Raw genomic sequence first — 143,226 nt, forward strand, 5'->3', positions numbered from 1 at the left:
GCAGAGTCACAATGGGAGAAATTATACCGTTTAACATTTCGCATGTCTCGCTGTTTAAATCATTCAGAAATGCATGTTAAACTACTGAATAGATTATACCTGACCCCAGACAGACTGCACACCTTCTGGCCTTCCTGCTCACCACTATGCTGGAGAAATTGCGGAGAGATAGGGCATGTATACCATATTTTCTGGACATGTCCCCTTCTCCAAACTTTCTGGACAGAAATATTTACGCTAATAAATAAAGTTCTAGGCCTATCTTTAAGCCCGTCCCCAGCTCTGGCTCTCCTGCATATGTATCCACTGGAGGTGCCGTCCTCTCAGAGGTACCTGTTGGGACACATCTGTATAGCGGCAAGGGCAACCCTGGCCCAAGCCTGGAAGCAGGTGGCGGTCCCCCCTGTTCTAAAGGTGTTTCATAAAATTAATCTCCATTATAATATGGAAACCGAATGTATGCCTTATTCCTCTTCTGCTTCCTCTCCCATGGTGAAATGGTTCCATTGGCATGAATATGTCACGGAGGGAGAGGGCTCTACCCTCATATCACACCCGGGGATGTCGTCCCCGTTACAATTCAGCCTGAATGAGGAATCTTCTGCTTCCTGAGCGCTCTGTCTCCCATACTTTTCCCTATGGTTATTACTAGATATTACATTTATAATGTTATCAACCGATCCTCTCCGGATTCTAAAGACGGAGTAGAGAAACCATATTGAATTAGCTATGCACATCTCAAACTGTTAACATGTCTAGGATACCTGTATACCTACTTAGTGTTATGCTATCTGTTCTATATGTATGTTGCATTTTATTGACGTGTACATCCCTCCCCACCCTGTTCTTTTTTTCTGTACCCCCTCCTTTTTTTTCTTCCCTGTTTGCATTCAATATAAAATTCAATAAAAACTATTGATGTTAAAAAAAAAAAAAAAGATATTTAATGTTTGATAATATGAAGTTGTGAGGCCACGCCCACTTTTCCAGGACACACCCCTGAGTGGAAATAGATACGCCCATAGGTGGAGCTAGACACGCCCCTTGGGTGGTACATGACACGCCCACTCAATGGCGTGCCACACATTCTGCTAACATTTACAATCTCCCTGAAACTACTTTTCAAAAGTAGGCAAGTATGTGGTAATGCCCCTGTGTAGTATTGCCCCCAGTAATAATGTTGCCTGTAGTAATAATGCCCCCAGTCGTTTAGCCCATGTAGTTTAGCCCCAGTATTTATGCCCCCCCCAGTAGTTTACCCCCCCTTTAGTTTAGCTTCCCAGTGTTAATGCCCCCAGTAGTTTAGCCCCTGTAGTTATGCCCCCAGTAGTTTAGCCCCCTTGTAGTTTGCCCCCAGTAGTGATGCCCCCCTGTAGTTTAACCCCTATAGTAATGCCCCCCTGTAGTAATGCCCCCAGTAATAATGTCCCCCTGTAGTAATGCCCTCAGCATTTTAACCCCTGTAGTAATGCCCCCAGTAATAATGTCCCCCTGTAGTTATGCCCCCCCCCCCCCGCAGTAATGCCCCCAGCAGTAATGTGCTCCAGTAGTAAATGTATCCTTCAGCAATGGATACTCCCCTCCCCTCCTTCGCTACAAAGCAAAGCTTTTTTATGTGTTCAAAATGGATTGGATGGAGACCTCATTACATAAAGAACAACGAATTGAAAAATTCTTTGAGGTCTGGGAATCTTTTATTGATACTTTAGACATTTCTTTGAAAAAACAAATCCATAATTGTTTCAAAATGACCTTGTGGTATGAGACTAAAATATTTTTATCCTATCCTCCAATACAATTGAATTGATACCCGGTGTTATATAGGAACATATGGCGGATCATGGGGCTACCGGCGATTCTTCTTCTTTTCTTTCTTCTTCGTCTCTTCTCCTTCTCTTTTTTCTGTTTCTTTTCTTTTTCTATCCTCTTCCCCTCTTCTTAGTTACGCTCTTTTGGGAGACTGCTACAAACAATAAAACATTTCTAATTTTTCATCTTTTTCTTTTCTCTTTGCGTACATATGTAACGGTATTACGCAAACTATTGATATTTCTATTTCTGTCATTTCTACATTAAGCAGCAAAAAGCTTCATGTTTTTGATTGATAATGCCATGCATTTACTTACTACTGCAATTGTAATATTGCTTTTGTGAATTAACATGTTTAAAACTCAAATAAAAACATTTAAATAAAAAAAGTGCTCCAGTAGTAATGCCCCCTGTAGTAATGCCCCCAGTAGTTTAACCCCTGTAGTTATACCCCCAATAATAATGCCCCCTGTAGTAATTCTCCCAGCAGTTTTGTCCCCTGTAGTTATGCCCCCAGTAATAAATGCCCCCTGTAATAATGCCCCCATGTAGTAATGCCCCCAGTAATAATGCCCCCCTATAATAATGCCCACTGTAGTAATGCCCCCAGCAGTTTAACCCCTGTAGTTATGCCCCCAGCAGTAATGTGCCCCAGTAGTAATGCCCCCCTGTAGTAATGCACCCCTGTAGTAATGTGCCCCAGTAGTAATGTGCCCCAGTAGTAATGTGCACCAGGAGTTTGCCCTCAGTAGCCTGCCCCCTTGTAGTTAGCCCCCCAGTAGATACACATACATAAAAAAACAAAAAACACCATACTCACCGAGCCCCGCTCCCACATCCGATCGCTGCAGTCCTCTCAGCGTCCGCTCCTGAGCACTATGAGAGAGACATTATGACGTCTCTCCCATAGCGCGCACTCACTGAGCCAGAAGCTGGAGCTCAATACTGAGCTCCTGCCTCCGCCTGCCGCTGTGACAGAGAGAGCCAGGCGCCCGCTGGTAACACAATCTCAGCGGGCGCCCGGCATCTCCCTGCGGCGGGTTAGGTGAGCAGGACGAGGTGGAACTGCGTTCCGTCTCCAAGTGGAACTGACGTAACGCAGTTCCGCCCCCATTCCGGCTCACTTTAACCCCTGTCTATCAGTGTGTACCCACCTTAAGCCTAATCCCCCCTCCCCACAATTTACCTCTCCTGCGGCAGTGTCTCGTTCGGGATCCCGGGTGTTGGGGTGCCTGCACCGAGATTGTGTTCCCAGTTGTGATGGAGGTACCGGAATTCCAAGCGGTGTCAGTATTTCGACTGCCGGGATTCCGACCGCTGGGTTCCTGACAAGATCCCATATATGGTGACGGTGGGGTTGCAGCTCAGTTGATGATTCAGATAGGGGAGCCTCACCAACTGGCCCCCCCAAAAAAAACTGCCACACATACAGTATATAGTATGTCGCTCTCTCCTCCTCATTATGAATAAATGCCGCATGAGGTACTGAAACGTTAACTGTGAATTCAGTGTAGCCATTTGCAGAAGACAATAGAAATAATTGTGACAGTGGCTGGTCTGCGGCCAGTTCTGCGCAGCGAGCGTTTGACAGCAATCCCCAGCGTGTGAGCCCCAACATATCACAGGTGACTGTAAAGCTCGTTTCTCGCCCCGTCTGTTGGCCTCGTATTTCCAGCATCCCCCCCCCCCTCGCTCTGTACACCAGGCTGCAGCGCAGAGCCTGTGTCTGGGATTGCAATCTGGTGCAGACCTGAGAGACCCTGATTTTGCAGGTAGCCAGGAGCAGCGGCGCGGTTTATTCCACGCTGCCAGTTATTGCACAGCTTTAATGTAAATGTTACAGGCTTTTACTGCCTCTGCTTAATTCATGTCACACTTCATTCATTTTTCCACCGGCTGTTTTTAGCATTTTGCTTTAATGAAATGAAATAGCAGAGACGAGTCTGAGAACTTGTTGCAGCCTCTGCTGACTCCTGGTGGTTTTACCTTTTACATTCATTTACAAAGTGTTTCCTTCTGCTGCGTCAGACCGGGTGACTCTTCAATGATCCATGTGCAGCCAGCTAGTAACGTGCACAGTAACTAACTAATGACCGGGCGGTGTGGACACTGGATCCCGGAGGTCATACTTTGTGCTTAGAAGATGTGTACAGTTGTTATTGGCGCAGGACTCTGCAGCTGGATTTATGCATAAACCAGATTTGTACAAAGCTCTGGAGCTGAAGAGGTGCACAAATTAGATTGGTGCAGGGTTCTGGAACTGGAGAGGAACATACATTGGATTAGTGCAGGGCTCTGGAGCTGGAGCATAAATCAGATTGGCGCAGGGCTCTGGAGCTGGAGAGGTGTATAAATCAGATTGGCGCAGGGCTCTGGAGCGGAGCATAAATCTGATTGGCGCGTGGCTCTGGAGCTGGAGAGGTGTATAAATCAGATTGGCGCAAGGGATTTGGAGCTGGAATGGTGTATAAATCAGATTGGCGCAGGGCTCTGGAGCTGGAGAGGTGTATAAATCATATTGGTGCAGGCTTCTGGAACTGGAGTGGAGCATATTTCAGATTTGCGCAGGGATCTGGATCTGGAGTGGAGCATATATCAGATTTGCGCAGGGACCTGGAGCTGGAGTGGAGCATAAATCAGATTTGCGCAGGGATCTGGAGCTGGAGTGGAGCATAAATCAGATTGGCGCATGGCTCTGGAGCTGGAGAGGTGTATAAATCAGATTGGCGCAGGGATTTGGAGCTGAAGAGGTGTAGAAATCAGATTGGCTCAGGGATTTGGAGCTGGAGAGGTGTATAAATCAGATTGGCGCATGGCTCTAGAGCTGGAGAGGTGTATAAATCAGATTGGCTCAGGGATTTGGAGCTGGAGAGGTGTATAAATCAGATTGGCGCGTGGCTTTGGAGCTGGAGAGGTGTATAAATCAGATTGGCGCAAGGGATTTGGAGCTGGAATGGTGTATAAATCAGATTGGCGCAGGGCTCTGGAGCTGGAGAGGTGTATTAATCATATTGGTGCAGGGTTCTGGAACTGGAGTGGAGCATATTTCAGATTTGCGCAGGGATCTGGATCTGGAGTGGAGCATATATCAGATTTGCGCAGGGACCTGGAGCTGGAGTGGATCATAAATCAGATTTGCGCAGGGATCTGGAGCTGGAGTGGAGCATAAATCAGATTGGCGCATGGCTCTGGAGCTGGAGAGGTGTATAAATCAGATTGGCGCAGGGATTTGGAGCTGAAGAGGTGTAGAAATCAGATTGGCTCAGGGATTTGGAGCTGGAGAGGTGTATAAATCAGATTGGCGCATGGCTCTAGAGCTGGAGAGGTGTATAAATCAGATTGGCTCAGGGATTTGGAGCTGGAGAGGTGTATAAATCAGATTGGCGCGTGGCTCTGGAGCTGGAGAGGTGTATAAATCAGATTGGCGCAAGGGATTTGGAGCTGGAATGGTGTATAAATCAGATTGGCGCAGGGCTCTGGAGCTGGAGAGGTGTATTAATCATATTGGTGCAGGGTTCTGGAACTGGAGTGGAGCATATTTCAGATTTGCGCAGGGATCTGGATCTGGAGTGGAGCATATATCAGATTTGCGCAGGGACCTGGAGCTGGAGTGGAGCATAAATCAGATTTGCGCAGGGATCTGGAGCTGGAGTGGAGCATAAATCAGATTGGCGCATGGCTCTGGAGCTGGAGAGGTGTATAAATCAGATTGGCTCAGGGATTTGGAGCTGGAGAGGTGTATAAATCAGATTGGCGCATGGCTCTGGAGCTGGAGAGGTGTATAAAACAGATTGGCTCAGGGATATGGAGCTGGAGAGGTGTATAAATCAGATTGGCGCAGGGCTCTGGAGCTGGAGAGGTGTATAAATCAGATTGGCACAGGGATTTGGAGTTGGAGAGGTGTATAAATCAGATTGACGCAGGGATCTGGAGCTGGAGAGGTGTATAAATCACATTGGCGCAGGGATTTGGAGCTGGAGAGGTGTATAAATCAGATTGGCGCAGGAATTTGGAGCTGGAGAGGTGTATAAATCAGATTGGTGCATGGCTCTAGAGCTGGAGAGGTGTATTAATCAGATTGGCGCAGGGATTTGGAGCTGGAGAGGTGTATAAATCAGATTGGCGCATGGCTCGAGCTGGAGAGGTGTATAAAACAGATTGGCTCAGGGATTTGGAGCTGGAGAGGTGTATAAATCAGATTGGCGCAGGGCTCTGGAGCTGGAGAGGTGTATAAATTAGAGATGAGCGGGTTCGGTTTCTTTGAATCCGAACCCGCACGAACTTCACTTTTTTTTTCACGGGTCCGAGCGACTCGGATCTTCCCGCCTTGCTCGGTTAACCCGAGCGCGCCCGAACGTCATCATGACGCTGTCGGATTCTCGCGAGACTCGGATTCTATATAAGGAGCCGCGCGTCGCCGCCATTTTCACACGTGCATTGAGATTGATAGGGAGAGGACGTGGCTGGCGTCCTCTCCATTTAGATTAGATTTAGAAGAGAGAGAGAGAGAGAGATTGCTGTGATACTGTAGATTAGAAGAGAGTGCAGACAGAGTTTAGTGACTGACGACCACAGTGACCAGTGACCACCAGAGACAGTGCAGTTGTTTGTTTTATTTAATATATCCGTTCTCTGCCTGAAAAAAACGATACACAGTCACACAGTGACTCAGTCTGTGTGCACTGCTCAGCCCAGTGTGCTGCACATCAATGTATTGTATATAAAGCTTATAATTGTGGGGGAGACTGGGGAGCACTGCAGGTTGTTATAGCAGGAGCCAGGAGTACATGATAAATAATATTATATTAAAATTAAACAGTGCACACTTTTGCTGCAGGAGTGCCACTGCCAGTGTGACTAGTGGTGACCAGTGCCTGACCACCAGTATATTAGTAGTATTGTTATGTATACGATCTCTTTATCAACCAGTCTATATTAGCAGCAGACACAGTACAGTGCGGTAGTTCACGGCTGTGGCTACCTCTGTGTCGGCACTCGGCAGGCAGTCCGTCCATCCATAATTGTATTATAATATATACCACCTAACCGTGGTTTTTTTTTCATTCTTTATACCGTCGTCATACTAGTTGTTACGAGTATACTACTATCTCTTTATCAACCAGTGTACAGTGCGGTAGTTCACGGCTGTGGCTACCTCTGTGTCGGCACTCGGCAGGCAGTCCGTCCAACCATAATTGTATTATATACCACCTAACCGTGGTTTTTTTTTCATTCTTTATACCGTCGTCATACTAGTTGTTACGAGTATACTACTATCTCTTTATCAACCAGTGTACAGTGCGGTAGTTCACGGCTGTGGCTACCTCTGTGTCGGCACTCGGCAGGCAGTCCGTCCATCCATAATTGTATTATAATATATACCACCTAACCGTGGTTTTTTTTTCATTCTTTATACCGTCGTCATACTAGTTGTTACGAGTATACTACTATCTCTTTATCAACCAGTGTACAGTGCGGTAGTTCACGGCTGTGGCTACCTCTGTGTCGGCACTCGGCAGGCAGTCCGTCCGTCCAACCATAATTGTATTATAATATATACCACCTAACCGTGGTTTTTTTTTCATTCTTTATACCGTCGTCATACTAGTTGTTACGAGTATACTACTATCTCTTTATCAACCAGTGTACAGTGCGGTAGTTCACGGCTGTGGCTACCTCTGTGTCGGCACTCGGCAGGCAGTCCGTCCAACCATAATTGTATTATAATATATACCACCTAACCGTGGTTTTTTTTTTCATTCTTTATACCGTCGTCATACTAGTTGTTACGAGTATACTACTATCTCTTTATCAACCAGTGTACAGTGCGGTAGTTCACGGCTGTGGCTACCTCTGTGTCGGCACTCGGCAGGCAGTCCGTCCATCCATAATTGTATTATATACCACCTAACCGTGGTTTTTTTATACCACCTAACCGTGGCAGTCCGTCCATAATTGTATACTAGTATCCAATCCATCCATCTCCATTGTTTACCTGAGGTGCCTTTTAGTTCTGCCTATAAAATATGGAGAACAAAAAAGTTGAGGTTCCAAAATTAGGGAAAGATCAAGATCCACTTCCACCTCGTGCTGAAGCTGCTGCCACTAGTCATGGCCGAGACGATGAAATGCCAGCAACGTCGTCTGCCAAGGCCGATGCCCAATGTCATAGTACAGAGCATGTCAAATCCAAAACACCAAATATCAGAAAAAAAAGGACTCCAAAACCTAAAATAAAATTGTCGGAGGAGAAGCGTAAACTTGCCAATATGCCATTTACCACACGGAGTGGCAAGGAACGGCTGAGGCCCTGGCCTATGTTCATGGCTAGTGGTTCAGCTTCACATGAGGATGGAAGCACTCAGCCTCTCGCTAGAAAACTGAAAAGACTCAAGCTGGCAAAAGCACCGCAAAGAACTGTGCGTTCTTTGAAATCCCAAATCCACAAGGAGAGTCCAATTGTGTCGGTTGCGATGCCTGACCTTCCCAACACTGGACGTGAAGAGCATGCGCCTTCCACCATTTGCACGCCCCCTGCAAGTGCTGGAAGGAGCACCCGCAGTCCAGTTCCTGATAGTCAGATTGAAGATGTCAGTGTTGAAGTACACCAGGATGAGGAGGATATGGGTGTTGCTGGCGCTGGGGAGGAAATTGACCAGGAGGATTCTGATGGTGAGGTGGTTTGTTTAAGTCAGGCACCCGGGGAGACACCTGTTGTCCGTGGGAGGAATATGGCCGTTGACATGCCAGGTGAAAATACCAAAAAAATCAGCTCTTCGGTGTGGAGGTATTTCACCAGAAATGCGGACAACAGGTGTCAAGCCGTGTGTTCCCTTTGTCAAGCTGTAATAAGTAGGGGTAAGGACGTTAACCACCTCGGAACATCCTCCCTTATACGTCACCTGCAGCGCATTCATAATAAGTCAGTGACAAGTTCAAAAACTTTGGGTGACAGCGGAAGCAGTCCACTGACCAGTAAATACCTTCCTCTTGTAACCAAGCTCACGCAAACCACCCCACCAACTCCCTCAGTGTCAATTTCCTCCTTCCCCAGGAATGCCAATAGTCCTGCAGGCCATGTCACTGGCAAGTCTGACGAGTCCTCTCCTGCCTGGGATTCCTCCGATGCATCCTTGCGTGTAACGCCTACTGCTGCTGGCGCTGCTGTTGTTGCCGCTGGGAGTCGATGGTCATCCCAGAGGGGAAGTCGTAAGCCCACTTGTACTACTTCCAGTAAGCAATTGACTGTTCAACAGTCCTTTGCGAGGAAGATGAAATATCACAGCAGTCATCCTACTGCAAAGCGGATAACTGAGGCCTTGGCATCCTGGGTGGTGAGAAACGTGGTTCCGGTATCCATCATTACTGCAGAGCCAACTAGAGACTTGTTGGAGGTACTGTGTCCCCGGTACCAAATACCATCTAGGTTCCATTTCTCTAGGCAGGCGATACCGAAAATGTACACAGACCTCAGAAAAAGAGTCACCAGTGTCCTAAAAAATGCAGCTGTACCCAATGTCCACTTAACCACGGACATGTGGACAAGTGGAGCAGGGCAGGGTCAGGACTATATGACTGTGACAGCCCACTGGGTAGATGTATGGACTCCCGCCGCAAGAACAGCAGCGGCGGCACCAGTAGCAGCATCTCGCAAACGCCAACTCTTTCCTAGGCAGGCTACGCTTTGTATCACCGCTTTCCAGAATACACACACAGCTGAAAACCTCTTACGGCAACTGAGGAAGATCATCGCGGAATGGCTTACCCCAATTGGACTCTCCTGTGGATTTGTGGCATCGGACAACGCCAGCAATATTGTGTGTGCATTAAATCTGGGCCAATTCCAGCACGTCCCATGTTTTGCACATACCTTGAATTTGGTGGTGCAGAATTTTTTAAAAAACGACAGGGGCGTGCAAGAGATGCTGTCGGTGGCCAGAAGAATTGCGGGACACTTTCGGCGTACAGGCACCACGTACAGAAAACTGGAGCACCACCAAAAACTACTGAACCTGCCCTGCCATCATCTGAAGCAAGAAGTGGTAACGAGGTGGAATTCAACCCTCTATATGCTTCAGAGGTTGGAGGAGCAGCAAAAGGCCATTCAAGCCTATACAATTGAGCACGATATAGTAGGTGGAATGCACCTGTCTCAAGTGCAGTGGAGAATGATTTCAACGTTGTGCAAGGTTCTGATGCCCTTTGAACTTGCCACACGTGAAGTCAGTTCAGACACTGCCAGCCTGAGTCAGGTCATTCCCCTCATCAGGCTTTTGCAGAAGAAGCTGGAGGCATTGAAGGAGGAGCTAACACGGAGCGATTCCGCTAGGCATGTGGGACTTGTGGATGCAGCCCTTAATTCGCTTAACAAGGATTCACGGGTGGTCAATCTGTTGAAATCAGAGCACTACATTTTGGCCACCGTGCTCGATCCTAGATTTAAAGCCTACCTTGGATCTCTCTTTCCGGCAGACACAGGTCTGCTGGGGTTGAAAGACCTGCTGGTGACAAAATTGTCAAGTCAAGCGGAACGCGACCTGTCAACATCTCCTCCTTCACATTCTCCCGCAACTGGGGGTGCGAGGAAAAGGCTCAGAATTCCGAGCCCACCCGCTGGCGGTGATGCAGGGCAGTCTGGAGCGACTGCTGATGCTGACATCTGGTCCGGACTGAAGGACCTGACAACGATTACGGACATGTCGTCTACTGTCACTGCATATGATTCTCTCAACATTGATAGAATGGTGGAGGATTATATGAGTGACCGCATCCAAGTAGGCACGTCACACAGTCCGTACTTATACTGGCAGGAAAAAGAGGCAATTTGGAGGCCCTTGCACAAACTGGCTTTATTCTACCTAAGTTGCCCTCCCACAAGTGTGTACTCCGAAAGAGTGTTTAGTGCCGCCGCTCACCTTGTCAGCAATCGGCGTACGAGGTTACATCCAGAAAATGTGGAGAAGATGATGTTCATTAAAATGAATTATAATCAATTCCTCCGCGGAGACATTGACCAGCAGCAATTGCCTCCACAAAGTACACAGGGAGCTGAGATGGTGGATTCCAGTGGGGACGAATTGATAATCTGTGAGGAGGGGGATGTACACGGTGATATATCGGAGGGTGAAGATGAGGTGGACATCTTGCCTCTGTAGAGCCAGTTTGTGCAAGGAGAGATTAATTGCTTCTTTTTTGGGGGGGGTCCAAACCAACCCGTCATATCAGTCACAGTCGTGTGGCAGACCCTGTCACTGAAATGATGGGTTGGTTAAAGTGTGCATGTCCTGTTTTGTTTATACAACATAAGGGTGGGTGGGAGGGCCCAAGGATAATTCCATCTTGCACCTCTTTTTTCTTTTCTTTTTCTTTGCATCATGTGCTGATTGGGGAGGGTTTTTTGGAAGGGACATCCTGCGTGACACTGCAGTGCCACTCCTAGATGGGCCCGGTGTTTGTGTCGGCCACTAGGGTCGCTAATCTTACTCACACAGCTACCTCATTGCGCCTCTTTTTTTCTTTGCGTCATGTGCTGTTTGGGGAGGGTTTTTTGGAAGGGACATCCTGCGTGACACTGCAGTGCCACTCCTAGATGTGCCCGGTGTTTGTGTCGGCCACTAGGGTCGCTAATCTTACTCACACAGCTACCTCATTGCGCCTCTTTTTTTCTTTGCGTCATGTGCTGTTTGGGGAGGGTGTTTTGGAAGGGACATCCTGCGTGACACTGCAGTGCCACTCCTAGATGTGCCCGGTGTTTGTGTCGGCCACTAGGGTCGCTAATCTTACTCACACAGTCAGCTACCTCATTGCGCCTCTTTTTTTCTTTGCGTCATGTGCTGTTTGGGGAGGGTTTTTTGGAAGGGCCATCCTGCGTGACACTGCAGTGCCACTCCTAGATGGGCCCGGTGTTTGTGTCGGCCACTAGGGTCGCTAATCTTACTCACACAGCTACCTCATTGCACCTCTTTTTTTTCTTTGCGTCATGTGCTGTTTGGGGAGGGTTTTTTGGAAGGGACATCCTGCGTGACACTGCAGTGCCACTCCTAGATGGGCCCGGTGTTTGTGTCGGCCACTAGGGTCGCTTATCTTACTCACACAGCGACCTCGGTGCAAATTTTAGGACTAAAAATAATATTGTGAGGTGTGAGGTATTCAGAATAGACTGAAAATGAGTGTAAATTATGGTTTTTGAGGTTAATAATACTTTGGGATCAAAATGACCCCCAAATTCTATGATTTAAGCTGTTTTTTAGTGTTTTTGGAAAAAAACACCCGAATCCAAAACACACCCGAATCCGACAAAAATAATTCGGTGAGGTTTTGCCAAAACGCGTTCGAACCCAAAACACGGCCGCGGAACCGAACCCAAAACCAAAACACAAAACCCGAAAAATTTCAGGCGCTCATCTCTAGTATAAATCAGATTGGCGCAGGGATTTGGAGCCGGAGAGGTGTATAAATCAGATTGGCGCATGGCTCTGGAGCTGGAGAGGTGTATAAATCAGATTGGTGCAGGGCTCTGGAGCTGGAGAGGTGTATAAATCAGATTGGCGCAGGGCTCTGGAGCTGGAGAGGTGTATAAATCAGATTGGCGCAGGGCTCTGGAGCTGGAGAGGTGTATAAATCAGATTGGCGCATGGCTCTGTAGCTGGAGAGGTGTATAAATCAGATTGGCGCATGGCTCTGAAGCTGGAGAGGTGTATAAATCAGATTGGCGCAGGGATTTGGAGCTGGAGAGGTGTATAAATCAGATTGGCGCAGGGATTTGGAGCTGGAGAGGTGTATAAATCAGATTGGCGCAGGGATTTGGAGCTGGAGACGAGGTGTATAAATCAGATTGGCGCAGGGCTCTGGAGCTGTAGAGGTGTATAAATCCGATTGGCGCATGGCTCTGGAGCTGGAGAGGTGTATAAATCAGATTGGCGCATGGCTCTGGAGCTGGAGAGGTGTATAAATCAGATTGGCGCATGGCTCTGGAGCTGGAGAGGTGTATAAATCAGATTGGCGCAGGGCTCTGGAGCTGGAGAGGTGTATAAATCAGATTGGCGCATTGCTCTGGAGCTGGAGAGGTGTATAAATCAGATTGGCGCATGGCTCTGGAGCTGGAGAGGTGTATAAATCAGATTGGCGCAAGGCTCTGGAGCTGGAGAGGTGTATAAATCAGATTGGCGCAGGGCTCTGGAGCTGATCGCTCGCTAGCAGTTTTTAGCAGCCGTGCAAACGCTATGCCGCCGTCCACTGGGAGTGTATTTTAGCTTAGCAGAAGTGCGAACGAAAGGATCGCAGAGCAGCTACAAAGTTTTTTTGTGCAGTTTCTGAGTAGCTCAAAACCTACTCCGCGCTTGCGATCACTTCAGACTATTCAGTTCATGTTTTGACGTCACAAACACGTCCTGCGTTCGCCCAGCCACGCCCTGCATTTTTCCTGGCACGCCTGCGTTTTTACGATCACTCCCTGAAAACGGTCACTTGACACCCATAAACGCCCACTTCATGTCAATCACTCTGCGGCAGCCAGTGCGACTGAAAAGCTTCACTAGACCCTGTGTGAAACTACATCGGCCGTTGCAATAATATGACACGTGTGCGCATTGCGCCGCATACGCATTCGCAGAAGTGGCTTTTTTTGCCTCATCGCTGCACAACGAACAAATGCAGCTAGTGATCAACTCGGAATGACCCCCATAGTGGTGGTTGTTTGCTAATATCGCACTGCAGTAACTAATGACAACTGATAACGCTGCCGGTCACTGGAGATTTGCACCAACAGTATATGCAATGTCAGTGGATGAGGCCCTGCATACTGTAAATCATTCCACAAGCCGCTGTCAGGGGCAACGTTGGATAAGTGAAATGTACATATTACCACCCGCAATTCCCAGGCTTAGTATTAACCCCATGTTTTCTTGTCTCTACAGATCCCGCTTCTACAGTCTACACGGCCCCTTCACATCTCAGTCCAGCATCTATGTATTTACTCACAGAAGACCCCAATGATGGAATTGTTTGTAAAGCAGCCAGCAGGTGGCACAAATAATCTTTCCACTCGCAAGTATTATTACTGGCACTGTACAGGGTGCATTTGTTACTGGCGTCGCATAGGGCGGAACAGGGGGGCTATCGCTGCTTCTTATGGAAAGGGTTAATGCAGATAAGTCACTGATTTCTCATATGGTCCCTCTGTTTTCATAGCTGTTATGGGTGTTGTAACTAATGGAACTGGGATAAGCTATCCTAATCGCATATAGAAGGGTGCTGGGGGCCCGACTTATATTAATTACCAATCGCGTGAGGTTAGTGTGTTCTGATGTCATCACATAATCGGAGAGTTACAATGTTATCACTATAATCAGAGCAGTGGCGGAACTAGCGAGCGGTGGGCCCAGGTGCGACAAAATGCTTCGGGGCCCCCCCCCCCCATCCCATCCAAGTCCACCCCCTCACCCCTGGAGAGGATCTGGTGAGGGGGACCTGCTCAGGGCCAGAGAAATGGATACCTAGCAACAGTGCCGTAACTAGACATTTTAGCACTATGTGCAAGAAACGGCATTGGAGCCCCACCCCCGCAATGCAAAACAGGGGCAGTGCGCGCCGTAGGCGCGTGCAAAAATACATAGTGGCGTGGCTTCGTGGGGAAGGGGTGTGGCCACAAAATAATACCAATTCATAAAACGGTGCACAGTAGTCTCCATTATTCAAATTACGCCGCACAGTAGCACCACTAGACCAGATAGAGACCCTTTTTACACATAACGGCAGACAGCGTGCACTTTTTACACATAACGGCAGACAGCGTCCCCTTTTTACACATTACGGCAGACAGCGTGCCCTTGTTACACATTACGGCAGACAGCGTGCCCTTGTTACACATTACGGCAGACAGCGTGCCCTTGTTACACATTACGGCAGACAGCGTGCCCTTGTTACACATTACGGCAGACATCGTGCCCTTGTTACACATTACGGCAGACAGCATCCCCCTTTTTACACATTGCGGCAGTCAGATTCCCCCTTTTTACACATTACGGCAAGCAGATTCCCCCTTTTTACACATTGCGGCAGGCAGATTACCCCTTTTTACACATTGCGGCAGACAGTCCCCAGAAAGAAAGAAAGAAAGAAAGAAAGAAAGAAAGAAAGAAAGAAAGAAAGAAATGAAGAATGAATTATACTAACCCTCTCCGCTGGCTCAGGCTCCTCGGTGCAGCTTCTGGTCACGAATCCCGGGCAGGAGAGAAGGAGGAGGAGGGAGGTGGAGGAGGGAGCCGCAGCAGCGCTGTGTTATTGGTGGAAGCGCTGCTGCTGCTGCCCCTCTGCTTCACTATAGGCTGTTCTCGGAAGACAGCCTATAGTGAAGCAGAGGGACAGCAGCAGCAGCGCCTCAACCAGTAACAAAGCGCTGCTGCGGCTCCCTCCTCCACCTCCCTCCTCCTCCTTCTCCCCCCGTGCCGCCGCGCTGTTCATCTCTCCTGCCTGGGTGGCTGTGTGCTGCGGACAGCGGCTGCCCGCAGCACACAGCGGCATGTAATGAGTCAGTTTGACTCATTACATGCTTTGGGCCCCTGGACAGTAGCGGGCCCCAGTGCAACGCACTGGTTGCACTGGCAGTGCACTGGCAGGCGGAACGCCTCTGAATCAGAGTGTTCTGATGTCATCACTTATAATCGGAGAGTTACAATGTTATCACTATAATCAGAGTGTTCTGATGTCATCACTTATAATCGGTAGTTACAATGTTATCACTATAATCAGAGTGTTCTGATGTCATCACTTATAATCGGAGAGTTACAATGTTATCACTATAATCAGAGTGTTCTGATGTCATCACTTATAATCGGAGAGTTACAATGTTATCACTATAATCAGAGTGTTCTGATGTCATCACTTATAATCGGTAGCTACAATGTTATCACTATAATCAGCGTATTCTGATGTCATCACTTATAATCGATGAGTTACAATGTTATCACTATAATCAGCGCATTCTGATGTCATCACTTATAATCGGTGAGTTACAATGTTATCACTATAATCAGCGTGTTCTGATGTCATCACTTATAATCTATAGTTTCAATGTTATCACTATAATCAGTGTGTTCTGATGTCATCACTTATAATCGGAGAGTTACAATGTTATCACTATAATCAGCGTGTTCTGATGTCATCACTTATAGTCTATAGTTACAATGTTATCACTATAATCAGTGACTTCTGACATCATGACATAATCAGGGAACTCTGATAACAGATCTGTGCCCATTAGACAATCGCCCCAGAGCCCCCACAGCCCCCGGCTTTTACAGTACACAGTGACAGATCTTCTCTCTGACTTATAATATTTCTATACTTTACACTAGAGATGAGCGAGTTCGGTTCCTCCGAATCCGAACCCCCCCGAACTTCACCCATTTTACACGGTTCCGAGGCGGACTCGAATCTTCCCGCCTTGCTTGGTTAACCCGAGCGCGCCCGAACGTCATCATCCCGCTGTCGGATTCTCGCGAGATTCGTATTCTATATAAGGAGCCGCGCGTCGCCGCCATTTTCACTCGTGCATTGGAGATGATAGGGAGAGGACGTGTGCAGCGTTCTCTCAGTTGTGTTCAGTGTGCTGCAAATATCTGTGCTCAGTGTGCTGCAAATATCTGTGCTCAGTGTGCTGCAAATATCTGTGCTCAGTGTGCATGCAAATATCTGTGCTCAGTGTGCTGAAAATATCTACGTTCTCTGCCTGAAAAACGCTCCATATCTGTGCTCAGTGTGCTGCATATATCTGTGCTCACACTGCTTTATTGTGGGGACTGGGGACCACCAGTATTATATAGTAGGAGGACAGTGCAGAGTTTTGCTGACCAGTGACCACCAGTATTATACATTCTCTGCCTGAAAAACGCTCCATATCCAGTGCTGTAACTAGGCATTTTAGCGCTGTGTGCAAGAAATGACATTGGCGCCCCCCCCCCCCCCATGCAAGATAGGGGCAGTGCGCGCCGTAGGCGTGCGAAAAATATATAGGGGCGTGGCTTCATGGGGAAGGGGCGTGGCCACAAAATAATAGCAATTCATACTACGGTGCACAGTAGTCTCCATTATTGAAATTACGCTGCACAGCAGCGCCACTACACCAGGTAGAGCCCCTTTTATACATTACAGCAGACAGCGTCCCCCTTTTTACACATTACAGCAGACAGTCCCCCTTTTTACACATTGCGGCAGCCAGTCCGCCTTTTTACACATTGCGGCAGCCAGGACCCCTTTTTACACATTGCGGCAGCCAGTCCCCCTTTTTACACATTGCGGCAGCCAGTCCCCCTTTTTACACATTGCGGCAGCCAGTCCCCCTTTTTACACATTGCGGCAGCCAGTCCCCCTTTTTACACATTGCGGCAGCCAGGACCCCTTTTTACACATTGCGGCAGCCAGGACCCCTTTTTACACATTGCGGCAGCCAGGACCCCTTTTTACACATTGCGGCAGCCAGTCCCCCTTTTTACACATTGCGGCAGCCAGGACCCCTTTTTACACATTGCGGCAGCCAGGCCCCCTTTTTACACATTGCGGCAGCCAGGACCCCTTTTTACACATTGTGGCAGCCAGGACCCCTTTTTACACATTGCGGCAGCCAGTCCCCCTTTTTACACATTGCGGCAGCCAGGACCCCTTTTTACACATTGCGGCAGCCAGTCCCCCTTTTTACACATTGCGGCAGCCAGGACCCCTTTTTACACATTGCGGCAGCCAGTCCCCCTTTTTACACATTGCGGCAGCCAGTCCCCCTTTTTACACATTGCGGCAGCCAGACCCCCTTTTTACATATTGCGGCAGCCAGGACCCCTTTGTACACATTGCGGCAGCCAGGCCCCCTTTTTACACATTATGGCAGCCAGTCCCCCTTTTTACACATTGCGGCAGACGGTGTCCCAGAGAGAGAGAGAGAGAGAGAGAGAGAGAGAGAGAGGGATATACTTACCTTCTCGGTATCTCCCTCTCTGTGCAGGCAGTTGAGAAGGAGGAGGAGGGAGGGGCAGCAGGGAGCCGCAGCAGCGCTATGTCATCGGTAGTAAGCGCCGCTGCAGCATCCCCCTCTCCTTCCGTATAGGCTGCCCGGCGCTGCTGTGGATGCTGGGATGGAGGAACCGCATCCCAGCATCCACAGCAGCGCCGGGCAGCCTATACGGAAGGAGAGGGGGATGCTGCAGCGGCGCTTACTACCAATGAAATAGCGCTGCTGCGGCTCCAGTCCCCCTCCCTCCTCCTCCTTCTCACCTGCCCGGCGCTGCTCTCTCCTCCAGCGCGGCTGCGGCGCACGGCGCAGAGACTTCAGAGGTGGCATGTAATGAGTCAGTTTGACTCATTACATGCCGCTGGCCGTGCGCCCTCAGGGCAACTGCGCTGTGTGCCAAGCCCACTTGGCACACACGTAGTTACGGCCCTGTCCATATCTGTGCTGCATTGTAGTATATAGTAGGAGGACAGTGCAGAATTTTGCTGACCAGTGACCACCAGTCACTGGTCAGCAAACGGTACAGTAGTCCACTGCTCTACCTACCTCTGTGTCGTCAAGTATACTGTCCATCCATACCTGTGGTGCATTTCAGTTTTGCACAGTTTGCTGACCACCAGTATATAATATATAGCAGTACGGTACAGTAGGCCACTGCTCTCCCTACCTCTGTGTCGTCAAGTATACTTTCCATCCATACCCGTGGTGCATTTTAGTTGTTGTGCGCAGTATATATAGTAGGAGGACAGTGCATAATTTTGCTGACCACCAGTATATAATATATAGCAGTACGGTACAGTAGTCCACTGCTCTACCTACCTCTGTGTCGTCAAGTATACTATCCATCCATACCTGTGGTGCATTTAAGTTTTGCACAGTATATATAGTAGGAGGACAGTGCATAATTTTGCTGACCACCAGTATATAATATGTAGCAGTACGGTACAGTAGTCCACTGCTCTACCTACCTCTGTGTCGTCAAGTATACTATCCATCCATACCTGTGGTGCATTTAAGTTTTGCGCAGTATATATAGTAGGAGAACAGTGCATAATTTTGCTGTCCACCAGTATATAATATATAGCAGTACGGTACAGTAGTTCACTGCTCTACCTACCTCTGTGTCGTCAAGTATACTATCCATCCATACCTGTGGTGCATTTTAGTTGTTGTGCGCAGTATATATAGTAGGAGGACAGTGCATAATTTTGCTGACCACCAGTATATAATATATAGCAGTACGGTACAGTAGTCCATTGCTCTACCTACCTCTGTGTCGTCAAGTATACTATCCATCCATACCTGTGGTGCATTTTAGTTGTTGTGCGCAGTATATATAGTAGGAGGACAGTGCAGAATTTTGCTGACCACCAGTATATAATATATAGCAGTACGGTACAGTAGTCCACTGCTCTACCTCTGTGTCATCAAATATACTACAAAAGTTCAGTAAAATGACACAAAAATCAAAATTAAAAGCATCTGAGGAGAAGCGTAAACTTGCCAATATGCCATTTACGACACGGAGTGGCAAGGAACGGCTGAGGCCCTGGCCTATGTTCATGGCTAGTGGTTCAGATTCACATGAGGATGGAAGCACTCATCCTCTCGCTAGAAACTGCAGTGCCACTCCTAGATGGGCCAGGTGTTTGTGTCGGCCACTGGGGTCGCTTAGCTTAGTCACACAGCAACCTCATTGCACCTCTTTTTTTCTTTGCATCACATGCTGTTTGGGGACTATTTTTTAAATCTGCCATCCTGTCTGACACTGCAGTGCCACTCCTAGATGGGCCAGGTGTTTGTGTCGGCCACTTAGGTCGCTTAGCTTAGTCACATAGCTACCTCATTGCACCTCTTTTTTTCTTTGCATCATGTGCTGTTTGGGGACTATTTTTTAAATCTGCCATCCTGTCTGACACTGCAGTGCCACTCCTAGATGGGCCAGGTGTTTGTGTCGGCCACTTGGGTCGCTTAGCTTAGTCACACAGCTACCTCATTGCACCTCTTTTTTTCTTTGCATCATGTGCTGTTTGGGGACTATTTTTTAAATCTGCCATCCTGTCTGACACTGCAGTGCCACTCCTAGATGGGCCAGGTGTTTGTGTCGGCCACTTGGGTCGCTTAGCTTAGTCACACAGCGACCTTGGTACACCTCTTTTTTTCTTTGCATCATGTGCTGTTTGGGGACTATTTTTTGAAGTGCCATCCTGTCTGACACTGCAGTGCCACTCCTAGATGGGCCAGGTGTTTGTGTCGGCCACTTGGGTCGCTTAGCTTAGCCATCCAGCGACCTTTGTGCACCTCTTTTTTCTTTGCATCATGTGCTGTTTGGGGACTATTTTTTAAATCTGCCATCCTGTCTGACACTGCAGTGCCACTCCTAGATGGGCCAGGTGTTTGTGTCGGCCACTTGGGTCGCTTAGCTTAGCCATCCAGCGACCTTTGTGCACCTCTTTTTTCTTTGCATCATGTGCTGTTTGGGGACTATTTTTTAAATCTGCCATCCTGTCTGACACTGCAGTGCCACTCCTAGATGGGCCAGGTGTTTGTGCCGGCCACTTGGGTCGCTTAGCTTAGCCATCCAGCGACCTTGGTGCACCTCTTTTTTTCTTTGCATCATGTGCTGTTTGGGGACTATTTTTTAAATCTGCCATCCTGTCTGACACTGCAGTGTCACTCCTAGATGGGCCAGGTGTTTGTGTCGGCCACTTGGGTCGCTTAGCTTAGTCACCCAGCGACCTCGGTGCAAATTTTAGGACTAAAAATAATATTGTGAGGTGTGAGGTGTTCAGAATAGACTGGAAATGAGTGGAAATTATGGTTATTGAGGTTAATAATACTATGGGATCAAAATGACCCCCAAATTCTATGATTTAAGCTGTTTTTGAGGGTTTTTTGTAAAAAAACACCCTAATCCAAAACACACCCGAATCCGACAAAAAAATTTCAGGGAGGTTTTGCCAAAACGCGTCCGAATCCAAAACACGGCCGCGGAACCGAATCCAAAACCAAAACACAAAACCCGAAAAATGTCCGGTGCACATCACTACTTTACACTAAGGAGTTGCCCCATTATTCCAGTGCCCCATATGCCCTTATTGCAGCACAGAATGGCTGCATCTATAGGTGACTCTGTGAATGTAGCTGTTTGCACAGGAGAGCAATATGAGAGGTATTGTTACGCAGCACTGACTTTCTTCTGTGCTTCGCAGCAATGTATGAGGATGGACAGATTACTGCAGCGCAATAGAACAGCTCAGGATGGACCAAGAGGAGGCATCAGCTGCTAGGAGGCTGCTGGAACGATCAGAAGAGGCTGTGAGAGCTGGAGCACAATAGGATAGAGCATAGGGGCCCTTGTACCGCAGCGGATTCCTTTCAGAGCAGATGAATGGAGACGGGAGTGTCGGGAGATACCGAGGAATAACCTGCACAATGCATCAAGTGTGTGTGTCAGTGTGATGAGCCTGGGTTGTGTCGCTTTGTCTCCACAATATACAGAATATAAAGATGTGTTACTTGTACATTGCACACACAGGGCACATACAGTGCAAGTACATCATGTTATAGACTGGCGGCCGTCCACACGTTAGCGCAGAGTATACAGCAGGATGTGCCCGGCACTGGTAGGATGGCATGTACCATGTAATATATATACAACTGAATCCAGACATAATGACTAACTAAAAGTACTAATTAATTAAGTTGAATTAGATGCAAGTCTCTGTTGTCTTCCCTTTTCAAAGATCAAACAGGAATAATAGTATAATAATGGGAGAAAATCACAGGCAGCACTCACACCGCTAACATCTTTATCACCAGCGGGAGGGATCGAGACTCAGCCAATCAGAAGCGGCGGCCTATCGTTATCCTCATCAGCCCATGTTTTGCATGAGAGGGTGATCTCCCACTAGCAGGGCTGGTGCTAGGGTGTTCGGCGCCCCCCTACAAACTATATATTTGCGCCCGCCCATACTTTATAAAGGGGCAACGCACATAATGCCCCCTGTAGTATTGCCGCTTATACACACAATGAACCCTGTAGTGGTGCAGCTTATACACAACGCCACCTGTAGTAGTCACAACCTGTAGTAGTGACGCTTACACACGTCACGCCCCCTGTATCAGGGACGCTTACATGTAATGCCCCCTGTACCAGTGACACTTACACGTAATGCCCCCTATGCTAGTGCCGCTTATACACACAATGAACCCTGTAGTAGTTCCACTTATACACAACGCCACCTGTAGTAGTCATAACTTGTAGTAGTGACGCTTACACATGTAACGCCGCCTGTACCAGTGACGCTTACACACATAACGCCCCCTGTAGTAGTGCCGCTTATACACAACGCCACCTGTAGTAGTCACAACCTGTAGTAGTGACGCTTATACATGTAACGCCCCCTGCACCAGTGACGCTTACACATAACACCCCCTGTATCAGTGATGCTTACACATAACGCCCCCTGTACCAGTGACGCTTACACACGTAAATTTTCCTGTACTAGTGACGCTTACACATGTAATGCCCCCTGTAGCAGTGACACTTATGCATGTAACGCCCCCTGTAGCAGTGATGCTTACACACGTAACACCCCCTGTAGCAGTGACGCTTACACACGTAACGATCCCGTAGCAGTGACACGTACACACATTACGCCCCCTGTAGCAGTGACACACACGCAACACCCTCTGTACCAGTGTCACTTACACCTAGCACCCCTTGTACCAGTGACGCTTACACATAACGCCCCCTGTACCAGTGACGCTTACACATAACGCCCCCTGTAGCAGTGACGCTTACACACGTAACGCCCCCTGTAGCAGTGAAGCTTGCGCACGTTACGCCCCCTGTAGCGGTGACATTTACACACGCAACTCCTCCTATACCAGTGGCGCTTTCACGTAACGCCCCCTGTACCAGTGACACACACGCAACACCCTCTGTACCAGTGACGCTTCCACATGTAACGCCCCTGTACCAGTGACGCATACACGCGCAACACCCCCTGTACCAGTGCCGCTTACACACGTAACTCCTCCTATACCAGTGCCGCTTACACGCGTAACGCCCCTGTACCATTGACGCTTACACACGTAACACCCCCCTGTACCAGTGCCGCTTACACACGTAACACCCCCCTGCACCAGTGCTGCTTACACATGTAACGCCCCCTGTACCATTGACGCTTACACACGTAACACCCCCCTGTACCAGTGCCGCTTACACACGTAACACCCCCTGCACCAGTGCTGCTTACACACGTAACGCCCCCTGTACCAGTGACGCTTACACATGTAACGCCCCCTGTACCAGTGACGCTTACACATGTAACGCCCCCTGTACCAGTGACGCTTACACATGTAACGCCCGCTGTACCAGTGCCGCTTACACACGTAACGCCCCCTGTACCAGTGACGCTTACACATGTAACGCCCCCTGTACCAGTGACGCTTACACATGTAACGCCCGCTGTAACAGTGACGCTCTCAGGTAATGCTCCCTGTACCAGTGATGCTTACAAACATTATGCCGCAGTCATACACACACACACACACACACACACACACACACACACACACACATACACACACACCCAGACTTGGACTGGCCCACAGGGGTACAGGAGAAACCACCGGTGGGCCCTACTGCCTGGTTCCAGACTGTGCATTGAATTATACATTATACATATGTTACCTTATTCTGTACTATAGTGTATTTTCTACAGTGCATTATACATTATACATATGTTACCTTATACTGGACTATAGTGTATTTTCTACAGTGCATTATACATTATACATATGTTACCTTATACTGGACTATAGTGTATTTTCTACAGTGCATTATACATTATACATGTTACCTTATACTGGACTATGGTGCATTCTCTACAGTACATTATACATTACACATATGTTACCTTATACTGGACTATAGTGTATTTTCTACAGTGCATTATACATTATACATATGTTACCTTATACTGGACTATGGTGCATTCTCTACAGTGCATTATACATTATACATATGTTACCTTATACTGGACTATAGTATATTTTCTACAGTGCATTATACATATGTTACCTTATACTGGACTATAGTGTCTTTTCTACAGTGCATTATACATTATACATATGTTACCTTATACTGGACTATGGTGCATTCTCTACAGTGCATTATACATTATACATATGTTACCTTATACTGGACTATGGTGCATTCTTTACAGTGCATTATACATTATACATATGTTACCTTATACTGGACTATAGTGTATTTTCTACAGTGCATTATACATTATACATATGTTACCTTATACTGGACTATGGTGCATTCTCTACAGTGCATTATACATTATACATATGTTACCTTATACTGGACTATGGTGTATTTTCTACAGTGCATTATACATTATACATATGTTACCTTATACTGGACTATGGTGCATTCTCTACAGTGCATTATACATTATACATATGTTACCTTATACTGGACTATGGTGTATTTTCTACAGTGCATTATACATTATACATATGTTACCTTATACTGGACTATGGTGCATTCTCTACAGTGCATTATACATTATACATATGTTACCTTATACTGGACTATGGTGTATTTTCTACAGTGCATTATACATTATACATATGTTACCTTATACTGGACTACTAGGTGCTTCATCGCGCCCTACGGGCGCTCTTCACACCGTCGCAAGGGGCTACGACCCCTTAACCTTTGCATGCCTTTCTGGGGTTTAATATTTGTATTATATGGAGTATTACCTGCATTCAATTGTTAGTGGTTAAATATTGCACAATGAAAGGGCGTGCGATGGTGAAGGAGGCGCAGCCCCTTGCGACGGCGTGAACAGCACCTGCAGGGCACGATGTACAGAATGTAGCGGGTGCGGGGGGGACTGCGGATGGTGTCTGTAGATGCTGCGGGTGGAGGGGGGGGCAGAAGTGTGGGTGGGGCCCGGATGGGGAAGGTTCGGGAGGTGCTGCGGGTGGGAGAGGGGCAGAAGAGTGGGGGATGCAGATGGGGGAGGGGTCCGGAGGCACTGCAGGTGGGGGAGGGGCAGGGGTGCCACGGGTGGGAGAGGGGCAGGTGTGGGGATGTTGTGGATGGGTGAAGGGTTCCGGAGGTGCTGTGGGATGGGAAGGGACGGGAGTGCCGGGGGTGGGGTAGGGGACCGCAGGCACCATGGGTAGGGTAGGGGCAGGTACGGGTGGTGCGGCGGATGGGAAAGGAGGTCCGGAGGTGCTGCAGGTGGTGGAAGGGCAGGTGCGTGGGTGCCGTTGGTGGGGGAGGGGTGGGTGAGGGGGGGACCGCGGATGGAGGAGGGTGTCTGCAGATGCTGCGGGTGGAGGGGGGCAGGTGTGGGGGGAGACATATAAGGGGGGTGAATGGTGGAGGGGGCCTGGAGGTGCTGTGGGTGGTGAAGGGGCGGAGGAGTGGGAGCTGCGGGTGGTGTAGGGGGTCTGGAGGCACAGCATGTGGGGGAGGGGTGGAGTGCCGCATGTGGTGGAGGGGAAGGTGCGGAGGTGTGGTGCATTGGGGAGAGGTCTGGAGGCGCTGTACTGTACATGCCATAAAGGGTAGTTGGAGGGTATGCAGTAACAGGGCCTGGACAGGGGTGACAGGGTCAGAACAGGGTTGACGGGGCCAGGACAGGGGTGACAGGGTCAGAACAGGGGTGACGGTGCCAGGACAGGGGTGACGGGGCCAGGACAAGGGCGACGGGGCCAGGACAGAAATGACAGGGACAGGATAGGGGTGACAGGGCCAGGGTAGGGGCGGCAGGACCAGGACTGGGGTGACGGGGCCAGTATAGGGTTGACAGGGCAAGCACAGGGGTGACAGGGCCAGGATAGGGGTAACAGGGCCAGCATAAGGGTGACAGGGCCAGGATAAGGGTGAAAGGGCCAGGATAAGGGTGACAGGGCCAGGATAAGGGTGGCAGGGCAAGGCCAGGGGTGACAGGGACATGACAGAACACAGGGCACGGAAGAGATTGGTATTAGGGACAAAACAGTGGTGACAGACAGATGTGTCTTACTGGAGTCACTGCTGCTGGCTGCTGCTGTTCCACTCCAACCTGTTGGGATCTGCTGCTGCTGGAGACTTGGCATGGCTGACTCTCTCAGGCTGGAGTCCTGCTTCCTCTGCCCGTCCGCATCCCTCCCCCCCTCCTCAGTCACACACCGCAGACCTCGCGCAGCTGCCGGGCACCGTGGTAAGGTGAGACTGGAAATGACTGGTTAGCCCCCAGGAGATGCTGCGGCTGGAGGGAGGAGGGGGTCATAGCATGCACGTGGCGCGGACCTCGCGGCTGCCGGGCACTGTGGTAAGGGGAGACTGGGAGTGACTGGTTAGCTCCCAGGAGACGTTGCGGCTGGAGGGAGAAGTGGGTCGGAGCCTGCAAGCAGCTCGGATTTCTGCAGCGCGATCCGCCAGCTAAAGTGTGTGAATGAGCTGGGCGCACCTCACTGCGGGTGGCAGTGCTGCAGCTAGCGGTGGGGTTGCCGGGGCTGGAGATAACAGAGGCAGTACGGAACCTGCACAGCGGCAGGTGCCCCACAAAACTGCAGCTAAGAAGCGTGGAGTGTGCCAGAAAGTGACGCTCCTCCGCGCCAGAGAGACCCTGCTGAGTATGCCGATGTGGGGGTCAAGCACACAGTGAGCCAGTGCCCGTCTGTCTGTATGACATACCTCTCACACACCCCCATACCTCCCAAATGTCCCGATTTTCGCGGGACAGTCCCATTTTTTGGGGTCTGTCCCGCTGTCCCACCCGCGGGTCGCAGTGTCCCGCGGTGGGGGCGGCAGTTGGAAAGCTCCTGTACTCGCTGTTCTGCTTAGCAGAGCAGCGGTGAATAGTGGAGACAGAGGGAGAGGGGGCATTAGGGGGTACGGATTAAGGGGGGGTTCCAGCAGCAGAGCCGGATTAAGGTGGGGGGGGCAGGGGGTACGTACCGTTGGCCCCACAGTTTTAGGGGCCCCCCCGGCTGGAGTAGCTCTGTCCCAGCTCAGAAGCTCCCCCCCCCGTACTGCCAGCAACAACGGCAGCATTGTGCTACAGTCAGCACACGCTGCTGCGTGTTGGCAGGTCTGTGGAGGCAGCAGTCTCCCTGCTTTCTTCTGCCTGTGCGGGTGTGTAGGGGGGAGCGACCACCTCCTCTGGATTTAGCCCTAGCTGAGGGTCCAAAATCCCATAAAAAAAAAAAAAAAAAAAAAAAGGAATTTGCATAAGGGGGCGCAATGAGATAGGGCTCCCCTGTCTCAAGTGCCCTGGGCCCCCCGGACTCATAATCAGCCCCTGGGGGCATGCCAGCAGCTCACAGAGCGCTGGGCATGCCCCCTCACTGACGAAAACGGGGCCCTCCCGTGAAGCCACGCCCCCTTTTCGCCGAGTGTGTGTCCCTCCTTCTGCCTGAAAAAAGCTCCTGAAGAAAGCTGGGAGGTGTGCACCCCTGCCTGTGCCATGCCCATACCATCTGCTTCTGCTCCTAGTCTCCTGTAGATTTGGCCAGATCTGTGACTCATTTGACTAACTCCGCCCAGTGTTGTGACTCCGCCCAGCGTTAGCAAATGAATCACAAAGTCACAGATCTGGGCTATTATATAGGAGATGGTGCATTCTCTACAGTGCATTATACATTATACATATGTCACCTTATACTGGACTATAGTGTATTTTCTACAGTGCATTATACATTATACATATGTTACCTTATACTGGACTATGGTGTATTTTCTACAGTGCATTATACATTATACATATGTTACCTTATACTGGACTATGGTGCATTCTCTACAGTGCATTATACATTATACATATGTCACCTTATACTGGACTATGGTGTATTTTCTACAGTGCATTATACATTATACATATGTTACCTTATACTGGACTATGGTGCATTCTCTACAGTGCATTATACATTATACATATGTTACCTTATACTGGACTATGGTGTATTTTCTACAGTGCATTATACATTATACATATGTTACCTTATACTGGACTATGGTGTATTTTCTACAGTGAATTATACATTATACATATGTTACCTTATACTGGACTATGGTGCATTCTCTACAGTGCATTATACATTATACATATGTTACCTTATACTGGACTATAGTGTATTTTCTACAGTGAATTATACATTATACATATGTTACCTTATACTGGACTATGGTGCATTCTCTACAGTGCATTATACATTATACATATGTTACCTTATACTGGACTATAGTGTATTTTCTACAGTGCATTATACATTATACATATGTTACCTTATACTGGACTATGGTGCATTCTCTACAGTGCATTATACATTATATATATGTTACCTTATACTGGACTATGGTGCATTCTCTACAGTGCATTATACATTATACATATGTTACCTTATACTGGACTATGGTGTATTTTCTACAGTGCTTTATACATTATACATATGTTACCTTATACTGGACTATGGTGCATTCTCTACAGTGCATTATACATTATACATATGTTACCTTATACTGGACTATGGTGTATTTTCTACAGTGCATTATACATTATACATATGTTACCTTATACTGGACTATGGTGCATTCTCTACAGTGCATTATACATTATACATATGTCACCTTATACTGGACTATGGTGCATTCTCTACAGTGCATTATACATTATACATATGTTACCTTATACTGGACTATGGTGCATTCTCTACAGTGCATTATATATTATACATATGTTACCTTATACTGGACTATGGTGCATGCTCTACAGTGCATTATACATTATACATATGTTACCTTATACTGGACTATGGTGCATTCTCTACAGTGCATTATACATATGTTACCTTATACTGGACTATGGTGCATTCTCTACAGTGCATTATACATTATACATATGTTACCTTATACTGGACTATGGTGCATTCTCTACAGTGCATTATACATTATACATATGTCACCTTATACTGGACTATGGTGTATTTTCTACAGTGCATTATACATTATACATATGTTACCTTATACTGGACTGTGGTGTATTTCTACAGTGCATTATACATTATACATATGTTACCTTATACTGGACTATGGTGCATTCTCTACAGTGCATTATACATTATACATATGTTACGTTATACTGGACTATGGTGCATTCTCTACAGTGCATTGCTGTTATTAATCTGTTATTAATCTGGAACATTATCATACATGCAGCAGCTGAATTTACTGTATATATTTATGAAGGGGCCCAGACGTTGCACTCGCTAATGGTTAGTCAAACCAATGAGGTGGCAGGCCACACCCCCTCTGCAGACTTGCCACACCCCTAAACATGGCCCCCTACCACTGCATTCCCCCGGTGGGCCCTACATACCCCAGTCCGACACAGCACACACCACATAAACATACACACATACTGTACATACATTACACAGATACACAGTCACACATACATATACACCATACTTGCTTACTTTTGAAAACTAGAATCAGGGAGATTACAGTAGCATGTGCTGCACAAAGCGCGGCGTGCCGCCAAGGGGGCGTGTCATACTCTGCCCAAAGTACGTGTCTAGTTCCACAAATGGGCGTGTCTATGCTTAAATGCTTGTTGTTGCGAGATATTTCTATATAACATTAGTAACAATATATTTTGGGAATTTTGCATGTATTGATAGTTACTACCATCGCTGCCTGAAATACGGGGTTTCTTATTTGCAATATGTTTTCGATGCGATATTTCTTTTCTTCTCACTCAGCACAAAGGGGATCATTCCGAGTTGATCTCTAGCTGAAAATGTTCGCTGCGCTGCGATGATGCAAAAAAATGCCACTTCTGCGCATGCGGCGCAATGCACACGCGCAACGTACTTTCACAACGACCGACGTAGTTTCACACAAGGTCTAGCGAAGCTTTTCAGTCTCAGTGGTGGCCGCAGAGTGATTGACATGAAGTGGGCGTTTCTGGGTGTCAACTGGCCGTTTTCAGGGAGTGTTCGAAAAAAACGCAGAACGCAGGCGTTCATGACGTCAAAACAGGAACTTAATAGTGTGAAGTGATCGCAAGCGCTGGGTAGGTCTGAAGCTACTCTAAAACTGTACTAAATTATTTTGTAGCCGCTCTACGATCCTTTCGTTCGCACTTCTGCTAAGCTAAAATACACTCCCAGAGGGCGGCGGCATAGCGTTTGCACGGCTGCTAAAAACAGCTAGCGAGCAATCAACTCTGAATGACCCCCAATATACATGATAATTGTGATGCCTATGCAATAAATTCCAAATGCAAGTTGACCTTGTGTGAATTCATCCCTAAACATATAAGTAAATGATGATTTTGGTGTAGTAGATGCTATTTTATTGTGAACACTGTATTGTCTGCGTCTTGTAGGCACTACCTATATTTATTGGATGTGCTGTTTTCCATTCCATTACAGCATAAATCAGTCGTTCCTGAACCAATATACAATATGCATCACAGATCACACTCCTATTTCCCTACAGAGTGTAAGCCTACGGGCAGGGCCCTCTTACCCCTCTCTCTGAATGTTATTACCCAGTCATGTTTTGTTATCAGTTGTACAGCGCAACGGAATATGATGGAACTATATAAATAACTGTCAATAAATGAAAACAATTTGTAATTGCCAATAAGCAGAGATTGAAAAATGACCAAAGATCTGCTAATTATTTTCATTTACTCTTGTAATAAACCCTGGGCTCTCCGAGATCTCAGTCTCTGGTAAATATAAGAAGCAGCCGCTGAACGACGGCTACAGTAGCTGTATAAATGTAACGAGACTTCCAAATAGACATGTTTTATTAAGTGCTCTTTTTCTCTGACCCGCAAATGAAGGATAGGCACTTAGCTGATAGGATGATGGTCTATTAAAACCAAATCTGCTGTTTATAGCATAGAAATGGTTTCCAGAGAAACCGAGGTACAATGAAGAACGGCATACAGACTCATTTCTTTGTGTCTTATTCAATGTTTGACTGAGAGCCTATAACAAAGCATGCAGTATTTTATGTCAGGGCTGCAACAACGCAACCTGCGCTGCCGCAACCACGGCAGGAACAAGATGTGATAGCACCACTGGAAAATAGCTTTGGGTCTGAGCAATATGTGAACTAACAATGGGGGTCATTCCGAGTTGATCGCTAGCTGCCGACGTTCGCTGCGTAGCGATCATTTAAAAAAAAAACAGCAAAACTACGCCATGCGTATGGGGTGCAATGCGAACGCGCGGCGTACGGGTACAAAAAGCATTGTTGTTTTGCACTGCTTATAGCGACGATTCCATTCACACAGCCGATCGCAAGGAGATTGACAGGAAGAAGGCGGTTATGGGTGTCAACTGACCGTTTTCTGGGAGTGTTTGGAAAAACGCAGGCGTGTACAGGCGCCTGCAGGGCGGGTGTTGGACGTCAATTCCGGGACCTTCGTCGCTGCAATCATCGCACAGGATAAGTAACTACAAGGCTGGTCTTATTTTGCACAAAATGTGTTTGCAGGCGCTCTGCTGCACAGGCGTTCGCACTCCTGCAAAGCGAAAATACACTCCCCCGTGGGCGGCGACTATGTGTTTGCACGGCTGCTAAAAGTAGCTAGCGTGCGATCAACTCGGAATGACCCCCAATAACCGATGTGATACAGAGTGGAATTCACATTTTGTATGTATTGCTTAATCCTTTGTACTTTATGTTCCAATACATACAATGCATATGATAGACTAAGGACTAATTGGGTTTGTAAATGAATATTGTTCCATCACCAAATACATTTCATTCACCAAGTCGGCTCATTGGCCCACAATGCACACACACTTCTGCGCGATGGCACAGTGCCCATTTGCTACCCAGATACCCCCATTTCACCAAAAGAGTACTCAGCAGATGGACAGATCAATCCATCCGTTCATTCAGTCTCCGTACGAGTGCGTATACGTGGTTCCAAATGTGCGTATACTATGATTGTGACGATATCCGCCATATCTGTCTGCATTTCCGGTTCTGTCTGACTCAGAATCACACAAAAGAATAGAGAACATGCAGGTGCGCACTCTAATCACTAAGAAGTGAACACTGGTAATCAGAACAACTACAATAAACTGAAACAACTTAACATGGAGTAAAATTGAGGTTCTTAGCATAATTTCTGCATCATTTCTGTCTCGGGCCCTAAGTGTTTAAAGTGTGCACCTGCAGTTTTGCTTTTTTTCTGTGTGGCACTACAAGTCTCAACATGACAGCGCCACTTATGTTTAGAATTAGGCTGTGCAGTCCAGCCTCCCCCTATATTGATTCAGAATCACACAATCTGCAGACAGTACTGATGTTCACTTAGTTGAGTAATTATGTGCAACAGCACATACGCGAAATGTTCTGAAAACCACTAAGACGTTTGCGTTACCCTGTGTGCATGCATTAAGGTGCTGCTGTAATGTAGATAGACAGTATCAGAACAGATATGAGCGTTCCTGGCGGTGACTGCGAGGTGGTTAGTAATGCATGCGAAAACGGTCCTCTGAGTGGGCGTGTCAGTGTAGGCGGCTGCGCTCCCAGATGCACAGCTGCAGGCGTACGAGGCCTTGGTCAGGCGAAGAAACTGCACCTGCCACAGGACTGTGAAAGTTTTGATTGGTGCGTAGTGGGCATCTCAGACATTGCACATCTGTATACCTGGCACTGTGGGGGCATCTGTATACCTGGCACTGTGGGGGCATTTGTATACCTGGCACGGTGAGGGGCATTTGTATACCTGGCACGGTGAGGGGCATTTGTATACCTGGCACGGTGAGGGCATCTATATACCTGGCACTGTGGGGACATCTGTATACCTGGCACTGTGATGGGCATTTGTATACCTGGCACTGTGGGGGCATTTGTATACCTGGCACTGTGGGGGCAATTGTGGATCTGGCACTGCACTATTGGGGGCATATGTGTATCACGTCCCATTTTAACTGGCCACACCCATTTTTTGGCGCACGCGCCTCCGGCGCGCACACACAGTGCCTCTAAGGGGCAGACCTACTGGGGGGCAGGGTAATTTTTTAAGTTGAGAATTTTTGTATGGCCCCCGAAGGATTTTATAAATATCCAAATGGCCCTCGGTAGAAAAAAGGTTCACCACCCCTGCTTTAGAATCAGGTACTGTATATCCTTAACATGAGACTGTTGCTGTCTGTGCAGGATTTTGACGCAGGTCACTCAAAAGTAGGGATTATTGCTACCTAAAATGCTCTATTCAAGGATTACAGTATTCCCTACAGTTAGGGGCTTATGCACTATCAACATACGATGACCTCACGCTAATTGTGTATCTGAAGCACTGCAATTTGTGCAGGCATACACAATTCCATCGCAACAACTGAGTAGTGTTCTGGTGCCGGGACAGCTGCTCCGAAAATCCACCACACTCTTGCAGATAATTAGTAGAGGGAAATATGTTACCGCACACGCATGATCTCAAGCCACGCATGAGATAACGTCACAACCTGTGGATGACTCGGGCTATGCAGAGCGGAAAGTAACTGTAGGAGAGGTGTGTACGCAGAACTGCACCTGTTGTTAAGGGGGGTCATTCCGAGTTGATCGCTAGCAGCGGTTGTTCGCTGCGTATCGATCATTGAAAAAAACGGCTAATCTGCGCATGCGTATGCACCGCAATGCGCACGCGTGTCGTACGGGTACGAAGTCCTTTGTGGTTTTGCACTGGTTCTAGCAACGATTCCAATCGCACAGCCGAACACAAGGAGATTGACAGAAAGTGGGAGTTTCTGGGTGTCAACTGACCGTTTTCTGGGAGTGCTTGGAAAAACGCAGGCGTGGTCAGGCGGGTATCTGACGTCATTACCGCGTCACTCGTCGCAGCAATCATCGCACAGGATAAGTAACTACAGGGCTGGTCTTGTTTTGCACAAAATGTGTTTGCAAGCGCTCGGCTGCACAGGCGTTCACACTCCTGCAAAGCGAAAATACACTCCCACGTGGGCGGCGACTATGCGTTTGCACGGCTGCTAAAAACTGTTAGCGAGCGATCAACTCGGAATGACCCCCTATATGCGTCATTTCACCAATTACAATGCACTGATAATGATAACGGCTAGGAAACAATCGCTCGCATAGCTGCGGCCCAGCCGCATACTGTAGATGCACACAACTCTACATACAGGTAAATATAGATCTGTGCGCGCAATTGTGCATCCACCTCATTGGCTCTACATTGCTACAAGATAAAGAAGCCCCGCCATATTAATAATGGCTGCTTTGTGTACGTGACACAACTACCAGCCTGCTGCTGGGGCAAAGGTCACACACCAGGTATGTTACTTAGCCCAGCAGTATTATAATTAAATGACAATGAGCATAATTCACACCTGATCGCTCGCTAGGTTTTTTTTTGCACTGCTGCGAGCAGATAGTCGCCGCCCACGGGGGAGTGTATTTTTTGCTTTGCAAGTGTGCGATCGCATGTGCAGCCGGGCAGTACAAAAAATATTTGTGCAGTCTCAGAGTTGCCCAGAACTTAGCCGCTGCGATCACTTCAGCCTGTCCAGGCCCGGAACTGACGTCAGACACCCGCCCTGCAAACGCTTGGACACTCCTGCATTTTTCCAACCACTCCCAGAAAATGATCAGTTGCCACCCACAAACGCCCTCTTCCTGTCAATCTCCTTGCGATCGGCTGTGCGAATTGATTCTTCGTAAAACCCATCGCACAGCAATGATCCGCTTTGTACCCGTGCGACGCGCCTGCGCATTGTGGTGCATACGCATGCGCAATTCTGACCTGATCGCAGTGCAGCGAAAAAACCTAGCATGCGATCAGGTCTGAATGACCCCCAATCTCATTGTAAAACCACTGCAGGAGCCAACATGGAGTTGTGATCCTGGCGTCCTGCGTAGTGATGCTATGTACAGAAGCCTGTGACCGGAGACATTGCGCCTTTATATTGCAGACTGAGAAGCACAAATGTAGTTTTCACGCATTGAAATTCAAATAGAAAAAAAAGAACTTTTTATTTATTTTTTATTTTTACTTCAGGCAGACGCTTGGCTGCAGAATTGCAGAAAATCCGCCACATACTTCATATAAATATAGCAGTGTGCTGCCTGTACTCCGGGTGCCGGGTAATGCTCCAGGGATTGGCTGGTAACTAGCTTTCTATATACACAGGCTGAAAAGGATAATAGCGAAAGGGCTCGTTGAGTATAATTTTCAGCTATTACCTCAATTTGTGTTGGAACACACAATGCGCATTACCCGCAGTCAGACCCTCAATCAAGACATATTACACTGACAAAGGCCCCCAGCAATAAGCTACAGATAAGCACTATTTATCCCACTTAGCTGACCAATTGTCCCATCTATTGCAGCACAAAGGCGCCATTTATCTGTGACCCTCCGCACATGACACCCCCCTCCCAGGGCGTTCAGTCCTTCCACAGCGTATTCTTCCATCACAATCCCGGATCTCATGACAAATACACTCATTTACCTATCAGAGAACATGATAATAAAGATACAAAAATTAATTAGTACCAAATAGTGACATTATACAAAAAATGTTTTGTTGTTATTTTATTTTAGTGCTGAGGGTCACAGGGGATTCTGCGGTACGCTAAGGGGCTTATTCTGATATACACGTATTAGCATCTTGGGTCGTGGTCGCGCCTGTGACTTTATGCTAATGCCCCCTCCCCTGGTGTACAAGCGTGCGTCCAGGGGCGTTTCTACAGAGGAGGGGGCCCGTGTGCACCTGGGATCCGGTCTGAAGGTCGACCACTATAGGTCGACAGTCACTATGTCGACAGGGATGGAATGTCGACAGGGTTTATAGGTCGACATGTGCTGGGTCGACAGGTCAAAAGGTCGACATGAGTTTTTCACATTTTTTTTCTTTTTTTGAACTTTTTCATACTTAATGATCCATGTGGACTACGATTGGAACGGTAATCTGCCGAGCAAAGCGGTAGCGGAGCGAGGCACCTTGCCCAAAGCATGGTGAGCGAAGCAAGCCATGCGAGGGGACGCGGTGCACTAATTGGGGTTCCTGGTCACTGTACGAAGAAAACGACACAAAAACACACACACAAAAACCCTCATGTCGACCTTTTGACCTGTCGACCTAGCACATGTCGACATAGAAACCCTGTCGACCTTCCCTAGACATTGTCGACCTAGACACTGTCGATTTGATGATCCACACCCGTGCACCTCCGGATGGGCCCCCTCCTCTGAATGGCGCTGTAGACTCCGGCAATGTGCCGGAGTCTACTGCGCATGCGCAGGTCTCCAGAAACATGGTGCCCACCATGATCCGGAGACCAATTTGGCTACCGCGCATGCGTGGCGGCCATTTTACTGGCGATTTCCGCCGCGGACGCTGCGCCCACCGCTGGAATCCGGTTCGGTAAGTATTTAAATGGGTGCAATGTGTGCGGTGTGGGCCCCCCATGTGCACCGCACTCATTTCACCCATTATAGAAACGCCAATGCGTGCGTCTGACTGTACCAGGGCTTAGATGCCCACTCTGAGCGCTTTCAGATGCTTAAAAAATGCCTACTGCATCTTTAGACGCCACTATCCGTCGAACTTCAAAATTTGCGCATTCCTATTGTAGATGCAGATTCTCCGCCTGAGTACAGCCTCCAATGTGAGCGGTTGAGCATCTGTGTATGTTACAAGTTCAGCGACACACCAGTGCCATTCCCGTAACACGCCCACACATCATACAGGTCATCACCGCGCCTCTGAACAGCCGCTGGCGCCGCCCAGGAACGCCCAGCATATTTCCAGTACACATCTGATTCCGTGCGTCTCATCTCAGTCGCAGCTCCGCCTCTGTGCGTACACACCGTGAGACAAATGCGCTGTAACGCTTTTCTCGGAGCAGCTGCGTGTGACATCATGCAGCTGTCCCGAAAATGGTCAGGACACGCCTGCGTTGTCCGAAACATGCCCACCAAATGTTGCATCGATTCCCCGCCGAACACCAAACGCCATGCGGTGGCGTCCTTCCAGCCAGCTGCGTATACGCCGGCATTGGTCAGCGCATGTGTGAGTGGGAACCAGATGAAAAGTCTGCGGAGTGTAGTCCATGGGCTACGGTGCGCTACCGCCATAGCTGCCGGGATCCATCAAAGCATTCCAGAGTTTGGTAGATCGGACAGCTCCCCCCATAGTGTCTATGGGAATGGATGAACAAGGAGATATCTGCTGCAGTCTCTCCACAATACATTGGACTGATACTTAATATTTGCGGGTATTTATTTGATAAATAGGCCCCTGTATCTCTGTATTGTTTGTATGGTGCACTATGCTGTGTGTAACTTATTTGCACAGTTTACTGGCTGCACTGGCTTTATAAGTGTTTATTTATATGTAGCAGGGCTGTGCCGATAGCTGTGTGACCAGCACCGCCACCAAGTGCACAAAGCCGAGGGGACGGCAGATTCCCCACTGACACTGCCTGGAATGTGTAATGCAGGCCTGGCCAACCTGTGGCTCTCCAGCTGTTGTAAAACTACAAGTCCCATCATGCTTTGCCACAGTTTTTCTATTAGGGAATGCTAAAACTCTGGCAGGGCATTCTGGGATGTGTAGTTTCACAACATCTGGAGAGCCACAGGTTGGCCAGGCCTGGTGTAATGCTTCCATAGGCAGCTAACTACATGCAGAGCCACTGGTGTCTTCCTGATCCCGGCGTCCTCCTTACAGCACACATCATGCTGCCTAGCGTGTCAAAATGCCAGTGACATCACTGAGTGCAGCCTATCCAGTAACTAGGAGCCGGTGACATCACTGAGTGCAGACTATCCAGTCACAGCAACCAGTGACATCACTGAGAGTGCAGCCTATCCAGGTCACTAGCAACCAGTGACATCACTGAGAGTGCAGCCTATCCAGTAACTAGGAGCCGGTGACATCACTGAGATTGAAGCCTATCCAGTCACTAGGAACCAGTAACCTCACTGAGAGTGCAGCCTATCCAGTAACTAGGAACCAGTGACATCACTGAGAGTGCAGCCTATCCAGTAACTAGGAGCCAGTGACATCACTGAGAGTGCAGCCTATCCAGTAACTAGGAGCTGGTGACATCACTGAGAGTGAAGCCTATCCAGTCACTAGGAACCAGTAACCTCACTGAGAGTGCAGCCTATCCAGTCACTAGGAACCAGTGACATCACTGAGAGTGCAGCCTATCCAGTAACTAGGAGCCAGTGACATCACTGAGAGTGCAGCCTATCCAGTAACTAGGAACCAGTGACATCAGTAAGAATGCAGCCTATCCAGTCACTAGGAACCAGGGACATCACTGAGAGTGCAGTCTATCCAGTCACTAGGAACCAGTGACATCATTGAGAGTGCAGCCTATCCGGTCACTAGGAACCAGTGACATCAGTAAGAATGCGGCCTATCCCGTCAATTGAAGCCAGTGACATCACAGGATCACTGCAGTGCATCTGCCAGCTTCAGAGATAAATCAGCAACTGGCCAATCAGAAGCAGCAGCCAGTGCTATTGTTGCGAGTGTCATCCTCCTCTTCATCAGTGGGTATTTGCACCCACAAGAGTATTGGTTACCAGCAGCACTATCTGCATCCTTACTGTACACTTTCTTTCTTTGCACTCCTCTCTTCCATTCCATCTCTCCAAGCACAAAGAGGCACAGTGGCCGAAGCTGCATATGAATTTAGGCGTACACGTTTTTTGTGGGAATGCGCGGTACAAATATGCGCACACCCAGCTCAGCGAGAACCCCTCAGCCTGCCCCTATATTTTATATGACTTATTGGGACAGATGTATATTTTTTGTTGCATGTTAGAATAAATATATTTTACTTTGCTGGCGTTACCTAGGGCCAAGAGGAGCTCAATTAGAGCGCGACGCTTCTCTCCCCTCATCCTTCACACATAACAATCACAATACGTGTTACAATGTTCCGATAGTTCTGTAAAACATTATACATTGTGTATTCCTGGGAGATCAAAGACTAATTCATGCTTTAAAAAAAAATCTGTCAAAGTGAGACGTATTCATTAATTAGTCATTGTGAGTGCACATAGCATGGTGCAAAAATAATACAGACAGCCCCCCCCCCCCCCACTCGCCCACACACAGAAATCAATAGAGGACAAAAGATGCGGCATAAAGCTCTTTACAGCGCAGCCTTGATCTGAAGTACACTGCCGGCTGTTCTCTGTGCCCAGGGACCTTTGTGTTATTTCCCTGCCTGTCATTCATCCTTGACATTTTTCCCTGACAATAATTCTGCTTTAGAAAGCGACATCTTTCCATGCACCTGTGCGCCAAGCGGAGCGGCGTCCTACATGGGAGGAAGGAACGTGACACACGAGAGAGAATTTCAGTGGGCAGCAGATAGGATGCCGCTCTATCAGGCAGAGAGAATATGGTAATAAATCCTTGGGCTGCGTTCATCCTCTATGTTTCTTCGCCCCCGCCGCATCGCCGCAGAGAAGTCTGCCTGGAATTTCAAGTGTACTCTTCCTCTGTACAGGGTGCAGGTCGACGGTCAGCTCCGTGTGCACGCCTACTCTCTCTGTCCTCCCTAGGCGCTTCTGAAAACTCGAGGTGCACCCAGGTGTGTACACGGGCGGCGAGCAGTGGTGCCGAGAGAGGGGGGGGAGCGGGTACAAATTACCTGGGCCCAGGACAGATAGAGGGGCCCACCCCCTTACCTGGCAGCAGCAGCAGTTCTTCTCCTCAGCCGAGCACACGTTGCTGTGTGCTGAGCCGCCGTGTGGCCAGGGAGGCGCTTAAAATACAATTTTTTCAGTATTGTTTTCTAAGGGACTATGGTCACGCCTCCAGTGATTAGGCCACACCCCCTGAAAAGTACCTGGGCCCAGCCAGGCTCTATATTGCTCTGGCGGAGAGACCCAGAGAGGGGCGCTGAATAAAGGTGTAAGAGCCACATTTACTAACAGGCAGGTTTGAAGGGATTTAGATAGCTGACGGGACCCCCACAAATTGACGGCGGGTTCTGTTTTAAAGGTGTCGGAAACTGGCACCAAGATCAGAATGGTGTCATTTTCCCGTGTTATTTTTTATATTTTAGTGCTGACCATGATAATGCAATTTATATTAAATTTAATTCCTGTAGAAAACTCCAGATGATCTTTTGCTAATCTCTGGAGCCATAAAGTATAAATATAAGTGCCCAATAGGAGCAGAGAGAAGGGGCCAAGCAGTAGATCCCATGAGGTTCCTACTTGATGTTATGGGTCAGTAATCAGTATCTACGGGTGCATGAATAATCATGGGAGTGCAGATCACCGATAACAAATGACATCACTGTACCATGAGAAATAATTGCTATGCCTCAGTGACATCACTAGTTACAGGAGAAGAGCCTCCATGGCTCGGTTTGTTATAGGCCAGGTTGTCAGTTAATATAAGTACTGTTGAGGTAACTGAATACCAGTGATGAATGCACAGTACAGTCTTCTTCTGCCTATGAAAGTCTTTCAATCATTTTGGGTCTTCCAGCAAAAGTAAAAATATCACTACAAAGCATCTCCCAGGTAATTCATTATAGCTCTGACTCCTCCATTCGGACCTGCGATTCCCAGTATTATTCCCCATTCTGGAAGTGGGAGATCCACTCACTCTTCCAGGGGCCTACGTGAAAAATCGGGTGTCTCCCGCACCTTCCAGAAGAGCAGACCTCTTTCCAGTCGTTGACAATCCAAAGAACAAGTCCCAGTTGTGACCAGCACGGAACGGCAAGGCACAGGACATGATTAAAAATGTCTAGAAGAAAGGACATGTGAGTACTGCCCCACCTCTGTGTCGACCGTATCTGTAATGGGTGCAGTGTGTGCGGTGCACACGGGCCGACACTGCACACTCTGCTCCCATTTTTTTAATACTCACCTCTCCGGAGTCCCCTTGTTAGGAAACTGCAGGATAATTAACTAGAGCCCCTCAGTGGAGGGTCTTCTGCCTATAGCAATGACCCGTTGTTCCCTTAGTGCAAGCAGGCACACCGGTACTTAGGCCACCCCCAGGTCTTATTGCCTCTACGCAGTAGATACTTATACAACAGGCAGAGAATTGCTAGGTGGTGTTAGATGGCAGGAAAACACCACAATACAGCTACTAAAGGTGCAACTGTAAACTAGTCACTAGGATTACCCTCAAGGTGGTAAATAGGGTATATGCCAGAAGGGCTAAGCACAGTCACTGAATCATGGTCAATGACCTATACAGATATACAAGACACGGCAAGGCAACTGGAATAGATGATAAATAAACCAGGACTTAGCTTGACTGGTGACAGGAATTCCAGGACAGACACGGATGACACGGACACGAGTGATCTGGACAGAACACGGACTGGAACTATGATGAATCATTCCACCGGGTGTTCTGAGAATCTCATTGACCAGAAATCCACTGGACCTTCCTGGAGATGGTAATGACAGATCCTCCAATGGACACGCAGCACAAAGTCTTTCCAGAATCCTTCCAAATGGAATCTTTCACCACAGAAGCGGCAGGTATGAGTCTTTCTACCAGAGAATAAAAGGGTTCTTCTGGACCAGAATCCACGGGACCTTTCCGGAGCTGTTAATACGACAGAATCCTCCAGCAGATTAGGCAAGAACAGACCTTCCCAAAGTTCGCCTAGTAGAGTTTCTCAAACAAGCACAGAAACAAACTTGAATCTTTCTCCAAAGATTAGCTTTGGAATCTTTCCTGACTGAATCGGCATAGGACCTTCTTGTAAATCGACAAGATCTTCCTAGAGGATACCGGATGGAGTCTTTCCAAAGTTCTTAACAGAGTCTTTCAAGTAGTTTCCCAGGTCGAATGACACAGCCTACATGAAGCTATCACCAACACTGACTGAGCAAAAAGAAATCCTATTTATAAGGAGCTGATTAGCTGACTGGAACCAGCTGAGTGCTTCCATCCACAGAGAACTCAGCCTGCATGATTACAGCATCCGACACAGTGCAAATCAGTCCAGTGCTACAAGCTTTATCACTCCAGAACTGATCAGAAGCCTGAAGCAGCCAGCTAATGACATGGCGTTCCTGTCGCTAAGCGACGGCGGTTCATAACACCCCTCCCAGCGGCAGCATATCTCAACAAATCTCCAGTAAATGGCGTGGTGGCTATTTTTCCGGAGATTTGCACATGTGCAGTAAGGAAATCTCTGGTAAAATGGATACCACGTTTCATTTGTTGCCCATGCCATCTTCTGACTTGAGCAACTGTATTCTGGCCTCTTCCGCAGCTGTCTAAGCTCTTCTTCGGAGGTCCTTTTTCTTGTCTCGCTGCCATCGAATAGAGCTCTCCGCTCCCACGACATTATATAAGATGCAGCAAGATGGTGGAGCTATGATGCAACGAGCCACGATTAGCTCCCTGCAAATGCTCCTGATTGGCTGACCAGCCCTGGGACACAACTCGCTGAGGGTTGGCACCAAACTTAAAACAGAGTACGGCCATTGGTGGAGCTTGAATCCCACCAATTTCAGCCTCTACCATGGATTTCCAGATGTCCCTTATCGACTCCAGTGACAGGTAAATGTTGTCTTCAACTGCCACCTCGTCACACTCCACATGGGTTTGTCTTTTATATCAATCGATTTCCCAACTTTAAGAAAGAATATGTTACGCCTCACACCCATGGTGTAGACGAGCAATAATGTGGGGAACAAGGATGTAATAAAGTCTTATTTTCTCTGTGTTTGAGTGTTTACTTTACTATATAATTGTATGGCGGTTGCTCTCAACTGGGCCCCAGGGGCACCAAGAGTAGAGGAGGCAGTGGCACATTCATGTCATGTCGCCAAAACTAAGTCATCAGGCCACCTTCAGCAGGTACCCGTATTCACAATGGGAAGTGGACGATACTACATGGGATCGGTAGGTGAACCATGCCATATAGATGAAAGGTCCATGACACTGAGCGACCAGAACTGGACCTGATCTACAGGAAGTTCAGTGTTAGCGCCGCTGGTTGGTTCCTAGCACTGTAGTTAGTGGAGTGTCTATACTATAATCACCTAATCTCCTGGAATGTCCAGAAGACTCTTGAATCTCAGGCGTTCTCCTGCAGTTCCAGGGGGGAAGACCATTCACACTTTGTAGGCCTCTGTCCCAATGCTTCTAGCGAGACACCTCTTCACATCAGTTGTTAGTGTTATGTCCCATAGTAGTTCCCTAGTTCACATGATGTCACATTGTAGGGCTGCCAGTACACATTATGTCAAATAGTACCCCCATACACATTATGACATACAGTGTCCCCAGCTCTTATTATGCCACATTACAGTGCCCCCTGTTGCATATTATGCTACATTACAGTGCCCCAGTTCATATTGTGTAACATTATAATTAGAGATGAACAGACCACTTTGAACTGCAGGGATCCGAGCCGCTGCCTCAGATCCCTCATTGAGGCCAAATGTCATCCTTCCGGGGTTAGATTCTTGTGGGACTTGGATTCTATATAATGCGCCATTTCACTCTAACACACGCTTCCGTATGCTGCGCTGTACTCTGCTAAACTGGCTGTGCTGTGTCCAGTCTCACAAGAGGCTTTGCTGTTTAAGTGACTGTGTATAGGGGGCTATACTGGCTGTGCTGTGTCCAGACTCACTAGTGGCTGTGCTGTATAAGTGACTGTGTATAGGGGGCACACTGCATGCTGATGTATGCTGCGCTGTACTCTGCTGTACTGTGTCCAGACTCACAAGTGGTCATACTCTGGATAGTGACTGTGTATAGGGGCACGCTGCTGTATGCTGCGCTGTACTTTGCTGTAAATTGTACTGTTTGATGTGCTGTGCCTTATTGCGCTTTGTTCACATGCATCTGTAAGTCCTGTTATCCACGCAGTTTGAACGGAGCTGCAAGTTAAAAAACAGAAAATAATAGGATAAATATATATATATTGTTAGTACTATTTGGTGTGTTTACCCTAGTGCGCTTAGTCCAGTCCTGTGATTCATGCAGTTTGAACTGAGCTGCAAGTGAATATTAATATATATATATATATATATATATATATATCTCCAAAGAAAAGTCAGCACTCAGAGACTGTCATATAATAAACAAGCTGTATTCAGCATCCCATTACCGTGGTATAGTGATGGGATGCTGAATACAGCTTGTCTATTATATGACAGTCTCTGAGTGCTGACTTTTCTTTGGAGAGATATGATACGTGGGTCTGGTCACTGGCACAGATGACTTTCTAACACAGGAGTGCTGTCTGAATTGGAGTATGTATATATATATATATATATACTGCATTTCTATTGTTTGTACTGTTTGGTGTGCTTTGTTCATGTGCCTCTATAAGCCCTATGATCAACGCAGTTTGAACTGAGCTGCAAGTTAAAAAAAAACAGAAAAATAACAAAAAAAGTATATCTATTATTTGTACTGTTTGGTGTGCTTTACCCTAGTGCACTTTGCTTACGTTTCATCGATAAGCCCTGTGACTCCATGCAGTTTGAACCGAGCTGCATGTTCAAAAACAATATATATATTAAGAAAATATAGATCTATTGTTTGTACTGTTTAGTGCACTTTACCCTAGTGCCCTTTCAGGGGCATTTCTAGAGAGGAGGAGGCCCGAGTGCAGGACCTGTCTGGCCCCCCTCCTCTCTAGCCAGCAGTGCTGTAGAGCTCTGGGCACTAGGGCTCCTAGGGGACCCTTGTGCTGTCCCCGAGACTAGAGCACATACGTAGATCTCTGGGAAAATGGCGCAGCAGCCATTTTCCCAGTGATTTTCCTATTGCGCATGTGTGAAACACCAGGAAAATGGTACCGCGTCCTTTCCCAGTGCTTTCTGCATCAGCCCTACTGCACTGCGGGACTCCGAATGGGGAGTATTTAAAATAATGGGTGCAGAGTGTGCGGAGTGGGCCCCCCTGGACCCCAGGGGCCCGCATGCAGCACACACACTGCACCTACTATAAATATGCCAGTGCGCCCTTTGTTCAAAGCCTTGTGACTCCACGCAGTTTGAACCAGGCTTTCTTTTATTTAAAAATAAATAAATAAAATATTGTTTGAACTGTTCTGTGCACTGTTCCCAGTATGCTGTGGCAATCTTTCATAGATGTGCAATAAACTGCCGCTGGTCTGTTGCTTAGTAACCAGTCAGCTTGTTGCAGCCTTTGGCCAATATTGGTGAAAACAATGGGGGTAATTCAGACTGGATCGTTTCCGCAGTCTAAATTACTGTGTGGCATGCGGATGCACAGTGGCCGCACTGCGCGTGCACACCCCGGGGGCCCAGTGAGATGCTATTAGCACCTCACTGGCTGCGATCGCCTCTGCCTGATTGACAGGCAGAGGTGGTCGCGGGGCGGGAGGGGGCGTGCCAACAGCGTTAGAGCGCCGTTGGTGGGGCTTGGTTGGACAGCAGAGGCATGTCTGGACCATTGGGGGGGTGGGCCGCGGCGGCTGCGTGAAACCATGCAGCTGCTGCGACCCGGGACGCGGTCAGTAGCTCCCTGGGGGGGGGGTAGGTATGCTCAAGTATGAGGTATACCTTACTGTATAATGCCAAAGATAGGGGAGGTTTATATCCCAGAGTTTTACAGGACACCTGCACAAGCGATGTCATCGCATAGTAATCTTACAGTATTTTTGAATGTGATCTCAGACGAAAGAAGGGGGGAATGATGATGTCATCACATTATGCTGAGGTTATCCATGCTATTGCTTGTGCCGCATGTTCCGTACTAGTAAATGACAGACATTGAAAAACATGACAAAATTTTTTTTTTTTTACAAAAAGATAAATATAGCATTTTATTAACACTTTTTGCACCAACAAAAGTGACACTGTCCACCTGTTTTTTTTTTTTTTTTCATTAAACACCGCAGCGCTACTGTATGATCACATTTCACATCACTTTGAGGCACGAAGCAGATACTTTTTTTTTTTTAAGTCAAGATTTTTCAAGGCCTTGAATCTTTTTTGCATTTTTTTTATTTTTTTATTTTTGGGCCTTGAATTTCCAAGGTGGATATTGCAGTAGCAGGGCCTCCACTCACTAACACGGTACAACAGACGCAATAAAAAGGGCTCACTAACACACAAATAGAGTCGTCGTATGCTTGTTGGCTTATGCATCATGACAACACTGCTTCTGTGGACAATGCGGGGTAAGTTACCATTTGGTCTCAAACACCAGCTCCGGGCAAATGTCAAATAACTGGTAGATTTAAAGTAAATCTTATAGTTTTCACTTGAGTTATTGCTTGGTAAGTCACCTGGAAATGCTATAAATAAAGATGTTGCTATGAAACGTAAAAGATTTCTATATTTTTATGTAATATATAGATAATATATGTATATTTTTCTGAACATAAAGCTTTGATATGTTATTTAGAACAATATCTACTAGAACGTTTTATTCCTTCTTTGGTGGGGTAAGGGTTGCAACATTTTAAAGCTCGATAAAGTCAGACGACATTCCAAGCTGGGGAGGGCAGTTTTAAATGCTAGACTTTAAATGCCCCGCAAGGCACACGTCTACAGGTATTCTGAAGTGCTGCCCAAGAGGAGAATGACTTACTTGGGCCAAGTAGCTGGATGACGTAAGTAGAATTGGAGGATTCCACATATCATAGTGGTCGCCAACCAGCCACATTCACCAAGAGATCTGGTAATGATCTTATCGATTTAGCTAGGAGCAATTGGGGCATCCAGAGCGCTTCAGACCACAAATGGCTCACTGCTGGGTTGATGTCACATTTGTGTGGTGGATGTCATCAATTCTTAGCCAATCGATAAACTGCTTCTTATGAATGTAGGTTTGGCCCACAGAATGCTTCCCAACACCGAGCCTGATTCAGAGGAGAAGAGAGCGTCGATGTGGGAAGAAAGCAGTACCGGTTCCAGTGGACATTCTGCGCATACTTGCTTACTCTCCGGGAACGGCCAGGAGGCTTGCAAAAATGTGGTGGCACCCCAGGAAAGTGGGCACCCCGGCGGGAAAGCTGCTCGCATCCTGCCACCCACTTACGGAGTAAAGTGAGCGGACCGGGGGGGTGGCCAATGACACGTTTTGCACTGAATCGCATCATTGTAGCCACGCCTCCTGCTGCACAATGATGGTAATAGCGGGGGGGGGGGGGGGGCGGCTATGATTATGCAATTTCGCAGCCACGCCCCATCTCCAGCCTCTTGCGCCACAACACCCCCCTCCCCTTATGCCAAGTCACGCCTCCCCTCCTCCCACATGTCCCTCTGCTGTGCCTTTCTGGCTGCCCCCGTTCAGCTTAGAATCAGGCCCACTATGAGCACATTAGAGAACTGATGGTGCCTTGCCTATGGCTGTCTATGCTACACAACCTAAGAGATATAATTTGGGGAAATAGGGTATGGCCCAGGAGGGAGCATGGGCCATAATTGCTGATGAAGCTAAGATGCCGTTAGTTACGGCTAAAGCTGCTATATAAATAATCTATTATGGCTTTCCTAAACTCAGAACAACAGAAAGTATAAAAATGATTGTAACGTCAGACCCTCCCATTTATTGGGTATGTTCTCCTTTTCCCCCACCATACCATGGTTATATGGTCAGCAGTGTGCTACCTCAAGAATGTCTCAATTTAAAGGGCGCATCTTGTGTCCACACGGCAGACGCACCTATTGTATTGGGTTTCTAAAATATTCAGCCTTGTGCCCCAATATCCCACCCTGCCCCTGATTCACATTACAACCCCGGGGTGCCCTCTATCCAATCGTCTATTTAAGCCCGATACATTAGCTGCATGTGTAAAGTTGTCTGAAATAATAAATACATTATAAAAACCCTTTCAGATCTCCTACAAGAGTTATTCTGTATTCAAACTCTACAGCCTTGTGCTATAATCTCCATATTTTACAGATCAGTGGCTCCCAAATGTCTCTCATACGTCACATCAGCTCAAATGAGAAAATTGGGACAAAATATGTGCTGCCCGCGATCCGCCCAGACCGCGACCAAGCGGTAAATTTTATACCTTTTCCAAGTGAAGCCACACACTATTATCTGCCACGGAATTCTTATTAGGTATAATGTCCGTGTGCCTCTAAAATGATTGTTTTGTATATGTCCTCTGGCAGCGGGACACACTGTTTCATTTGTCTGGCTTCTTCTGTGCTTTGCAAGGAGGACTTAATATCATCCAGGCAGAGTGTTGTGCTAAAAAGGGTGAGTATGCAGAACAGAGTCTGTGCCTTGAATCAGAGGTCAATGAATGATAAAAGTTTGTCCCAATGAAAACAAACAAATCTGCCTTATCGAAGAAAATCTGAAGAAGCATTGATGAAAGTCTCAGGACGGAATGTACAGACCAATAAATTCTATTTCTGAAGATGGAAAACCAGCGTTCCTAGTTACGCGGTCACTTTTCACTTTTTAGTGACAGTCCTGGAACGGTGTGCTGAAACGATTTTTCCCAGAGTTTCTGCAATTTAGCGATAAAGTACTCACAACTCTTTTTGGATTACGGCATTAAATTGGCTACAGAGGGGGTTATGTGAGAGAAGACCAATAACAAGCTGACATCTCTATGGCTGCAGCCTATTACAGCTCATAGGTCCACACAGATACATCCAGGGCCGCCAACAGGGGGGGGGGGGGGGGGGGGGGACTGGAGTCCTGGGCCCTTACAGAGAAGAAGGCCCACCCCTTGCTCCTACCAGTGAGACCTAGAAAGCTGCACCAGCGGGCTGATACGCAGGGAGGACTTCTTAAAAGAAGCCTTCCCTGTGTATCACCTTTTTTTTGGGGGGGGGGGGGGGCTGTCTATTTTATCAGTCCCGGGCTCCACAATTTCTGATGGCAGCGCTGCATGCATCTCTTTGTAGCTTCATTGCAACCATCTTTCATTTGTGCTACCAGATTAACCTGATGTGAGGGAGCATCAGTTAGGGGAGCATCTGTAAGGGGAGCATCAGTTAGGGGAGCATCAGTAAAGGGAGCATCAGTAAGGGGAGCATCAGTAAGGGGAGCATCAGTTAGGGGAGCATCAGTAAAGGGAGCATCAATTAGGGGACCATCAGTAAGGGGAGCATCAATTAGGGGAGCATCAGTAAGGGGAGCATCAGTAAATGGAGCATCAGTAAGGGGAGCATCAGTTAGGGGAGCATCAGTAAGGGGAGCATCAGTTAGGGGAGCATCAGTAAGGGGAGCATCAGTAAGGGGAGCATCAGTTAGGGGAGCATCAGTAAGGGGAGCATCAGTTAGGGGATCATCAGTTAGGGGAGCATCAGTTAGGGGAGCATCAGTTAGGGGAGCATCAGTTAGGGGATCATCAGTTAGGGGACCATCAGTAAGGGGAGCATCAGTAAGGGGAGCATCAGTAAGGGGAGCATCTGTAAGGGGAGCATCAGTTAGGGGAGCATCAGTAAGGGGAGCATCAGTTAGGGGGGCATCAGTAAGGGGAGCATCAGTTAGGGGATCATCAGTTAGGGGACCATCAGTTAGGGGAGCATCAGTAAGGGGAGCATCTGTAAGGGGAGCATCAGTTAGGGGAGCATCAGTTAGGGGAGCATCAGTTAGGAAAGCATCAGTAAGGGGAGCATCAGTAAGGGGAGCATCAGTTAGGGGAGCCTCAGTTAGGGGAGCATCAGTAAGGGGAGCATCAGTTAGGGGGGCATCAGTTAGGGGAGCATCAGTAAGGGGAGCATCAGTAAGGGGAGCATCTGTAAGGGGAGCATCAGTTAGGGGAGCATCAGTAAGGGGAGCATCAGTTAGGGGGGCATCAGTAAGGGGAGCATCAGTTAGGGGATCATCAGTTAGGGGACCATCAGTTAGGGGAGCATCAGTAAGGGGAGCATCTGTAAGGGGAGCATCAGTTAGGGGAGCATCAGTTAGGGGAGCATCAGTAAGGGGAGCATCTGTTAGGGGAGCATCAGTTAGGGGAGCATCAGTTAGGGGAGCATCAGTAAGGGGAGCATCAGTTAGGGGAGCCTCAGTTAGGGGAGCATCAGTAAGGGGAGCATCAGTTAGGGGGGGAGCATCAGTTAGGGGAGCATCAGTAAAGGGAGCATCAGTTAGGGGAGCCTCAGTTAAGGGAGCATCAGTTAGGGGGGCATCAGTTAGGGGGGCATCAGTTAGGGGAGCATCAGTTAGGGGGGCATCAGTTAGGGGGCATCAGTTAGGGGAGCATCAGTTAGGGGAGCATCAGTTAGGGGAGCATTAGGGGGGCATCAGTTAGGGGAGCATCAGTAAGGGGAGCATCAGTTAGGGGGGCATCAGTTAGGGGGGCATCAGTTAGGGGAGCATCAGTTAGGGGAGCACTACCTGGAGAGCCTGATATTAATGTCCTGGTTTTGAAATGCTTATGTCAGTTGTATAACTATCATTGGAGTAACTGATCTAATGATTATATGTCCCACAGACATGTGACTGCTGTAAAAGTCATTTGTGTACTTACAAAAATGATACAAAATATCTATATTTTCTGTCGCTGGTAACACACCGTTTACTGACATAAGAGTACTTTGTACTTTCTCCTAAGAAGGTCCGTGCAGTGCGTAAATCTCTACTGCTTAAAGGAAGATAATATATATCTTTTTTTTCTCTCTAAAACTGGCCACGGATGAGTTAGAGCGACCCCTCGTGGAAATCTTACGATTGGGCCCCTCTGACATAAGGGCAGCTAATGTTGCAACTAATTATGTCGTTGTTGCAGATTTAACGTTACAGAATATTCCCTTTATTTGTAAAACCTATAACAATGCGGTGAATCCTTTATAGAGATCACATGTCTACAGTTCTACCGCCTTACGCTGTGCTGCCACACCCATCCCTTTCCCCTCCCCTACAATACAATTAGCTGTCTCTGGCGCAGGTATGTGAGTAGCAGTGAACGAAACACATCTCACAACCTTCCAGCCTGATTGGGATAGAGGGGGTCATTCCGAGTTGATTGCTCGCTAGCTACTTTTAGCAGCCGTGCAAACGCATAGTCGCCGCCCACGGGGGAGTGTATTTTCGCTTTGCAGGAGTGTGAACGCCTGTGCAACTGAGCGGCTGCAAACACATTTTGTGCAAAACAAGACCAGCCCTGTAGTTACTTATTCTGTGCGATAATTGCTGCGACGAATGACACGGTAATGACGTCAGACACCCACCCAGCAACTGCCAGGCCATGCCTGCGTTTTCCCAAACACTCCCAGAAAACGGTCAGTGGACACCCAGAAACTCCCACTTCCAGTCAATCTCCCTGCGTTCGCCAGTGCGACTGAAAGCGTCGCTAGAACCTGTGCAAAACCATGATGCTCTTTGTACCTGTATGTCGCGCATGTGCATTGCGGTGCATAAACATGCGCAGATTTGCCATTTTTTTAATGATCGCTATGCAGCGAACAACGGCAGCTAGCGATCAACTCGGAATGACCCCCAGAACCCTTAGGTCGGGCCATAAATCTACCACAGGAAAGATTGTACTGAGAAAGAAAGACATAGGCTGGGACAGGGCATCCGGTGGCATCTGCCATGGGCACTAAGAGGGGGTAAGTGGATTACATCTTTTGCCCCGTCATCATTTTCAGAGCATGATAGTCGCAATGTGCAGAAAGGAAGGCGGCGGGTACAAAGCATCCGGGTCTGTTTGGGGTACGGAGTGGGGGCCTTGGCCTGCCAGAGTTGCAGTCATGTTCCTAAGATCATGAGGCCATGCCTTCTTCATCACTTTCAGAGGGGTATGGTATTCTCAGTGGGGTGTGTACCATGCCCACGTGCCTGGTGATGCCATCTGCTGAGTAATCTGTGCCCACTCCCACTGGCTGCAATGATAAAAATCCCACCTGGAAATATTTGTTATTGTAAAGATATATTATACTAGTTACCAGCCCGTCAAAATGACGGAACATAACAGTAAGTCAGCGCCGGCAACTGTGCGTGCCCGAACAGAGCAACACTTGAATTGCTCTATTGGGCGCCAGCTAGTGTCCACTGGCGGGCAAAACACTTGAATTCCCCCCACAGAGGTGAGGAGCAGGGTTAGTCTTTTATTATACAGGATGATTAATACGCCGCTGTTGGAAACCAGTGATTCAGTTTTATAGTGTTTGATATTTCTGCCAAAAGTCTTTTTTTCTTCTTCTTTTTTTCTTACGTTTAATATATCTTTCTATTAAAGCTGCATAAAGGAGTTTTAAAGGGTCACTAGTTAAATATTGCATCTAGCAGTAAGGAAGTTGCTACTATACTTCATATAGTTTATGTTCACAAACCCCCATCCTGTATTTACGAAGGGGGATATTCACAATCCTGTGCGCATACAGTACTAACCCTGATTATATGTATACATGATATCACTCCATGTATCGGTCATTTGATCACAATGGCAAAAAAAAAAGGAAAAGTTAGCAATGAATGTAAATGACGTCAGACCGCTAGTAACCCCTGGGTTTAATATTGTCTCTGGTTCCTATCTAATTATTTCCTTCTGCTTCGCAACTGCTGGTTGGAAAGGCTCCTGGCAGGTTCGTTAAACCGGTCCACCATTCAACTTCTGCAGAAGTTTCGTGGGTTAGCGGAATTGTATTTTGGGGATCACGTTCTTTGTTCTTCATCAGCTGCTGGCTTAAAATGTCAAATTGTTCGATACTCACTGATATATTTTTGTAGATTACCGTTGATCTTCCAGAGTTTCAAACTGCGCCGTTCTTGAAGGTCTTTTTTTTTTTGGGACATGGCATCTGTTTGACATCTTCCAAGGGTCAACGTACATTTATGGCTGGTTGCATTATCTTGAAACAAAATGTGTCTGCGTTTCCCCATGTGCTATGTCTAACTGTGCTTGGAACAACTGATACTGTATCTATAGGGTAAGTAGTGAGGTCTGTAGCAGATGTTTTTGTAAACTGAAAGCCAGATGTATCCGTGGATGGAGGAGCCAAGCCAAGTGCCACCGGTCAACTGGTACAGATTGTTACCCATGATCAAAGCAGGATCGGATCTTGATGGTGATGTGTACATGGGCCACCACGTGTGCATATATACCACAATGAATTTCATCACAGACACTATGAAACATAATTATCTTGGTTGTGAGTTGTTAGGACGAGTAATCTCCTTCGTCCTTGTATTGGTATGACTCCCGCCCATCTTCCTGTACAAACTCTTCTCTCTTTTCCCAGCCATTGGGCCAGCCGCTGTTCACCTGCGTGGTGGCACCGTAGGTTTTTGTGGCGCTGTAATTGATGTAGCTTTCGCTAATGTCCCCGGTTTCCTCGGCCAGCTCATCCTCGTTGATGAAGCCACACTTCTCGATGCTGGTCTGCTCGGGGTCCGCCCATGGCTGCTTCTCCCCAGAGGCAAAAAGCCCATAGAAAACAACTCCACCGTAATGGACCAACGCCGCTATCAGAAACACGTACTGCCATTCCTCTCGTGACTGCAATAAGGGAGAAGTTTACGTTAACTAAATCTGAGAGCTGGAAAGCAAATAAAAATATTTGTTAGGGTAGGTGGTAACATTCTGAAGCTCAACGTTGGTGTGTGGTGGTTGGAAGTGCCTTATGGGGCACAAAAAGAAACTATAATAAACAGAGATAGTACAAGGTGCTAGAACTTTTACTTAGTCTAGCTCTAGGCCAACACAAACTCCTGGTGATAGGTCTAGGTTTACCAAGGGTGACTTGCAGTCCAGTCCTTCCTGAGGACTCTACATGTGGAGTTGCTGTCATTCTGCATCCTCTTTGTTCTAAACGTGTTTCGTTGCAGCCTTACAGCAACCTCCGATGGTCATCGGTGGTGGCGGTGTGGTTACTAGACCTTTTTTTTATTTATTTTCTAGGCTGGACCTGTGAGTCATACGTGGTAAACCTACAACTACAGTATTACAAAGGAGGTTTAAAGTTAAACTGGACCTAAGATAACACTACACCTTGTAAGTTGGACTAAAGAAAAACGAAGTACAAGATCTAGCATCCTATACAATCTGGCTTTTTCTTGTTTCTTGTTAAATATGTATTTACTGGTAAATGAACTCATATTTGAAGAGAAGCGCCACTCAAAACATGTGAGCCAATCATTTTCTTTGTTGCAATGTAATAACTGTTTATACCCAGTAGGGGTCACCATTGCTAAGGCTGCATATATATCTTTAAGAAGGTGCGGCACTGGCTAAAAAAAAAAAAAAAAGTTATGACATAAATACAGTGTATTACATCATTGAAATTAGCAAGATGCATTGTGGCTAATAATGGACACAGTAAAGCAAAGTGACACTTTATTTTCCCAACGCATAATTAGATGAGCTACTTGTTAATACTCCAAATTATTAATGTCTTGATGGATCCATGCAGCAGCTCCCCCCATACCACAAGCCGGCTGCTCTGTTTTTCCATGTGATATGTTTGGAAGATGGCACATACTGTATGAAGGCGGTAGATACACCTCTGGTCCTGCTATTTTTATGGTGAATATAGCACTGACCCTGCATACAGCTAACCGTTTGGTCTATAACTTTACAAAGGGCAGCACCCACTTCCCAAACAACTGACCTAAGCAAACATGTGAGCTTTTAAGTTTTCTTAGGGTTTTAATTTAAGCTTTATTTGCCATGTGATCACCTGGGCAACCACAGTCGCATGACATGATGAAATCCTCAGAGAGGCTTTGGGACAATCATAGCATATACCCTTGCCCCATGTCCCCTTTCTTGCTCTGATGTTACCTGGCCAAAGTGACCCATGAATGATAGGCTCAGACTACGGGCTGTATTTACTAACCCAGCAATTTGTGAAAGCCGTGGATTATTGGCTGCTTTGAGCAATGGATATAGGGGGACATTTACTAAGCAGTGATAAGAGCGGAGAAGTGAGCCAGTGGAGAAGTTGCCCATGGCAACCAATCAGCACTGAAGTAACATCTATAATTTGCATACTATAAAATGATACAGAGCTGCTGATTGGTTGATGGGGCAATTTCTCCACTGGCTCACTTCTCCGCTCTTATCACTGCTTAGTAAATGTCCCCCTTAAAGAGGCAACAGAAATAAATGAGCTGTACCAGGCTTATTTAACATATATTTCTGTTACCGTTTGAAACCACAGGTCAAAGGGTCTTATTCAGGTTTGTTAGCAAACCAAAAGAGAATGCAACTGGGCATGTGCACTGCAGGTGGGGCAGATGTAACATGTGCAGAGAGAGTTAGATTTGGGTGGGGTGTGTCCAAACTGAAATCTAAATTGCAGTGTAAAAATAAAGCGGCCAGTATTTACCCTGCACAGAAACAAAATAACCCACACAAATCTAACTCTTTCTGCACATGTTACATCTGCCCTACCTGCGCTGCACATGCTTTTGCCCAGTTGCTTTTTGGTTTGCTAACAACTCTGAATAACCTCCAAAATCGCTGATCATCGATGGCTTTGACTAACCTCTGAATAGTTAGTCTTGGACGTTATAACAATAAGCGTCGGCTGCCGACACGTGTTTCACTGATCTCAGCTTCTCTCTTTATCAGTTAAAGAAAACATTACGACTCCCCGGTCACAGGCGGATCAGCGCTTGTATGCAGACTTCCAGATTCCTATTTATAGAGGATACTCCTGAGGGCTCTACTCACCATCTCTCATTCTGAGTATTTCCTGAGCCCAATATACCACCTTACCTTGTTCTTTGTCATAGCGCCAACTATCAGCGGACAGACCATTCCAGACAGAGTGCCCACGCCATTGGAAATTCCCATTAGAATGCTGGCATAGCGAGGGGCGATGTCCAGGTGGTTGACATTGAATCCTACCAAAAACATATAACACAACACGAACCGATTTAAAAAAAAAAAAAAAAAAAAATCAATCAAATAAAAAATAAAATAAAAAATTCCCCTGAATCTTTGTTTTATAGAACTACACTATAATACTGAATATTGGAAATCATGTCCCAGTTGTCATCTCCACCGTCTTAAAGTGTGGCAGCTAGCTATCATCATTTACAAACGGATGACGCCGCCAATCCATAGCGGATACCAAGCCAAGTGCACGGATACGTATAATTACTCATTGGGCGCCGATTTGTTCTGCAAAGCAACAGAATCTTGTTTTGGTTTCACAGCTATAAAATCCCAAATCACCATTAAACGCTATAAATGTACATTGTACAGTTTAATGAAACAGATAATAGTGTAGATTCCTGGCGCAACAAGTTATCAGCCCAATCTCAATCCTCAATCCGTCCAAATAACAGATTAAACAATATTATACAATAAAACAATGAGGTGGTGGATCAAAGGCGATAACAAAATGAATAAATAAATGAAATAAAACAATATACGTCACGTATTAAGGTGTCCTTTCCTGATTGATCACTTTTTGAAACGTCTCACAAAATCCAGATGATAAACATGAAAAAAAGAAAATGATACACATATATGGGTGGTATTGCTTTGGAATAATTGTTTAGTCCATAGGTGTCCAGAAAAAGAAAGCCTAATGTGCCGGGATGTTTTTGATAGAAGATGAGGACAGTGTCTCGCCACCATTCAATTATACTCGTAAACGTACCGAAACTCACATAAAATAGGATGGGGACAGGTGTATAAAGGTATCTTTTGAAGATCTATCCCACGTGATGTAAGGCAATGCGTAAATAACAGATGACGTACCCCACTTACTTTAGGAGGGGGATTGTTCCCACGTATCAAGGTTTCTTTTAAGCCAGGACCAGAAACAACGTCCAAAATACTTCAAAGCGGTTTATTTGAAAGAATGTCCATAAAAACATGCTATAAATAAAAACTGGTAAAAACTCACTGCCTGATATCACCAACGGCGTTTCGACCTCTTGGGTCTTTTTCAAGGTGTGGATCCAGGCAGTGATAACTTGAAAAAGACCCAAGAGGTCGAAACGCCGTTGGTGATATCAGGCAGTGAGTTTTTACCAGTTTTTATTTATAGCATGTTTTTATATTAGATATTTTGTTACTTTTCATGTGATATCACTTTTTGGTAGTATACTTAGCATGATAGCACTGGTGTAAAACCGGATTACATCAGTTGCCCTGTCTAAATACATCAGACCTGCATGCCCTCTATATTAACCAAAATACTTCAAAGCGGTTTATTTGAAAGAATGTCCATAAAAACAGCAATCGGGTACTTTTCTATGTTGTTTTTCAACTCTCTGGTTAATATAGAGGGCATGCAGGTCTGATGTATTTAGACAGGGCAACTGATGTAATCCGGTTTTACACCAGTGCTATCATGCTAAGTATACTACCAAAAAGTGATATCACATGAAAAGTAACAAAATATCTAATATAAAAACATGCTATAAATAAAAACTGGTAAAAACTCACTGCCTGATATCACCAACGGCGTTTCGACCTCTTGGGTCTTTTTCAAGTTATCACTGCCTGGATCCACACCTTGAAAAAGACCCAAGAGGTCGAAACGCCGTTGGTGATATCAGGCAGTGAGGTTTTACCAGTTTTTATTTATAGCATGTTTTTATGGACATTCTTTCAAATAAACCGCTTTGAAGTATTTTGGACGTTGTTTCTGGTCCTGGCTTAAAAGAAACCTTGATACGTGGGAACAATCCCCCTCCTAAAGTAAGTGGGGTACGTCATCTGTTATTTACGCATTGCCTTACATCACGTGGGATAGATCTTCAAAAGATACCTTTATACACCTGTCCCCATCCTATTTTATGTGAGTTTCGGTACGTTTACGAGTATAATTGAATGGTGGCGAGACACTGTCCTCATCTTCTATCAAAAACATCCCGGCACATTAGGCTTTCTTTTTCTGGACACCTATGGACTAAACAATTATTCCAAAGCAATACCACCCATATATGTGTATCATTTTCTTTTTTTCATGTTTATCATCTGGATTTTGTGAGACGTTTCAAAAAGTGATCAATCAGGAAAGGACACCTTATACGTGACGTATATTGTTTTATTTCATTTATTTATTCATTTTGTTATCGCCTTTGATCCACCACCTCATTGTTTTATTGTATAATATTGTAGAGTTTAATGTCGCCGGCATTGTCAGGCGGACAAACGCAATGGTCACTATGCAGACACGCTTACACTGTAACGCAATCTCCCTTGCGCCATATCTCTATATGAAGTTGCTGCAAGCGCAACACAGTACAAGGATAACAGAAGTGAAGGGTGATTGGTAGCGGTAGAGAAATGGGGTATTACTTCTAGTTTATTGGCTGAGCCCCCGCAGATTTCTTCCTGATTTGAGTAAAACATGTCATCAACCTCATGAGTAAGGGGAACACAGAATATCTCATGACGTTGGAAAATGGCGCTTCCCTTGGTACTACACTCCAGATTTCTTGCGCTAGAAGTGGAAACTCCTGTCTTCTTCTATACCCGGAGGATGCCAGGATGTGGCTCCAATGGGACAGCAAGAGCCGCTGAGATCTGAGGCTTCCGTGTTCAGTATGTTCATCATTAGATGTATTCCAGAATGTCATTTTGTTCTGCTCAATGAACAATATCTTCCTCGTTTGTATTTTTTCCAAACATTTTGTGTCTACTTTTTTTTTCATTCTTTTATATTGCTGCATAGTCTGTAGAGTCACATGTACATATACCAGTGGTTCTCAATCTGTGTGCCGTGGCACCCTGGGGTGCCTCGGGACACTTGCAGGGGTGCCTTGGATTGATGGTCCAGGACCTATTCAAATTATTTATGGTCGAGGTAATAGGCAAAACTAGTGGTGGCTGTCAATCATAACATATGTGGACAAACAGAAGCAAGTATTGTCCCTCATCACATAACTGACCCTAAGGATGATATATAAACACAATATACATGATTTAAAATGTATTTCTAAATTATTCAGTAAGAAACTTTTGACCTAGGTCTGCCATGAAAAAAATTCTGAGACTCTAGGACACCGTGATTCAAAAAAGTTTGAGAACCACTGGTCTATACATAAATGTACTGGATCTGGTGTACGAAGTGAAACCTGGGCTTGCGCATGCGAAAGGCTCTTTGGTGGTGCAGCGTGACTCTGTGGAAGAGTGTCTACCTAGATTTTGACTGAAGTGGAATCTGTGAAACAAGATGGCAGTGTTTTTGGAGGAGCAAAACCGGACTGGCCCCAGTTGCGTTGCTGGCATATTATGGAGAATGCGCCAAAGTTTACAGACCAGCGCACAAAGTAGACTTTATTTGGAGGAGATACATAATTGAAGTAAGATAAAAGGGTATAGAAGTCACATTATTAGGGCTGATTCTCGCTGCACGGGGAGTTTCCAGGTCTGAGCTGGTGGCGGTTGGATCTCTCCCTGTAATTTTTAAATGAAGTTTGCACCTGTGCATCAATAACTTCCCTTTGCTCAGTGTGACACAGAAAGCACCAATCAGCCTCAGTGGCGTGTTCCCAAACAGCCAATCACAAGGAGTTCTATAGTGCTGGAAAATGATATCATCATCATTATCATCGCTGTTTGCACCTCCCGCAGATAATGCGGCTTTCTCAGGCATATATGCGTCTGTCTTATTGAAAATAAAATGATGTAAGAAATAAAAATTTTACCTGAAATGGCAAATCCGCTGAACCCTACGGCGAGTACAAGGAACGATATGGCCACCCCCTTACTGTGAGAATATCCAACCACGAGAAGGAGCGTCGCCTCCATCCCAAATCCTGGAACACAGCATGAGAATGGATAAAAGTGATATTTCCTTCAATCTTCGGCTCCAGTACATCCCAAAATGTAATTTACTGTATATACTTCTCGGCATAATATAGCACTCAAGAGGGAAAACGTCCACACAAGTGTCTGTCGTATTACAGCTAGAGAACACAAGGCATTGGCCAACTCCTCATCACTTGGTTTCTGACATCAAGCAGCCTGCAGCTACTGTAACTGTATATAAAACAAGCATTGCTACCTACAGCTAGGCAGCACAAGCATTGCTATCTACAGCTAGGCAGCACAAGCATTGCTATCTACAGCTAGACAGCACAAGCATTGCTAACTACAGCTAGACAGCACAAGCATTGCTATCTACAGCTAGACAGCACAAGCATTGCTATCTACAGCTAGGCAGCACAAGCATTGCTAACTATAGATAGACAGCACAAGCATTGCTAACTACAGCTAGACAGCACAAGCATTGCTATCTACAGCTAGGCAGCACAAGCATTGCTATCTACAGCTAGGCAACACAAGCATTGCTAACTACAGCTAGACAGCACAAGCATTGCTATCTACAGCTATGCAGCACAAGCATTGCTAACTACAGCTATGCAGCACAAGCATCGCTAACTACAGCTAGGCAGCACAAGCATCGCTAACTACAGCTAGGCAGCACAAGCATCGCTAACTACAGCTAGGCAGCACAATCATTGCTAACTACAGCTAGACAGCACAAGCACTGCTATCTACAGCTAGGCAGCACAAGCATTGCTAACTACAGCTAGGCAGCACAAGCATCGCTAACTACATCTAGGCAGCACAAGCATCGCTAACTACAGCTAGGCAGCACAAGCATCGCTAACTACAGCTAGGCAGCACAAGCATCGCTAACTACATCTAGGCAGCACAATCATTGCTAACTACAGCTAGGCAGCACAAGCACTGCTATCTACAGCTAGGCAGCACAAGCATTGCTAACTACAGCTAGGTAACACAAGCATTGCTAACTACAGCTAGGCAGCACAAGCATTGCTATCTACAGCTAGGCAACACAAGCATTGCTACCTACAGCTAGGCAACACAAGCATTGCTACCTACAGATATGCAGCACAAGCATTGCTAACTACAGCTAGACAGCACAAGCATTGCTACCTACAGCTAGGCAACACAAGCATTGCTACCTACAGATATGCAGCACAAGCATTGCTAACTACAGCTAGGCAACACAAGCATTGCTACCTACAGCTAGGCAACACAAGCATTGCTACCTACAGATATGCAGCACAAGCATTGCTAACTACAGCTATGCAGCACAAGCATTGCTAACTACAGCTATGCAGCACAAGCATTGCTAACTACAGCTAGGCAGCACAAGCATTGCTAACTACAGCTAGGCAGCACAAGCATTGCTAACTACAGCTAGGCAGCACAATCATTGCTAACTACAGCTAGGCAGCACAATCATTGCTAACTACAGCTAGGCAGCACAAGCATTGCTAACTACAGCTAGGCAGCACAAGCATTGCTAACTACAGCTAGGCAGCACAATCATTGCTAACTACAGCTAGGCAGCACAAGCACTGCTATCTACAGCTAGGCAGCACAAGCATTGCTAACTACAGCTAGGCAGCACAAGCATTGCTATCTACAGCTATGTAGCACAAGCACTGCTATCAGAGGCGTATCTAGGGTAGGGCGAGTGGGGCACGTGTCCTGGGCGCCTTGGCAGGCCCAGGAGAGGGGGGCGCCGCCGGCGGCCAGGGCATCATGCTCCACTCGCCCCCGTCAACCCTAAATGTGAGGGGAGGAGAGCGCAGCGTCTCTCCCTCCCCTCACCGCCGCTGCCAGCACTAGCAGCACTGCTGTGTCCGGTCTCCGGCGTTAGCCAATCAGAGCTTGCGGACCGGCTCCTGATTGGCTGCCGGTCCACGAGCTCTGATTGGCCAGCGAACCGGCGCCAGACAGCCGCCGGAGACCTGGAGCGGTGAGGGGACGGAGAGGCGCTGCGCTCTCCTCCCCTCACATATCAACAACAAGGCGGCGGGGGGGGGGGGGGAGTGGGGGTCGGGGGCGGCACAGTGGGGCATGTATCTGGCACCAAATGGGGCATGTAACTGGCACTGAGTGGGGGCTGGCACTGTGGGGCATGTATCTGGCACTGTGGGGCAATGTAACTGGCACAGTGGGGCAATGTAACTGGCACAGTGGGGCAATGTAACTGGCATTGTGGGGCAATGTAACTGGCACTGTGGGGCATGTATCTGGCACTGAGTGGGGCAATGTATCTGGCACAGTGGGGCAATGTAACTGGCACAGTGGGGCAATGGTACTGGCACTGTGGGGCATGTATCTGGCACTGAGTGGGGCATGTATCCGGCACTGTGGGGCAATGTAACTGGCACTGTGGGGCATGTATCCGGCACTGTGGGGCATTGTATGTGGCACTGTGGGGCAATGTAACTGGCACCGTGGGCCATTTTCAGTGGCCACACCCCTTCTGGAGCGTGACCACACCCCTTCTGGAGTGTGGTCACGCCTATTTTTCGGCGCACACATCCTTCGGCGCGCGCACATCCTTCTTTTTGTGTTTTTATTTTTATTTGTTTTGGGGGGTGCGCCATTTTCCATCTTGCCCTGGGCTCCGAAAACCCTAGCTACGCCTGTGACTGCTATCTACAGCTAGGCAGCTCAAGCATTGCTATCTACAGCTAGGCAGCACAAGCATTGCTATCTACAGCTAGGCAGCACAAGCATTGTTAACTACAGATAGACAGCACAAGCATTGGTAACTACAGCTAGGCAGCACAAGCATTGCTAACTACAGCTAGACAGCACAAGCATTGCTAACTACAGATAGGCAGCACAAGCATTGCTAACTATAGCTAGGCAGCACAAGCATTGCTAACTATAGCTAGGCAGCACAAGCATTGCTAACTACAGCTATGCAGCACAAGCATTGCTAACTACAGCTAGGCAGCACAAGCATTGCTATCTACAGCTAGGCAGCACAAGCATTGCTAACTATAGCTAGGCAGCACAAGCATTGCTAACTACAGCTATGCAGCACAAGCATTGCTAACTACAGCTAGGCAGCACAAGCATTGCTATCTACAGCTAGGCAGCACAAGCATTGCTAACTATAGCTAGGCAGCACAAGCATTGCTATCTACAGCTAGGCAGCACAAGCATTGCTAACTATAGCTAGGCAGCACAAGCATTGCTATCTACAGCTAGGCAGCACAAGCATTGCTATCTACAGCTAGGCAGCACAAGCATTGCTAACTATAGCTAGGCAGCACAAGCATTGCTAACTATAGCTAGGCAGCACAAGCATTGCTAACTATAGCTAGGCAGCACAAGCATTGCTAACTACAGCTAGGCAGCACAAGCAGTTCCCATTTCACCTTTGATAAAAACCAGGCAACATGATCTGTTTCTGCTTCAACTCTGATAACCATCATGTAACAAGCTGCATCCATATACTTTACACTGCAAGATAACAACCAAGCTGAAGACGCCACTCCCGGTAAATACTGTAGTTGTTTTGTTTTTTTAATAATTTGTCTTTATTCTTTTTCAAAACATAGCGGGAATACAGGAAAAGGGGGGAAGGTCCCTGGAGGACCTATGACCAATGAACATACAGGAGGTCAGCCATGCAGCCTCAGCACCTTCCCCTTCGCGCAAGTCACTCTATCCATGAAGGCATCATGGAAAAAGTAAAATTACACTCCTGTCACTCAAATCACGAATCTCCAGAATCAGGGGCCGTCATCCACTCCACACCGGCCGGTAATCCCGCTGGGAGTCACTACAGACTAAGAATTGAATCTGAGCAACAGAATTAATCAATAAGGTGTTAGATTGGAAAATGAATCTGTGATCATCCCTGTAGACTGCCGAAATAGGTCAAATCCATCTCAACGGTTACACTAAAGGATGTTCCTCAATGAAAGCCCATCGTTACCGGGACTCACGTGACATCTGGACATCTTGCACACACAGTAAGCGGTTTGGTTGGCCATGTTTTATGCCACACTGGGCGTCCATTGTACCATATGGGCATCTTAAAATCTCAGTAGACACAAACCCATAAAGCCTTGCCAGTAGCCGCGTCACTTACCGCCACAGTTCATTATTTTTCTAACAGTCGTCGTGGCCAGAATATTTTTGCTGCGTAGAAAGTCGGCAATCTGCCCACCAATTGGCACGATAATCGTCATGACCAGATGCGGCAGCGCGGACAGCATCCCCACCTGGCACAAAGCACAAACACTGAGAGCAAAAAGTAGGGTTCAGTGTATATTATCCCCGTTCAGAATGTCGACAATAAGAACGGGGATTTGCCGACACACTAATAATGTGATCTAAAGTCGTTCAACAGTGTCCGTTTTAGAACTTTAAACATGATGATAAAGTATAAGGTTTCAAGTTCTAAAGCCGATACGGTTATAATCCTTTAATCAGTGTGTCGGCACACCGTCTTCGACAGGTATCCTAGTTCTTATTGTTGGCTTTATAAGTGTTGCAATGACATCCCGTGACCCTTGATAAGAGATGTCTGTCACGCCATCCGGCCTTCTGTACTTACACAAAAAGAGACATTTAAATTACCTTGCTGATCTCAAACCCAAAGACCTCCTCAAAGTACGCCGGCTGGCTGATGAGTAGCAGGTAGAACGTCCAACTGCGGCAGAAATTTGCCACTATAATTGCATAGACAGGCATCGAGGTAAAGAATTTTTTCCAAGGAGTCTTGAATTTCTGCAAGGCAAGCCACAAGCTGCTGGTTACACCCATCTGACAATTATTTCAGCATCATTGACGTTCTGTCCGCTGCGGCGACTTTGATTCCGGGGACATTTTGTGCTTTCCGGGCCCAATTCAGATTTGTAAGTAAATATAAAAAAGCAAGTTACTTTGTGTCTGGAACTAACCATGCTGCCATGCAAGGTGCAAGTACATGGGTGGTCATTCCGAGTTGATCGCAGCCAGCAACTTTTTGCTGCTGCTGCGATCAACTCGCCCACGCCTATGGGGGAGTGTATTTTAGCTCAGCAGCGTGCGATCGCTTGTGCAGCCCTGCTAAGCTAAAAAAATTTCAAGCAGAAGAAGACCAGCCCTGGACATACTTACCCTCTGCGACGATCTCTGTGATGCTAGAGCCGGCTTTGACGTCAGACGTCCGCCCTCCGTTCTGCTGGACACGCCTGCGTTTTCTTCTCCACGCCCCGAAAACGGTCTTCAACGGTCAGGTTCCGCCTAGGTACGCCTTCTTCTTGTCAATCTTCTTTGCGGTCGGGCTCTGCGACCGCTTCCATTGTAGGACGCGACGTAACCCGGCGACCCCTGACGCCGGGCAACGTCGTGTACGCGCATTGCAGCCACCGCGCATGCGTTTTCTGCAGCGATAAACCGCGAACGGGTCGGAATGACCCCCATTGTTTCTGTGCAGGGTAAATAGTGACTGCTTTTGCATGTAGCCCACGCATGTTAGACAGCTTTATTATTACACTGCAATTTAGATTTCAGGTTGTACACACCCCACCCAAGTCTAACTCTCTCTGCACATGTTACATCTGCCCCACCTGCACTGCACAATGGTTTTGGGCCTGATTCAGTTTGGATTGCAAATTCTGCTAAGTAGCAGAATTTGCAATCCATGTGAACGCACGCTGGGGTCCGCCCATCGCAGGTTAAGACCGACCAGCATGCTGACTGCCCCTATCTCCCTTGATGAAGCAGAAATTGCGATCGCATCGCAATTTCTGCTTCACCGTACAAATAAAGGTTGCCTCCTGCCTGCCGCCATCTTTCTTTCACATGGGTGTGGTCGCTGTGGCTGCGTGTCCTCACACTCAGCCGCCGCAACCAAGCCCACATCCCCCGTCTCCACAAGGCCGCACCCGTTTCGCCGGCACCACCCCCCCCCCCGCAACGCTACATCTCCGCCTAGGATTGACAGGCAGAGGCGTTCATATTTTCTGTGCCCCCCTGCAGAAAATGCGGGCGAATGCGCAGGATGATCGCTTCCTTTTTGTAATTTTTGCGGTTGGATCGCTTATGGCTTATTGCGATCCAACCTGAATCAGCCCCTTTGCCCAGCTGCTTGCTTTTTTGCTTTGCTTACAAATAGAAATTAGTCCCTACAGTATGCCCTACAGCAAGTCAGTAAATGTGCAATGGGGTTTGAAAGTTAGAAAACGAGGTCAGACGTGTAAAATATATATATATATATATATATATATATATATATATATATTAGATATCTTACTTCAAGTGCCCCCATGAGGTTAGCGCTCTCGCCAATGCTTTCTTCAATGTAAGTGCGTTCCTCCTCTGTGATGGTTGGGTGCGTAGCTGGGCTCTCGTAGGACACCAGAATCCAGAAGACGTACCAAACAAGACCGAAACTACCTACACATGGATATAATGTTATTACACGGTTACCAGGATCTTATACATTTTATTTATTAGTCAACTTTTAGCAGAGATAGAAATACTACCCCTTTCACATCGCCAAAATAACCCGTCTTTTTACCGGGTTGTTGCCGAGTCGACTCGGGTCGAGGTGCGGTGTGAAAGCGCCAAACTGAAAATCTTAATATCGGGATGTCCAACCCGGGTTAAAAGAAGGGTTGAACTCGTGTCGGACCCGGATTATTGTGCAGTAAAATGGTTTACGTCCGAGATATTTGACCCACCTCTGAAGATATAGCGCTGATTGGTTGTTTCCAGTCAGCTGAGGTCTGTTTACTGTACTGCACTGTGAGCACAAGTGTTGGAAACAGGGCCGGTTCAGGGGCTTTTTGCGCCCCCCGGGCGGCAATAGGGGCATGGCATCATACAGGGGGTGTGGTCAGTTACGCCCCCTGTACAGTAGTAGCGCCACTGAAATGATGTGCGGTGCGCGATGACATCATCGCGCACCTCACAGTAAAAGGTCCTCTCCACGAAGGAAAACTAGATGCTACGCGTCTTGGCCCTCATTCCGAGTTGATCGGTCGCAAGGCGAATTTAGCAGAGTTACACACGCTAAGCCTACGCCTACTGGGAGTGAATCTTAGCTTCTTAAAATTGCGACCGATGTATTCGCAATATTGCGATTACTAACTACTTAGCAGTTTCAGAGTAGCTTCAGACTTACTCTGCCTGTGCGATCATTTCAGTGCTTGTCGTTCCTGGTTGACGTCACAAACACACCCAGCGTTCGCCCAGGCACTCCCACCGTTTCTCCGGCCACTCCTGCGTTTTTTCCGGAAACGGTAGCGTTTTCAGCCACACGCCCCTGAAACGCCGTGTTTCCGCCCAGTAACACCCATTTCCTGTCAATCACATTACGTTCGCCGGAGCGAAGAAAAAGCCGTGAGTAAAAATACTTTCTTCATAGTAAAGTTACTTGGCGCAGTCGCAGTGCGAACATTGCGCATGCGTACTAAGCGGATTTTCACTGCGATGCGATGAAAAATACCGAGCGAACAACTCGGAATGAGGGCCCTTGTTCCTTTCATGGAGAGGACCTTTACTGTGCAGTGCGCGATGACATCAACGCGCACGGCACATCATTACAGTAAAGGTCCTCTCCACGAAGGGAAACTAGACGCGTAGCGTCTAGTTTCCCTTCACAGCGGGCAGCGACACAGAGTGGGCAGCGGGGGGCACAGCAGCAGCGGATCTTGCCATGGTGCGGCACCCTCCGGATGGCGCCGGCGCCCTCCAGAAGGCGGCGCCCGGGCAAAAGTCCTGCTTGCCCGTGACAAGATCCGCTACTGGTTGGAAAGAAATCTGCACTCGTTTGGACCTAGGTGGTCATTCCGAGTTGTTTGCTCGTTGCCGATTTTCGCTATGCTGCGATTTGTTGCTAAATGCGCACGGTACACAGAGCGCGTGCTCTAAGTTATTTAACACAAAACTTAGTAGATTTGCTGGTGTTCGTGCGGCGCTTTTCAGTCGCTCTGCTGATCGTAGTGTGATTGACAGGAAAGGGGCGTTTCTGGGCGGAAACTGTCCGTTTTCAGGGAGTGTGCTAAAAAACGCAGGCGTGCCAGGTAAAAACGCAGGAGTGGCTGGGGAAACGGGGGAGTGGCTGGCCGAATGCAGGGCGTGTTTGTGACGTCAAACCAGGAACTAAACGGACTGAGGTGATCGCAATCTAGGAGTAGGTCTGGAGCTACTCAGAAACTGCAAGGAATTATTTAGTAGCAGTTCTGCTAATCTTTCGTTCGCTATTCTGCTAAGCTAAGATACACTCCCAGAGGGCGGCGGCCTAGCGTGTGCAATGCTGCTAAAAGTAGCTAGCGAGCGAACAACTCGGAATGACCCCCTAGTTCTGCACTCCTTTGGACCCCATTAGCCATGGTGAACTGGAGTGATGAGGAAGTCAGGGAGTTGCTGCGGGTCAGGGGTGAAGAAGAAATACGTCGGCAGATAACGGGTACAGTCAGGGATGCGACAACATCGCAACATCAGTAAAATGCTCGCAGCATTTGGATTTATTAGGTCTCAACAGCAGGTGGTCAATAAGTTGAAGTCACTTCAAGAAACAAGACATGTGCTTTGTCGGCCATGATTGCGACACTGTGAGCGTTCCCCAGCGCCCTCCCTTTCTTGTAGAAAACTGGGAACCAATCAAGTCCTTTTAAAATGACATCACACTGGTTTTAACATGGCTGACCCGGGTTGAGCAAAAAGACACCAACCCGGGAATAACCCAGGTCGATATAGCGATGTGAACGTCTTTTACCCGGGTCGGAGCCGTGTTCAAATCCCGGAACTGACCTGGGTTTGCCATGTGAAAGGGGTATAATATTAGATCATACTTGCCTACTCTCCCGGAATGGCCCGGAGGCTCCTGAAAATCGGGTGTCCCTCCCGGCCCCCCGGAAGAGCAGGCAAGTCTCCCGATTAGCGGGGTCCCCCTGCCCGTCCGCCCAAGTAGTGTGTAAAGTGGGCGGTCCGGGCAGTTGATGACGCGATTCTTGCTGAATCGCGTCATCATAGCCACGCCCCCTGCAGTGTAATGCCGGTGATCGCGGCATTACAGAGCGGGGGCGTGGCTTAAATGCAGTGTCATCGTGACTCCGCCCCCGCTCCGCCCCGCCCCACCTCCGGCCCTCCCCTTCATCCACGTCACAGCCTCCCCTGCCCGCCCTCTGAGACGACCTGGCTGCTCTCTCCCGCAGAGAGCAGCCAGAATGTAGGTAAGTATGTATTAGATTCCTCTAAATCACTTTTGCTCATCCTAGATCCTTTACGTCAATATTTTCATTTTCTGGGTCAGGGACTTTGCACTATGTGGCCGCTATATTATTATATTCAAAATGAACTGTCTACCGCAGGAACTATCCAATACTCTAGTAACAATGGCTAATAGAAAGTAGCACCGATACCGGATCTGTCTTCTTTAATGAATCCACCTTTAGTCAGGTAGGATATTATAATCCGTGCTACAGTATATGGCAGTCACCGGCGTCTGAGGTAGCGCCGAAGACCCCGCTAATTCAGGCCTCTCTCTGTTTGACACTTTCTGACAGTTTTTCTCAGATTTTAATGACATAGAACAAAATGTCTCACAATAAAGTCTTTTAATTGGTTTCCGGGATGTGTGTTGCTGTTCTTATTCCAAGAAGTGCGTTAATGAAATCACCTTAACCCGAACTGTAAATGTGTGCAGCCAGAATTGTGCTGTTTTAAATAGAACATGTTCTGTGGGGAGTAATTATCTTGTGCGCCGCTAATCTCACTGGCTGGGAAGCCGCACAGACGGCCAATCCCGCCTAGGCATCGGGTGAGACTGGCAACATAGATGATGATAGAAGATTCAACAGAATCCAAAGCCTGTGTACTTTTTCACTCGCTGACGATTTTCTAACGGTGGGGCCCACTTGCTCCATATTCCATGTACTTTTTCTGCAGATATAATAGATTTTGCGTTTTATTACTTTTAGCGTACACCAGGGGCGAGATTAATGCCGTCCAAGTTGACCAGAGGTGTGGGATGCCGACTCAACCCTGACCTTTTTTTTTTTTTTAAAGCGGCAACCATTTACAAAGCCAAACAATGCTTGGAAATGATTGCCGCTTTAAATTTTTTTTTTTTTTTTTTTAAAGCGAATTTAGGTGGTCATTCCGAGTTGATCGCTCGCTGCCGATTTTCGCAGCGCAGCAATCAAGTGAAAAATTGGCATTTCTGCGTATGGGCCGCAATGCGCACGTGCGTCGTACGGACACAAAGCCCGTTGTGGTTGTGCACAGGTTGTAGCAAAGTTTTCAGTCGCACTGGCGGCCGCAAGAAGATTGACAGAAAGGGGGCGTTTCTGGGTGTCAACTGACCGTATTCAGGGAGTGTTTGTAAAAACGCAGGCGTGTCTGAAAAAAACACAGGCGTGGCTGGGCGCTCGCTGGGCGGGTGTATAACGTCAAATCCGGACACGAATAGGCTGAAGTGATCGCAAGCGCTGAGTAGGTTCAGAGCTACTCAGAAACTGCACAAACTGGGGGTCATTCCGAGTTGTTCGCTCGCAAGCGGATTTTAGCAGATTTGCTCATGCTAAGCCGCCGCCTACTGGGAGTGAATCTTAGCATCTTAAAATTGCGAATGATGTATTCGCAATATTGCGATTACACATCTCGTAGCAGTTTCTGAGTAGCTTCAGACTTACTCGGCATCTGCGATCATTTCACTGCTTGTCGTTCCTGGTTTGACGTCACAAACACACCCAGCGTTCGCCCAGACACTCCTCCGTTTCTCCGGCCACTCCTGCGTTTTTCCCAGAAACGGTAGCGTTTTTCCCCACACGCCCATAAAACGGCCTGTTTCCGCCCAGTAACACCCATTTCCTGTCAATCACATTACGATCGCCAGAACGATGAAAAAGCCGTGAGTAAAAATCCTAACTGCATAGCAAATTTACTTGGCGCAGTCGCAGTGCGGACATTGCGCATGCGCATTAAGCGGAAAATCGCTGCGATGCGAAGATTTTTACCGAGCGCACAACTCGGAATGACCCCCACTGTTTTTGCAGAGCTCGGCTGCACAAGCGTTCGCACTTCTGCTAAGCTAAAATACACTCCCAGTGGGTGGCGGCATAGCGTTTGCACGGCTGCTAAAACCAGCCAGCGAGCGATCAACTCGGAATGACCCCCCTTAGTCTGGCAAAATGCACCTCCGGCCAACTCCGGCCTTACATCTGACCCCTGGGGTTGGCAAACCTTGGCATGTTTGCCACAAGGTGGCATGCGAGGATGTTTTATATGGTACCCACCTGGTGTGTCCCTCACCCACTAGGTACAATGCGTTACCCCTCCCTTCCTGATCCCTCCTCTTACCCTCATACAGGAGACCTTTTCAGTGCAAGACTCTCTCCAAAACCCAAGTGTGGCCTACACACCTAACAAAGCCTGGGCCTCTGGTGAGTGAGCCCTGCCTCCTAACCGCTGCCGTATGGACCATGCAGGTAGACACTTTAATTAATAGGCCCCGTAAACCCAAATCTTCAATCCAGAAGCAATATTATTTATGTAACGCCTAAGTACATCGTCTATGCATTTACATATAAAACACTCGCACGCTCACTTACCGTACACGTAGAAGACAGACGGCCACCCGGTGTATTGCACTAGAATCCCAGCTAAAGGCATAGCAATCACTGCTCCTGCGTAGGACCCTGGGGAAGACAAGATTCAGCGGTCTCATCACTGCCGCAGCCACTCGCTGAGTGTAAGGGGCAAAAGGACGGTATTTACCACAAAACGAGGTGGTCACCAATCTGCTCCTTTCTAACGGCGGGGCCCACTTGCTCCATATTCCATGGCAGGCAGGGTAGGTGACGCCCTAAAATCATCCAGAAAATTCATGTCTGAGGAATATTTTACAAAGGTACTTTCTGCAGCGCAACGCTGAGTGTTAGCGGGAGAAGCTGATCTAGAACTGGACAGACAGCATCCACCATATTCTCATATCTTGTCACTGTCTCCCTCTGAGGACACTTCAGCGCTTGTACCGGGGACCAAGCATCATAATAGGGGTACAAGAATGTCCACAACGTGCAGGACCATACAGACGTGCCGCAGCTTCACCCAAAGGAGGTCTCTAGCTGTGGACGCTTCCTAAATACAGCCCTGGAATGTTCTCCTAACTGCCCTGGTATGCCCCCCTAACTGTCCTGGAATGTTCTCCTAACAGCCCTGGTATGCCCCCTTAACAGCCCTGGAATTTCCCCTAACAGCCCTGGAATGCCCTCCTAACAGCCCTGGAATGCCCCCTAACTGCCCTGGAATGCCCCCCTAACTGCCCTGGAATGTTCTCCTAACAGCCCTGGAATGCCCCCTAACAGCCCTGGAATGCCCTCCTAACTGCCCTGGAATGCCCCCCTAACTGCCCTGGAATGTTCTCCTAACAGCCCTGGAATGCCCCCTTAACAGCCCTGGAATTTCCCCTAACAGCCCTGGAATGCCCTCCTAACAGCCCTGGAATGCCCCCCTAACTGCCCTGGAATGCCCCCTAACTGCCCTGGAATGCCCCCCTAACTGCCCTGGAATGCCCCCCTAACTGCCCTGGAATGCCCCCTAACTGCCCTGGAATGCCCCCCTAACAGCCCTGGAATGCCCCCCTAACAGCCCTGGAATGCCCCCCTAACAGCCCTGGAATGCCCCCACTAACTGCCCTGGAATGCCCCCACTAACTGCCCTGGAATGCCCCCACTAACTGCCCTGGAATGCCCCCTAACTGCCCTGGAACGCCCTGCTAACTGCCCTGGAATGTTCTCCTAACAGCCCTGGAATGCCCTCCTAACTGCCCTGGAATGCCCCACTAACTGCCCTGGAATGCCCCACTAACTGCCCTGGAATGCCCCACTAACTGCCCTGGAATGCCCCCTAACTGCCCTGGAATGCCCCCTAACAGCCCTGGAATGCCCTCCTAACTGCCCTGGAATGCCCCCTAACTGCCCTGGAACGCCCTGCTAACTGCCCTGGAATGCCCCACTAACTGCCCTGGAATGCCCCCTAACTGCCCTGGAATGCCCCCTAACTGCCCTGGAATGCCCTCCCTCAGGACCCTTGATAGAAATGCAGGAACGTCACCCAGCAGTGTCCTTACCCCTGAGTCTACAGTCCCCCAGGGTGAAGCACCAGAAGTACCAGCAGTAGCGGCAGTGATGCACAGAAGACCCCCCTGGCTGCTCTCTCACTGGCAGTGCTGCTATGTGCCCTGTGATGGTTTACACCAACCAAACCCTTAAATACCATCTGTATATCTCCGACAAGGTCAACCCCAGTTTAGCCACGGATGCGTACAAGGCATCTGCTGTCTTATCTTCTGTCTGCGGAGGCCGATGTTCTCTAGAGCATGAGGAATGACAATTTCCGCTATTGTCTCATACATTGGGGTGTCATCTTCTTATACTAAAGTGGGTGAGGTGTAGCTGACGCCATGCTAGACAGTCATTTGTAGAATGAATCTAATGTTATCATGTTGTACATTTATTTACTACGCCCCCAGTGCTAAGACGGTGGGAAATGATCCCATCTGAAGTGAAGAGGATACGACCATAAAAATGCAAAGAATTTTTTTTTTAAATCTACTAGAAAAAACATACAAGGAGATAGACATAAAAGCGGTACCTCCACGAGCCCTTGTAGGATCCTGACAAAGATCACACACCCATAATGCACTCTGGCTGCGGACGGAATTAGCATGTTCAAAGTCGAGGTCAGCACAATAGCAGCACCAAAAACCCTGGAATTTCAAGAGAAATGTGGTAACGGATTTATCAAGAAAAAAAGCAAGAAAGAAAAAAATGATGATGAAAAATAAAAATTATATATATATATATATATATATATATATATATATATAGCAGTGTTTAATATCAACGTCTCGGGTCACCCCGTCATGTGTGTGTCCTGATGATGGGGTGTCCCGAAACGTTGATATTGAACACCGCATTTTGCACTTTGCATCTGTGACTGCCACATATTGCACAGTGGATATAGGTATGAGCAGTTAACCCAGTGGGCAGGCGCCATAGCAGCATTATAAGTTTCTGCCTATCGGAGAGTGCCTGAAGTATGTGTGTGTGTGGGTATATATATATATATATATATATATATATATATATATATATTTGCACTATCTTTGAAGTCTCCTGAGTGCCGCCTTTTGCACAGTGGATATAGAGTATATATCCACTGTGCAAAAGGTGGAAATTATGTGGTTGCTGGTGTGGATATAAAAGCACTGTTATTGTAACACATATTGTTTGTTATTACTGACGACGGCCCGAAACGTTGAATTAAAAAGCACGTTTGCAGCTTCATTCAAGTCTCCAAGTGCCACCAATTTGCTCAATTACATTGGGACACAGAACCCCTGGAGGGCACCGGAGCAATTATAATTACAATAGTAAGGAGAAGCTAGTACCTGCATGCAATATATATATATATATATATAGATAGGTGAAGAAGGCGGCACTCAAGCAGACGTAAATTGCAGTGAAAAAATGGTCAGTTTTTTCACTGCAATTTACGTCTGCTTGAGTGCCGCCTTCTTCACCTATCTATATCCAGAGGTCTTCGCCTCCAGGAGGGCACCGCAGCCTATACCACCTTATCAGAGAGAGTGCCGAGCATACAGCATCAAAAAAAAAAAAAAAAAAAATATATATATATATATATATATATATATATATATATATATATAGTGTGCTTGGACCAACACTCTTCCCGCTGTGTTGCAATCTGCTCCGGTGCCCTCAGGTGTAGTTAGCTAGAGGTATTCCCATGAAATCAGGTTGCGGCGCTCAGATCCTTTTCAGAGACGAGGTGTATTAAACAATGCTCATATTAATCGTTCAACATTTCGGGGCACTCTCTCCCCTTTATCAAGATATACTGTATATATGTATATATATATATATATATATATATATATATATTATGGAACTGTCAGAACATTTCGTTCTAATGTCATAGGTTAACTGGATGATGGCATTTTTTTAATACAGGTCACAAATCGCTCAGTGTGATTGTGTGCGATTGGGTCCCGTGCGATTTAGTCGCATGCGATTGCAACATAGGTCACACGCTATATTTAGCATCACTGATGGTTAAGGTTATGACTTGTTCGTACAGATCCCTGCCTGTAACCAATGACTTTATTCCCCAAGGACTATAACTTGTGTGGCTCTGGCTGTGACGGTCGGAGCGTTCTGTATAGAAGCTTGGTGATGTCCGTGCGCAATGAAATTGGTGGTACGGTACTTATACTTTATGGTTACGGAACAGCTCCTTGTGCTTTGGAACCACATGATCGGATTGGACTACATCATTTGCGACTAAGTACACGACTTTAAAACTAATTTCAATTCTTTGGAAATATACAGCATATAATGCAGGTACTGTTCAATTCAGTTTGTCCTGCAGCCTCGTAATCTGTAAATACGGACAGTGGACCTGTTGCTTGGGCAGAGGGAAAGCAGCCATTTTGTGGTGTGAGCCTTTCGGACTCCTGGGGATATCACTAGTTCCTAGCGAACTGATAGGTTGCAGCCTCATGAATATTGGTTCCCCCTACAAAATGGCTGTGCCTGCTCTGCGTACAAGTATGAGGGGGAGATGCGTCAAACCTTGCAGATAAAAAGGAGAGACATAAAGTACCAACCAATCAGCTCCTAACTGCCATGTTACAGGCTGTGCTTAATAAATGACGGTTAGGAGCTGGTTAGTTGGTACTTTATCTCTCTCCACCCCCCCTGAGTCTGATACATCTGAAATGAAATTGGAGAAATCTAGTTTTACACCAAAATCATAGCTAACGTTTGTGCAGGTAAAACAGGAGGCCATCTTATAATAACACCTGAATATACAAGGAATACGTCATCATTTATTTTATGTTAAAGGAAAATTTCACCAATTGTATTTATTAATAGAACTCATTTGATAACAGAATGTTTTTGGTTTTTATTTTGCAGGAGATGCAAACAAAAATGAGGTATACGAAGGTATATAACGATGTGTCCTTACTTCTTATACACATTGGGGGTCATTCTGAGTTGATCGCTCGCTAGCTACTTTTAGCAGCTGTGCAAACGCATAGTCGCCGCCCACGGGGGAGTGTGTTTTTGCTTTGAAAGTGTGCGAACGCGTGTGCAGCCGAGCGGGCCGAAAAAGTTTTTGGCAGTTTCTGAGTAGCTCAGAACTTACTCAGCCCTTGCGATCACTTCAGTCTTTTTGGTACTGGAATTGACGTCAGACACCCGCCCTGCATACGCTTGGACTCGCCTACTTTTTTCCAACCACTCCCAGAAAACGGTCAGTTGACACCCACAAACGCCCTCTTCCTGTCAATCTCCTTGCGATCGGCTGTGCGGATGGATTCTTCGTTAAATCCATCACCCAGCAACGATCCGCTTTGTACCCGTACGACGCGCCTGCGCATTGCGGTGCATACGCATGCGCAGTACTGACTAATCGCTGTGCTGCGAAAAACAGCAGCGAGCGATCAACTCGGAATGACCCCCTATGTCTTCAGTCGCACTAAGCAGCCCATGGCGGTGTGGCAGGCCCTGGGTGACTTGACTGCACTAACGTCCAGCTAACTCAAAATGTGCGTCTTATTCACATAACTAAAACTGAAAGCAACAAAACTACTCTACAATCTGTGTGTTACTAAGGAGAAAGTACCAGCCAATCAGCTCCTAGCTGCCATGTTACAGACTGTGTTTGAAAAATGACAGTTAGAAGCTGATTGGTTGGTTCACTTTATCTCCGCCCAAGGCTTAGTAAATAGATCCCTTAGTCTGACTCTGTGTATGAAGTGCTGCGATGCAGCGGCTGCAGGCTTTTCTTACAGCAAATTCATCTGTGACTTTGTACATGTTTAAAACTAGTTTATGTGCGGTTAAAGTCGCAGCCTTTCGTCTCACTGCGAGCGGTGTCTCCCTCCATCTGCGATGCGAAAAAGGTAAAGAAAAAAATCTGTTACACCAGTCTACTCGGAGCGGCTCAGTCGCGCCGTATGGCGGATAGATGGTAGGTGTATGAGGACACATCTGTAATTCAGTTGTAATGCTCAATGTGGGACGATCTACTTGCACTGGTGTCAGCAACTAAACCACGGCAAAACAATGTTAGTGCTAACTAGTACTTAGCTGAGGATGCAATAAAAGTCCTGACAGAAGACCGACAAATCCCGGAGATAAGTACTGGTTAGGGTTTGGCACAAGGGTATGGTTAGAGCTAGGCTGTAGGGGTGGGAGAGGTTATGATTAGGCTGCGGGAGGGTGAGATTAGGGTTAGGCTGCGGGAGGTGGAGGTTAGGATTAGGCTGCGGGAGGGGGAGATTTGGGATTGGCTGCGGGAGGGGGAGGTTAGGGTAAGGCTGTGGGAGGGGGAGGTTAGGGTTAGGCTGTGGGAGGGGGTTAGGGTTAGGCTATGGGAGAGGTTATGGGTAGGCTGCGGGAGGGGGAGGTTAGGGTTAGGCTGCGGGAGGGGGAGATTAGGGTTAGGCTGTGGGGGTGGGAGAGGTTATGGTTAGGCTGCGGGAGGGGGAGGTTAGGGTTAGGCTGCGGGAGGGGGAGGTTAGGGTTAGGCTTCGGAAGGGGAGCTTAGGGTTAGGCTGTGGGGGTGGGAGAGGTTATGGTTAGGCTTCGGGAGGGGGAGGTTAGGGTTAGGCTTCGGAAGGAGAGGTTAGGGTTAGGCTGTGGGGGTGGGAGAGGTTATGGTTAGGCTGCGGGAGGGGGAGATTAGGGTTAGGCTGCGAGGGGGAGATTAGGGTTAGGCTGCGAGAGGGGGAGGTTAGAGTTAGGCTGTGGGAGGGGGAGGTTAGGGTTAGGCTGCTGGAGGGAGAGATTATGGTTAGGCTGCGGGAGGGGGAGGTTAGGGTTAGGCTGGTGGGGGTGGGAGAGGTTATGATTAGGCTGCGGGAGGTGGAGATTAGGGTTAGGCTGCGGGAGGGGGAGGTTAGGGTTAGGCTGCGGGATGGGGAGGTTAGGGTTAAGCTGTGGGAGCGGACGGTTAGGGTTAGGCTGCGGGAGGGGGAGGTTAGGGTTAGGCTGTGGGGGTGGGAGAGGTTATGATTAGGCTGCGGGAGGGGGAGATTAGGGTTAGGCTGCGGGAGGGGGAGGTTAGGGTTAGGATGTGGGAGGGGGAGGTTAGGGTTAGGCTGTGGGAGCGGACGGTTAGGGTTAGGCTGCGGGAGGGGGAGGTTAGGGTTAGGATGCGGGAGGGGGAGGTTAGGGTTAGGCTGCGGGAGGGGGAGATTAGGGTTAGGCTGCAGGAGGGGGAGATTAGGGTTAGGCTGTGGGAGGGGGAGATTAGGGTTAGGCTGCGGGAGGGGGAGATTAGGGTTAGGCTGTGGGAGGGGTAGGTTAGGGTTAGGCTGTTGGAAGGGGAGGTTAGGGTTAGGCTGTGGGAGGGGGAGATTAGGGTTAGGCTGCGGGAGGGTGAGGTTAGGGTTAGGCCTCCAGGGGGGAAGATTAGGGTTAGGCTATGGGAGAGGGAGATTAGGGTTAGGCTGCAGGAGGGGGAGATTAGGGTTAGGTTGTGGGAGGAGGAGGTTAGGGTTAGGCTGTTGGTTAGGGGTAGGATGAAAATACTTACTGGGATCCATTGGGATTCTGCTTTTGGTCTTCTACTGTCGGGATCCTGACTGCTGGGATTTTGTACCCAACCCCTTAGCTGAATTTTACCCCAAATAATATTTTGCCCAAATAAGCAACAGGTCTTGTAGAATCCTAATGATACTACTTGCAGATATCAGGAATAAATACACAAGTGGTAAAACACAAGCCATTTTCCAGACCCAGGGCTTAAAGTGGTCCTGGAAAGGTGGTGGAACTCATTTACCCAGCATGACATTACATATGCCATGACGGAAAAGGAAGCTACTTAGCCCTGAGGAGGGGATGAATGCTGTCCAACAGACACAGTGTGTGTCAGTACCAGAAGGGTGGACTGTAGATGGAGGAGTACCATGGAACCACCAGGACTTGAGGAAGGGGAAGGTGGCTGCAGCTCATCAGTAACACATCTATTGATGTAGGTGATGGGGCAGGTTTTTCTGTTGGAATTACTGGGCAGGGAAATGGAGTTGGTGGAACTCAGTTCCACCTCGTTTCCCCTCACTTTAACCCCTGTCCAGACCACATAACCCTACACCCTGAACAGAATACTACACTAAAGAGAAAGAAACATATTCTCTGTGACAGTGAACTATTATCTTTCATGCTGATATCTCAGTGACCTATTAGGGTCATGGCAACCTCTAATTTCCAAATCGTTTACACACAAAACTTCATGCAAGCAGTGGAGCAGTAAGAGGCCATCAGCATTCTAGAATTTTAAGAAGCAAATTTTGAAATTAAGGACATGTGACATGGTCATACTATATGGCAGGACCCCAGTGGCTGAATCTCTGTGATATTACTCAACTTGGAGCGACATAAACAGCATAGGCAGAGCAGATGTGATAAAGACAAGGACATCTGATTCTGCAACTGATCATGCAGATAGTAGTAGATAATTATATTTGTAAGCAGAATCAAATTAACAAGATATCATATAATAGACAAGCAGCATGAACACAGAAGAGAAACCGGAAGTGTGGTCTTAAACAGTTTCAAGGGTCTGGTACACAATGTGGACAAATGGTAACAAGGTGTCAGGCAGAAACAGCAGGATTGCGTAGTAGTCAGCAATAAGCTTGACCTGACACAGAATAGACAATCACCTAGCACTGAGTGTTTGGTTCAGATATCCTGTATACACCATAAGAGCGGGGACTGAGGTTACCCGTAACATGATCCAGTTAGCATACCGGCGTTCAGGATGGCAGCAGTTGGAATCCTAATGCCAGAATCTCGACACTGGTCAGAAGACCGACGCCGGGATCCCAACATCGATCACAATGCCAGAGTCCTGGAAGTGATGATATGGCCCCCACAGAGCCATCATCAAGTCTGTCTGTGATTACATGAAGAGATAGAAGGATTTGAGCAAGTCTACATCCACAGAAGATCTCTGGTTAGTTCTCCAAGATGTTTGGATCAACCTTCCTGCTGAGTTCCCTCAAAGCCTGTGTGCAAGTGTACCTAGAAGAATTGATGCTGTTTTGAAGGCAAAGGGTGGTCACGCCAAACATTGATTTGATTTAGATTTCTCTTCTGTTCATTCACTTTGCATTTTGTTAATTGATAAAAATAAACTATTAACACTTCTATTTCTGAAAATATTCTTATTTGGAATAATTTCTTCCACAACTGCCTAAAACTTTTGCACAGTATACAGTGACCCCATCACAAGATCTGTTCCCATTACTGCCCCAGGAATACAGATGCTCTAAGACGGTTTCTGGTACAACTAGAAAAGCTGTTTTACTTTTTTCCATTACGTATATCATTTTGCCAACACCTGTGCCTCTTCTGCCCCACGGGACCACTATGAGGTGGTTACTGACTGTGACATCATGTAGATATCTATATATAGTGAGGAGTGTAGGCGTGCCTCTCCTGGGGTGGATGGGCATCTCCAAACACACAGCAGTCAGGAAAACAGCACATCAGTCCAGGGTTTTCTTGCAGTCTAGCCATGGCTAGTGCATAAAAGAAACCATAAAAATAAATCCTAGCCTTTCTGAACACTGAGTAAACATAATAGATTACCTCTCTCAGGGTGGTAGAACCTAATTCCCTACCACATACAGAGGCATATGCACAGTGCTTGCAGTCAGTATATCGCAGTATCTCATAACAGGCCTGCTGCCTGTTTCCCCAGTTAGTGAGACCCTGGGGGTCAAAGCTCGCTAGCAGTTTTTAGCAGCTGTGCAAATGCATAGTCGTCGCCCACTGGGGTGTGTGTGTGTGTGTGTGTGTGTGTGTGTGTGTGTGTGTGAGTGTGTGTATTTTTTGCTTTGCAAGAGTGCGAACGCCTGTGCAGCAGAGCGCCTGCAAACACATTTTGTGAAAAACAGGACCAGCCCTGAAGTTACTTATCCTGTGCGATGATTGCTGCGACGAGTGACGCGGTAATGACGTCAGATACCCGCCCAGCAAACGCCCGATCACGCCTGCGTTTTTCCAAACACTCCCAGAAAACGGTCAGTTGAAACCCATAAATGCCCTCTTTCTGTCAATCTCCTTGCGTTCGGCTGTGCGATTGGAATCGTAGCTAGAACCAGTGCAAAACCACAATGGACTTCATACCTGTACGATGCGCGTGCGCATTGCGGTGTAGCCATTTTTTTCACTGATTGCTACGCAGCGAACAACGGCAGCTAGCGATCAACTCGGAATGACCCCCCTTGAGCTAAGCCTTGACACACTTTATATCAGCCTCTTACAAGTGCAGGAACTAATTAGCCTGCTCTCAGGCTGAAGGCCTAAAATCCTGAAATGGGCTTTACGAATGGTGCCCTCCTTTCTCTCACACCCATGACCCCAGAACCCCTATCCAGCTTTTAACAAAAGCCCACAAGCTCTCAGCAGAGCATCCACAAACATGTTCTTGGGTTTTATAATACATGGGCCACAAACATGGGACATATCCCCCGTTTATCACTGTACTAGTGCTTCTTTCACAGATCGCCTCATCCCCTTTGTTATGCCCTGCGGGGTGGGACAACTGCAGTGCCCAAACAAAACACACAAGACAAACCCCTCTTGTGCAGAAAAGCATATTTTCTTTCTTTCAGTTAACAGCACTTGCCAATACCCATTGCTTAAGTCTAGAGTAATAAACTCTGTGGAATGCCCTACCACACACACACACACACACACACACACACACACACACACACACACACACACACACACACACACACACACACACACAGTAAGACTCTCCTCTAGTCTCCAAACATTCAACCTTTCCCTGAAAACTCACCTCTTATCACATTCCAGAACCGCTCCCTCAGCCTTCATAAGCTTTCCTATCTGATTATATCTCCACTGTACAGTCCGCACATATCCTCCACATGTCTCTTTCTTCACATTCCGTTCCTTCTGACCCTGGTTCATCATTGCTGTGATGTTATATCATGCAACCCGCCTAGAACCCTTGCAATCTAGTGGACAAATATGCAATAGATAGTGCCTTTACTTGTGTATCAATGTCTATTTCCCTATAGATTGTAAGCTTGCGAGCAGGGCCTTTCTACCTCTATGGCTGTTCCTTTATTACCCAGTTTTGTTTTATCATTGTGTCCAATTGTAAAGCTCAACGGAATTTGCTGCGTTATATAAGAAACTGTTAATAAATAAATAATAATAAATAAATAGAGTGGTCCAGTACCTTGCTGTTCCTAATCTTTCAGTAAATGTATCCGCCTGATGCACTGGGTAGGCATCGAACTTCGACACATTATTCAGTTAACAGAAATCATTACAGAAGTGCATACTCCCATCCAGCTTTGGAATACGCACAATGGAATTTGACCACTCACTATGTCACTCTTCAATTACTCTTCAATTACCCCAACTCCAACATTGTTTAGATTTCTTTAGACACTGATTCCCGTTGGGCTTCTGGTATTCTATAGGGCTTTAGGTTAACCTTAACCCCTGGGTCAGTGATTATGTCATGTTTAATGACTGTTTTACCCGATATGTCTGAAAAGAAAACTGTATTTCTTATGAGAAATTCTGTAGCCTCCTGTTGTTGAACAGTTGAGAGGGTGTTAGCTATTGTTACTATTAGCTATTGGAACCAAAGGTACTGGGATTACTGGAGGGACTGGAATGGGACACCTAGCTGTTCTATGCTTCCAACGTTTTATAAGATTTACATGGTAGATCTATTCTGGCTTTCTTCTCCTGGGCTGGTACACTTTATGAGTAACCTCCCCCACTTTTTCTAGGATTTCAAAAGTCCCTTGCCACTTAGCCAAAAGTTTATTTCTACTATGGACACTAAAACAAGCACTCTGTCCCCAGAAGCAAAGATGCGTAACTGGGCATTTCAATTGCACACCTGCTGTTGTATCTGTTGGGCCTGTTCTAAGGTGGTCATTCCGAGTTGATCGCACGTAGCAACTTTTTGCTGCTCGTGCGATCAACTTGACGCCACCTATGGGGGAGTGTATTTTAGCATAGCAGGGCTGCGATCGCTTGTGCAGCCCTGCTATGCTAAAAATATTTCCTGCAAAACAAGACCAGGGTCAGACATACTTACCCTGTGCGACAGATCCAGTGACGAAGTTCCCAGGATTGACGTCAGACATACACCCTCCAAACGCCTGTGTTCGAATCTCCACGCCCGGAAAACGGTGAGTAGACCCCCCAGAACGCCTCCCCGCCATCAATCTTCTTGCGGTCGCCACTGCGATTACTTTCAGCATTGGCGGCATTGCTGCCCGGCGACGACTGTCGCCAGGCAACGACGCGCGTGCGCATTGCGGGTGCCACACAGCCGCAGTCCCGACCCATTTGCACCGCAGCGAAGAACAGCTGCGTGCGAATGCGTCGGAATGACCCCCTAAGTGCTCTCTCACTATTGGCACCACTGCTTAATACAGTTTTATATGGACTGCATTGCCCTCCCGTGTCTCTTTGGCAATGTCTAGTAATCCTCTTGGGTGATTCCCCTATAACAAATCAAAAGGCAAAAACCCTGTGGAGGATTGGGGAATCTCTTGTATGGCCAGGAATAAATAAAGTAGCAAATAATCCCAATCTCTTCCATCTTTATCAACCACTTGTTAAACCTCTCCACCAACCCGTCAGTTTGGGGGTGATAAGCTGAGTTTCTTAACTGAGTAAATTTAAACAGGATACATAGGGGCAGATGTATTAACCTGGAGAAGGCATAAGGTTTTAAAGGCACCAGCCAATCAGATTCTAACTGTTAATTTACATATTGCAGCTGATTGGCTGGTGCCTTTATCACCTTACACATATCACTGGTTTATCACTTCCTTATGCCTTCTCCAGGTTAATACATCTGCCCCATAATTCTTTCATGATTTTTTACATAAATGGTGTACCCTGATCAGTCAGAGTTTTCTTATATATTCCAAGTCTGCTAACATCATGTACTAGTTCTCTAGCATTAGTCATTGTTGACGTAGGGCGTTATTCTGAGTTGTTAGCAAACCAAAAAAGTAAGCAATTGGGCAAAACCATGCTACCCTGCAGGTGGGGCAGATGTAACATTTGCAGAGAGAGTTAGATTTGGGTGGGGTGTATTCAAACTGAAGTCTAAATTGCAGTGTAGAAATAAAGCAGCCAGTATTTACCCTGCACAGAAACAATATAAGCCACCCAAATCTAATGGTGCATGATACGGACATTCAGGGCTGGATGCACAATATTCAGATCCCTCTTTATGGACACTGGGACAGAAAAACCTCTGTAAACTTCTCTCAGTGGATTTTTCCACCCCTAGGTGATCTGTAGTTATGTGGCCACAAGCCAGGTCTAACACCGTTCTTCTATATGCCTTGGGGACTATCAATTATTCCACAATATATACCCTTTCTTAGTCACTTGAGACAAATAATCCTGCCGTACTGCCATGTGAGGGTATGACAAGCTACTATAGGGGTCTGTCAACCACTGTTACATTATCTCTAGCTTATATTAGAGATGGGGCATTTAACTACTCTAAGGCAAAGAGCTCTTTTCTGACTTCAAGATCACACAGACGATCCATTGGTTGAACAACATTTTCTATTTTAGTAGGAGGTATATTATTCTGTGCCCAACTACTGCTCTCATCATTCTCTGGCTCCACAATCACCCACTACTGCTCCCATCATTCTCTGGCTCCCCAATCATCCACTACTGCTCCCATCGTTCTCTGGCTCCACAATCACCCGCTACTGCTCTCATCATTCTCTGGCTCCCCAGTCACTCACTACTGCTCTCATCATTCTCTGGATCCCCAGTCATCCACTGCTGCTCTCAACTTTCTCTGGCTCCCCAATCAACCACTAACTGCTCTTATCATTCACTGGCTCCCCAATCATCCACTACTGCTCTCATCATTCACTGGCTCCATAATCATCCACTACTGCTCTCATCATTCTCTGGCTCCACAATCATCTACTACTGCTCTCATCATTCTCTGGCTCCACAATCATCCACTACTGCTCTCATCATTCTCTGGCTCCCCAGTCACTCACTACTGCTCTCATCATTCTCTGGATCCCCAGTCATCCACTGCTGCTCTCAACATTCTCTGGCTCCCCAATCAACCACTAACTGCTCTTATCATTCACTGGCTCCCCAATCATCCCCTACTGCTCTCATCATTCTCTGGCTCTACAATCATCTACTACTGCTCTCATCATTCTCTGGCTCCACAATCATCCACTACTGCTCTCATCATTCTCTGGCTCCACAATCACCCATGCATAAAACGGGGAATTGATGCTAGGGACGAGAGTATTATACTCCCGTTATATAAATCACTTGTGAGGCCACACCTTGAATACTGTGTACAATTCTGGGCACCTTACTACGAAAAGGATATCCTGGAGCTAGAAAAGGTTCAGAGGCGGGCGACCAAACTAATTAAGGGTATGGAGACGCTGGAATACGAGGAAAGGCTTGCAAGACTAGGCATGTTTACACTGGAAACGAGGAGATAAGAGGGGACATGATCAACATTTACAAATATATAAGGGGACAATATACAGATCTTGCGCAGGACCTGTGTTTGGTTAGCTCAACACAGAAAACTCGTGGACACTCGCTCAGGTTAGAGGAGAGGAGATTCCGCACAATACGGCATAAAGGCTTTTTTACCGTAAGAACAATACGTATTTGGAACTCCCTGCCTGAGGGAGTTGTAATGGCCGACTCAGTCAACACCTTTAAGAATGGGTTAGATAAATTCCTAATGGATAAGGATATCCAGGGTTACGGCGCATAGTCACGCACTATGGTTATTATAAAAAAGAGGGGTAAAACGTAACGGCAGTCATCAACTTCAGTCAAAATGTTATACAAAATAATTGTGCATAGGAGACCACAAATAGGTTGAACTCGATGGACAATTGTCTTTTTTCAACCTTAGATACTATGTTACTATGTTACCCACTACTGCTCTCATCATTCTCCGGCTCCACAATCACCCACTACTGCTCATCATTCTCTGGCTCCCCAGTCACCCACTACTGCTCTCATCATTCTCTGGCTCCCCAGTCATCCACTGCTGCTCTCAACATTCTCTGGCTCCCCAATCGACCACTAACTTCTCTTATCATTCACTGGCTCCCCAATAATCCACTACTGCTCTCATCATTCACTAGCTCCCCAATCACCCCCTACTGCTCTCATCATTCTCTGGCTCCACAATCACCCACTACTGCTCTCATCATTCTCTGGCTCCACAATCATCCACTACTGCTCTCTATATTCTCTGGCTCCCCAATCATCCACTACTGCTCCCATCATTCTCTGGCTCCCCAATCATCCCCTACTGCTCTCATCATTCTCTGGCTCCCCAATCATCCACTACTACTCCCATCATTCTCTGGCTCCACAATCACCCACTACTGCTCTCATCATTCCCTAGCTCCACAATCACCCACTACTGCTCCCATCATGCTCTGGCTCCACAATCACCTACTACTGCTTCCATCATTCTCTGGCTCCCCAATCATCCACTACTGCTCCCATCGTTATCTGGCTCCACAATCACCCGCTACTGCTCTCATCATTCTCTGGCTCCCCAGTCACCCACTACTACTCTCATCATTCTCTGGCTTCCCAGTCATCCATGGCTACTCTCAACATTCTCTGGCTCCCCAATCAACCACTAACTGCGCGTATCATTCACTGGCTCCCCAATCATCCACTACTGCTCTCATCATTCACTGGCTTCCCAATCATCCCCTACTGCTCTCATCATTCTCTGGCTCCACAATCATCCACTACTGCTTTCATCATTTTCTGGCTCCACAATCATCCACTACTGCTCTCATCATTCTCTGGCTCCACAATCACCCCCTACTGCTCTCATCATTCTCTGGCTCCACAATCATCCATTACTGCTCTCATCATTCTCTGGCACCACAATCATCCACTACTGCTCTCATCATTCTCTGGCTCCTAAATCATCCACTACTGCTCTCACCATTCTCTGGCTCCACAATCACCCAGTACTGCTCTCATCATTCTCTGGCTCCCCAATCATCCATTACTGCTCTCATCATTCTCTGGCTCCCCGATAACCCACTACTGCTCTCATAAATCTCTGACTCCCCAATCACCCACTACTGCTCTCATCATTCTCTGGCTCCCCAATAATCCACTACTGCTCTCACCATTCTCTGGCTCCACAATCACCCACTACTGCTCTCATCATACTCTGGCTCTCCAATCATCCACTACTGCTCTCATCATTCCCTGGCTCCCCAATAATCCACTACTGCTCTCATCATTTCCTGGCTCTCCAATCATCCACTACTGCTCTCATAATTCTCTGGCTCCCCTATCACCCACTAACTGCTTTTATCATTCTCTTGCTCCCCAATCATCCATTACTGCTCCCATCATTCTCTGGCTCCAAAATCATCCACTACTGCTCCAATCATTCTCTGGCTCCCCAATCATCCACTACTGCTCTCATCATTCTCTGGCTCCCCAATAATCCAATACTGCTCTCATCATTCTCTGGCTCCACAATCACCCACTACTGCTCTCATCATTCTCTGGCTCCACAATCATCCACTACTGCTCTCATAATTCTCTGGCTCAACACTCATCCACTACTGCTCTCATCATTCTCTGGCTCCACAATCACTCACTACTGCACTTATCTTTCTCTGGCTCCACAATCACCCACTACTGCTCTCATCACTCTCTGGCTCCACAATCACCCACTACTGCTCTTATCATTCTCTGGCTCCACAATCACCCACTACTGCTCTTATCATTCTCTGGCTCCCCAATCATCCACTACTGCTCTCATCATTCTCTGGCTCCACAATCATCCACTACTGCTCTCATCATTCTCTATCTCCACAATCATCCACTACTGCTCTCATCATTCTCTGGCTCCACAATCACCCACTACTGCTCTTATCATTCTCTGGCTCCCCAATCATCCACTACTGCTCTCATCATTCTCTGGCTCCCCAATCATCCACTACTGCTCTGATCATTCTCTGGCTCCCCAATCATCCACTACTGCTCTCATCATTCACTGGCTCCACAATCATGCTCTGGAAAGGGCACATATCAGACTCGGAAGACACTACCACTGCCACAGTATCAGTAACATTCTCAAACAGGTCTGGGTTATTTACTTCTGCAACAAATCGGCTTTCCCACAGCTCCTAGAAGTGGGCAAAGTCTCTCCCCAATATCACATCATACATTGAACCATGAACCAAACCCACAGAGACTACAGCGGAACCACACTGCGTTTCTATGTTCATCTCCATAGTAACATAGTACCGAGTATCCCCGTGTATGCAAGTCACAACAACAGTTTTCCCCTTACAGTTTAAGGGGTTCCCCAATTCGGCTTTTGTAAGAGTAACCAGGCTACCAGAATCTAACCGAGCCTCTGCCCATTTGCCTTATATATGACTATATATACATTTGCTTATCTGTCTCAGCCTGTCGGTCTGCAGTGCAGGCTAGCTGAGCAAAGACACTGCGATTGACATAAGTAGTATCACATTGCATAGGTTCAGTGGTATGTGAACAACTAGCAACAATATAGCCCAAAGCACCACATTGCAAACATTGTATTATATTATCAAGAATAGTAGGCAGGTGTTTGGGCACCAAGGGTTGGTGTTGTTTAGGAGTGCTGCAGCGAAGAACCTTCCTGGCACTGCGGGCCTACTTCCAGGTTCCAAACCTACAGTCTTAGGTTTATTCTACTGCCCATCAGACTTCTTCCCTGGAACAGTCTTACCAGTGACCACTGGAGATCGCCGTTGCGGGACTAAGGCCTTATGGAGTACACTTAATAGTTCCTCAGCCGTCACATAGCTCGCCACCATTTCAAATAATTGGTCTGCTGTTTCAGGGTCCACATGGCTCACTTGCGCAGAGTTGTAGGTAGAGACCGTAATTATCAATCCAAAATTACCCTTTCCACGATCGGTGGTCCTGTTAGAGACTCTGGCTGAAGGCACTTTGTGGTAAGGTGGACGAGGTCATGCATTTGAGAGCCTGGTGGCTTCTCTGTTTGGTTTTCCCAGCAGTGAACTGTTGTTCTCCGGACAGGAAGGGTGCCACAAGACTTTTCCCACTGATCTTTAGGCCAACTCTCTCAGCTGTTCTTTCAAAAGTAGTAAGATAAGCTTCAACATTATAACTCTAGGTCATCTTTTGCAGAAAGTGACTGGCCCTTATGGAATGAATGTTTGTTGGAACATCAGTGGAAGCGTCTCCAGACTGGGCTTCTAGCTGATGTACCACCTCTCCTACGGCCTGGCAGTTTTCCTCTGTGGCCACTTGCTGTTGCCTCTGGGCTGCCTCAAAGGCCAATATTTACAACTTGGTGGCTTTTTGATGAGCCTTAGTAGCTTCTTGTTGAATCTTGTTAGTTTCCTGGTGAGCTGACATGGCCTGCAGCAAGGACTAAAAAATGTCCTCCATCTTATCTTTGGGTGTAGGTTTGAAGTAGAATCTGGTTTCCCTAAGCATCTGCCAACGCCACTACCATGGATTTCACAGTGTATTAGTTGATGTCCAAAACAGCAGATTGGTGTCTGTGTCTTTCAATTTTAAATATAAACTTCTCCTATTGCTGCAATTTTCAGTGTGTTGCTCGCATTCACTTCCACCAATTGTGAGGAGATCAGGGCAGTTGTGCCCTCTCCTGGAGTAGATGGGTACCTCCAAATGCACAGTTCCTAGGAAAACAGCACACCAGTCCAGGATTTTATTGCAATCTAGCTGTGGCTAGTTTTATTGTGCAGTTAAAAAAAAAAAAGTCTCATAACCGATCTGCTGCCTGTTTCCCCAGGTAGTGATACCCTGAGCCAAGCCCTGACACACATTATATCTGCCTCTTACAGGTGCAGGAATTAATTAGCCTCAAGCTAATGGACTAATAACCTGAAATGGGCTTTATGGGTGGAGCCCTCCCTTCTCTCTCACACCCATATCCCCAAGATCCCTTATCAGGTCTTTACCAAAAACTCTCAGCAGAGCAACCACAAACATCTCCCTGAGTTTTAAAATAAATAGGCCAGAATCCTGGGACAAACATATCTCCCATTTATCACTTTACCAGTGCTTCTATCACAAGATATGAAGACAATAGATTGAATGATTGTGCATTATTTCCCAACGACCCCACAGATCCCTGCGTAACCGCACACTTCCAACTGTCACATATGTACTAAAGGAAAAATACTGCCAAAAATCCAGAAAAAAAAGGTTTTGTCAGAGTTTGGCTTCATTTCCATATGTACCAAGCTCCGTAATGCATTGGACCCAGTGAATAACACCATCTTTATAAACCTATGGGCTTATTTTTCACATTGTCCCTTAGAGGGATCCAACCGGATCTGTCTTAGCACCCGCAGTGACTGCCGCATCCCACTGCGCATTTGCGGAAGGGCCTAAACCCGTGAAGTCCTTCTGTTGCAAAGAGCTCTCATCAGGAGGGTTGTCCTTTGCGCATTTCTAGGTACATACCGGCGTTATTACCTGCGTTATGTCCCCGATAAGAAGTGGGATGTACCGCATCGCAGATGCCATGCTTGGGACTTCCCACCAAGAAACACTACTCACAGAGACACCATAACCTCCAACACTGCCCAGCTGAAAATTGGGGCAAAATCTGAAAAGGGACGTGGTCATGGGTAAAGGGGCGTGGCTACGTGGCGCATCCATAGGCTTCCATTGTAATGGGAGACACTGAAAATGAGTGCAAGGACCCTTTTGGCCGGTACAGACCATTAAAAAATGTTACTGTACCGACCAAAAAGGTACACATGGAGGGTATGAGACACTAATCACAGAGAGCGGTACATGAGGGAAATACACATTTCTGCAAATTTTTATTTTATTTTATTCAGTTAAATGTTTATTCATTAAAAATTATTCAAATGAAACAGCCAATTGTAAACTATTTTTATTGTTTCCCCCTATTCTGTATCTGTTTCACCCTATTTTGTCACAATAGATAGATAAAGTGCCTTGCTAAATTATTCACCCCCTTTGCATTTTTCATGTTTTGTTGCCTCACAACCTTTAAATAAAATGGATTGTTTGAAGGTTTGCATCATTTCATTCACAGAACATGCCTACAACTTTGAAGATGTTTTTTTTCTTTATTGTGAGGCATACAACAAATAGAACAAAATAACAGAAAACTTCAGCATACATAACTATTCACCCCCCTAAAGTCAGTACTTTGTAGAACCACCTTTTGTGGCAATTACAGCTGCAAGTCGCTTTGGATAAGTCTCTATGAGCTTGCCACATCTTGCCACTGGGATTTTTGCCCATTCCTCAAGGTAAAACTGCTCCAGCTCCTTCATGTTAGATGGTTTCCGCTTGTGAACAGCAATCTTCAAGTCTGACCACAGATTCTTAATTGGATTGAGATCTGAGCTTTGACGAGGTCATTCCAACACATTTATATGTTTCCCCTTAAACCACTTGAGTGTTGCTTTAGCAGCATGCTTCGGTTCATTGTCCTGCTGGAAGGTGAACCTCCATCCCAGTCTCAAATCACAGGCAGGCTGAAACAGGTTTTGCTAAAGAATAACCCTGTATTTAGCACCATCCATCTTTACCTCAACTCGAAACAGTTTCCCAGTCCCTGCTGCTGAAAAACATCCCCCCAGCATGATGCTGCCACCACCATGTTTCACTGTGGAGATGGTGTTCTTGGGGTGATGGGATGTGTTGGGTTTGCGCCAGACATAGCGTTTTTCCTTGGTGACCGAAAAGTAACATTTTTGTCTCATCTGACCAGAGCACCTTACTCCATACATTTGGGGAGTTGTCCACATGCCTTTTGGCAAACTCAGAACGTGCCTTCTTATTTTTATGGAGTGTACGGCTTATTGTGGTCACATGCGCAGATACACCAGTCTCTGCTGTGGAACTCTGCAGCTCCTTCAGGGTTACCTCTCTGTGCTGCCTCTCTGATTAATGCCCTCCTTGCCCGGTCTGTGAGTTTTGGTGGCCGGCCCTCTCTTGGCAAGTTTATTGTGGTACCATGTTCTTTCCATTTGAAGATGATGGATTTGATGGTGCTCTGGGGGATCACCAAAGATTTGGAAATTTTTTATAACCCAACTCTGACTTGTACTTCTCAACAACTTTGTCCCTGACTTGTTTGGAGAGCTCCTTGATCTTCATGGTGTGATACCTCTTGCTTAGTGGTGTTGCAGCCCCTGGGGCCTCTCAGAAAAGGTGTGTTTATACTGACAGATCATGTGACACTTAGCTTGCACACAGGTGGACTTCATTTCACTAATTATGTGACTAATTATGTGACTTCTGAAGGTAATTGGTTGCACCAGAACTTTTGAGGGGCTTCATGGCAAAGGGGGTGAATACATATGCACATGCCAATTTTCAGATTTTTATTTCTAAAAAATATTTTTTATATACATTTTTCTCATTTCACTTCACCAACTTAGACTATTTTGTGCAGATCCATCACATAAAATTCAGATAAACAAAAAAATTAAATTACAGGTTGTAATGTAACAAAATAGGTAAAAAGCCAAGGGGGGTGAATACTTTAGCAAGGCACTGTAGATAGATAGATAGATAGATAGATAGATAGATAGATAGATAGATAGATAGATAGAGGGGTGGTTAGGAGAAAGCTTTGTTCTTTTTGCTAATCCGTTGTTAGCCCAAATGGAAGCTTCCGTCATAGACCAGCACTTTCCAGCGCGGCTTATGCATCTCTGGCTGGTGCGAGGCTCTCGCTGAGGCTGGGTAGATTATCTTACACTCACACAAACTTTGCTTTAGAGATAATTGTTTGAGATGAAGACGCGTGTCAGGGCATTGAAAGACTACACCATAAACAAGCGTCTTCTCCTCGAGCCGCCTTTAGGTGCATTAATATGCTAAAGCATCGCCTTTCGCCTTTCAGATCTAATAAAAAAGGGGGAAAAAAACTGCTTTCATTCATTATTGGCACACATCTGAGGCTCACTTATATTGGACAAAATCCCCCAGTGATTAATTAAATCCAGAAAACATCTATATTACTGGAGAGACAATGGCTGCAGCAGAGAGCATATGGTAAGTAGCGTTCGCTGGGAGAGGATTAGGCGCAGAGACCTACTCTCCTTCTGTAAGGCGGGCGCAGTACAAAGCACTTGTCTTCACGGTCACTGCAGCTTAAGAGAAACCCTATTCAAGCAGGATGTTTATTGACCGGTCTGATTGTGTCTCCCCTATTAGGGCTATTTAACACTCACTTGCATTAAATTCATTGCAGTCATTTAGAGCTGAATTTAGATTCACTGACCAAATAAAACCAGTAAAATACTGTTACTTCCCCAGCCTGTCTTATTATAGTATACTCGTATATATGATGGTCCCTGTGCTTTCTGCAGGCTGCAGATTGCGACTCCATCGATGCTGGAGCCTGGGATACTAATTCATTTCCCAAGGGTTTTGTTTTTCTTTCATACAGAAATAAATTGCAAATCTGGAGCAGTGCAGAAAATTGCGCTCTCCCAGGCAAAACCATGTGCAGAGCAGGTGGGGCAGATGTAACATGTGCAGAGAGAGTTAGAGTTGGGTGGGGTGTAGTCAAACTGAAATCTAAATTGCAGTGTAGAAATAAAGCAGCCAGTATTTACCCTGCACAGAAACAATATAACTCATCCAAATCTAACTCTCTCTGCACATGTTACATCTGCCCCACCTGCAGTGCACATGGTTTTGCCTATTAGTGTGCTTTTTTATTGTCTGATTGATCTAGCTTAGGCTGTATGAACCGTAGGAGGGAAACTTTTCTCATTGCTACCAGTAAACCTGGTGCAACACATATTGGTCTAAAATGATAACCTGGGCAGAGTTTATAGAGCTGATGCGCAGGGAAGGCTCCTACGTATATGCCTGCTGTTGTTGCACAGCAGTGGTGCAAGCTCTCTAGGTATCAGCTGTAGGAGCCAGGGGTGGGCCTCCCTCTCTGTAAGGGCCCAGGACACCAGTCCCCACAATTCCCCCCTGATGGCAGCCCTGCAGCAGAGAACCAAGCACTCAGGTGACTGAGCCAAGGTAGGCCTGGAGAAGGTCTGAAGGCTAGGGTTCTTCTTATTAGAGTAAGAAGAGCTGCCTCAGTGCCTCATCAATATGCATGGCGTGTCTCCCCAGGCTGGCTTCCCAGCAGTACCATGGAGTTTCTTGCTGTTAGTGCCATGTAAGTTTCAACAGGTTGGTTGATGACATAGAAAACGGTCTTCTTACCTGCCACAGTTGTGGGCTAGCTCTGTGGCTGGGGGGCCAAGCGCTCTGCAGGCAGATATGGAAGAGGCCTCGTTCCAATTGTGAGCCATGCTTTCCTTCTGTGCCTGAACCGGCTAATTTATGATGTAAAGGGAAGTATCTATGCTTGCTAAAACTGCAAATCCAGTGGCTAGTGGCTAATGTTGCAATAAACAGCACTTGTGGAGTCCACGGTCCGAAGCCTACAATAAGCTGCTTTTTTATTACGCTGGATTTTACACTATGATAACTAATGATATTCGGTCAGATCTAACATCTGATGTAAAGCCTTATGGACAAGTGGCCGGTGGTTCTCTGCAGGTCGTCATGGTGTAGCCCATAGTTTGTCTCCCTAGGTATACTTGCAATTTTATGTATCCTAGATGCTGCACCTGACGGACTGATCAAAAAAAGTCCCCAGTACTCTATAAGGAAGGCTCAGTGGTCTAGCAGTCCGGCGTGATGGTGGAGTCCAGGGCTTGAATCCCAAGCCAAGCGTCTTTTGCAGGATGTTGCACAAAAGTAATTGATAATATTGAAGAAAATCATCTTATTGGCAGCTTAGTATACAGCCTGGTAGTCTGATGGTGATGGTGATGGTGGGAGCAGTGGATCAAGCACATAGATTGGCTTTTGTTTGGTACGTTTTGTGACCTTAATAAAAATTTCCATCCTCCCCCAGTACAGTGGGGGAAGTGGGGGGGGGGGGGGGGGAGGGAGGGTTGTGATACAGAGGAGATTAATTTTGATTGCATGATAGATGGGATGATTTTTGGCATTGGGGTTGGTGGTTTGGGTCCTGTGGTGGACTTGGCTGCTGGGGGCCATGATGTGCTAGGTTGTTGCAGTTGATTAGTGGCCTGGCCTGTGCCTTCTGCAGACAGATCTCAGTAGCGTTGCCTGGTATGCTGTGAGATTGGAAACAAAGATGGAGTCCCAGGTACATATACGGTTCTTTTGGTACCTTGGATGCTGGCTGGTAAGTTGTTGGCTCTTACCAAGGCAGAGGTCAGCTCCGTGGGCTAGCAGCAAAAGTGCTCTAAAAGACAGCAATGGTAGATTCCCTTCAGAAAATTATCAGGCATGATGGCTTAACTGTGACTGCCTTTAATGACAGACAGCTGACACTAACATAATGCCCCCAATGAGTAGTGATATCCCCTGTGACAGACAGTATATTGTGGTATATAATCCTGCACAATGTTGTCCTTTAGTATTGATGTTCCACCTTAAGACTAAATAACAAACACAATGCAACACCCAATTTACTTATCGGACACCTGACTGAGGATACCGACCATCATCCACTAGCCCAGAGGATGCTCTAGATCATGCGGAAGCTCAGTCAGTATATAGCCTGGTACTCTGATGGAGGTGTTGGAATCACTGGTTCAATCACCCAGATGGACTTTTGTTTAGCACCTTGATGTTGCAGTATTTATAAACATACCTTCAATATGGTATGTAATAAGTGCGATGCCTGCTGACCCTGAAGATCACAGCCACTGCCACTACACTCGGTGCCAGGGACGTTTTAAGAGAGGTGGGGGTCCGTCTGGGTGGGCCTCCTCCTCTCCAAGGCGACTGTAGTCTCCTCCGACACTGTGCTGGAGTCTACTGTGCATGAGCAGGTCACCAGAAACATGGCGCCCGCCATGGTCTGGAGACAAATTTCCTACTGCGTATGCGCGGCGGCCATTTGGGGAGTGATTTTTTTTCCGCGGCTGCAGCGCGGACTACGTAAAGGTGAATATTAAAACATGGGTGCAGTGTGTACGGTGTGGGCCCCCTTGGATCCAGGAGCCCGTGTGCACTGCACACATTTCACCCATGATACAAACGCCAATGCTCGGTGCACAACATTCAGCTTCAGTTCTCCATCCTGTGAAACTAGCCAATGGGAGTTTCGGGGGGTGGTCTTATACGGGAAGGAGAATGTCCCACGTCCCATGTGCAGTCACGGCTGTAATATACATAGTGCTGCCGATCCCAGGGGTCAGGCAGCCATCCATCATACAACCTACATCATTAAAGGTATGTTTATATGTATTAACCACCCCCACCTCCCATGCTATGTGTGGCCTGCGCTGCAGTCCACGTGCAGCAGCTGCCACTGCAGACCACTATTATCCACTAGCCCAGAGCCATGGAGTATCATGTGGAGGCAATTCTGAATCTATTCAGCCAGCCAGCCCAGAAATTCAAACCAGGATCTCTATCATCATCATCATCACCAGCAGGACAACCGGCAACCGTTCAGCTGAGCCACCACATGACCAAGCATATGATGAGCCTATTACCAATCTCATCACTGAGCCTGGAGGAAAATTACAGATATTATAAATAACACTGGTCCAGGGATTTAAACCAGGGACCCCACCATAACTATGTGCAGGGAACCATGCCGCTAGGCCACTGAGCCAACATATGCCCATAACTAGCACACAATGAGGGAGAATGGAGATATTTGTTAAGGTCACCAAAATATTGCAACATCAAGGTGCTAAATAAAAGTCTATCTGAATGATTGAACCAGTGCTCCCAACACCTCCATCAGAGCACCAGTATATTGACTCAGCTATCCTAGGAACTGCTGATAATACATTGATTTTCCTTGATATTATCATTCACTTTTGTGAACCATCCAGCAAAAGAGGCTTCTCTTGGAGTTCAAACTCTGGACTCCTCCATCCCAACCATACTGTTAGATCACCGTACCAGCTCCCCTACTAGGTGAGAAAGGATACTTTCTTGTTATTAGTCCATAAGGAGCAGCATTCAAGGTGCTAAAACATAGCATACCTGGGGATTCCAACTAAGGACTCCACCGTGACAACCTGCAGAGAATCACTTCCCACTAGTCCACTGGGCTTTACACCAGTTGATAAATTTGGTCCGATATCATTAATTATCACAGTACAAAATCCAGTATACTGGAAGAAAAGCAGGTTGGTGTGCTGTGCTGTCTTGTGCCTTCTGCTGGCAGATGTCCATGGTGTGACCTGGTATGCTGCTGGGTTGTAAGATCTGGAGGAAGATACTTCTGGGGATTTGAACCAGGGTTCTTGGCATAAGAGGACCAGGCTACTAGCCCACTATACCAAATTAGGCTTTGGGAAGCATGTGTACTTTGGCATTTTAACAATCATCTTGGCACAAAATCCAAGGCAGTACCAAGACATCGAATTTGGGATTAGAGGCAAGACATCCCCCACCTCTACCACGATGGAAGAGTTGGGGACATCCCTAAAGGACATCCCCCAACTCTACATGTTGGAAGCAGACAGGTATCTCACTGTTACTGCCTATCCAGGTACAGCATCCAAGCCACTAAATACATACTTTCTGGGTACACAAACCCATCACCATGACTGGCAGTAGAGCGCCTGGTTATTAATCCACTACATGTGCGGTTTGGACTAAGACTCTCACCTTAATTGCCAATATGGCACATGGCAATTAATCCAATGAAGTGTTAGGAGGGTGGGGAAATATCTCTCTGTGCATTCAACCAGCCTGCAATATACAGGTACTAAAGGTTATCCCGCCTGGTGATTGGATGGAGACCCGGACCCTGGATAGAGACCCGGGCCACCAAGCCGGTTTATGTCGCCTGTAAAGAGGAAACCGTTCCTGTGTGTCATCAACCAGCCGGCTGCAGTATCCAAGGCACTAACAGGAAGACCAGCCAGGAATAAGAGATGACAATATATGATATCAGTAGATAGATGTAGAAGACTGATAATTTAGTTAAATGAGGTGTAAAAGAGATAGATAGATAGATAGATAGATAGATAGATAGATAGATAGATAGATAGAATATCATATTTCCCATTTACCTTGTTGTGAATCTATTCCATTGCATACTATAGAGCATGAAGGCCATTTTAAGGGTCTTTTGAAAAAACATTAATTCAAATACATTTTAAATCTTTACGCCATATGCCAGCAATTAAAATATTTCCTCATATCCACTTCAACTATCAGCTCATTAGTGTATTCAGTACAAACAACCAATGCGGCATTTGTTGGCAGAATTCAGTGACTGACAGACCAAACACGTCTGGAGTGAAACGCATCTCAAATGAGATATACGGCTGCAGAATGCGCAGCATCCGATGAGCGACCCAAAAAATACTCTTTAGATACTGTGCTCATTACTCTGTTTCTCTAACATTATAAAACACTGAACAGCCAAAAAAAACAAAAAACCTCCTTTGAATACTAGTATTGCCAAACATATATACATTAATCTGCATTTCTTGGGTTCCAGCAGTCTTAAGTGTGGTTTGGGAAATCTGTTGAGTTGCATGAATGAAAAAAAGAAAAGGATATGTGACACATAATTTGGAGGCTGCGTCGTCTTGTATAGTTATGAAATGGTCCCATAAATACCACTGACGAGGAAACATTTAGCGCAGAACAACGATTTAGGCTAAATATCATTTGGATATTGGCTGGTTCTGCGGTGATGCATCTACCTGTTCTCATTCAGCAACAGCTAGAAGCACTGACCTCTTCTCTTGCAGTCATGAATAATTTATTACTATGCAAAATAGCTCACAACCACATATTAGTTTAACCCATTCAGAACACCCAGAGACAAGCAACAGAACAACCTATTAAATAATTCATTCAGTGCAATGCAATTGTGACATAATTACATTCAAAACTATGATGTATTGCTTTAGCCCGATAGGATTATTTGGAGTGATACATTCTATATTATCTCTGGTATCTGAGTGACAGTTCCTGTTGTACAAAATGTCAGTTTCCTTTTCCTGAACAGAAAGCCGGTGTTATTACAAAGGGATCAGAGAGCAGGCTGCATCCTCAATCCTCAGTAGATCTAATTAACAGGTGGAATCACACCCTGGGTCCTTGAAATATTGCCAAGCACCATAGAAACGGTGGGGTCTCCGCAGCGTGTGCACCATCTGGATCAGCCCTAGAATTGCATCTCTTTGGAACGTGCTTTTTCCTTACCAAATACTGTTTATCATAGCGTGCAATAAATCGTCAAATAAAAATAATAATTACTATATACATATAGTAGAAACAAACTATAGAATCACTTCCATATAATGTATTTCCTCTTTTATTAATCGTAAACTTTTTAGATTGGCATTATAATTTATTAGATAATTGATAATAATAATAATAATAATAATAATAATAATAACAACAAAAAAAACTATTGGGACAAAATCGCTTGTAGTAATCACCCCTGCAGCTAAATGCAATAAATCTAGGAGCTATTTTTAAAACACAGAATATGGTGTATGTATATATATATATATATATATATATATATATATATTTGTGTGCAGTACAAGCCGCTATTTAACCATGTGAGTGCCATTCTACTACACTGACTGTCTATGTATATTTATAAATATATATAATATAGTATATATAACACCGTATAGTAAACTATGAAAATAAACCGAGATACATCCGTAAATATTTTGATTTTTCACATTTTGATAATTTCATTATTTGTGGTCAGTCAGGAAATGGCTTGTACCTGTTAGCAGCTAATCGTGAGGCTATATATCCTCCTGGGATTTGTGTTACTATGTAACCCCAAAAGAACGAGCCATGGATCATCCCAACAATCTCAGGATTCCAATCAAATTTTGCTTTCTGTGTAAGGAACAAAAACAAAATTAGTAGACTGAATTTTGATAGTGAATTATAAATTTTGAAGCTGCTCACAGTCATCTAAAGTCAATAAAGGGACACTGTACACCTCACTATGTATATATTTGCATGCATATTATATATATATATATATATATATATAGAGAGAGAGAGAGAGAGAGAGAGTATATATGTAGGATAGATAGATAGATAGATAGATAGATAGATAGATAGATAGATAGATAGATAGATAGATAGATAGATAGAGATATATAGATAGTTCGGCAAAATTAACAATTTAACTAAAGGACAAAATTGAATATTTTATTGTTCATACAGTGAATTAAAATAAAAAAAATGAGAACCAAAAAATATTTGTTACAGCAATAATGCTCCCTGAAATGTTGCTATTTTAATTGCCTTATATCAATATCACATCTTTATATATATATATATATATATATATATATATATATATCCAGTATATATATCCAGTATATATATATATATATATATATATATATAATTTTTCATTTACTTTCTTCTTCTATTTTTTTCTATTTTATTCACACTTTTAGATTATGTATTAGTGAGCCCCCTGAACATACTAGACCACAATGCATATCCATAGGGGCTCACCAACAAACAAGTCTGCATGCATATATGTTTTAGTTCAGCTTATTACATTTTCTGATAGCAAATGGGTTAAAAAGTACTAAATGCTCAATGGTGAAAAGGAGAGGAGGGTGGATCGGCAGGGTGGGGGTGGTGGGGGGGGGGGGGTTAAAACTTTCTCACCTCTTTAATAATTTTTCCTCCATGGTGAATGGTGCTGTTATTTACCATATCCACTATGGCCACTCCCAGATTACAGCGAATCCCAAAAGAAATGCAGAACCCCAGCCCACTCATGATTGCGATGATGTACCTCCGAGGTAGCCCGAAGCAGGTGCAGTCACATAGGGGCGGCTTTTTCTCAGACACTTCCAGTGGTTTCCCATCTTCCGTCAGCTCAATGGTTTCATTGCTTTTTGGTTTTTTCTCTAAAACCCTTCCAAAAAAATTTAAATAAAATAGAATAAAAATCAAACACTTTTGTTATTAAAATCAAATTGTCCTTTTCATGATATTAATTTGTAAAATGATAAGGAATGTCTCACATTTGTTTGCAGCCTAAATAGTGGTTCAGCAAAAAAATAATGAAACTGTGTTTTATATTTTATCTTAAAAATAAAATAAAAATGTAACATTTTTTTTCATTTACATTGTTGAAAAAAAAATTTCAATCTGAAAATATTTCTGCTAAATTGCCGAAATTTGACAATGCGTCTGACATCTCTATAAATGCTATAAAATATCTCCTAAACTGAACACACTCCTATTTGAATTATAGTAAAAAATAACCTATGTGTAAGAAATAAATTATTAGCATCAAGCTTTGCTGTATTAAATTTAAAAGATACAACTAGTGACATTTTTTTCAGCATGTATCCTTCAAATATATTAAACAATATATGGGAACAATTAAATTACCTGTGTATTCATTTTATTTTCATTTTTAACAAATTGTGCAAAATATACTTTTATTATTATTAAATAGTATTTTTAGTGTTTAAATGTTTGACTTATAGCTACATAAATGTGATTAATATATGTATAATATACACAATTGATGGAATATTTCTTTCATCATTAAAAAATATTTTTTGTTGAAAGTCTTATGACTTAAAGAGCTTGAAGGTTGAAGGTGTTGCACAAATTCTTAAAACATTACATCATATATCATAGTTATTGCAAATGTAATACTGTTTGGCATTGCTATTTTTGTGTTTAATAAAATGTTGTTATAAGTAAATTTGCAAGGGGCTTGCTATTGCAAAAAATGTCTTTGCTACAATATCATTTTGCAATTAAACGTTTATTATCTTTGTAATGAAAAAGCATGAAAAAAATCTATAGTTAATTTACAAATTATATATATATATATATATATATATATATATACATAAAGTACCAAATGGAAAAATGGCAAGATGCACAAATATATATCAATGTCTATATGTATGTATGTATATATATATATATATATATATACATATATATGCTGTATATATGTATATCAAGGATTGTGAAATTAAATGTAGTGAAGATAAATAATGTGGATGATTTTAATTAATTGCAAGACTGTAAAAGCATAGGAGAATAATTAATAAGCTGATGCTGTTCTTTTCTCAGATAATTCTGTGCACAATAAAAAATTTCTGCTTTTCATTCCAGCTGCAAGTCAACCTGTTTATTCAGCAGCTTGGGCAAATTCCACTTGGGAATCGATCAATCAAGTGTGTGTCTCCTTACCTCTGCAGGTGTGAGGTTTTACCAATTTTTTAAATGATATAATTTTTATTTAACTTGAAACAAATATGCATCAATGCGCCCTTACAAATGATTATCCCAGTGTCATGTGCAAAAAGTGTATCCAACTTAGAGGGTTTATCCTCTGTATCGATGGCAAATGTTTTCCCAGTTTTATATCGAGATGATCATACATTACATATCCATATGTAAAGGAGTGGAAAGGAAAGAGAGCAAATTGTTACCTGTATAGCTGACCAAGGGATTTTCCTGCTAAATTCTTCAGCCCTTCTTTGCCAGGTGCTAAAACCCTTTGTTTTATTGAATCCATTATTGCTTCAGGTGTCTTCTTGTTAAATGGTGCAATGCAAAGAGTGGCAAATTCTCATAGTGCTATTATATCCCAGGATACAAAAGAAAGTATTAAAATATCCAAACCTGGAGTATATCCTGCAAAAAGGGAAAGTGAAAGCTGGTGCCAGAGATGGAGAGGGAAGGTTAGGAAGTACTCCTGGTGCTGAAGACTCCTCTCTCTGTACGTGTAGGCAGAGCAGCCTGCATTGGTACTCCTGTGGCTTAAAAATCCATTTAGAAATCACAATTGCATCCACAGACTGTGGGCTTTGATCAGCAGCAATGGAAAGTTGTGGAGAAAATATTGCATTTCACTCATGAATTCCCAGGTAGAAAATTCCAGTGTTTGGAAAATACCTTGAGATTTATTGTCTTGATACAAAGTGTAACAATGCAATGAGTGAGGTTTTTAGGTGGTTGCCCATATCTCTATGACCTTTGAGTGCAATTAGAACCTTATGTTGGCTAAGGTGACTTACTGATTAGCTGCCCTCAACTCTTCCCGTCTTCAGCACCATGGACAGGTCCTGGCCAGAGAGGGAGCAGCTTTCCCTCCTCGCATCCAACTTTCCCAGGGAATTGGGCGGATCGCCTGTACACAATCCATTCTCAGCCTCTTCAGTGTGGCCGCCATGGAAACCAAAGGGAAGATGTCATCATTTCATTCTAGGTTTGGAGAGGATGAGAGGTCTTCGCTCTCGGTTTATTAAAAATAGACAGCTTGCCTTAGTTAGTGCTGAGAACATCCTTGTGCTGGGTTTCAGCTCAGTTTTTCACCTTAAAAAATAAAACAAAACAAAAATGCAACAAAAAAGAATAATAACATAAAACAAAACATTTCTCAATTGTATGAAATAATCAATACTTTTTATTTTTATTTGTACCTCTACGTTAACCTTAAACACCTTTTCTGGATACTGGACCATTAAAATTAGAGGGACTGGTCAAAGACTTATCTGGGCATTTATGAACACTTATCTTGGTATTATATATATATATATATATATATTTACCTTTTTTACATGACGTCGCAAGGGATCTGTATCGCCAGGTGTGATACAATATCCCAGCACTCGGGATGCCGGCAGTCACATGACAGTGAGAATGCCGACAAGAGATGGGGTAATTATTTTACCTCTCCCCTGTCCCATCCCTAACCCTAACCTGCCTGGGGTGGCAGCTAGGAATAAGATTCGGGGGGTGGTGGCTAGGTCTAAGACAGCGGGAAGTGGCGGCTAGGGCAAACCCCCCCCCTAGTGCTTAATCCTAACCCCCCCCCCCCAGGCCCTATGATACTTACCTTTGGGATGTCGGCAGTCGGTATTCCGGCCCCGGGATTCCGAGTGGTGTCGGTATTCCGCCATTGGTCACATGATGAGTGCATTTATGTTCTAGAGCTACAATTTTTTTTTTATTAATTAGGAATGAATTGCCATTTGTTTACATGTACAGTACATAGACAAAAATCAATGCACAGTGTGCCATGGTTAATACATATTGCAGTACAACATTATGGCTTTTTAATTCTACTGAAAGGTTGTTTGCGGAAGGTGTCATGAGTGCATTGAAGAAACATGAATTTCCTCATTATTTTTTTTGTGCTATTTCTCAGTAATAAAGAAAAAAACCTTTTACATTGTTAGTAATTGATTTTTGACCTACTGAGTTCATTGAGAAATGTAGAGATATCAATCAGACGATATTGTATACTCATCGCTGTGATACTGCAATGTCACTAACCAATTCAGCAGGCTAAAAATATCAATCTCTTTACAAGGCTGCCCCCTGGTGGGTAGTTCCAAGTGTTACAGTTATTGTCTGCATTCTCCAGTCATTAAGGGGTTAACGGTACAAAAGCTGTATTCTCTACATTATTACTTACTGCCCCCCCCCCCCCCCCCCCCACACACACACACACACACACACAGACAAGCACAACTGCAACAGCAAATTGTATTAAAAATTAATTCTCTAAGTAAACTAATTTGTTTCATTATTAAGTTTCTTACACAATTCAGTTGCACTTTATAATTGGAGATAGACTAAATGTTAATTATGATAACCCTAATATCAGCATTAAACAGAATAACTTGGAAATGTGACTCATGTTGTCTTAATCTGAACTTGGAGCATGGTATATTCATTGTAGATCAATGAGAGGACACATCATAGCCCATCTATTTATTATTGTTTATTTATAGCTCTCCACCATATAATGCAGCAAACATGAGGAGGACATGCAACAAATAACCCTCATACTATATATAGCTCTCCACCATATTATGCAGCAAACATGAGGAGGACATGCAACAAATAACCCTCATACTATATATAGCTCTCCACCATATTATGCAGCAAACATGAGGAGGACATGCAATAGATAACCCTTATACTATTTTTAGCTTTTCACAGTATTATGCAGCAAACATGAGGAGGACATGCAATAGATAACCTTCATACTATATATAGCTCTCCACCATATTATGCCGCAAACACGAGGAGGACAAGCAATAGATAACCCTCATACTATATATAGCTCTCCACCATATTATGCAGCAAACATGAGGAGGACATGCAATAGATAACCCTTATACTATTTTTAGCTTTTCACAGTATTATGCAGCAAACATGAGGAGGACATGCAATAGATAACCTTCATACTATATATAGCTCTCCACCATATTATGCCGCAAACACGAGGAGGACAAGCAATAGATAACCCTCATACTATATATAGCTCTCCACCATATTATGCCGCAAACACGAGGAGGACATGCAATAGATAACCCTCATACTATATATAGCTCTCCACCATATTATGCAGCAAACACGAGGAGGACATGCAATAGATAACCTTCATACTATATATAGCTCTCCACCATATTATGCAGCAAACACGAGGAGGACATGCAATAGATAACCCTCATACTATATATAACTCTCCACCATATTTTGCCGCAAACATGAGGACATGCAATAAATAACCCACATACTATATATAGCTCTCCACCATAATATGCAGCAAACATGAGAAGGACATGCAATAGATAACCCTCATACTATATATAGCTCTCCACCATAATATGCAGCAAACATGAGGAGGACATACAATAGATAACCCTCATACTATATATAACTCTCCACCATATTTTGCCGCAAACATGAGGACATGCAATAAATAACCCACATACTATATATAGCTCTCCACCATAATATGCAGCAAACATGAGAAGGACATGCAATAGATAACCCTCATACTATATATAGCTCTCCACCATAATATGCAGCAAACATGAGGAGGACAAGCAATAGATAACCCTCATACTATATATAGCTCTCCACCATATTATGCCGCAAACACGAGGAGGACATGCAATAGATAACCCTCATACTATATATAGCTCTCCACCATATTTTGCCGCAAACATGAGGACATGCAATAAATAACCCACATACTATATATAGCTCTCCACCATAATATGCAGCAAACATGAGAAGGACATGCAATAGATAACCTTCATACTAGTTATGGCTCTCCACCATATTATGCAGCAGAAATGAGGAGGACATGCAATCGACAATTCTCATACTATTTATAGCTCTCCACCATATTTTGCGGCAAACATGAAGAGGACATGCAATCGACATTCCTCATACTATTTATAGCTCTCCACCATATTTTGCAGCAAACATAAAGAGGACATGCAATAGATAACCCTCATACTATAGTTAGATGGAATAAAAAGGGTGTGGGATAGAAGATCTATATGCATTAGGTCGACCCCATATGGTCGACAGGCACTAGGTCGACATGGACAAAAGGTCATCATATGAAAGGTCAACATAACAAAAGGTAAATAGGTACAAAAGGTTGACATGGTCAACTCAAAAATGGTCAACATAGGTTTTTTCCCATTTTTGGGGTTAGCATGGATAGTTTTGTCATCTGGGACCACCATTTGTAGACAGAGGCAGTGACTATGCAGCTACGTACAGAGGCAGTGACTATGCAGCTACATACAGACGCAGTGACTGTGCAGCTACATACAGACGCAGTGACTGTGCAGCTACATACAGACACAGTGACTGTGCAGCTACATACAGACACAGTGACTGTGCAGCTACATACAGACACAGTGACTGTGCAGCTACATACAGACACAGTGACTATGCAGCTACGTACAGAGGCAGTGACTGTGCAGCTACATACAGATGCAGTGACTATGCAGCTACATACAGACACAGTGACTATGCAGCTATGTACAGAGTCAGTGACTGTGCAGCTACATACAGAGGCAGTGACTGTGCAGCTACATACAGATGCAGTGGCTATGCAGCTACATACAGACACAGTGACTATGCAGCTACGTACAGAGGCAGTGACTATGCAGCTACATACAGACGCAGTGACTGTGCAGCTACATACAGACGCAGTGACTGTGCAGCTACATACAGACACAGTGACTGTGCAGCTACATACAGACACAGTGACTATGCAGCTACGTACAGAGGCAGTGACTGTGCAGCTACATACAGATGCAGTGACTATGCAGCTACGTACAGAGGCAGTGACTGTGCAGCTACATACAGAGGCAGTGACTGTGCAGCTACATACAGACACAGTGACTATGCAGCTACGTACAGAGGCAGTGACTGTGCAGCTACATACAGAGGCAGTGACTGTGCAGCTACATACAGAGGCAGTGACTGTGCAGCTACGTACTGAGGCAGTGACTGTACAGCTATGTACAGAGGCACTGACTGTACAGCTACATACAGAGGCAGTGACTGTACAGCTACAAACAGACGCAGTGACTGTACAGCTACATACAGAGACAGTGACTGTGCAGCTACGTACAGGCGCAGTGACTGTGCAGCTACATACAGCGCAGTGACTGTACAGCTACACACAGGCAGCGACTATGCAGCTACGTAGAGAGGCAGTGACTGTGCAGCTATGTACAGAGGCAGTGACTGTGCAGCTACGTACAGATGCAGTGACTACGCAGCTACGTACAGACGCAGTGACTGTGCAGCTATGTACAGAGGCAGTGACTGTACAACTACATACAGAGTCAGTGACTGTGCAGCTACATACAGACACAGTGACTGTGCAGCTATGTACAGAGGCAGTGACTGTGCAGCTACATACAGAGTCAGTGACTGTGCAGCTACATACAGACACAGTGACTGTGCAGCTACATACAGACACAGTGACTGTGCAGCTACGTACAGACGCAATGACTGTGCAGCTACATACAATGGCAGTAACTGTGCAGCTACGAACAGACGGAGTGACTGTGCAGCTACATAGAGAGGTAGTGACTGAGTAGCTACGTCTAGGTAGTGACTGTACAGCTACAAACAGACGCAGTGACTGTGCAGCTACGTACAGACGCAGTGACTGTGCAGCTATGTACAGAGGCAGTGACTATGCAGCTACGTACAGATGCAGTGACTGTGCAGCTACATACAGGCATAGTGACTTTGCAGCTACATACAGAGACAGTGACTGTGCAGCTACATACAGAGACAGTGACTGTGCAGCTACATACAGACAGTGACTGTGCAGCTACATACAGAGGCAGTGACTGTGCAGCTACGTACAGATGCAGTGACTACGCAGCTACGTACAGATGCAGTGACTGCAGCTATGTACAGAGGCAGTGACTGTACAACTACATACAGAGTCAGTGACTGTGCAGCTACATACAGACACAGTGACTGTGCAGCTATGTACAGAGGCAGTGACTGTGCAGCTATGTACAGAGGCAGTGACTGCAGCTATGTACAGAGGCAGTGACTGTGCAGCTACATACAGAGTCAGTGACTGTGCAGCTACATACAGACGCAGTGACTGTGCAGCTATGTACAGAGGCAGTGACTGTGCAGCTACGTACAGACGCAGTGACTGTGCAGCTACGTATAGACGCAATGACTGTGCAGCTACATACAGAGGCAGTGACTGAGTAGCTATGTCTAGGTAGTGACTGTACAGCTACAAACAGACGCAGTGACTGTGCAGCTACGTACAGGCACAGTGACTTTGCAGCTACATACAGATGCGGTGACTGTGCAGCTACATACAGGTGCAGTGACTGTGCAGCTACATACAGACAGTGACTGTGCAGCTACATACAGAGTCAGTGACTGTGCAGCTACATACAGACACAGAGACTGTGCAGCTACGTACAGATGCAGTGACTACGCAGCTACGTACAGACGCAGTGACTGTGCAGCTATGTACAGAGGCAGTGACTGCAGCTACGTACAGATGCAGTGACTACGCAGCTACGTACAGACGCAGTGACTGTGCAGCTATGTACAGAGGCAGTGACTGTACAACTACATACAGAGTCAGTGACTGTGCAGCTACATACAGACACAGTGACTGTGCAGCTATGTACAGAGGCAGTGACTGTGCAGCTATGTACAGAGGCAGTGACTGTGCAGCTACATGCAGACACAGTGACTGTGCAGCTACGTACAGAGGCAGTGACTGTGCAGCTACGTACAGACACAGTGACTGTGCAGCTACGTACAGAGGCAGTGACTGTGCAGCTACGAACAGACGGAATGACTGTGCAGCTACATACAATGGCAGTGACTGTGCAGCTACGAACAGACGGAGTGACTGTGCAGCTACATAGAGAGGTAGTGACTGTACAGCTACATGCAGAGGCAGTGACTGAGTAGCTACGTCTAGGTAGTGACTGTACAGCTACAAACAGACGCAGTGACTGTGCAGCTACGTACAGACGCAGTGACTGTGCAGCTATGTACAGAGGCAGGGACTATGCAGCTACGTACAGATGCGGTAACTGTGCAGCTACATACAGAGGCAGTGACTGTGCAGCTACATACAGACAGTGACTGTGCAGCTACATACAGAAGCAGTGACTGTGCAGCTACGTACAGATGCAGTGACTATGCAGCTACGTACAGACGCAGTGACTGTGCAGCTATGTACAGAGGCAGTGACTGTACAACTACATACAGAGTCAGTGACTGTGCAGCTACATACAGATGCGGTGACTGTGCAGCTACATACAGAGGCAGTGACTGTGCAACTACGTACAGATGCAGTGACTGTGCAACTACGTACAGATGCAGTGACTACGCAGCTATGTACAGAGTCAGTGACTGTGCAGCTACATACAGACGCAGTGACTGTGCAGCTATGTACAGAGGCAGTGACTGAGTAGCTACGTAGAGAGGTAGTGACTGTACAGCTACATACAGACACAGTGACTGTGCAGCTACGTACAGACGCAGTGACCGACAGCTATGTACATGCACAGTGACTTTGCAGCTACATACAGATGCAGTGACTGTGCAGCTACGTACAGAAGCAGGGACTATGGGGCACAGACGCAGTGACTTTGCAGCTACGTACAGACGCAGGAACTATGGGGCACAGACGCAGTGACTTTGCAGCTACGTACAGACGCAGGAACTATGGGGCACAGACGCAGTGACTTTGCAGCTACATACAGACGCAGGAACTATGGGGCACAGACACAGTGACTTTGCAGCTATGTACAGACGCAGGAATTATGGGGCACAGACACAGTGACTTTGCAGCTATGTGCAGATGCAGTGACTATACTATATGTAAAGGTGGAGGTAGTACAGATATGCGATGGTGACCTGTTTCTATGGAAACTCAGTGAGTATCGAGTTAAAATGTATATGAAATACAAGGAATCAGCTATTGGCAGCCTCTGTGCTGTCACTTTTGTTAGAGTTAAAATACTAAATCTTTAGTCTTTTCCCGTGAAGTCAGGGCCGCCCCCTTGTCCCATAGGACAAGCCGGGAATCTCTTCACTGGAGGCAACATGCTGGCCCCCCAGCTTTCTCCTGCTCCCCTTTTCCAGTCACTGACTGCAGGAGGAAGAGAAGCCTGAGGTGATCACCTGACCTTCCTCCTCCAACCACTGCATTGGCAGAGTCAGGAATGTCAGATAGTGCTGGAGGTACAGGAAAGCCGCAGAGGGAATGGGATACAGAAGGGTTTTTGCCAATTAAATAAAGGCAGTGTTTCCAAAACCTCAGGGCCCACTCCAGACATTAGGGATATCCCTGTTTCAGCACAGGGGGCTATATCAAGCTGACTGAGGTAATAATTAAGCCACATGTACTCATGGCAGGACATCCTTAGTACTTGGACTGTAAGTGGACCATGAGTACAGGGTTTGGGAAAAAGTGGTTTAAGAAGGTTATAGAAGACACTTCCCCACAGCCCTGTTTCAAAGTAAATTCAGAAAAGCTGCACAAACCTAGATCACAAAGCTCAAACCAACGCAAGGACTGCGATCAACGACGAAATGGGGATAAAAAGCTATAATAGCAATGCAGAGCCAAGTCAGTTACTGTATTTATCATCAGCACACAGAATTCCATTTCAGATGTGGCCAAATCCTATGGGATTCCAGCAAGGGTCTGCTACACCCGAATCCCAATTTTCCCGTGATTTTAGTGTAGGACAGAACATTGAGGGTTAGCCAGAGTTGTTAGCAAACCAAAAAAAGCTCACTAGTGGGCAAAACCATGTGCAGTGCAGGTGGGGCAGATGTAACATGTGCAGAGAGAGTTAGATTTGGGTGGGGTGTGTTCAAACTGAAATCTAATTTGCAGTGTAAAAATAAAGCAGCCAGTATTTAGCCTGCACAGAAACAATATAACCCACCCAAATCTAACTCTCTCTGCACATGTTACATCTGCCCCACCTGCAGTGCTCATGGTTTTGCCAATTGCTAACTTTTTTGGTTTACTAAACAACTCTGAATAATCCCCATTATCCCTTCCATAAACCACAATTACAGATACAAGGCGGGATGTAGTAAAGGGAAAATGCGATAAAACCCCCGTTTTAGGGGTTTTTATCACATTTTCATAAGTACTAACCCCCGGCTGCCGCGTTTTCGCCCCTGAGGTTATCACCATCTTTGGATGGCGATACCCTATAGAAACGTATGGGCTTCTTACCGCTGACGCCTCCCCCCTCTCCCCGGCATACCTCCTTCCAGGCAGGCCTGGTCCTGGAAGCTAAACTCCTCCTTCCCCTAGCAACACAGCCGGAGGTACGTCCGGCTGCAGGGAGGACAAGGCGCCCAGGACAGCCTTCTGCCTGCTTCCTGGCTGGTGAGCAGGTGGAGACCCCAGGGATGTGACGGATTAACATCACTGCGGTGGGCGGTGAGGGGAGGCGATGTATGTTAATACATCCCGCCCACAGTTTGGTCATTTAGAGCCCACTCATACTGTACATTCAAACTCTATTAACAGCCTTTCCAAAATATCAAACTAGACATCGCCTGCGAACAGTGCGGCCGGCGGCGTGGGTAACTGCAGGTATTGTCGCTGCGTATGCAGAGTCATAGTCGCTCACAATGCAGTGATGTAAAATCGTCCTGACGAAGTACAGAATGAGATAAGTACACAACACATCATTCTGAGAGTTTATATTTTAGTCATGTTTATTGGATTATTTATTTATCTCCGTGGCATTAGCGTACAATTAAATGGCGCAGGTTGAAGACACAACATAAGTAAAATTACAGAGAAATTGCCTTTTAAGTAATTGATTTTGATCTGTCAAGTCCTGCGCAGCTCCGGCCAGCTGATACTCATGTACTATTAGTGGGACAACGAGCACCTGTGCGTCCGTGTTATCACAACAGCTCAATCACAAGAACAGGGAGGACGGAGACTGGGGAGGAACATGTGCTGTGCCTGCAGCCGGGAATCACTGCTTCCACTGTGGGTGGGGGTGGGGGTGGGGCTGGTGCCCCCCCCCCCCCCCTCCTCCCCCTCCACTCCCTCCTCCTTATTCCCAACAGCAGCTGGGACACGGATTAAAGTGGAGAGGCCTCCAGGGAGGCTTGTACAGATAATTATAGTGTGAACACAGATTGATAAATACACATTATTAGCCGGCTGACGGAGAAGTGCTTGCAGGATATACATTCGGTGTGCCTACCATCGATGGTCACCAACGATGGACAAATTGCATGTGTCAATCAATGGTTGCATACCATTCACTCGATGACCATCAATGGACACACAACCCGAGTCATCCCTGTACTTTCAGTGACTGTCCCAAGGGCCAATCAGAATCTGGGGGCGGGGCTTCATAGGAGTCAGGGGGTGGGGCTATGCTGTGTCTCTGCAGTCTGTGGGGGGGGGGGAGAACCCTTGCGTGTTTCTATGCCATATAATGGAGGGAAACCGTCTGTTTCTCCCCCATCGATGGCAAAAGTATTCAATATTGACCTTAAACCATCGATGATTTTAGTTTTCAGAGTTTGCTGAATACTAGGTGACCTATCGGACCCGTAATAATGAACGGGACTGTCACTTAAACCATGTGAGCTACGGAACACTTGCGGTGCCTTATAAATAAAATAATAATTATAATATTACAGATTAACAGAGAAGCTTATAAAGTACAATCTTGCAGTAAATTTGGGATTTCGGCCTCTCCCCATGAGAACCTCAGACCAATGTACTCTCAACGTCCCAGTGTCCTCTATGAGTCGCCGCGCTCTGATCGCTGGTTTCTCCTTTGTTACAGTCGTGTCACGTTAAACAAACAAATCCATGAAAACATTACAGGCAAACGGGCTTCCAGCCAACGCATGACCTTTACCGCAGCAGAACAGGTGTCAGGGTCTGTCTATCCAAATTACCCAGCGAGTTTCATGTCACAGATAACACAAATAAAGCAAACATGATTAATCAATTTCATTATAGAGCTGGAGCTGATAAGATTGATACACATATTAGGCCTGATTCTGCTTATGGGCTTGTGCTAGTGATGCTGGTATAGCAGGAACATAAGACATGAAACCAAAGCGTTCCCATTAATAGACAGTCACATGGTCGCATCAATAATGGTTATTGTTGTGCTACATTATCCCATGTGACTATGGTTTCATATTTATGGGAGAATAAATCCCCTGTTTTTATTATATTGTTTGGCTGCTACTTTTATTTGTTTTTTTAAATAATAACATCATAAAATTACTGATACCCTGCTCCTCCCACTATATAACTCTCAGTCTGTGGCTTCCTGCTGCCTCCGTTCCCCTCCTCACATCATGTCACTGCCCCTGTCACATGCAGCCCTGTCCTCACTGACAGATCACTCATCTCCTGATATACTCTGTGCTGCCGGGGACCCCGCTCCTCCCACTATATAACTCTCAGTCTGTGGCTTCCTGCTGCCTCCATTCCCCTCCTCACATCATGTCACTGCCCCTGTCACATGCAGCCGTGTCCTCACCGACACATCACTCATCTCCTGATATACTCTGTGCTGCTGGGTGACCCTGCTCCTCCCACTATATAACTCTCAGTCTGTGGCTTCCCGCTGCCTCCATTCCCCTCCTCACATCATGTCACTGCCCCTGTCACATGCAGCCGTGTCCTCACCGACACATCACTCATCTCCTGATATACTCTGTGCTGCTGGGTGACCCTGCTCCTCCTACTATATAACTCTCAGTCTGTGGCTTCCCGCTGCCTCCATTCCCCTCCTCACATCATGTCACTGCCCCTGTCACATGCAGCCGTGTCCTCACCGACACATCACTCATCTCCTGATATACTCTGTGCTGCTGGGGACCCTGCTCCTCCCACTATATAACTCTCAGTCTGTGGCTTCCCGCTGCCTCCATTCCCCTCCTCACATCATGTCACTGCCCCTGTCACATGCAGCCGTGTCCTCACCGACACATCACTCATCTCCTGATATACTCTGTGCTGCTGGGTGACCCTGCTCCTCCCACTATATAACTCTCAGTCTGTGGCTTCCTGCTGCCTCCATTCCCCTCCTCACATCATGTCACTGCCCCTGTCACATGCAGCCCTGTCCTCACTGACACATCACTCATATCCTGATATACTCTGTGCTGCTGGGGACCCTGCTCCTCCCACTATATAACTCTCAGTCTGTGGCTTCCTACTGCCTCCATTCCCCTCCTCACATCATGTCACTGCCCCTGTCACATGCAGCCTTGTCCTCACTGACACATCCCTCATCTCCTGATATACTCTGTGCTGCTGGGGACCCTGCTCCTCCCACTATATAACTCTCTGTGGCGTCCTGCTGCCTCCATTCCCCTCCTCACATCATGTCACTGCCCCTGTCACATGCAGCCCTGTCATCACTGATACATCACTCATCTCCTGATATACTCTGTGCTGCTGGGGACCCTGCTCCTCCCACTATATAACCCTCAGTCTGTGGCTTCCTGCTGCCACCATTCCCCTCCTCACATCTTGTCACTGCCCCTGTCACATGCAGCCCTGTCCTCACTGACACATCACTCATCTCCTGATATACTCTGTGCTGCTGGGGACCCTGCTCCTCCCACTATATAACTCTTAGTCTGTGGCTTCCTGCTGCCTCCATTCCCCTCCTCACATCATGTCACTGCCCCTGTCACATGCAGCCCTGTCCTCACTGACAACATCACTCATCTCCTGATATACTCTGTGCTGCTGGGGACCCTGCTCCTCCCACTATATAACCCTCAGTCTGTGGCTTCCTGCTGCCACCATTCCCCTCCTCACATCTTGTCACTGCCCCTGTCACATGCAGCCCTGTCCTCACTGACACATCACTCATCTCCTGATATACTCTGTGCTGCTGGGAACCCGGCTCCTCCCACTGTATAACTATCAGACTGTAGCTTCCTGCTGCCTCCATTACCCTCCTCACATCATGTCACTGTCCCTGTCACATGCAGCCCTGTCCTCACTGACACATCACTCATCTCCTGATATACTCTGTGCTGTTGGGGACCCTGCTCCTCCCACTATATAACTCTCAGTCTGTGACTTCCTGCTGCCTCCATTCTCCTCCTCACATCATGTCACTGCCCCTGTCACATGCAGTCCTGTCCTCACTGACACATCACTCATCTCCTGATATACTCTGTGCTGCTGGGGACCCTGCTCCTCCCACTATATAACTCTCAGTCTGTGGCTTCCTGCTGCCTCCATTCCCCTCCTCACATCACTGCCCCTGTCACATGCAGCCCTGTCCTCACTGACACATCACTCATCTCCTGATATACTCTGTGCTGTTGGGGACCCTGCTCCTCCCACTATATAACTCTCAGTCTGTGACTTCCTGCTGCCTCCATTCCCCTCCTCACATCATGTCACTGCCCCTGTCACATGCAGCCCTGTCCTCACTGACACATCACTCATCTCCTGAGATACTCTGTGCTGCTGGGGACCCTGCTCCTCTCACTATATAACTCTGTCTGTGGCTTCCTGCTGCCTCCATTCCCCTCCTCACATCATGTCACTGCCCCTGTCACATGCAGCCCTGTCCTCACTGACACATCACTCATCTCCTGAGATACTCTGTGCTGCTGGGGACCCTGCTCCTCTCACTATATAACTCTGTCTGTGGCTTCCTGCTGCCTCCATTCCCCTCCTCACATCATGTCACTGCCCCTGTCACATGCAGCCCTGTCCTCACTGACACATCACTCATCTCCTGAGATACTCAGTGCTGCTGGGGACCCTGCTCCTCTCACTATATAACTCTCAGTCTGTGGCTTCCTGCTGCCTCCATTCCCCTCCTCACATCATGTCACTGCCCCTGTCACATGCAGCCCTGTCCTCACACATCACTCATCTCCTGATATACTCTGTGCTGCTGGGAACCTTGCTCCTTTAGATAACTCTCAGTCTGTGGCTTCCAACTGTCCTCCCCAGCCTGTACTCTCCAATGTGTGGTTTGTGTACAGTCTCCTCCACTTCATGCTCTGTCCTCCGTGCCCCTGCTTCCAAATACTGTATACGTACATCAGTTCTCTGGCTAAACTGACTCTGCTGCATTAGTGGTATAGTAGTAAGAAGACTGTAAGCTCTTGAGGTGCAGGGACTGATGTGCTTGGGTAAAGGTTTCTGGCTATACATCTACAGTCTGTGGAATAGTTAAAGGATAATAATAATATTATTATTATTATTCAGCATTGGTACAGATGGTATAATGATTAGCATTACTGCCTCACAGCACTGGGGTCGTGTTTGATTCCCACCATGACCCCTGGTGTGTGGAGTTTATATGTTCTCCCTGTGATTGCGTAGGTTTTCCTCTGGGTACTCAGGTTTCCTCCCACAATCCAAAAATATACTTGTAGGTTAATTGGCTACCAAAAACATAAAATGTGCATGTGTTTAGTGCAGACTAGATTGGCCAAGTGGTTCTTATCTGCCATCACATTCTAGATTTCTGTGAATGGGAAGCTGAGAGCTCCACTGCCATCTGCTGGTTCTAAGTGGCACTGCAGTGTTTATTTTTATTAAAGGGGTGGGTAATGGTGGTGGTGATGATGATGATGGTGGTGGTGGTGGTGATGATGATGATGGTGGTGGTGGGGGGGGGGGGGGTTGTTCATACATCAGATAACTATCTATCTAGCAGATTTTAGTACATTGAAATCTGACATTCCGGCTTTGGACAGAGCTGTATCTCTACATTGGATCAACTGTTTTATAGGGCAATGAAAATAGTCTGATGGGAAAATAAAATCGCCCTATGGTAGGTGAGATAGAAACATAGGGGGGCAATGCAATAAGGAGTGAGAATCTGGAGGTTTTGTGAGAGTTCTCTGTTTTTTTAGTGGCAATCATTTCCAGGGCAAAAGCAACATTAGCCCAGGCGGGTTAGGTTATGGTGCTTGGGAGGGGTACATTTATTACCTGTCGGCATTCTAAAAGCCGGGGTGCCGCAGTCAGTCATGTGACTGCCGGCATGCTGACCGTCGGGATCACATATCACACCCAAAGCTGGCATAGCATATAAGAAGAAATGTAATAGTTATCCCATTTTATTTACACTACACAGTCACAACGGGAAAATGTAAAGGGATAACAAGGAAGAGAAGGCACATAATGGATCTGTACTAAAAGATGAGCTTTACAAGCAGACTTGCTAATGCTATAATAGAACCTGGCATAGCATATAAGAAGAAATGTAATACAGTTATGCCATAGTATGTACAGTACATTATTAGACAAATACAAAAAAGGAAAAAAATCTTTATCCTCACAATCCACAATGTCTTTTTGGCCACTCCTATTTTCTCAGACCCTAAAACCCACTTTCTTTGGCTGCTGTTGATGATATTCAGTCCTAGACCAGAACAATCTACATGTTTAGTTATAGAGCTTTTTACTGTCCTTTAAAACCAACCTCCAAATGACATCTACTAACTCCGGCCACAGCAGAGCGGTCGTCACTGCATTTTATATCATTACATCCAGACAGCACAACTGTAACTCTTTCCAAGGACCACAAACATATTATTCCTGATGGTATAAATACACGGCTGAAACACATATCAGAGCAACTGCCAAGTACTGGGAAATACTACAGGTCAGTAAATGAAATCACATTGAAAGGGTAGAAACTCTGTATATCTTGAGGTGTGCTAGATTTTTGCATTATATTATATAACAGGGGTAACAGTCCCGGGTCTTTAAACCTTCCAGTCCTACAGTGCTATATTGGGCAGACAGGTGAGCGCCACTTCTTCAAAGGAACCAGAGATTGGGTTATTCTGCAGACCTGTTCCCGGAAATCGCCCCCAGCCAGGAAACAGAACAGGGGGTTGATGCAAGTGTTCAAACTGCACACAGCCATCTCGATGAAGTATATAGCGTCAGCGGTCTCTGTGAGGGTGGCGCCATGGGGCCCTAATGCCCTCAGGAATATACAAAAGTTCCTGGAGGCGTGATAGGGCAGGTAGAGGAGGCCGAAGATCACCAAGGTAGAGCACATGAGCCTGGTCAGTAGGTCTCTCTTCCTCAGCCGATGCATCTCTGCCCGCCTGAGCTGCCCCACGCTGCTGCAGTAGCAGTAACACAGGGAGGCGAAGGGGAACAGGCAGCCAAGGATGGTGGAGTACACAGAGAAGGGCAGGGTTACCCGGGTCTCCTGGGAGAAGACATAGAGGGAGCAGATCGTTTTATTGTTCTGGCAGGTTTGTGTGCCGGCCAAGAACGTTACGGGTAAGCTACTCAGGAAGGTTCCTGCCCAGATGGCCAAGCAGATGACGAGAGACTGGCGCCTCCTCAGCAACCTCAGAGACTTCAGAGGGTGCACGATTGCCAAGTAATGGTCTATGCTCAAGCAGGTGACAAAGTAGATGCTGCAGTAATAGAAGGTATGGTAAAAAGTCCGCGTCATCTTGCACAGGACATCCCCGAAGACCCAGTGGAGTTGGTTGAAGTGGTAGTAAATGAGGCACGGGAGGCACAAGATCCAGGCGACGTCTGCCAGAACCAAGTTGAAGAGGAAGGTGGTGCTCCGGTTCCACCGCTTGACTCGAGACACCAGGATCCACATCACGGAGACGTTGAGGGACAACCCAACCAGAAGGATGAAGAGGAAGGTGATGGGGACGATAATCATCTGAATGGTGCCAAGGAAGGTCCGGGCTTTCTGGCAGAAATCCGCCTCCACCCCCTGCAAAGAGCGACACGAAGAACAAGACTCAGATACAGGATGGTGCCCAGTAACAACACATATAACGGTGACACAGAGAGACACGATGGAGACCCAGGTGTCACTCTCTGGCTCTGGGATCCATAATCCACCTCCAGCTCTACTTATACCTGTGCGCGCTGTACAAGACGCAGCAAATCACTAATACCATGATCAGAGCTGGCGGCCACTGTCCTACCATCAAATGTTTATTATTATCCTTTATATGGTGCCACAAGGGGTCCACGGCGCCATACAAAGCAAATGATCCCTGTAACAGGTCCACATCATCACTCACCTCCTCTGCAGCGCCTCTCATCCTCGGGAACGCACAGAGATCTCTGGTTTCGTCTCTCAGGCTTAGAAATGCTTTTCCAATATGTTTGTTCCTGCAGGTTATCTACCAAGGTAACCGTCAGCGAGTGTGACATGTCCGGCAGCAAGGAACATTTCTCCCCCATCCTATGGTCTCTATAGTGAGCCCTCGTGCACACGGATCACCTGTAGGGAGGGGCGCCAAGTGTAACAAGCAGATAAGTTGTCAGTAAATAAAGTCTGGTGCCACTGACACCATCTGATAACAGCCACGACACAGAGGGACGGAAAACGTGAACCTTGCGATTTCCATCGGATCCTGTTACCTGGGACATCTAGGTGGGCGAGTCTGGGAGCAGTGACCCTCACACACATCATCACATAGGGGGAAATGCATCACACCTTAGAGAGAGATAAAGTAATAATAAAAATGTTATTTACAGTGCATCCGGAAAGTATTCACAGCGCTTCACATTTTCCACGTTTTGTTATGTTAGAGCCTTTTTCCAAAATGGAATAAATGCATTTTTCCCCTCAAAAGTCTACACACAATACCCCATAATGACAACGTGAAAAAAGTTTGTTTTGAGATTTTTGCAACTTTAATAAAAAAACTAAGAAATCACATGTACATACTGTTAGTATTCACAGCCTTTGCTGAATACTTTGTTGATGCACATTTGGCAGCAATTACAGCCTCAAGTCTTTTTGAATATGATGATACAAGCTTGGCACACCTATCTTTGGGCGGTTTCGCCCATTCCTCTTTGCAGCACCTCTCAAGCTGCATCAGATTGGATGGGAAGCGTTGGTGCACAGCCATTTTCAGATCTCCCCAGAGATGTTCAGTCGGATTTAAGTCTGGGTTCTGGCTGGGCCACTCAAGGACATTCACAGAGTTGTCCTGAAGCCACTCCTTTGATATCTTGGCTGTGTGCTTAGGGTCGTTGTCCTGCTGAAAGATGGAACCGTCGCCCCAGTCTGAGGTTAAGAGCGCTCTGGAGCAGGTTTTCATCCAGGATATCTCTGTACATTGCTGCATTCATCTTTCCCTCTTTCCTGACTAGTCTCCCAGTTCCTGCCGCTGAAAAACATCCCCACAGCATGATGCTGCCACCACCAAGCTTCACTGTAGGGATGGTATTGGCCTGGTGATTAGTGGTGCCTGGTTTCCTCCAAACAGGACGCCTGGCATACACGCCAGAGTTCAAACTTTGTCTCATCAGACCAGAGAATTTTGTTTCTCATGGTCTGAGAGTCCTTCAAGTGCATTTTGGCAAACTCCAGGTGGGCTACCATGTGCTTTTTTCTAAGGAGAGTCTTCCGTCTGGCCACTCAACCATACAGGCCTGATTGGTGGATTGCTGCAGAGATGGTTGTCTTTATGAAAGGTTCTCCTCTCTCCACAGAGGAATGCTATAGCTCTGACCATCGGGTTCTTGGTCACCTCCCTGACTAGGGCCCTTCTCCCCCAATCGCTCAGTTTAGACAGCCATGCAGCTCTAGGAAGACTCCTGGTGGTTCTGAACATCTTCCATTTACGGATGATGGAGGCCACTGTGCTCAATGGGACCTTCAAAGCAGCAGATATTTTTTCTGTACCCTTCCCCAGATTTGTGCCTGGAGACAATCCTGTCTCGGAGGTCTACAGACAATTCCTTTGACTTCATGTTTGGTTTGTGGGACCTTATATAGACAGGTGTGTGCCTTTTCAAACCATGTCCAATCAACTGAATTTACCATAGGTGGACTCCAATTAAGCTGTAGGAACATCTCAAGGATGATCAGTGGAAACAGGATGCACCTGAGCTCAATTTTGAGCTTCATGGCAAGGGCTGTGAATACTTATGTACATGTGATTTCTTATTTTTAATAAATTAGCCTTGGAATAAGGCTGTAACACAACAAATTGTGGAAAAAGTGAAGCGCTGTGAATACTTTCTGGATGCACTGTACTGTACATCTGCATTTATTTTTGTTTACCTTGTATGCCCCTGTGTTATGTATACTCTTTGGGGTAGATATATAAAGCCTGGAGAAGTGATAAAGCAGTGATATGCCCCAGCCAGTCTTACAGGATTGAAAAATGACAGTTAGGAGCTGATTGGCTGGTGCGTTATCACCTTCCACTTATCACTTCTTGATCACTACTCCAGGCTTAATACATCTGTCCTTTTATTCCTTACTGTCCGGCTGAGCTCTGGTGCTCCCCGCAAATCAACAACAATAATTAGGAGAGGCTTATAATACAGCATTAGAAGTTCCAGAGTTCTTGGATAAAAAAGAAAGAAAGAAAAGAAAAAGGATTATAGGGTAAAGAAGTAAAACAATGGCAACTGTACTAAATGGTGAGCTCCGCAAACAGATAGAACCATAGAAAATAGTTAAAGTTCTATGAGAATATCTGTAGCTATGTATTACATGGATTCGGTCAATTTACCTACAATCAAAATCCCGACGGACAAAACCCAGACGACCATTGACTGACGGTCAAAATCCTGACAAGGTCAAAATACCGACATTTAAAAAGTCGACAGGTCAAAAACTCGACATGAGTTTTTCAGTAGAACAGACTTGTTCATACTTTGCCATCCCCAGTGGACCCGGAGAGCAAGGAACTGTGAGAGTAATATTGATTAAAATGCTTTTGCTTTATTATTGTTTCACTATATTCTAAAGACTGTATATATGTCCCTTTACATATATTATAAGGTCATCGTTGCTTGTATTGTATGTGTGAGACAACAGGTGGTTTCCTTAAAATACTTTACAAGATAAGAATGTGAAGCCAGGAGACAGAGAATAACAGAAATAGAGATCTTCAGCAATCGCTCATTCTCTGACAAGACAGACTCCAGGAATACTTTGGAACTGTGTCTTCTGAATATTACCTTCTATGTCACTGAAACTTGTAATATATATATGATTAGCTAACTTTATACTTCACTGTGATTGGAGGGCATGTAAAAGCCCACTTCTCTTATGGTATAAATAAAAGCTCTCTCTGTCACAAGACAGAGCAGTGTTATACTGGCATTGTGTCTAGTGTGACTTCTTGCTCTCCGGCCGGCTGTATCCAGAACCATGAATCTCCAAGACAGAAGGGCTACTAAGGCGTTGATAGTTAAGGTGTAAGCCTATTACCCTAACATTTCCTGGGGGTCTTGTCCGCGATTCCCTACATTCCTGCCGTCACTGACCAGACCAACCGCTGATGCCCAGGAACCAGCTGAAATAAATCTGTACAGTGGGGTAAGCAAAGACAAGTGCTCTGGCACCTTCTTACTCTCTTTCAGCTCTTCCTGAGGTATGGTGGGGCTCAGTGGGGACGGGTTAGCGGGATCCAAGAATCCAGTAACCTTCTGTCTTTAAAGTATAAGTTGTCTCGTTATCAGTGTATGACTGCATGATATGAGTGTGTTGTATGAGTGGTACATGAGATGTATATAAAAGGCTGGCGAAATTGATCAGAGGACCAAAGACTACCCCTTCCTGAATGCAACCTAAAGGCTTGTCCTGTCTTCTTGGGAATAGGTGCCCCTGGGTCCAAAGATCTTTTCTGCATATAGACCTTGGCTCTCATGAGAAAGAAGTGATACGTGGACATTCTTATGTAAGGTGTCCGGATACGTACCCGCGATTCCAGGTCAGGGTCCTTCACGTTTCCTCTAGGTGACCCTACGGGGCTCCTAAGGCTGGAGGGTGTCTTGTATGACATTTGTGTTATATGTCTAGATTGCCAGACTTATGTTAAAACTGCATTTGTTTTTTGCTTAAATGTTCAGTCTTTGCAGCATCAAAAATTGTAGGAATTGCAGATAGGTCTGTTGGTTGTATTTGGGTGAAAAAACAGGGTGATGGGGGAAACAGTGGTCATTGTAGGAACACATCTCAGTAGAAAATATCTGTCACAAGATGTAGGATAAGATTGGTGTAAGGTGATCACATACTATCCAGTAAGTTTTATTTCTGTATAGATACATAGTATGTGTCCTATGGTCCAGCTCTATATACCTGTTGCATCAGATATACATACATATATAGGAAACATTATTTTTTTAAGAGGATACCCTGAAGTTCAGAGTATCAGAAATAGTAGACGCACAGACTCTTTGAACATGAATGACTTATATGAGTGAATTCAGTAGAGAACTTATAAGGATGCACTATTGAAAGGTTTTCTCACTATATTAATGACGGAAGCTGTCAAATACCTTATAATAAAACCATCAGACATATTATGAGATCTACTGGGGTATTATATACTGAAGTTATGGGAATTCATTAAAATTCATAAGTAACTTAGTGAACTTATGAAAATGTAACTGGAGGGAGTATTCAGTGATTCTGATAAATAGTCATATTTGTATCAATCTGTAACAACTTCAGCTATTACTGAACAGATGGAATAATTACACTTATATTAATTTGTGACAACTGTAAACACTATTGAATAGATGGTAGTTTAAGAAGTCTATAAAGATATATCTGTCATAGGTAGCAGGCTCTCACTTAGAGATAACATGAATGTGATCTATATAGTATGAACAATCTATATGTATGTATGTATGTATGTATGTATGTATGTATGAGCTCAGTATAATGGAGGTAAATAATCACCAGGCAGACTACAATATATATTGACACAGTATATGTGAACATTGAATAATTATTCTTGGTGTGATTATGGAACACTTAGGTGATGGTTATTAATACCCTCTTTCTCCACACATAACAGTTCAATCAGAGATTGATATTTGGACTCTGATCTACAGTAATATATTCAAACTATTTGATGAATAAATACATGATACAGGTAGCGAGCCTTGATTTTTTTTAAATTTCACTTTATTAACCACTTTATTCACTGAAAAGTATGTATGATAAATATATTATTGTTATATTATTTTTATTTCGTTATCAGACATTTTTTAATGTATTTATTAAAAGTTAATTTTTAATTATTCTACGTGCACCAACAAAGAGACATTCTTTTCTCTTCTACTGGTCAACTAATTTTGTCTCTGAATATCCAGTAGTAGATTCATAACTTATTGACGGATATTAGTCAGGATCTTTTCATAGATATGACAAAAGGAATTGTTATCTGGTGCAGAGTGTTTCCAATTTCCCCATTCTTTCTATGATTCTAGATGGAGGGTACAGAAATTGGGATAATTACTTTAGTGTGTCTCTAAGCGCTGTTAGTCATATTATACTGTCTTTGATAACTTAGGCAGGGGGTACAAGGTGTTAGGAAAATACTGAATGGTGGAATAAGGGTCTAGTGATCTTAGTTGTGTGTATTGTACAGGAGTTGTAGTATTCCAAACAGAGGGAGATCCCATACCCACACTTACGGGGGATCCTGCTTCTAGGAACAACTCCAGGGGTGTACATTAGAGAATCACATAAAGGCACAACACGCACTGACCATATTAGTCAGAGAACACACTCATCATACCACAATTATCTAAAGAAATTACAAGGCATTATTTGGGTATCACTGATGTTAAATTTGCCCATGAATAAAAGCAGGGCAAATATTTTTGTCTTTACAAAATAATACAGGAGGTAATAGAAGTTGTAGTATATAAGGTAATTGAATCTAGAGAGAGGGGAATATAAGGACCTTGAAAGGGTCAGACTATACATAAAGTATCTGTGACCAGGAACTCATACGGGGGCACTAAGGTAACTGTGACCAGTAACCCATATGGGGGCACAGGGGAGCAAGGGTATGGCGGACCTAGCGCCCAAGACTCCCATTGAGATAGTCAGACAAAAGGAAGGTCCTGAAGCCATTAAGGGAATACAAAAAGTATTCAAAAGGGCAGGATTTTCCCCTCAGGGAACTCTAGATTTCAAGAGATGGGAAATATTTTTTAAGGGAACAGAATGTTTGGATAGAAAAGAAACATCAAGTAGAAATGTGGAAGAAAGTAGCTGCAGAATATCTGCCCAAAAAAAGAACAAACATTTTTAGAAGACATACAGATACCAGTACCAACACCAGTAGTAAACTCACCACCACCATTGATTCAGGTACCACCACCATTTGTACCTAACACAGCACCAACCCTGACTACACCTGCAGCACCCTTACACTCACGAGAACCTAATGTGGTACTGAAGAAAAGAGATGGCAAGTGGTATACAGTTTCCTCAGAACCATACAATCCAATATATCCAGAACTGCAAAAGGAATTGAGACAGAGAAAGTGTCCACAATGTCACCAATGTATACCTGAAGGATATGAACATTGCCCCTTTTGTGACAATTGGGTACCCCCCAACGAACCAGTTTCTGGCAAATAGTCCCCAGACTATTGGGACAAGGATAATACATAGAAAAGAACAGTGTAAGAAAATGCAATCAGGGGACTTTAGTACACCATGTCCATGTAATACCTGTGCACCACATGTCCAGATGTTTTATCAGATGCAGCCACTACCATATCCTGAAGAGACTATCACGGCATACCCAGTATCTGTACAAATCACTAGAGACCTTAATGCCGCGGGACTAGCAGACAGGAACACCACAGACTATGGGCTGCATCAGACATGAATGACATCATTTCTAGAGCTCCAGACCCACGCAAGTGTCCAAATGCATATTTGAATTATATGAAGAGAATAAATCTTGTTTGGACAGGATCTTGGATAGATCTTCGAGAACTAAACTCAGTGTTATTGGGTTCATCAGCTGAAGCTGAAGTAAGAGGATATCCAGCAGGAGCAGCTGCAAACATAGTAGCCCCACTAGCAGAAGATGCACAAAGGACAAAGATAAGCGGGGAACAGTACATGCACAGATTAGAACACTGGTGTAACCAGCAAAGAAACAGAGTACCTGCATTTCCAGATGTTAAACAGAAGAGTGGTCAGACTGTCAGACAGTACCATGATATGGTGCATCAAGGACATATAGATGGAGGATTTGATGTGGCCAATACCCAACATGAAAGGCTTTTGAAAACACATTTCTTAAATTATCTCTCAGAAGCCCTGAGAGGAGAATTGTTCCAGGTTAGACCAGAAGCCTCTACCTTAACCATGGAATCACTCCTACAAGTCTTAGAGGCCATAGAAGAAAGACAAGAAGAGAAGAAAAGAAAACAGAAAGAAAAGAGCTCTGTACCCAGAATAACTGTCCATGTATGCAAGAAACAGGAACAAGATCCAAGTAACAGATGTCCAGAAACACAGGAAAGAAGCCCTAAAGGAAAGTCTCTTCAGAAGAAGCGAAGACAAAGGGTTTGTGTTTCTTTAGCAATGAACAAGGACATATGAGGAAGGAATGTTCCAAATACAAGACATGGGCTCAGAACAAGGCAGCCTCTGAAGCCAGCCCATAGGAAACAGGCGCTCCAGAACTGTACCTTTTGGTCCAAGTAATTGACTCTCCTGGATCCAAAGTAACAACCACACTTACCCCACCGGGAGGGGAACAATTGGACTGTATTGTAGATACCAGAACAAGATGAACTATATTAAGATAACAGGAGGTACCAACAAAACTGCAAGCACAAGAAACTATATTGGGAACAGGAATGGCAAGTACAACAGTCCCTCTAAAGAAAAGCAATCCTGCAAAATCAGTGTGGGACAAGAAGTCATTTTAGTACCTGTGCAGTTCCTCATCTCTGAAGACTGTCAAGTCAATTTATTTGGAACCAATGTGTTATCAGCCATTCAAGCCACAGTACAGTATACAAGTAAAGAAATAACATTATCCACAAGAACAAGCGACAAGCTTCAACAAGCTGTACTAGCTGCTACAATGTTGATGGAAGAACAGAAGCCACAAGGTGATCAATTTCCAGAATGGCTAGACCAGGTACCATAAACTCTGGTCCAAAGGAAAGACAGATGTTGGATTACTGACAGTACAACCTGTCCACCTGAAACTTAGAGAGAAGACTTCAGATATTGTGCTTAACCACCCCTAACAATACAGGTACCGCACGCAGTTACAGAAATTCTGAATCAAGCAAGAACCAAACATCTCTCAGCAGCTAGAATAACCAAATACGAAGTAGCTCTGTTGAGTCCTACGAATGTCACCATTTCAAGTTGTACGGTATTGAATCATGCTACATTGTTACCAGTAGAGGATTCAAAAGAGGGGAGAAAGTACACATTATCTGATGAACTATATGATGACAGAAGATACAGCAAACTCTGGAAATACACACAAAAAAAAAAAAAATGTCATCATGTTTGTTTTGAACTTATGAAATCAGAGAAGTCTCCTCTTGATAATGTTATCGAACTGGTATTGGACAATGCAGATATTACCCTGTTTATGGATGGATCCAAGTATTATCATGAATGGTCACCATGTACAGTTTATGCAGTAACAACAATGGATGAAGTCCTGGTCCAAGAACTCCAACCACACTTTTCTGCACAAGAAGCTGAACTAAATGCACTTTAAACAGCGTGTATAATAGTGGAAAACCAAACAGCTAAGAAACTAATGGAAGATGTGGTCTGCAGATATGGGGTTCCAGAAACAATTGATCGGACAGAGGAACTAATTTTATAGGAGAAATAATGCAACACATAATGCAGGACTTGGGTATCAGTTAGGCATTTCACACACCCCCTCCACAGGTCAGAGGCGAGTGGCAGAGTAGAACACCTGAAACAGCACCCCCTTAAATTAAAAAGATGCAGGAAATAATGGCAGAAACAAAGTAAATATGGTTAAAGTGTCTACCTATAGCCCTATACTCTGAACCACACCCAATAAGAAACACAAACTGACACCATATGAAGTGTTATTCCTGACAGCACCTAAGACAGGATGTTATTTTCCCCAGCAGATGTGACGTAATCATGGAGATATGATTACTTATGTTACCTTGTTAAGCAAACAAATGACTAATGTACACAATACAGTGTTTCCATCTCTTCCAGATCTTGTCTCCATTGTAGGATGATGTTCATTACAAACCAGGAGATTGGGTCTATACTAAGTGGATATAAAGAAAGCACTAGAACCACGCTTTGATGGTCCATTTCAGGGTCTGCTAATAACCCCTACAGCAGTCAAGCTTTGAGGGAAAAGAGACCTGAATACACGCCTTGTAAAGCTGGCTGTGAAGATCAAGTCACCATGAATCCTTTTTACGTGTTAATAACAATACTTAGTTTAGAGATATTAAAGAACAGGTGACACCAGGGGGTAAATGATGTTCTCAAAAGAGGTTCAAGGTATTATCAATGCCATTAACAAGACGATAAAACGTGAACTACATCTAGAGAGAGTAAACTATTCAGCTTGTTACGTTCAGATGTAAACAATTATAGAACCAGAAAAATTAGCAGAAAAAGCAGCCGAATTAAAGGGAAAACGTACAGCATCATTGGTGGGATATATTTAGAGGTAAATCTCCATCATTCTCTAAAGCATATAACATTCTGATACATCCAGTGAAAGGGATAATAGTACTATTGATTCTGCTCATCCTTTGGAACTGTTACCTATCCTGTAGTTTCAGAAAAATGATTACTAGAAGTATGACCCCAGCAAAAAGTGCTTGTTGCGAGCATAAAGGAAGAAACATTTAGCAAATGCAAAAGACCTAAAAACATGGGAAATAGAAGTACATGTATGTATTGCTCACATCCCCTAATGGTTTAAGAAGGAATAGTATTGTCATAGTTTAATCGGAGTATGGGTTCCGAATGATCGGTTGACATCCATCCATATGTGGTTCTTATGATAACATATGAGGTGATATAAGGTATCAGAAGTGCTCAGGTTATTACTATTACAATATGTGTAAGGCAGGATAAGAGTAAGATTTTAATCAAAAGAGGGGTTTGTGAGAGTAATATTGATTAAAATGCTTTTGCTTTATTATTGTTTCACTATATTCTAAAGACTGTATATATGTCCCTTTACATATATTATAAGGTCATCGTTGCTTGTATTGTATGTGTGAGACAACAGGTGGTTTCCTTAAAATACTTTACAAGATAAGAATGTGAAGCCAGGAGACAGAGAATAACAGAAATAGAGATCTTCAGCAATCGCTCATTCTCTGACAAGACAGACTCCAGGAATACTTTGGAACTGTGTCTTCTGAATATTACCTTCTATGTCACTGAAACTTGTAATATATATATGATTAGCTAACTTTATACTTCACTGTGATTGGAGGGCATGTAAAAGCCCACTTCTCTTATGGTATAAATAAAAGCTCTCTCTGTCACAAGACAGAGCAGTGTTATACTGGCATTGTGTCTAGTGTGACTTCTTGCTCTCCGGCCGGCTGTATCCAGAACCATGAATCTCCAAGACAGAAGGGCTACTAAGGCGTTGATAGTTAAGGTGTAAGCCTATTACCCTAACAGAACCATGCCCGAAGCCCGCTCGCCGTGCGAGGGGACGCGGTACACTTATACGGTGTCCATGTCGACCTATGTCGACATACACAAAACAAAAACCGGTGAAAAACTTGTGTCAACTTTTGGACCTGTCAACATTTTAAATGTCGGTATTTTGACTTTGTCGTGATTTTGACAGTCGGTCAATTGTTGTCGGTATTTTGGCCGCCTCATCTGGTACCTTTCGTTGGTGGAATATACAACCCATGGAAGTAATTATTCAAAAATGTCTGCACCAACTCCCATTTACACTTACTAGGTTTTGTTTATTACTCCTGTATTACTGTATTAATCTTTTGTACTATCAATGGAACATACTGCATGTCGATTAAAAAAACATCCAAGTTCAGCCGGCATCCCACACAGCCGCCAGACGCCATATCATAACAAATGCCACTTAAATTAATAGTGAGAGTTGTTTATCGTGCGACAAGCTCGAGTCTAGAAACGTATATGAAATAGGTGAAACTCTTAAGGTGTATACACACGATGCGTTGTGTGCTTACTATTTTGACTGTATATAGAAAAAATTGTGAGAAAAAGTTAGTACATATCGCACCGTGTGTATACAGCTTGCGGTGCCGACGCACGCTCCCGTGGGGTCGGTATCGCAAGAAAAAAATAGACTGTGCAGGCAAGACAATTTTGACTATATTGTGTACAATTTAGCTTCTAGTATAGTCAAAATCAGCACTTAGGGGGTCATTCCGAGTTGATCGCTCGCTAGCAGTTTTTAGCAGCCGTGCAAACACTATGCTGCCTCCCACTGGGAGTGTATTTTAGCTTAGCAGAAGTGCGAACGAAAGGATCGCAGAGCGCCTACAAAATAATTTTGTGCAGTTTCTGAGTAGCTCAAAACCTACTCAGCGCTTGCGATCACTTCAGACTATTCAGTTTCTGTTTTGACGTCACAAACACGCCCTGTGTTGGCCCAGCCACGCCTGCGTTTTTCCTGGCACGCCTGCGTTTTTACGAACACTCCCTGAAAACGGTCAGTTGCCACCCAGAAACGCCCACTTCATGTCAATCACTCTGCGGCCAGCAGTGCGACTGAAAAGCTTCGCTAGACCCTGTGTGAAACTACATCGGGCGTTGTAATAGTATGCCGCGCGTGCGCATTTCGCCGCATACGCATAAGTGGCGTTTTTTTGCTGCATCGCTGCACAGCGAATGAATGCAGCTAGCGGTCAACTTGGAATGACCCCCATAGTCAATATCTCACCGTGTGTATGCACCTCTATTGTTCATGAAATACGCTGGAATTTGCAAGTTTATGTTTATAATAAGCGCACAACAATTATCGCTGTTCACCTCTCTCCACTTACCTTGTAATAAAGGTCTTTTTATTTCAAGTAATTATTTGGTTGGGATTTGTTCTGATTGGGGAATTCTATACCGAGCTGGGACTGGTGACATATTCTTTAACAAAGAGTGTTCAATAAATTGTTAATGCTTTTACCAGCAAATCCCTCCTTACCAGTGCCGTAACTAGACATTTTATAGGGCCAGTGAGTGCCATAGGCCAAAAATATAGGGGCGTGGCTTCATGGGGAAGGAGTGTGGCCACAAAATAATTCCAATTCATATTACGCTGCACAGTAGTCCCCATTTTTCAAATTACGCCGCACAGTAGCGCCACTACACCAAGTAGAGCCCGTTTTACACATTACGGCAGGAAGGGTCCCTTTTTACACATTACGGCAGGCAGGGTCCCTTTTTACACATTACAGCAGGCAGGGTACCCTTTTTACACATTACAGCAGGCAGGGTCCCTTTTTACACATTACAGCAGGCAGGGTCCCCTTTTTACACATTATGGCAGGCAGGGTCCCCTTTTTACACATTACGGCCGACAGCATACCCCTTTTTACACATTACAGCAGGCAGGGTCCCTTTTTACACATTACGGCAGGCAGGGTCCCTTTTTACACATTACGGCAGGCAGGGTCCCCTTTTTACACATTACGGCAGATAGCATTCCCCTTTTTACACATTACGGCAGGCAGAGTCCCCTTTTTACACATTATGGCAGGTAGAGTCCCCTTTTTACACATTACGGCAGGTAGAGTCCCCTTTTTACACATTACGCCAGACAGTGCCGTAACTAGGCATTTTAGCGCTGTGTGCAAGAAATGACAGTGGCGCCCCCCCCATGTAAGATAGGGGCGTGGCTTCACGGGGAAGGGGCGTGGCCACAAAATAATAGCAATTCATACTACGGTGCACAGTAGTCTACATTATTCAAATTACGCTGCACAGTAGCGCCACTACACCAGGTAGAGCCCCTTTTATACATTACAGCAGACAGCGTCCCCCTTTTTACACATTACAGCAGCCAGTCCCCCTTTTTACACATTGCGGCAGCCAGTCCCCCTTTTTACACATTGCGGCAGCCAGGCCCCCTCTTTACACATTGCGGCAGCCAGTCCCCCTTTTTACACATTGCGGCAGCCAGGCCCCCTTTTTACACATTGCGGCAGCCAGTCCCCCTTTTTACACATTGCGGCAGCGGCAGCCAGTCCCCCTTTTTACACATTGCGCAGCCAGTCCCCCTTTTTACACATTGCGGCAGCCAGTCCCCCTTTTTACACATTGCGGCAGACGGTGTCCCCCTGAGAGAGAGAGCGAGAGAGAGAGAGAGAGAGATATATACTTACCATCTCCCTGCTGGCAGTCAGGCTCCTCGTGCAGCTTCCTCGGTGCAGGCAGTGAGGTGAGAAGGAGGGAGGGGGAGCAGGGAGCCGCAGCAGCGCTATGTCATTGGTAGTAAGCGCCGCTGCAGCATCCCCCTCTCCTTCCGTATTGGCTGCCCGGCGCTGCTATGGATGCTGGGATGGAGGAACCGCATCCCAGCATCCACAGCAGCGCTGGGCAGCCAATACAGAAGGAGAGGGGGATGCTGCAGCGGCGCTTACTACCAATGACATAGCGCTGCTGCGGCTCCCTGCTCCCCCTCCCTCCTCCTCCGCTGCCCGGCGCTGGTCTCTTCTCCCTCCACAGCGCGGCGCACAGCAGAGGCGGCATGTAATGAGTCAATTTGACTCATTACATGCCGCTGGCCGTGCGCCCTCAGGGCAACTGCGCTGTGTGCCAAGCCCACTTGGCACACACGTACTTACGGCCCTGACGCCAGACAGCGTCCCCTTTTTACACATTATGGCAGAATGCGCCCCCTTTTTACACATTACGGCAGGCAGAGTCCCCTTTTTACACATTACGGCAGACAGCGCCTCCTTTTTACACATTTACGGCAGACAGAGTCCCCTTTTTACACATTACAGCAGGCAGAGTACCCTTTTTAGACATTACGGCAGGCATATGTGCTCTGTGCCACCTAAATTATGGCCCTGGATAAATAGATACTTACTGGCTGTCTCTCCACAGGCTCAGGCTCTTCGATGGCAGATCCGGTCTGTCCTCCTCCTCCCCCCCCCCCCCCCCCCTCCACAGCGGTGGCGGCCAGCCAACGTGGAAGGAGAGGGACAGCTGCAGTGACGCCGCTACCAATTACAGTGCCCCTCCCCTGCCTCTGGAGCTGCTCCTCTCCTCGCTCCGGTGGCAGCACACAGCACAAGCGGCTTGTAATGAGTCAGTCTGACTGATTACAATGATGCAGATTTTGGGCCCATTGATAGCACCGTGGTGGCGGCAGTTGCGCCCTCAGGGCGACTACGCTGTGTGCCAGGCACCACTGGCACACACGTAGTTACGGCCCTGCTCCTTCCTCTTTACACAGCTACACTTATTATGTCCACATTGTATGTCCCTGCTGAGCTCTGGGGCTCCCTACAAATCAGCAAGTATACGGGAGGCTTATAATACCCTAACATTCTTTACTGAATTCTAAGATTAAAAAAACAGGGGATTATAGGGAAGAGAAGTGAAACAATGGCAACTGTACTAAAAGATGACCTCTGCAAACAGACACATAGAAAATAGCCTAAAATATTCTCATAGAATGTTACCTATTTATCACTTTATTTTCATTACACATGGACAAGAGAAAACAAATTATAATATTCCACGTACACACATGTATGTAATATCTGCATAATCTTTTGACATCTGCATTGGGCTGCAGTTGGTCTCTCACCTCATACAATTTACTGAAGCTCCCTCTAGTGTTAAGGCTCTGACTGCTGTCATGGTAACCACTTTCCATCAGTTTCTATAACAGCAGCTGCAGACTGATCAGAAGAGGGAGCTTCAGTAAGACGGCCAATGTGAGAAATTGTTGGCTTAGTGTACATGGGGGCTTGTACAACACATCGTGCCCTCATACTTTCCTTTGTAGATAATTCCTTTAAGCGGCCTTGTCACCTACATACAGGTGTGCATTAATGGGGGGGGGGGCAACTTTGGACTGCACACCCTAACTTTAAACATAATGAGAGATACTACCATGCTGAGACTTGTAGTTCCACACAGAAAAAAAGAGAAAATGCAGGTGCACACTAAATACTAAGCACTGCTAATCAGAATTATAATAAACTCTGCAATGTAACAGTAAATTTGAGGTGCTTAGCATAATTTTGGAAAAAATAAGAATTTACTCACCGGTAATTCTATTTCTCGTAGTCCGTAGTGGATGCTGGGGACTCCGTAAGGACCATGGGGAATAGACGGCTCCGCAGGAGACTGGGCACATCTAAGAAAGATTTAGGACTATCTGGTGTGCACTGGCTCCTCCCCCTATGACCCTCCTCCAAGCCTCAGTTAGGAACTGTGCCCGGAAGAGCTGACACAATAAGGAAGGATTTTTGAATCCCGGGTAAGACTCATACCAGCCACACCAATCACACCATATAACACGTGATAGGAACTCCGGTTAACAGTATGATAACAAATGGAGCCTCTGAAGAGATGGCTCACAACAAAACCCGATTTTTGTAACAATAACTATGTACAGGTATTGCAGACAATCCGCACTTGGGATGGGCGCCCAGCATCCACTACGGACTACGAGAAATAGAACTACCGGTGAGTAAATTCTTATTTTCTCTGACATCCTAGTGGATGCTGGGGACTCCGTAAGGACAATGGGGATTATACCAAAGCTCCCAAACGGGCGGGAGAGTGCGGATGACTCTGCAGCACCGAATGAGAGAATTCCAGGTCCTCCTCAGCCAGGGTATCAAATTTGTAGAATTTTGCAAACGTGTTTGCCCCCGACCAAGTAGCTGCTCGGCAAAGTTGTAAAGCCGAGACCCCTCGGGCAGCCGCCCAAGATGAGCCCACCTTCCGTGTGGAATGGGCTTTTACAGATTTAGGCTGCGGTAAGCCTACCGCAGAATGCGCCAGCTGAATAGTGCTACAAATCCAGCGCGCAATAGACTGCTTAGAAGCAGGAGCACCCAGCTTAGCGGGTGCATACAGGATAAACAGCGAGTCAGTCTTTATGACTCCAGCCATCCTGGAAATATAAATTTTTAGGGCCCTGACTACGTCCAGCAACTTGGAATCCTCCAAGTCCCTAGTAGCCGCAGGCACCACAATAGGTTGGTTCAAGTGAAAAGCTGAGACCACCTTTGGGAGAAACTGAGGACGAGTCCTCAATTCTGCCCTATCCATATGGAAAATCAGATAAGGGCTTTTACAAGACAAAGCCGCCAATTCTGAAACCCGCCTGGCCGACGCCAAGGCCAACAGCATGACCACTTTCCACGTGAGATATTTTAAATCCACAGTCTTAAGTGGTTCGAACCAATGTGATTTCAGGAATGCCAAAACCACATTGAGATCCCAAGGTGCCACTGGGGGCACAAAAGGAGGCTAAATATGCAGTACCCCTTTGACAAAAGTCTGAACTTCGGGTAGTGAAGCCAGTTCTTTTTGGAAGAAAATCGACAGAGCCGAAATCTGGACCCTTATGGACCCCAATTTGAGGCCCAACGTCACCCCTGCTTGCAGGAAGTGCAGGAATCGACCAAGTTGAAATTCCTCCGTCGGGGCCTTCATGGCCTCACACCAAGCAACATATTTTCGCCAAATGCGGTGATAATGTCTTGCGGTGACATCCTTCCTGGCTTTGATCAGGGTAGGGATGACTTCCTCCGGAATACCCTTTTCCTTCAGGATCCGGTGTTCAACCGCCATGCCGTCAAACGCAGCCGCGGTAAGTCTTGGAACAGACAGGGTCCCTGCTGCAGCAGGTCTTGTCTGAGCGGCAGAGGCCAAGGGTCCTCTGTAAGCATCTCTTGAAGTTCCGGGTACCAAGCTCTTCTTGGCCAATCCGGAACCACGAGTATGGTTTTCACTCCTCGCCTTCTTATTATTCTCAGTACCTTGGGTATGAGAGGTAGAGGAGGAAACACATAAACCGACTGGTACACCCATGGTGTCACTAGAGCGTCCACCGCTATCGCCTGAGGGTCTCTTGACCGGGCGCAATATCTTTTCAACTTCTTGTTGAGGCGGGACGCCATCATGTCTACCTGTGGTTTTTCCCACCGGTTGACCAGCATTTGGAAGACTTCTGGATGAAGTCCCCATTCTCCCGGGTGGAGGTCGTGCCTGCTGAGGAAGTCTGCTTCCCAGTTGTCCACTCCCGGAATGAACACTGCCGTCAGTGCTAACACATGATTCTCTGCCCATCTGAGAATCCTTGTGGCTTCTGCCATCGCCATCCTGCTTCTCGTGCCGCCCTGTCTGTTTACATGGGCGACCGCCGTGATGTTGTCTGACTGGATCAGTACCGGCTGGTTTTGAAGCAGGGGTCTTGCCTGGCTTAGGGCATTGTAAATGGCCCTTAGCTCCAGGATATTTATGTGAAGAGAAATCTCCTGATTTGACCACAGTCCTTGGAAATTTCTTCCCTTTGTGACTGTCCCCCAGCCCCGAAGGCTGGCATCCGTGGTCACCAGGACCCAGTCCTGTATCCCGAATCTGCGGCCCTCTAGTAGATGAGCCCTCTGCAGCCACCACAGCAGCGACACCCTGGTTCTGGCCGATAGGGTTATCCGCTGTTGCATCTGGAGATGGGACCCGGACCATTTGTCCAACAGGTCCCACTGGAACGTCCTTGCGTGGAACCTTCCGAATGGAATTGCTTCGTACGAAGCTACCATTTTTCCCAGGACTCGTGTGCATTGATGTACCGACACTTTTCCTGGTTTTAGGATGTCTCTGACCAGAGATGACAATTCCTCGGCTTTTTCCAGTGGAAGAAACACTCTTTTCTGGTCTGTATCCAGAATCATTCCCAGGAACAGAAGACGTGTCGTCGGGACCAGCTGTGACTTTGGAATGTTTAGAATCCAGCCGTGCTGTTGTAGCACATCCTGAGAAAGTGCCACCCCCACTATCAACTGTTCTTTGGACCTCGCCTTTATCAGGAGATCGTCCAAGTATGGGATAATTAAAACTCCCTTCTTGCGAAGGCGTATCATCATTTCGGCCATTACCTTGGTAAAGACCCTCGGTGCCGTGGATAACCCGAACGGCAGCGTCTGGAACTGATAGTGACAGTCCTGTACCACAAATCTGAGGTACTCCTGGTGCGGAGGGTAAATGGGGACATGCAGGTACGCATCCTTGATGTCCAGGGATACCATGTAATCCCCCTCCTCCAGGCTCGCAATAACCGCCCTGAGCGATTCCATCTTGAACTTGAACCTTTTGATATAAGTGTTCAAGGTTTTTAAATTTAAGATGGGTCTCACCGAACCGTCCGGTTTCGGTACCACAAACATTGTGGAGTAGTAACCCTTTCCTTGCTGAAGGAGGGGTACCTTGACGATCACTTTCTGTGAATACAGTTTTTGAATAGCCACCAACACTGCCTCCCTGGCAGAGGGAGTTGCCGGCAAGGCAGATTTTAGGAAACGGCGGGGGGGAGACGTCTCGAATTCCAGCCTGTACCCCTGAGATACTACTTGAAGGACCCAGGGATCCACTTGTGAGAGAGCCCACTGTGCGCTGAAAAACCTGAGACGTGCCCCCACCGTTCCCGATTCCGCCTGAGCAGCGCCAGCGTCATGCTGTGGACTTACCGGACGCAGGGGAGGACTTCTGCTCCTGGGAACTAGCTGTGTGCTGCAGCTTTTTCCCCCTTCCTCTGCCCCTCGGCAGAAAGGATGAGCCTCTAGCCCGCTTATTTTTCTGGGGCCGAAAGGACTGTACCTGATAATACGGTGCTTTCTTTTGCTGTGGGGTAGCCTGTGGCAAAAAAGTCGATTTCCCAGCAGTAGCTGTGGAAACGAGGTCTGAAAGACCTTCCCCAAAAAGTTCCACCCCTTTATATGGTAAAACTTCCATGTGCCGCTTGGAGTCGGCATCACCTGACCATTGCCTAGTCCATAACCCCCGTCTGGCGGCAATGGACATAGCGCTTATTTTTGATGCCAGCCGGCAAATATCCCTCTGTGCATCACGCATGTACAAGACCGCGTCTTTTATATGGTCAATCGTTAGCAAAATATTGTCCCTATCCATGGTATCAATGTTTTCCAACAGGGAGTCTGACCACGCAGCAGCAGCACTGCACATCCAAGCTGATGCAATAGCGGGTCTCAATATAATGCCAGTGTGTGTGTATATAGCTTTTAGGGTACTTTCCAGCTTTCTATTAGCAGGTTCTTTTAGGGCGGCCGTATCCGGAGACGGTAGTGCCACCTTCTTTGATAAGCGTGTCAATGCTTTATCTACCCTAGGGGGTGTTTCCCAGCGTGACCTATCCTCTGGCGGGAAAGGGTACGCAGCCATTAACCGTTTAGAAATGATCAATTTCTTATCTGGGGAAGTCCACGCTTCCTCACACACCTCATTTAATTCGTCAGATGCAGGAAAAACTACTGGTAGTTTTTTCTCACCAAACATAATACCCTTTTTTGTGGTACCTGGGGTATCATCAGAAATGTGTAAAACATTTTTCATAGCCTCAATCATATAACGGGTGGATCTATTGGAGGGTACACTCGTCTCATCATCGTCGACACTGGAGTCGGTATCCGTGTCGACATCTGTATCTGTCATCTGAGGTAGCGGGCGTTTTATAGCCCCTGATGACATTTGAGACGCTTGGACAGGCACAAGCTGAGTAGCCGGCTGTCCTATGTCGTCAAACCTTTTATGTAAGGAGCTGACACTGTCACGTAATTCCTTCCATAAGTCCATCCACACTGGTGTCGACCCAGCTGGGGGTGACATCACATTCACAGGCATTTGCTCCGCCTCCACATCATTATCCTCATCATACATGTCGACACAGCAGTACCGACACACAGCAGACACACAGGGAATGCTCTTACAGAGGACAGGACCCCACAAAGCCCTTTGGGGAGACAGAGGGAGAGTATGCCAGCACACACCAGGGCGCTATATAACACAGGGATATCACTATACAGAGTGTTTTCCCCTATAGCTGCCTATAATATATATATATATACTGCGCCTAAATTGTGCCCCCCCTCTCTTTTTTACCCTTTCTGTAGTGCAGGACTGCAGGGGAGAGCCAGGGAGCTTCCTTCCAGCGAAGCTGTGAGGGAATAATGGCGCCAGTGTGCTGAGGGAGTTGGCTCCGCCCCTTTTTCGGCGGGCTTTCTCCCGCTATTTTATCGTTTCTGGCAGGGGTTAATATACACCTATATAGCCTCTGGGGCTATATATAGTGGTAGTTTTGCGAGCCAAGGTGTTATTATTGCTGCTCAGGGCGCCCCCCCCCCCAGCGCCCTGCACCCATCAGTGACCGCAGTGTGTGGTGTGCATGAGGAGCAATGGCGCACAGCTGCAGTGCTGTGCGCTACCTTGGAGAAGACAGAAGTCTTCAGCCGCCGATTTTCCGGACCACCTTCTTGCTTCTGGCTCTGTAAGGGGGACGGCGGCGCGGCTCCGGGAACGGACGACGAGGTCGGGTCCTGTGTTCGATCCCTCTGGAGCTAATGGTGTCCAGTAGCCTAAGAAGCCCAAGCTACCACCACTTAGGTAGGTTCGCTTCTTCTCCCCTTAGTCCCTCGTTGCAGTGAGCCTGTTGCCAGCAGATCTCACTGAAAATAAAAAACCTAAACTATACTTTCTTCTAGGAGCTCAGGAGAGCCCCTAGAGTGCATCCAGCTCAGCCGGGCACAGAAATCTAACTGAGGCTTGGAGGAGGGTCATAGGGGGAGGAGCCAGTGCACACCAGATAGTCCTAAATCTTTCTTAGATGTGCCCAGTCTCCTGCGGAGCCGTTTATTCCCCATGGTCCTTACGGAGTCCCCAGCATCCACTAGGACGTCAGAGAAAAATATGGGCCCATCAACCAGGGACGGATCTAGACTTTTCTTTAGGGGGGGCGGTTTACGGTTTAATCTTGACTCCTCCCTCTACAGTCCCAACTCCTCCCATCTGCAATCCTAACTCCTCCTCTCTCATTTCTGACTGAACTTTTTGAGTGAGACTGAGATGGAGCTTTGTGATTGTTCTATGTACATGTAACTGTGCTATGGGGTAATACTATTTATTAGCCCTAGTACCCACACACCAGCAAGTGAGGGGCAAATGCTCTGTAACCGTTACTCTCCTGGCTCCTCTGTGCTGCTGTGGTATAAGCTGCAGCACATCGTTCTGCCTCAGGTCTCCCCGGAGAGCTTTCTTCTGCTCAAAAATTGGGCGTGGCTACGACTGTTAGGGGGGGGCGGTCGTCCCCTTCGCCCCCCCCTAAATCCGGCCCTGCCATCAACTACGACCAGGTGACCTCACCTGGTGGGTCATTAACACTAAAGTTCAAGTCCAGGGCATGTGACCACCCAGGCCAGCACAGGCCAACTGCCTGAAGAATGCCTTATATACTGCCTGAAGAGTTTATAATACAGACAGGCAATTCCCCAGGTTGAGCAGGTATTGGGAGTGTGCATTATGTGGAAATGTCCTTTAATATTGTATTTTATTATAGTATATATTATACTGTAGGATTCCCTGAACACTTACAGGAACACTGAGGGCGGGGCCTTCTGCTAAGTACGGTACATTTTTTAGTTACAAGAGGTTTTATGTCCATGTTGCTAAAACAAAATAAGGAGACGTAACTTTCCAGTGGGTATTTATTTTCTTCATATAAGACCATGTGAAACACAATACAGAGCAAATACCGGGCTTTACAAAAGTAATAAAAGAAAAAAAAACAGGCATTTAAAAATATTCGCTAATCCGTTTCATTCACAGACAATTTAACGTAGAAATACAGAATAAAATCACTAAAATCTGTAAAAAATAAGGATTTCTTTGTAAAAGCCTTCCCTTCATGTTTCAATGTAATTAATCCAACCTATTATGGATATTTACACTTTAAGCTGAAATTAGGCATACCTCAACCGCACGTGGCACAGAGCGGCAGCCATTATATGTGAGGGGCTTATTCTCACAATTACTGGCTCAGCACACAAAATGGCTGCCTCCGCTGTGTCTGTGAAAGTGATGGGACCACTCTAAGGATTGCAATTAAAGTTGCATTAACATATTTGCACATAACAGTCTGCGCTTCAAATACAATATAGACTAGGATCAGATGGCACCAGAGCTTGTGATACACGATGGCTGCGATAGGCGGAAACCTATACAAAACATTTACTAAACACGCTGCATTATCTTTCCGACCTCATGCGCATTTCACTAAATTCTTTATATCATCTAGGCCAAGTTTATTTCCGAGGGACAGAAAAACTGGACTGCATATACAGCTGTACTAACAGCACATGGCTGAGCTGCACTGTGTCTAAGGCCAAAGATCTAAATAACTGTTGTGGGATGATATAAACGTCTTACTGAAGAGCACAGAGAGACTATATAACGTGTTTAATAAAAGAGGCAGGAGGCACATATGCAAACTGGCAAGTTACAGTCATTCACTCGCATGCTATTATAACAATGCCGGTGGAATAGAAGAATACAGAACAGTGATTAATGTGAAATACAGATACTCCAGTATCTTGTCATTGCATGGGAAAGCCCAGAAAACATCCAGAACTTGTCTGCTGACCTTCCTACTGAAGACGATGGCGGAGCTCCAATATAAAGACGATGGAGGATCTCCAATATAGTATAAATCGGAATATTCTGCACGTAACCCCAAGTTTATATCCAAAGGTTTCATTTATACCACTGGAGAAGTGACAGAAAGCCATACATCTGGACATATGATAAGGACGGTCATGCAGGTTTCACACTATGCCAAAAACTATTTTAGCAAACAGATTTTGAGGGTGTCGTCCAATGTTGACAACCCCATTTTACCCACCAGGAAGCCCTCGCCCTCTCCCCCCCCCCCCCCCCCCCTACCCCCCCGGAGGGACTGAGAATGGGGGAAGCTCTTTAGTCCACTTCTATCAATGTACAGTACCCTACATGGGCGGGTAACCTAGTAAATATGCTATTACGTCCCATTGGTGAAATCCCTGCAATGATTGGTGCGCGTCCGTCAGGTCTGCAGCGGATTACGTTTCCGTAAATGAAAAAATAAAATACTTCCAAATGTAAGACATCATTATAAAAAGGATAAAATACTGAATAACTCCGGTGTGTCCGGCGAGACGGGTCAGTCTCTCAGTCATGGCGGGAACGCAGTTAAATCACATTCATGGTGCTACATTACACTCCTTGCACATAAATAGCAGCAGTGGGTACAATTTGGGGGGAGAGGGGTAGACGTAGGGGGGCAACAGGTCGCCTAGTGATACATAGCGCTCCTAAGCGGAACATATGATTGTATAAAGTGCATGTGTCACTCAACCGTTGCATGGGAGCATTAGGGACTGGTAGGGTCACTGGGACAAACGGTGAGACCATATACATAAATAGGCTTCGTGGTCATGACATTTGTTGGTGGGTGGATGCATAATGTCTGCCTCCGTAAAGTAGCGGAGACGCTTTATCCTGATTGGTCACTAGCCTCATAGATTGTAAATATCAAGAGCAAAGCAAAGTGCGTCAGTGGTCTGTGGAGGGACTAGCTGCAGGAGGACTAAATGACGGAGATACACAGTGCACAAAACAGGGAACATCTTCATTGTAAATCAAATATAATACAGTAACTGATTAATGTCACGGTTATTAAGGAACACGTCCCAGGCGACACGGTTATCCCTAATGGGCGCACTGCTTGCAGCTCCGTGTATGGTCCATTCACACTTATGTCTGGGCACACAGACAACGCTCTTCCCCATCAATGGCAGACTTCAGACTAGCCAATAAAACCCAATGGATTAAAAACCTGAACGTCAATGACCAAAGAAGCAAAATACATGTATAGGTGTATTTTACAATAATGCTGCCTTTTAATTGCAGAACCAAAAAATAGAGAGGGTTCCGCAAGACTGCGGAGCTTCTGACGCCTGTCTGCCGTTCATCCTTAGACGTTTGCAATACTAGAAATTCAGTCAACACTTATAAAAGAAATCACTTGTCCGGTTCTCCATCCGCACAGCTCCTATCACATACAGAGTAACTGGGGGACTGAACACCGTTCTACGGGAAACCGCACAGAAAGGGCGGTGACTCCCAAAACAGCCAACCAGAGGACTTCTTTCCTAGTCTAACCTTTACACAGAATAGATTGGTTGCTTTGGGCAACACCTACCTGCACAGTTACCTGTAGAGCAGCTTTTATCACTGCCCCAGGTACACACCTCAGCACTTGTGGGGTAGTTACAGGAACGCACATAACTGAAGACAAGGCACATGACTGACAACACAGGAGAAAATGTACGAAAAAAATATTAATTATAATAAAATCAGTCTTTTTCAAAAGGTCAAAAAAATAATAATAAATTGTTATTAAATAATGTGCACAGAAAGGCCTCATGCAAAACAGTCAATGCGTCTCACTTC

The 143,226-nt window shown here is 46.2% G+C and overlaps 1 protein-coding gene across 1 annotated transcript; it reads right to left on the reverse strand.

Moving 5' to 3' along the window:
• Positions 1-45,620: 45,620 nt before the first annotated feature.
• Positions 45,621-103,553, reverse strand: SLC17A6 (solute carrier family 17 member 6). The gene is made up of 13 exons (XM_063946365.1): positions 103,494-103,553; positions 102,085-102,970; positions 100,286-100,538; positions 99,372-99,490; positions 73,089-73,203; positions 71,211-71,298; positions 71,045-71,131; positions 65,740-65,882; positions 64,080-64,229; positions 63,589-63,721; positions 59,360-59,470; positions 55,464-55,591; positions 45,621-53,240 (listed from the first exon to the last, which is right to left on the reverse strand). The coding sequence occupies exons 2-13, from the start codon at positions 102,168-102,170 to the stop codon at positions 52,902-52,904; spliced, it is 1,752 nt and encodes a 583-aa protein (XP_063802435.1). The 5' UTR covers positions 102,171-102,970; positions 103,494-103,553; the 3' UTR covers positions 45,621-52,901.
• Positions 103,554-143,226: the final 39,673 nt, after the last annotated feature.

This window comes from Pseudophryne corroboree, chromosome 11 (genome assembly GCF_028390025.1).
Source record: "Pseudophryne corroboree isolate aPseCor3 chromosome 11, aPseCor3.hap2, whole genome shotgun sequence".
In the NCBI taxonomy this organism is placed as follows: domain Eukaryota; kingdom Metazoa; phylum Chordata; class Amphibia; order Anura; family Myobatrachidae; genus Pseudophryne; species Pseudophryne corroboree.

Excerpts from the sequence above, each read along its gene's own strand:
- SLC17A6 (XM_063946365.1), bottom strand. The coding sequence starts at position 102,170 with ATGGATTCAATAAAACAAAGGGTTTTAGCACCTGGCAAAGAAGGGCTG. Across the intron at positions 71,299-73,088 it reads TCCTACAAGGGCTCGTGGAG|GGCGTCACCTACCCTGCCTG; the intron begins GTACCGCTTTTA and ends GGATGATTTTAG. Across the intron at positions 55,592-59,359 it reads CAGCGGATTTGCCATTTCAG|GATTCAATGTCAACCACCTG; the intron begins GTAAAATTTTTA and ends TGTTTTTGGTAG.